This window comes from Coregonus clupeaformis, chromosome 1 (assembly GCF_020615455.1).
Source record: "Coregonus clupeaformis isolate EN_2021a chromosome 1, ASM2061545v1, whole genome shotgun sequence".
Classification (NCBI taxonomy): domain Eukaryota; kingdom Metazoa; phylum Chordata; class Actinopteri; order Salmoniformes; family Salmonidae; genus Coregonus; species Coregonus clupeaformis.
Genome location: NC_059192.1, coordinates 26,327,395 through 26,446,495, shown reverse-complemented (window position 1 = coordinate 26,446,495; position 119,101 = coordinate 26,327,395). Strand labels below are relative to the sequence as shown.

Below are 119,101 nucleotides of genomic sequence, written 5' to 3'. Positions count from 1 at the left end.
GTGATCGAGTCTGGCTCTCTACCAGAAACCTGCCCCTCCGCCTGCCCTGTCGGAAACTGGGTCGGCGGTTTGTAGGGCCATTTAAAGTCCTGAGAAGGTTGAACGAGGTGTGTTACAAGTTACAACTACCTGTTGAATATAAAAGTATTAACCCCTCGTTCCATGTGTCTCTTCTCAGGCCGGTGGTAGCTGGCCCACTCCAAGAAAGTGAGATCAGGGAGACTCCTCCGCCCCCATTGGACATCGAGGGGCACCGGCGTACTCCGTGAGGTCCATCTTGGATTCGAGACGTCGGATGGGGGTCTCCAATATCTAGTGGAGTGGGAGGGGTACGGTCCGGAGGAACGGTGCTGGGTGCCGAGGAGAGACATTTTGGACCCGTCTCTCCTGACGGAATTCCATCGTGGGCACCCGACGCACCCTGCTCCGCGTCCTCCTGGTCGTCCCGAGGCCGGAGTCGGGCGCACGTCTGGAGCCGCGCGTCAAGGAGGGGGTACTGTCACGGTTTCGGCCGAGGCTGCCTCTCTTCCTTGTTCGGGCAGGCTTCGCGTTCGTTGTCTCCGGAATTCTAGCTGCCATCGTTGCATGTTTCTATGTTCGTTTGCTTTTGTCTGTTTGTTGTGACACCTGTTATCGTTTAGGTTAATTAGCGTCCTATAAGTTACTCGTTGTGTTTGTCCAGTGTTGTGTGTGATTGCTTTATTGTCTGTCGTGCGTTACTGGACGTGTTTACATTATTTGCTCGGTTGAGCTATCTCTCCACTGTGTTGGAGCGTTTTACGCACCTGTGTAGTGCGCCCGTTTGTTTTGTCCGCCTACGTGCGGAGTTTCGCCTTCGGGACAGTTTGTTCATTTTTCCCTTGTGGAATTTCACTAAAGTCTTTTGGACTGTACTTCGGTGTCCTGCGCTTGATTCCACCACTACACCCACCTACAGCATCACTGACATCTGGGCGTGCTTTTTAATGTTTGGAAACTTTGTTTCATTCAGTAAGCCATAGAACTGGTCTATTGTTGCTGTTTTGTACTTCTCCTTCAAAGCACTGTCACATTGGATGTCGATGAGCTCCAAATGTGTGTCTGGTGGTTCTTTCTCACCGTCAAAAGACAGGGGTCATGATACAAGCTCCAGCTCAGTCTCAATCTTGGTGAAGTCTGAGAAGCGGCAGGAAAACTCAGTATGCAGGTCGATCAAAGTGCTACTATATGTCTCAGTGCGGCACTGTGATGTGTGCGCGTTCATTGCCAGTGTTGGAAAATGAGCGAGAGACCGGCTGCTCATTTGTCTGGAGAACAACGTAAGTTTGGCCTTGAATGCTTTCACATTGGAATACAGTTCATGCACAAAAACACAATTTCCCTGCATTTTCACATTTAGATCGTTCAGATGTCCCAATATGTCTACACCGAAAGCAAAGTCGCCCAGCCAGTCTGTCTCTTTCAACTCGGAGAAGTCGTCAGCTTTACCAACCGTATCAAAGAACATACCTATCTCCCCTCTCAGTTCCCACACACGGCAATACACTTTTCCCAGGCTTAGCCAGTGCACATTTGAATGGTACAACAAGTCCTGGTGCTCTGCCTCTGTGTCATTGAGCAGCTGAATGAACTGACGATGGTTAAGCCCCCTTGCCCGTATAAAGTTAACAAGTTTTACAACCACTTTGACAACATTTTACAACTTTAACACACTTTTAGCATGCTTGCTTGAAAAATGACGATTGAGATTATATTCCTTAAAAACGGCAACATTTTCTTGACATATCAGACATACCGCCTTATCTCCAATATTAGTAAAAAGTATTTTGCTGTCCATTCTTCTTTAAACACACGACATTCAGAGTCCACTTTTCTCATTTTCGCAGCACTAATTTTTCACGTCAAAAGTCATCAAGCAATGATGACTGAGCGCACTCTGAATCTGACTGTAGGCCCAAATACAGAGCGCGCTGCCAGGCTACAGCGCCATCTATTGGAGGTTGTTTGTATATTATGGAATGAGTAATTTTAGGCCAAAAATCATAACTCAAATATAATAATATTTAATACATTTAAAATATGTCTTACGGACCGGATTGAAGTGCCCGGCAGGCCGGACACAGCCCGCGGGCTATACTTTGCCCCCATTTGCAGTATAGATCATCCTATACTGAAGCCATATTTATGACTAAAACGAGAAGGTGTTTTACAATCTAAATTCTTTGAATCTTTCTTCTTAGTCATACACATACCCCAAAAATCTATGTTTTGTTGAAAAGTGCTATAGAGGTTAAATAAACTATTATGATGTAGGTCTAGATCTCCACCTGGTACAAACAATAATGGAGAAACTTCCTTTCCCTGGGCTCTGCCCAATTTATTCAAAATGTAACGATGTACAACACAAAGTATGTTTTCAATATGATAGTCCTTAAATAGTAACATTATCACACATGCTCTGTCGTTCGCTACATACTGTAGTCTTAGACTGCCTTCATTGAAGTCGTTTGTGGTGACGAGGGGCACGAGGGGCGTTGTACAAAACAAAGTCATCAGATTATCACCATCTAATTAATATTAAAGAGCTCGGCTGCGCGTCGTGACACACCTTCAACATTGTGCCTTAATTCCAGAGAACTCATAGACCCTTGTCGTTTACCTCTTACATATTCATATCCAACCTTAAATGGGCAATCTGCTGTTGAAACAATAACAAATTGGGATCCCAGCCACTTGTTTTAATAAACAGCTGAGGGATGGGGCTAGGGAAATGTAACCTCTCAAATTCATAGACCGCAATCTAGATAAAAGGAATGAAAGTCGTGACATACACATTATCGTTTTTTATTCATATTTGGAGCCATTCATTGTCTGTTAACATTCTTCTTGTTTGTAAACAACAGAGAAATAAAACAAAGAATAACATGTTTATGGGTTATGATAGGGTAAGACAAAACATTGTGCTTAACTCATAATGCATTAATAAATTATATCTATAAAAAATCAATGGGTAGGTTGTATGAATTGATATGACCATTGGACAGATTCCCAGATCGCAATCTGTACCTTTAACCAAGAACAGTGACCTGAGGGGTATGTCCTCTTAATAGTCTCTTCCATCCAACACATTTTACACAAAGTGCATTTTTATGTGTTCTCAGTCATTGTGAATATTCCTTCCATGAGTTCGCAGATGTCTTTTTAGACTTGATTTTAACTTCAAGTAAGTTCAACACAAATAACATTGAAGTCCCTCCCACTTATGAATCTTCATATGCGCTGTCATGCTTCCCTTCAGACTGAAGCATTTGCCACATTCGTTACAGTGATGTGGTTTCTCCTCTGTGTGAGTCATTATATGCTTTGGAAGGCTTCCCTTGTCGCTGAAGCATTTGACACATACTTTGCACCGAAATGGTTTCTCCCCAGTGTGAATACTCATATGCCTTATCAGGTCTCCCTTAAAGGTGTAGGTATTGTCACATTCTTTGCAGTGATGCGATTTCTCAGTGTTATTTTTCTGATGCACTTTCAGACCACCTGCTGTCATCATGCATTTTCTACACACATCACATTTAACAGCCTCCCCTCTAAGAGTACTCATATGATTTTTCAGGCTGTACTTGTAAAATAAAACGTTTGCCACATTCAGTGCAGCAATGTTTTTTCTCCTCTGTGTGAAGCTTCATGTGCTGGGTCATATGGTCCTTCCGGATGAAACATTTCCCACGTGTCGCATGTGTCGTCTCTCCTCATTGTGCCGATGCAGTTTCAGATTACATGCTTTCTCAAAGCATTTTCCGCACACATCATATTTCAGATGGCTGTGTTCTTTGTCTCTTTGATTTGAGAGGCTTTAACCCTGTCACTTTATCCACTCTTCCATTATCACTTTCACTGTTGTCACTGTCTGGATTTACTTCAGAGGGGAGCTCAGAGTCACTGGTTGATTCGGATTCTCCGTTGCTCTCGCCATCAGATTCTGTTTGGTTCTTCTCAGTTATGAGGTTGAAAGAGTCCCAAATAGACCACTACAGCATCAGACTCCACTGGCCCTAGAACAGGGCTCCATTCCTGCTGCTTAGGGTTTACCTCCTCTTCAGTGAGAGTGAGTTGCTGGAGGTCTGGAGGGAAGGAGAATGGATGAAATTTGATGAAAACTTAAATGCAGGAAATAGACAATTAGAAATATAGCAACATTTTTCTTGTTAATCTATGCAACTTTATAACTGCTTTGAAAACTAAATCCAGCAGTCTTCGTAGATGTGATTTGCACGTTTCAAAAGGGAGATTTCTTCCTGGTAATTTGCAATCGTTGTTTTAACTACCACGGATAACTCCAAATGAACTGCAGCAACTTTTTCGTAGAGAACCTCATTAAGAAGCTGTAATTTAGATATTTTGGGGAGGAAAGGGGTGGGGAAAGTTTTTTGGGGTGTGTGCTGCACAGAGACGGATGAGAAAACGAAACATCTCACAGGCACTAGTATCACGTCTTTGATAGTATTCTGCCCGCAGGACAAACGATGACGTCACTTTCATATGGTACTGAGGAATCACGGATCCGTGTTTGAGAAACAAGAAATTAAGTTTTTCTTCTTTAAATTTGTTTGGCGGCAGCCAAGTGAAAGGTGCATACACTGCCACTTACTGTACTGTACAGTGAGGCCGGTCACGGCCTACCTACACCACTATATTCTGTTACCTAATCCTGTATTTCTAATAATAAATAAAAAAATTAAGCCCTAAAACCTCACTAACCCCACTTTGAGAACCACTGCGATAGCTCACCCGACCTGTGTTGATTGACAGTTTGCTGTTCCAATCAGAGGGCCGAGTTTGCGTATAGTACCAGTCAAAAGCTTGGACACACCTACTCATTCCAGGGTTTTTCTTTATTCTACAATATAGAAAATAGTAAAAAGTAAAGAAAAACCCTTGAATGAGTACGTGTGTCCAAAACAAGACACAGTGGCAGAATAAATTCAACCACACCTTTGTTTCTTCACAAATCCGGAGACCAACCAAGCATATTGCATGTAGCAAACAGTTACATGACCTACAGCATGGTCAAGCAAGTTAATGTTTCCGACACTTTCGGACTATTAAACAACTATTGATTTAGAACCACGGATAGTTACTGCAAGTCGCAAAGAAAACAGGAGCTGCCTCTACTATTACAGCACCATTTTAACTTCAACATCATCAAATCACCTATGCTTAGTCTAATACAGTGACAACTAAAAGATACCAAAAACAATTTAGTCCCATCAACATAAGCTAAATATGATGAGGCTGTCCATGGTTCTGATTTCTGTGTGTGTGTGTGTGTGTGTGTGTGTGTGTGTGTGTGTGTGTTTGTGTGAGTGCGTTCGTGGAATTAGGAAAAACATGTTGACTCACCCTACTTGTAGAGAAACGCGAATGCCATCCTCCTCTCTTTCATGTTGACAAAACGGTGTATGACTCTGTCATACAGTACACACTTTTATTTTTTGTTGTCCTAGGCTACCTGGCTAAAATGCTTGCCTAACTTCCTTTAATGGGCAAGAATGCGCCAGGCCAGCTAGTTAACATTAGCCTACTACATCTAGCTACATTTTGAACTTCCATCCAGGGGCAAAATGTATGAATTTATGGTTTGATCAGAATCGCCGTTATAATCATTGGCCAGTATGGAGAATTAAATAAAACCCCTATCTCCATCCATGGCTAGTTTAGGAAAGGGTACATTTTTATTTAGCCATCGGAGGACAACAACACAACGACATGCAACAATTCAAGTTTTTTTTCTGTCAATTACGTTTTGGTCTGGATGTGATGTGATTGGAGTGAAGCCAAATCCAAACTGGCTTCCCTTGACACTTTTCTTTGGTGTGCCAGGACCATTCACAGTTGAGCTCACTCAGTTCAGCTCAACGCTGATTGGCTATTATTTTGTTGTTGTTTTTTATCACGGGGAAGCTTAATGCTCGCTGGGTTCCCTTGCATTCAATGCTACGGGCGGCAACAGTGTGATACTATTTTTGACCAGACAGCATTAGATAGATGCCCAACACATACAGAGACAGAGGGGCGCTGTTTCGCTCGCTCTGATGCTTTATCCGTTGAGATACATTCATCCTCTTGCAAATTGATGGAAAATTATGAAACACAGAGATGAACGATACATTATTTGACGTTCTTTTCTTGGTACATTTTTTGGGAAAGCCTGGCTTCCCTTGGCATCCATGAATAAACGCCACTGACAAAAAGTTGCAGAACCTGTCCAGATCATTTCAAGTCATCAGTCTCAAGTCAAAGTCGAGTCCCGAGTCTTTAAGTCAAGTCAAGTTATTTTATATCAAGTCGAGTCTCAAGTCATCATGTGACTCGAATCCATACCTCTGCAAAATCCCAACATATTACTACTCTACTGGGTTGAACCTCCTTTACCCACTGCAATCCAACAATAATCACAACCAGAACAATTGAATATACAGACAATTAATTTGTTAAATCTCTTGCACAGACGAACATTGAACTCAGGTATAAAACACCTGCTCCTGTATTCCCGTTATTGGGATCCTTCAATCCATCGATGTACACTGCTAAAAATGAATAAAACTGATTACTAAAATATTAATGCGACTATTCAGCTTCAGGTAACCATCCTAAAATCTCATTAGAAATAAGGAGGTGTTTTTGGTGTAACAGTAACATTATAGGCCTATTAAGCTATGGTATTATATTAGGGTATTTTATGTCAATTAAAAAAGTATCATTTTGTGATCTTGCGAGACATTGATTCAGCTTTGATCTAACTTGACTAAACGAGCATCCTTGTGAGAAGTGATAATCTTCTATTTGTAATAATAATAATAATAATAATAATAATAATAATAATAATAATAATAATAATAATAAGTGATGAGTATGACTATTAGCATTAGGCAACAGAGCTTGATGAGATTTAATTTTAAGCGATTGCCCTTCGTGGTGCTGAAAGGACAGCGCCAGGATTGCGCAATGATGTTAAAGAGGTTGAACCTTGTGGTGCTGAAGGATAGCTCTGCCATTTGGCCAGTTCAGGAACAAACAACGATCATTTGCAGTAGGCCTATAGCCTAATAGGCCTACGACTAAGTGGTATAGCTATTTGTAGGCTATAGCTCAATGTACAGTGCATTCGGAAAGTATTCAGACCCCTTGACTAAGTTACAGCCTTATTCTAAAATGTATTAAATTCATGTTTTTCCTAATCAATCTACACACAATACCCCATAATGACAAAGCGAAAACAGGTTTTTAGCAAATACCTTATTTACATAAGTATTCAGACCCTTTGCTATGAGACTCTAAATTTAGCTCAGGTCCATCCTGTTTCCACTGATCATCCTTGACATGTTTCTACAACTTCATTGGTGTCCACCTGTGGTAAATTCAATGGATTGGACATGATTTGGACAGGCACACACCTGTCTATATAAGGTCCCACAGTTGACAGTGCATGTCAGAGCAAAAACCAAGCCAAGAGGTCGAAGGAATTGTCCGTAGAGCTCCGAGACAGGATTGTGTCGAGGCACAGATCTGGGGAAGGTATGGTGGGAATTACAAACTTTGTTATGCACATGCGCTGTATAAGCCTTAAACCTGTACATTTCCGCTGTCTGATTCTGTCATGTAAGAAGAAGCCAGTGTTTTTCCTCTCTTGTTTCTGAGTAACACGCAGCCAAAGACAAAGGGTCGTCTGAGACTGACCAGTTTTTGTTCCATCCTGTTCTTTTCGTATCTTTCAAGGGCACAGCTGTGTGGAGATTTGAAGAGAACAGAGGCTAGCTTGAACAGCAGTGACAATTCTATCAGCAGAAAGGAGTAACAAAACTGGCGTTATCACTTGTTTGTACGCTATGTTCCCATCATGATTTCACACACCTGCTAAACTGCCACGTAGACAAATGTTATAAAAGCTGAGACCCAACTCTTGTTCATTGGGCTCTTAACTCTGCACCATTGAGTTAATTGTTAATTGCTCCAGATTTGCAAATCTTATAATAAAGTTGTTGTTTGAAGAATCTACAGTCTCTCTCTTCTTTTCTGGTTAGAATTTCCACGACAAAGGGTACCAAAACATTTCTGCAGCATTGAAGGTCCCCAAGAACACAGTGGCCTCCATCATTCTTAAAAATGGAAGAAGTTTGGAACCACCAAGACTCTTCCTAGAGCTGGCCGCCCGGCCAAACTGAGCAATCGGGGGAGAAGGGCCTTAGTCAGGGAGGTGACCAAGAATCCGATGGTCACTCTTACAGAGCTCCAGAGTTCCTCTGTGGAGATGGGAGAACCTTCCAGAAGGACAACCATCTCTGTAGCACTCCACCAATCAGGCCTTTATGGTAGAGTGGCCAGATGGAAGCCACTCCTCAGTAAAAGGCACATGACAGCCCACTTGGAGTTTGCCAAAAGGCACCTAAAGGACTCTCAGACCATGAGAAACAAGATTCTCTGGTCTGATGAAACCAAGATTGAACTCTTTGGCCTGAATGCCAAGCATCACATCTGGAGGAAACCTGGCACCATCCCTACGGTGAAGCATGGTGGTGGCAGCATCATGCTGTGGGGATGTTTTTCAGCAGCAGGGACTGGGAGACTAGTCAGGATCGAGGGTAAGATTAATGGAGCAAAGTACATAGAGATCCTTTATTTAAACCTGCTCCAGAGCGCTCAGGACCTCAGACTGGGATGAAGGTTCACCTTCAACAGAACAACAACCCTAAGCACACAGCCAAGACAACACAGGAGTGGCTTCGGGACAATTCTCTGAACGTCCTTGAGTGGCCCAGCCAGATCTCAGACACCTGTATTTGGGGAGCGTCGCTGTGCAGTGACGCTCCCCATCCAACCTGATAGAGCTTGAGAGGATCTGCAGAGAAGAATGGGAGAAACTCCCCAAATACAGGTGTGCCAAGCTTATAGCGTTATACCCAAGAAGACTTGAGGCTGTAATCGCTGCCAAAGGTGCTTCAACAAAGTACTGAGTAAAGGGTCTGAATACTTATGTAAAAGTGATATTTATGTATTTGTACATTTGCACATTTCTAAAAACCTGTTTTTCTTTCGTCATTATGGGGTATTGTGTGTAGATTGATGAGGGGGAAAACAACTATTTAATCCATTTTAGAATAAGGCTGTAACGTATCAAAATGTGAAAAAAGTCAAGGGGTCTGAATACTTTCCGAAGGCACTGTATAGCTTAATATCATTGCACTGTTTGCTAGGAGAGCTTTATTGCACGTAGGCATTTCATTGTATTGTGTAGCTTACACACTTTATCATACAGTGAACAAAAATATAAACGCAACATGCAACAATTTCAATGATTTTACTGAGGACATCAGTCAATTGAAAACCAGTCAGTATCTTGTGTGACCACCATTTGCCTCATGCAGCGTGACACATCTCCTTCAAATAGAGTTGATCAGGCTGTTGATTGTGGCCTGTAGAATGTTGTCCCACTCCTCTTCAATGGCTGTGCAAAGTTGCTGGATATTGACGGGAACTGGAACACGCTGTCGTACACGTCGATCCAGAGAATCCCAAACATGCTCAATGGGTGACATGTCTGGTGATTATGCAGGCCATGGAAGAACTGGGACATTTTCAGGTTCCAGGAATTGTGTACAGATCCATGTGACATGGGGCCGTGCATTATCATGCTGAAACATGAGGTGATGGCGGTGGATGAATGGCACGACAATGTGCCTCAGGATCTCGTCACGGTATCTCTGTGCATTCAAATTGCCATTAATAAAATGCAATTGTGTTTATTGTCCATAGCTTATGCCTGCTCATACCATAACCCCACCGCCACCATGGGGCACTCTGTTCACATCAGCAAACCACTCGCCCACACAACGCTATACATGCTGTCTGCAGTTGAAACCGGGATTCATCCATGAAGATCACACTTCTCCAGCGTGCCAGTTGTCATCGAAGGTGAGCATTTACCCACTGAAGTCGATTACAACGCTGAACTGCAGTCAGGTCAAGACCCTGGTGAGGACAACGAGCATGCAGATGAGCTTTCCTGAGACGGTTTCTGATAGTTTATGCAGAAATTATTCTGTTGCTCAAAGCCACAGTTTCATCAGCAGTCCGGGTGGCTGGTCTCAGACGATCCCGCAGGTGAAGAAGCCGGATGTGGAGGTCCTGGGCTGGCATGGTTACACGTGATCTGCGGTTGTGAGGCCAGTTGGACATACTGCCAAATTCTCTAAAACAACATTATGGTAGAGAAATTAACATTCAATTATCTGGCAAAAGCTCTGGTGGACATTCCTGCAGTCAGCATGCCTATTGCACGCTCCCTCAAAACATGAGACATCTGTGGCATTGTGTTGTGTGACAAAACTGCACATTTTAGAGTGGCCTTTTATTGTCCCCAGCACAAGGTGCACCTGTGTAATGATCATGCTGTTTAATCAGCTTCTTGATATGCCACACCTGTCAGGTGGATGGATTATCTGGGCAAAGGAGAAATGCTCACTAACAGGGATGTAAACAAATTTGTGCATACAATGAGAGAAATAAGCTTTTGTGCATATCAACAATATCTGGGATCTTTTATTTCAGCTCATGAAACATGGGACCAACACTTTCCATGTTGCGTTTATATTTTTGTTCAGTGTAAATGAACTTTGATTTGATTAGCTTGAACACATGGCTACAATATACCCTATTAAATTTACATAATTTATTTGCATAGATTAAACATGCTATCAAATCAATTGACCAAGTATTTAACATAAATCATTACTACGTAGAATTGCAGGAAATTTGTTTTAAAACAGCCATAAAATCAAGCTTTTGGTGTTGTGTATTCATGCATCTCAATAAACTATAACCTAAATGCATTATTACCTCCAACTTGGCCCAATTCACATTTCCAATTGCCCGCCTTGACATACAGTACCAAGCTAGAACGGGCCCTGCGTCTCAACCAATAGCCAACGTAGGCAAAATATCCCAAGCAGGGCTACATCAACTTACTGAGAGGGTCAGGCTCCTTGGGCTTTGTAAGGGCTATTCTGGTCTGGGTGTCCTCAGTAGAACGGAGTCGCCTTAACCAAGTGGTCCCATATCGTTCTGGTTCCACTGAGTAAGAGGGAGTCCATGGAACTTTATTAACATCAAGGCAGACACTTGGTCAATTTTGATTTTCTTTCAACGTTCTGATTGGCCAAAGTGGTCAAGCCTCCGATGGGCCTCCGCATTGCACACACATAGCCTAAAGTTCTTCATCATTCTCACCACCACCAGAGAGAAGACAGGGAAGAAACCACCATTTACCTACTGCTATACATATTTATTTGGTTTGTCATTTTATAGTTTTTCATGGAATTTTAGTGCTAATTAAAATATAATTTCTTTAGAATTTATCAGAATTTATTTTCCAGAAATAGTTCTAAATAGAAAAAAGTGAGGGAGTGCCGCTCCTCCGTGCTCTGGCAGGACTACACCAGTTTGCACCACTACTTATTTTCTTTGATCAGATTAAAATCTACATATGCCATTGTAAAATCTCCCTCCTATAGCTCAGTTGGTAGAGCATGGCGCTTGCAACACCAGGGTTGTGCGTTCGATTCCTACGGGGGGCCAGTATGAAAAATGTATGTACTCACTAACTGTAAGTCGCTCTGGATAAGAGCGTCTGCTAAAATGACGTAAATGTAAAAACCACGGTGAGACATTTCACATTACCACAGATGGCCCTATAACAAGGTCCCTGAATCCATACTCATCTTCCCTATGTCTGGGTCAAAACCCCTCTGTTGAGATACTTCATATTCCCAACAGTCATCCAAGACGGCCATTGTAGGATGGTCTGCAGTACTACTACCACAGATAGAACAGTGAGCCAGATGTTTCACCAGATGTATAAATCTGAAGCATCTGGTTGGCATTTCCACGCACCACCAAATATGGTGATGAGAGGAAGCCTAGTGGCCGGCAGTGGGAGAAGATGGATTTTGGCCGACATTCTGCTAATTTTCTCATTGATAAAACATTTGATCTCAATACAGTTTTGTGTTCCCAAAACTATAATCTGTTATGAACAGAGTGGACTAAGTTTTGTAGACTTTACCCTTTGCCAAAGTTTCAAAAAATTTAGTTATTGTACATGTGCGCTTCACAGAGCAGGCGTTCCCCTAACAGAAATATGCAAATACATGCTACAACGTGCCAATAGGATCTCACACTTCACAGAGTAGGCGTTCTCTAACGGAAATGTGCAAATACATGCTACAACGTGCCAATAGGATCTTGCTAGCTCGTGCTTGGCTCTGCCCTCCTCCTTGCTTATTCTGCCCATTATGAATAATTTGCTCCCAATGGAAACGCTACTATGGATCATCCATGTTGTGGATTTCAGATCAATGGATGTGTGATGAATTTGCTTTGATTTGACTTTGACATGCTCAACGTTTTTAGCGACTAATGAAAAATACAGACATTTCTGTTATAAAAACACCTTGAAGATAACAGGCATAAGGGACGATCAACAACAGGCTATGGAGTCCTGGGGAAATAACCCACACTACACGGCCTGGTCTCAGAGCATTTCGTATTATTCTTTACGTAAATCCGAGACACTGAATTTAGTATGATATGTTACGTTTCATATGGTATGAGCAGGTGTTCTTAATGTTTGGTACATGCAGTGTATTTTATTTTTATTTAACTATGCAAGTCAGTTAAGAACATATTCTTATTTACAATGACGGCCTACACTGGCCAAACCCGGACGACGCTGGGCCAATTGTGCGCCACCCTATGGGACTCCCAATCATGGCCAGTTGTGATACAGCCTGGAATCGAACCGGGGGTCTGTAGTGACGCCTCAAGCACTGAGATGCAGTGCCTTAGACCGCTGCGCCACTCTGGAGCAGTATGTAGATATATTTGTTAGAAATAATAATATATTTCCCTTGACAGAGTGATGCTGAATGTAAAAAATGGCTCAACTTACCCCACTCTCCCCTACACCCCCCTTTCCCTTCCCCTTTCTGTACAATGGCCCCATTCGAAACAATTTGACCATAGTATAGCAACACCGTATGACACAGCTCCATGTTCAAACAAAATACACTGCTCAAAAAAATAAAGGGAACACTAAAATAACACATCCTAGATCTGAATGAATGAAATAATCTTAAATACTTTTTTCTTTACATAGTTGAATGTGCTGACAACAAAATCACACAAAAATTATCAATGGAAATAAAATTTATCAACCCATGGAGGTCTGGATTTGGAGTCACCCTTGTGGGAAATTATTCTCTTATATTTTAGATGTGCCGTTAGCTTAATAAGAAAGCATTAATGATTAAACATAATAGGTTTGTGCTGTACTGATATAGACTGTTTAACATAACAAGCTGTGATTAATGTGGGGAACTATTAGGGGGTAGGCTGAGATAAGGCATGTGTCTCACATACACACACACTGCCTCTTTGTTAGACCGCTCAAGGACATGTGTTCTGCTACAAACTGTGTCTGGGGTTGCTGACTCGAGATAAGTTGTGGAGAAAACAACTAACACCTGGCAACAGTGAAGCGCCAAGGGGCTGGGACCAGCCTGTGCGCCAACGATAGGCTGAGTAAGTCTAAACCACGCTCAGTCTCTACTCTGATAGGCCAGCAGGGAGGGGGAACTATCTCTGTCAGAGTATTTAAAGAAGAACTTATAACAATGGACCAGTTCTCTGACTATTTCAGTGGACCCGTATATACGAACATCATATTTACCATTGAAGTGTTTTTGGGGGGATGGATCAGCTTAATATTGCAGATAGATTGTATCTTCTATCAATGTAATTGTCTGCATCACTTCCAATCCCCCATGTTTTTTTAAATATATATACTCCCCTTTATTACTTTTCAAGCCCGTCATCCTTTCCCTACTTGGAGTAAATTAGTGAACAACAATGCCCAGGCCTCTACTTCCGGTCTATACTTACTATCTACACCTTATGGACAAAGTTAATTTTACAATAATTCTATTATATATATATATATACATACACACATTTTTTTTTTTGCTCCTGAACTTCTTCTACTCTCAACCTCTCCGATCATTTTCATGATGTCCATCCGGTTTGCTTCTATATGCCATATCTTTCTAACTGTGCTCTTTCCCAAAAGCTCCCAACATACAACCTATATACTTTTATGGACACAGTATGCTTACATTATTAGCTATCTTTGTTATTATTTGTTGTTATTTGTTATTAGTCCCATCCTTCAATACCTCCCATCTATCTCTTAACACCATCCATATAGGATTTCTATTTGCCATATATATTTCAACCGTACTGTGATGTTTTACAAAAGTTCTGAACCTTTCTATTCTCATTGCTTCTACAGATTGTGAATTAAAAATAAACATTTTTGCTAAAAGTATTATTATATTATTGATTGATTGACTATGAATTTTCAGATCACCCAGTAATGCTATCTGCAAGGTTAGCTCCAGGTAAATATTGCAATCCTTTAGCCATTGCTGGACCTGTGTCCAAAAACAAGCTACAAATGGACAGAACCAAAACAAATGATCTAATGATTCTGTCTCTTCACAGCAAAATCTGCAGAGCTGGGAAGATTGTATCCCCCATATAAATAATATTCTATTGGTAGCAAGAATTTTATATAATAATTTAAATTGAAAGATTCTAATTTTTGAATCCGGTGTCATTTTGCGTGTCAGTTCATAAACACTATGCCATGGGATCGGTACGTCAAAGATCTCTTCCCAACTATTTTGCAATCTATATGGGACGGCTGTCAATCCTTTGGTCCTTAAGTGAAACTGATAAACTTTTTTATTTATCACAGTTTTCCTTAACCAATTATGTTCTTTAATGCAAGGCCGACAGACAATTTCCTTACTTTCTCCCCCTTCCACTTTCCTCTTCCACTTTTGCGGTAAGGCTGCAATTATTTGGTTGTAATTTTGGGTAGAGCAGACATTTCCATATGTTTTTGTTAGCTGCATGTGCGACATAACTCCACCAGTCCTACCGATGATATCATTTACGAAGATTATACCTTTTTTAAACATTCTGTCAAAAAATAAAGGTTTTTTGTCAATTAGTATATTTGAATTTAACCACAATATTTGTTGCATTATTTGTTCTGTCGTTTCTGGAGGTTTAAATTGAAATTGCAACCAACTTTCTATGGCTTGTTTTAGAAATAGTGATATTTGGGAGATGATTTCCTTTTCAAATAACTGCAAATGAGTTGTTGTAATCTGAATAAAGGGAAAAAGGCCTTTCTTGAACATTGGGTGAGAGAATCTTACTAATTTGCTAGAGAACCAGTTCGGATTTAAGTATAACTTTTGTATGACTGAAGCTTTTAGTGATAGGTCTAATGCTTTAATATTTAATAATTTCTGTCCTCCGAATTCATATTCATTATATAAATATGCCCTTTTAATTTTGTCTGGCTTGCCGTTCCAAATAAAATTTTATATTTTTTTCTCATATAATTTAAAAAACTGTTCGCTAGGCGTAGGCAAGACCATAAGCAAATAGGTAAACTGGGATAATACTAAAGAGTTAATCAGGGTGATTTTTCCACACATTGACAGGTATTTTCCTTTCCATGGTAGTAAGATCTTATCTATTTTTGCTTACTTTCTATTAAAATTTATTGAAGTGAGATCATTTATTTCCTTTGGGATATGTATTCCGAGTATATCCACATCACCATCAGACCATTTTATTGGTAAACTACATGGTAATGTAAAAATTGTATTTTTTAGTGATCCAATACGTAATATAGTACATTTGTCATAATTTGGTTGTAATCCAGAGGTTAGAAAATTTATCTAGATCCTCTATGAGGCTGTGGAGGGATTCTAGTTGTGGATTTAAAAGAAAACATGAATCATCAGCGTACAATGACACCTTTGTTTTTAAGCCCTGTATTTCTTATCCTCTGATATTATTATTGGATCTGATTTTAATAGCTAACATCTCGATGGCCACAATAAATAGATATGCCGATAGTGGACAACCTTGTTTCACTCCTCTTGACAGTTTAAAACTTTCTGGGAAATAGCCATTATTTACTATTTTGCACCTAGGGTTACTATACATGATTTTGACCCATTTTATAAGAGATTCTCCAAATTTGAAATGCTCCAGGCATTTATATATAAACCCCAGTCGAACTTTATCAAATGCCTTTTCGAAGTCTGCTATGAATAGCAGGCCTGGTATCCCACATTTTCCATAGTGTTCTATTGTTTCCAATACTTGCCTTATATTATCTCCAATGTATCTTCCATGTAAAAAACCTGTCTGATTAGAATGAATAATATCCGACAATACCTTTTTAATTCTATGCGCTATACATTTTGCTAGGATTTTTGCATCACAACACTGAAGTGTAAGGGGCCTCCAATTTTGTAAATGGACTGGATCTTTATATTTTCCACTTGTATCCTGTTTCAGTAATAATGAGATCAGACCTTCTTCTTGAGTGTCAGATAATCTACCATTTACATAGGAGTGGTTAAAACATGCTAATAACGGTCCTCTTAGTATATCAAAAAAGGTTTGGTATACCTTGACTGGTATGCCATCCAACCCTGGAGTTTTCCCAGACTTAAAGTCTTTAATTGCATCCAGAAGTTCCTCCTCTGTAATTTCACCTTCACATGAGTCTTTCTGTGTGGCTGTTAATTTGACATTATCAATAGAAAAAAATCTCTACAATTAGCTTCTGTTAGAGGAGATGGAGGCGACTGAAAAGAAAACATATGCTTAAAGTACTTTGTTTCTTCCTTCAAAATATCATTTGGTGAATTATGGGTGACTCCGTCAATTGTAACCAGTTTCATTAAGTTATTTTTGGTAGCATTCCTATGTTGAAGATTGAAAAAGAATTTTGTGCATTTATCCCCATATTCGATCCAGTTTGCTTTATTTTTATAATATATTACACTTGATCTTTCTTGAATAAGTTTCTCCATTTCTTTTAGTTTTTTCTCTAATTTATTCTGAGCCTCTATGTTACAGTTTTTATTGCCATCTATCTGTTCTGTTAGACCAGGGGTGTCAAACGTCCGGCCCGCGGGCCGGATCAGGCCCGCAAACGGGTTTAATCCGGCCCGCGAGATGATAAAAAAATAAAATAAAAATAATATTAATAATAATAATAATAATTTTGTAAAGTATAAAAATGCGCTGCAATTTTTCTATAAAATAAACTGCTGTTCCAATTGCGTCCACTGGATGGCGCAATAGCAATTGTGTTAAGCAAGCAAACTGTTTATACCGGGGCAGAGCAAGTAGGTCAAGCACGTGCAGCCAATGAACTACTTTGTTTTGCCCGCGATATTTATTACGGCTTCTACTTTTAAAATTATGTGCTTTGGCACCCTCATTGCCCCAATATGTCTCTGTCAAAAAAGAGAAAAGTGGACGCAGAGTGCAGAGTGTTCCAAGAAAAATGGTCATCCTATTTATTCACGGAATTGAATGGGAAAGCTGTATGTTTGGTGTGTTCAGAGTATGTTGCAGTGCTGAAAGAATATAACCTTCGTCGCCACTATGTGAGTCTTCATGCCGACAAATATGACAACTTTCAAGGACAGCGGAGATGAGAGAAGGTGAAAGAACTGTTGGCGGGTCTGAAGAAACAGCAGTCTGTGTTGACTCACAGCTGAGACATCAGTGACGCTGCAGTGAAAGCTAGCTACCTCATTGCTAATGAAATCGCAGTGGCTTCAAAACCATTTAGTGAGGGTGAATTTGTAAAAACATGCATGATGAAGGCAGCGGAGATTGTGTGCCCTGAAAAGCGGCAGGCTTTTGCAAATATCAGCCTGACAAGAAACACAGTTGCAGTCAGGATTTCAGATCTTTCAGTGGATTTGGACAGCCAGTTGAAGCAAAAAGTAAAGTCATTTATTGCGTTTTCGGTTGCAATTGATGAAAGCACGGACATTACAGATGTTGCACAACTGGCCATTTTCATCCGCGGAGTTGATGACACATTGACCGTCACCGAGGAGTTCGTGGAGTTGGTGCCGATGACAGATACAACGACAGCAGCTGATATTTTTACCGCACTCGTCGGCGCGCTGGACAGGGTCGGAGTGGACTGGTCCCGCGCTGTCAGCCTGGCTACAGATGGTGCGCCCTCAATGATCGGGAAAAAAGGCGTTGTGACAAAGTTCAGAGAGAAAGTGCAATCTGCAAATGGAGGACGTGATTTTTTGACTTTTCACTGTATTTTGCACCAGGAGGCTTTGTGTTGCAAGTCATTAAAGATGGATAACGTCATGAAGGTGGTCATCCAAACTGTTAATTTCATCCGATCCAGAAGCCTGAATCACCGTCAGTTTGACAGCCTTCTCAGAGAGAAAGACCACATCTATGGCATGCCATACCACACTGAGGTAAGATGGTTAAGCCGAGGTGCTGTGCTGAGGCGTTTCTTTGATTTACGAGAAGAAATTGAACAGTTCATGGAAGAAAAGGGCAAACCAGTGTTAGAATTTCATTCCGCAGAATGGATGCAGGACATTACATTTATGGTGGATGTTACAGAGCACCTGAATAACTTGAACAAACAGCTGCAAGGGCGCAACAAAGTTGTCACGCAGTATTATGACAGCATACGTTCTTTCAAGTTGAAGCTGTCATTGTGGGAGACGCAACTTGCCGGTGGTGATGCAGCTCACTTCCCCTGTCTGAAAAATGTGTGCGCGACCCAACATGTGGCAGACATGAAGCGGTTCAAAGATAAAATAACGGGACTGTTACGGGAGTTTGAGCAACGCTTTCAGATTTATGTTTATATGTTTTTATGTTGATGTGCTATTGTTTTTAAATTGATTTTATTTTATTTGTATATTTAACCTATTCTTGACTCTGTGGTTCTTGCACTTGTTTGGGGAACAGGATTTCATTATTTTTATCTACATTTCTGCCTGAGAAATGACACCCTGATATAGTTCTGTGATCTGTGATATACTTCTGTGAATCACTGAGGCATTGTGTGTTTGTGTGTTCTTTGTCCTCAGAACTTTCAAATAACTTGAGGTGTTTTATGATTAATAGTGATGTTGTGCTTTTGGACACTGTCCTCAGGCTCCAGCTTTATGTTTTTATGTTGATGTGCTATTGTTTTTAATTGATTTTAATTGTTTGTATATTTAACCTATTCTTGACTCTGTGGTTCTTGCACTTGTTTGGGGAACAGGATTTCATTATTTTTATCTACATTTCTGCCTGAGAAATGACACCCTGATATAGTTCTGTGATCTGTGAAACAGTTCTGTTAATCACTGAGGCATTGTGTGTTTGTGTGTTCTTTTTCTTTAGAATTTTCAAATAAACTTGATGTGTTTTATGATTAATAGTGATGTTGTGCTTGTACTATTTTGGACACACTGTCCTCAGGCTCCAGCTTTATGTTGTATGTTGATCGTATTAAAACAAAGAAAACAATCTGAAGTTGTTGTTTTTAAGTTATATATACCATGATTTTTCCGGTCCGGCCCACTTGGGAATAGATTTTCCTCCATGTGGCCCCTGAGCTAAAATGAGTTTGACACCCCTGTGTTAGACTTTCTATTTCCTTTCTTAGTATAAACTCTTTTGACCTAAATTGCTTTGTGTGTTTTGAAGTGTTTTGCATTAATTAAAATACTAGTCTATTTTAGAAGACGTGTATTGACCTCTTTTTGTTCCAATACCAGATTTGAATTGACGCAACTTAACAATTGGTGACCACCGACGTGATCTGGTAGAGGGACTTCGCTGGGTATTGTCCGGCCCATTGGACATCTCTGTCATTGGACGGTGTGTTTCACAAAGAGTCCGGACTACTAAAAACAGGTAAGCAGACACCTATTGTTATATAACTAAAGTTCTGCACATTGGCTTTATCCAAATTAATTTTGTGAAACACCTGTTTGATGTAAGTGAACTAAATTATGAATTATTATATGAATTATTATGAGTAGATAAGCACAATATTGTGACATGCAAACCTTTGGTGAATGTGATGTTAAACCATGGTACCATAGAGTATTGTTCTACCGGCAAGGTCCATAACTGCAAGGGTACGGCTAGGTTCGAAGATACAGGGAGTAATTGACTTAGTAATTGCTATCGGCAAGGTTCGTAACTACGAGGGTACGGTTAGGTTCGAAGAATTACACCGGCAAGGTTCGTAACTACGAGGGTACAGCTAGGTTAGAAGAATTACACCGGCAAGGTCCGTAACGTCGAGGGTACGGCTAGGTTCGGGAAATTTTTGATAATACTAGCGACTGGCAAGGTCCGTAACTGCGAGGGTACGGCTAGGTTCAGCTGAGTATTTTTTAGATAGGGACGAGGATAGTAGGCGAGGTAGAATTTGACAATGTAAATGTAAAGATAATGAATAGTCAATTTAACTAAATTGAAATGTATTGAACTGATATAATTAAACTGTAACGTTGGTGTTTGAAATAACATAATACTGGTTTTAAATAATTAAGTTGAAGCAATTTGGTTTATTATTTAATTTAACGTTTGATGTTTGACCCTGCAAAATACTGGTTAAATAATTAGACTGAAATAATTTGGTTTATCGTTGAAATATAAATATGCACCGACTTTAACTAATTAGGTGGGAATAATTTGATTTAAATAAATAGATAGACGTACTTTAAATAATTAAGTAACGGACGAATATTACAAATTTAAACGAAAAACGGACAACACCCCATAGGAGTTTAAGGTTGTGCCGTTGTTTGATCATGTGATGGGGTTTGATGGGTGATTGGACCATGACTGGTGTGGTTATGGAAGTAATGTATAAATAGTGGAGAGCCGATAGGGGGCTCCATTGAACTATTCTGTTTTGTTGGGCATTTCGGTGGCATGGGGTGGGGTCTGTGTGTATGAGTGAATTCGGCAGCTGGTATGGGTGGTGACCGGATACTACTGAGTATTTGGTTTGTTGATGTTGAATGGAAGATTTGTAGCGTGGTTGGCGTTACATAGAAAGACTCACTTATTCAATAGGGAATGGGTGAAGGGAGAGAGAGTTTTTTGTGATGCTGAATGAGGTGAGAGCTAGTGTGGTTTTCATTTGGTGATGTCACTTGCTCTATGAACTGGAAGTATTTACTTTGAAAGCATCGCGGAATGTGTGGGGTGACTGGCAATGTATGTAAAGGGTCCCTGGTTCAAACACAGGTAGGGACAGAGGGTAAAGCTTTCACATTGGGGCTATAGACCTAGATTACTACGTGGATTGAGAAATGTGAAAGGTTGAATTAGATAGCTTAAGTAGAAGTATTCTAGAAAGGTCTATGAAAATATGTTACAAGGTCCCCGCGCCTTCCCCGTTGTGTAGGAAGGAGCAAGGGGAGGGGTGAGAGATAGTTCAAATGATATGAATATCATTAAATGTATGCTTATCAACGATAGAAAATATTTGTTTTATTAATAAGGGCCTAATCAGAGAGAACAGTTAAAGAAATTGAATAGCGAACTGAAATGGCGATAGAGCTGTGAAAATTATTTAAGTTGAGGACAAAGGAAAATAATCTATGATTCTAGTTCCCGGGTAAAAGGGTTGTACTTGATTGACTAGATCGAGCAGAAGTTTTAATAGTTGAATGAAAAGCATTTCTTTGACGAAGTCTAATGGTTATTACTTTATTGTATAGGTTGGGTAACACCAGTGGTGTATGAGAATAAGTGGTGAATTCTAAAAAATATTTTGGTTTCATTACATGAACAATGGGATATCGTTTTTACTATTAGGATGATGGATTGAATAAACATTGGTTATAAGTATGAAGTTATTAAACAATAGGTTTATATTTTAAGAACATCAATGCAACAGGTTGCAATGATTAAAGTAATAGTAAATTGGGAATATAAAGGTAAAAATAACTGAATTGTGTAATAGCCTCAGAGAGACATGCAATCCATCATGAGCAGAATAACAGACAGGACAGAGCCAAGAAAGAGCAGAAAGGAGCAGAGTACCTAATGGCCACTCTTGGGGAAATAGCGGGTAAAAGGCAGGGAAAAGTGAAGGCTACAGCGGGGGAGGTAGATTGCTTCAACTGTAACAAAGGAGGGAACATTTGATGTAACCGTGATTGTATTGGCTAAAAAATGAAATATGACATTTACAGGGGGGACAGGAACAATAGAAGGGGAGACAGATTTTCCTAGGGGGTTGATCAAATAATTGATAATGGATCATTTGAGATGAGATCACATGTAGCAGATTTAGGGTAATCAATTAAATAATCATTGTATACTCGAGGAATTTTGAGTGGTTTTATGGATTAGTTATGAGGAATTAGATTGATACAAACAATTATTGATGGGTTAGGACTGGGGATATCTGTATCATGTTTTGTGTGTACTACCATCTTTAGATTACTGATGGTAATTGAAGGTTAACAAAATGTATAACCAGGAGAAAGAGATGAGCTTATCTCATTGGAATGTTGCCCAGGGCTAGGGGGAGCAGTAGTGAAGTTAGGCAGTATTTAGGTCATAAAAGTGAGCTACAAAATCAAGTGGGGCCTGGCTATTTGTGGTTGTTTTTCAAATTGGGTTTTTCAAATAAAAAACAACACACCTAGTATGATGGTTATAAAGGGTTGTTATGTTAAATTTAGGGGGTTTGTGTTAGGTTTGAAAGATTTAATTATGGACCTGTCATGTCCAACCATCAGTCTTCAGGTCAAGCCCGGGAGAGCCGGGGTAGAACAGAGTTTAAACTAAACATGAGTGTTTTTACAAGATAAGGGATTGATTGATTGGATTACTATTGATTCTGAACTGAATGAAAGTCTAATTTAGTCGCCATAAAAGACAAAGGAAGTGGGAGGAGCAATAAAGAAGCAAGGGACAGTCTAAAAAAAATACAAAAATAAGGGATGGCAATTGGATGATAAATTACCAATATTACCTAAGTGATTGTTTAGGTAGGTGGTAATATTGACACATGGGCAAAACATGTGTCAAAAGGGGGATGGTAGGATTATAGGAGATGGTAGGATTAAATAATAAATATATACGAAGGAGAGGACAAAATACTTTAAAAAAAATACAGTCTAGAAAGAGAATGCAGTCAGAAATAGAAATTGAGAGCTGAACACGTGTGAAGATAGTTTATTAACCACACCCGTATGTCAGAGGTTTTGTGCCCCACAGGTGAACTAAAGGAGAAGGTGACCCACTCTATCTAACCAGGTGACTGGTGAGCATCCAGTCCCTAAAGAAGAAAAACTGGAAGCAGACCTGTTGAGAAGGGCCCTATCAGGTTATATTGGTCACTGCCTTTGCCATTAGAATAGCAGAAAGAGCAACCTGGGTCCACGTTACCCACTGCAAAAAGGTAAGAACACATACAAGCACCATTGAACACATGCAGAGTTAGAGAGAAGAACTGGACCAATAGGGTCTGTGGATCACCTATGTTAATGAAGATCTCCTACCCCGACCTATCATCACTGTAGTGTGTTCTCAGGGTGTGAGTATGGGGTAGTACCAAGCAGAAAGACTGAGGACAGGAGAGGGTTGGCGGTTTTTGGGAATATGGATAACTTGAGTTGCATCATAGTCTCGGTAATGGTCTTGATATGTCAAGATCCATCACAAATTGTGCTATGCCCTTTCCATTGTTAAGAAGTAAAAGAGAAGAGAAGCGACCCGACATACTGACCGTCAAGGACGAGTGGCCTACAAAATGGGAGTCAGAGAAGGGCAGACTGTCAGATTCAAAATAAGGGTTAGGGACGTAGCCAACGGGTGGGGTACATGTCAATAAGCAAATTGGGATTATAAAAATCCTATTATATTCGTGTTCGGACCCCACGGCGGATTGTTCCTAGATTCAAGTGTTTAAACACACTTGGGGATGGGGATATGAGACCGAGGGGGACTGAACATCCAGGGGGGTGTAAAGAGAAATAAAGACATCACCAATTATCAATTGGAGATAGTAGTAATGTGACAGACTTAAGTTTGGAAGCACAGGAGAGAATTCTAAACCTTACAGCCCCTGTAACCGATGTGTGGTGGGTGTGTGCCAGTAAAGGCAGTGTAAGGCAGAGAATTCCAAAAGGGTGGCTAGATACGTGCGCCCTGGTTCTACTGGTTCAGCTAGTTAGAATTAGTCACCAGGAACCAAGGATTAAACAGATGTAGGAGGAGTTTTAACAAGAAGGAGAATAGCCCTATTTAGATGGATGCGATTGGGATACCAAGGGGGGTATCGGATGGATACCGAGCTATGAAACAATTAGGGGAAGGGTTTACTACCACGTTCTTTTGGTGGGTGACAATAAACAAAATTGTGAATTGGATTAATTATATCTATTACGACCAACAACGATTTATTGGCTGGACTAGGGATGCAACAGAAGGGATCTTTTGAACAATTATCCGCCATCTCACTCCTATGACTTAGTAAAAAGAGGTTGGCTCTAGATCAGGCAGAAAGGGGTGGTGTCTATAGAATGGTAAGCCATTGTTGTACATTTATCCCTAACAATACCAGTCCTGATGGGAGGATCTCTAAAGCCCTAGTTGGTTTAGATAAACTATCAGCTGAAATGAAGAGCATGGCTGGAATGGAGGGAAACGGACTGTTCTCCTGGTTGGGGGAGTGGTTTGGTAAGTTTGCATCATTGGTGGACACTGGATTTCTGACCCTAGTAGTTGTGTTTCTAATATTAATGTGCTGTACTGCCTGTGTAATTCCTTGTTTGAGAAAGTCTGTTGCAGATGTCGTGCATACGGCTGGTATGATGCCCCTCCTAGGGGCTCAAGAAGGGGATGCAGACACTGAGATGGGGTTGACAAAGGATGACCCTTGCTATTGGTGAGGTGGTGGAGTGACAACCTAGAGGGTGTCTAAAGGGGACCAAAATGTACTTCTCTGTTTGTGTTTTATGCTTTATTAATCAAGTTAACCATTGTGAATATTTGTCTTTCCTTATGTGAAGGTTTAAAGTTCCTGGGTGACTGGTAGCCAACCTAGTACAAGTTGGGTGCAGATGGAAGGACTGAAGGCCTTTTTTATTATCATTATATTGCCTATTAATAAAAGTGTGATTCTTTTTGTTTGTATTGTATTTTAATGAGTGACACCCTAGTGGGTGTCAAAAGGGGAATCCTAAATTTCCCAGAAATTTCTTATTTTGGGTTTTCTTATTTTGGGTTCACAACCAGTGGGTGTGAAAATGGGGATTGTGGGAAATTATTATCTTATATTTTAGATGTGCTATTAGCTTAATAAGAAAGCATTAATGATTAAACATAATAGGTTTGTGCTGTACTGATATAGACTGTTTAACATAACAAGCTGTGATTAATGTGGGGAACTATTAGGGGGTAGGCTGAGATAAGGCTTGTGTCTCACATACACACACACTGCCTCTTTGTTAGACCGCTCAAGGACATGTGTTCTGCTACAAACTGTGTCTGGGGTTGCTGACTCGAGACAAGTTGTGGAGAAAACAACTGACACCTGGCAACAGTGAAGCGCCAAGGGGCTGGGACCAGCCTGTTCGCCAACGATAGGCTGAGTAAGTCTAAACCACGCTCAGTCTCTACTCTGATAGGCCAGCAGGGAGGGGGAACTATCTCTGTCAGAGTATTTAAAGAAGAACTTATAACAATGGACCAGTTCTCTGACTACCCTGCGTGGTATTTCAGTGGACCCGTATATACGAACATCATATTTACCATTGAAGTGTTTTGCATTAATTAAAATACTAGTCTATTTTAGAAGACGTGTATTGACCTCTTTTTGTTCCAATACCAGATTTGAATTGACGCAACTTAACACCCTCAAAATTAAAGTGGAAAACCACACTACAGGCTGATCCAACTTTGATGTAATGTCCTTAAAACAAGTCAAAATGAGGCTCAGTAGTGTGTGTGGCCTCCACGTGCCTGTATGACCTCCCTACAACGCCTGGGCATGCTCCTGATGAGGTGGCGGATGGTCTCCTGAGGGATCTCCTCCCAGACCTGGACTAAAGCATCCGCCAACTCCTGGACAGTCTGTGGTGCAACGTGGCGTTGGTGGATGGAGCCAGACATGATGTCCCAGATGTGCTCAATTGGATTCAGGTCTGGGGAACGGGCGGGCAAGTCCATAGCATCAATGCCTTCCTCTTGCAGGAACTGCTGACACACTCCAGCCACATGAGGTCTAGCATTGTCTTGCATTAGGAGGAACCCAGGGCTAACCGCACCAGCATATGGTCTCACAAGGGGTCTGAGGATCTCATCTCGGTACCTAATGGCAGTCAGGCTACCTCTGGCGAGCACATGGAGGGCTGTGCGGCCCCCCAAAGAAATGCCACCCCACACCATGACTGACCCACCGCCAAACCGGTCATGCTGGAGGATGTTGTAGGCAGCAGAACGTTCTCCACGGCGTCTCCAGACTCTGTCACGTCTGTCACATGTGCTCAGTGTGAACCTGCTTTCATCTGTGAAGAGCACATGGCGCCAGTGGCGAATTTGCGGTGGGTCATTTTGCAGGGCTCTGGCAGTGCTCCTCCTGCTCCTCCTTGCACAAAGGCGGAGGTAGCAGTCCTGCTGCTGCGTTGTTGCCCTCCTACGGCCTCCTCCACGTCTCCTGATGTACTGGCCTGTCTCCTGGTAGCGCCTCCATGCTCTGGACACTACGCTGACAGACACAGCAAACCTTCTTGCCACAGCTCGCATTGATGTGCCATCCTGGATGAGCTGCACTACCTGAGCCACTTGTGTGGGTTGTAGACTCTGTCTCATGCTACCACTAGAGTGAAAGCACCGCCAGCATTCAAAAGTGACCAAAACATCAGCCAGGAAGCATAGGAACTGAGAAGTGGTCTGTGGTCACCACCTGCAAAACCAGTCCTTTATTGGGGGTGTCTTGCTAATTGCCCCTAATTTCCACCTGTTGTCTATTCCATTTGCACAACAGCATGTGAAATTTATTGTCAATCAGTGTTGCTTCCTAAGTGGACAGTTTGATTTCACAGAGGTGTGATTGACTTGGAGTTACATTGTGTTGTTTAAGTGTTCCCTTTATTTTTTTGAGCAGTGTAGTTCTGGGTACTAGGGGCTCTAGTGAGTAGACTGACCTATGAGGGTATGTCATCTTTACAGAAGTTAAAATATAACTTTCTGTCTTCCAACTAACACCTTTTAATGAAAATTGAGATGTGTTCAGTCTTTATGAATATTCCCTCTGTCTGGTTCCTTCTGTCTGGACTCTCAAAGTGAGTTTTCAGGTGTTTATTTTTTTACAAAGTATTTTTTAAAAAGGTGCTAGACCAGTCAATTAATTGATTTATTTGGAATATAAATTGCAACCTGGGATTGACCCAGGGACCCTCTGAACACAACGACAATAGTCACCCACGAAGCATCGTTACCTAGCGCTCCACAAAAGCCACAGCCCTTGCAGAGCAAGGGAAACAACTACCTCAAGGTCTCAAGAGTGGGTGACATCACCAGTTGAACGCTACTAGCGTGCACCGCTAACTAGCCATTTCATATCGGCTACACACACAGTAATCTTTATTTTAACAATATCTAAAAGTTCCAATTGGACAAGTCCAAAATGATAAAAAGGGTAAAGCTACGTTTTTAAAATCAAATCAGATTTTATTTGTCACATACACGTGTTTAGCAGATGTTATTGCGGGTGTAGTGAAATGCTTGTGCAGAACGTTTTGTTGTAGCCAAAGCCAGCAGGGGGCAATTCAATTCAATAGTTCAAATGTGAGCTGGGAGTGTTGAGCCAGAATAGTAGCTATAATCCACAATGTCTTGTCGATTGCAGTCCAATGGCTATATGGAATTCGCTCCGGTTTTCATTGGCTACTGGTGCAGATAAAATGAGAGAGGTGTAGGCTACTTAACTAAGGGAAGGGGGAATGAGCTTCACCCTCGCAGTACCCCAAAAGGCCTCCTCTCTGGTTCAATCTGGTTCACAGTAGTGTCAAGGTTCGGCCGTAGTGTGCGAGGCTCGTGGTCCTCTGGTCATGTTCACACAGCAGCTATAGATTGAATCCACACGTGCACTGGCATTAATGAGTGAGTAGCATGCAAAAGAGTAGAGAATGTCAGCATACAGCACTATAAAGTACAATGTCTCCAAACTCTGCTCTGACCAAAATAGCAGAGTCACACGAACTGCCACTGGGGGGGGGACTGCATCATCCCCAAAAGGTCCACCAAATATGCGGTGTAGGGTGTGTAACATAAATCAAATCAAACTTTATTTATCACATGCGCCGAATACAACAGGTGTAGACCTTACCATGAAATGCTTACTTACAAGCCCTTAACCAACAATGCAGTTCAAGAAAGAGGTAAGAAAATATTTACCAAATAAACTAAAGTTTAAAAAATGTAACACAATGTAACACAAACCCTAACCCAATGTAAATAGTCCGGCTGGCCATTTGATTAATTGCCCTTCATGTACCAGAGATGGGAAGCTTGAGAACTTACTTAATCAGTGTCAGCTCAGCCAACCATCCGAGGGACCAGTTAGCAACAGCCCAGGAATCGGTGCAAGCCCACAGACCAGAGGTTGAGAAACACTGTAAACCAGGGGTGTCAAACTCATTTTAGCTCAGGGGCCACATGGAGGAAAATCTATTCCCAAGTGGGCCGGACCGGAAAAATCATGGTATATATAACTTAAAAACAACAACTTCAGATTGTTTTCTTTGTTTTAATACGATCAACATACAACATAAAGCTGGAGCCTGAGGACAGTGTGTCCAAAATAGTACAAGCACAACATCACTATTAATCATAAAACACATCAAGTTTATTTGAAAATTCTAAAGAAAAAGAACACACAAACACACAATGCCTCAGTGATTAACAGAACTGTTTCACAGATCACAGAACTATATCAGGGTGTCATTTCTCAGGCAGAAATGTAGATAAAAATAATGAAATCCTGTTCCCCAAACAAGTGCAAGAACCACAGAGTCAAGAATAGGTTAAATATACAAATAAAATAAAAACAATTAAAAACAATAGCACATCAACATAAAAACATATAAACATAAAGCTGGAGCCTGAGGACAGTGTCCAAAAGCACAACATCACTATTAATCATAAAACACCTCAAGTTATTTGAAAGGTCTGAGGACAAAGAACACACAAACACACAATGCCTCAGTGATTCACAGAAGTATATCACAGATCACAGAACTATATCAGGGTGTCATTTCTCAGGCAGAAATGTAGATAAAAATAATGAAATCCTGTTCCCCAAACAAGTGCAAGAACCACAGAGTCAAGAATAGGTTAAATATACAAATAAAATAAAATCAATTAAAAACAATAGCACATCAACATAAAAACATATAAACATAAATCTGAAAGCGTTGCTCAAACTCCCGTAACAGTCCCGTTATTTTATCTTTGAACCGCTTCATGTCTGCCACATGTTGGGTCGCGCACACATTTTTCAGACAGGGGAAGTGAGCTGCATCACCACCGGCAAGTTGCGTCTCCCACAATGACAGCTTCAACTTGAAAGAACGTATGCTTTCATAATACTGCGTGACAACTTTGTTGCGCCCTTGCAGCTGTTTGTTCAAGTTATTCAGGTGCTCTGTAACATCCACCATAAATGCAATGTCCTGCATCCATTCTGCGGAATGAAATTCTAACACTGGTTTGCCCTTTTCTTCCATGAACTGTTCAATTTCTTCTCGTAAATCAAAGAAACGCCTCAGCACCTCGGCTTAACCATATTACCTCAGTGTGGTATGGCAGGCAATAGATGTGGTCTTTCTCTCTGAGAAGGCTGTCAAACTGACGGTGATTCAGGCTTCTGGATCGGATAAAATTAACAGTTTGGATGACCACCTTCATGACGTTATCCATCTTTAATGACTTGCAACACAAAGCCTCCTGGTGCAAAATACAGTGAAAAGTCAAAAAAGCACGTCCTCCATTTGCAGATTGCACTTTCTCTCTGAACTTTGTCACAACGCCTGCTTTTTTCCCCGATCATTGAGGGCGCACCATCTGTAGCCAGGCTGACAGCGCGGGACCAGTCCACTCCGACCCTGTCCAGCGCGCCCGACGAGTGCGGTAAAAATATCAGCTGCTGTCGTTGTATCTGTCATCGGCACCAACTCCACGAACTCCTCGGTGACGGTCAATGTGTCATCAACTCCGCGGATGAAAATGGCCAGTTGTGCAACATCTGTAATGTCCGTGCTTTCATCAATTGCAACCGAAAACGCAATAAATGACTTTACTTTTTGCTTCAACTGGCTGTCCAAATCCACTGAAAGATCGGAAATCCTGACTGCAACTGTGTTTCTTGTCAGGCTGATATTTGCAAAAGCCTGCCGCTTTTCAGGGCACACAATCTCCGCTGCCTTCATCATGCATGTTTTTACAAATTCACCCTCACTAAATGGTTTGGAAGCCACTGCGATTTCATTAGCAATGAGGTAGCTAGCTTTCACTGCAGCGTCACTGATGTCTCGGCTGTGAGTCAACACAGACTGCTGTTTCTTCAGACCCGCCAACAGTTCATTCACCTTCTCTCATCTCCGCTGTCCTTGAAAGTTGTCATATTTGTCGGCATGAAGACTCACATAGTGGCGACGAAGGTTATATTCTTTCAGCACTGCAACATGCTCTGAACACACCAAACATACAGCTTTCCCATTCAATTCCGTGAATAAATAGGATGACCATTTTTCTTGGAACACTCTGCACTCTGCGTCCACTTTTCTCTTTTTTGACAGAGACATATTGGGGCAATGAGGGTGCCAAAGCACATAATTTTAAAAGTAGAAGCCGTAATAAATATCGCGGGCAAAACAAAGTAGTTCATTGGCTGCACGTGCTTGACCTACTTGCTCTGCCCCGGTATAAACAGTTTGCTTGCTTAACACAATTGCTATTGCGCCATCCAGTGGACGCAATTGGAACAGCAGTTTATTTTATTGAAAAATTGCAGCGCATTTTTATACTTTACAAAATTATTATTATTATTATTATTATTATTATTATTATTTTATTTTTTTAAATCATCTCGCTGGCCGGATTAAACCCGTTTGCGGGCCTGATCCGGCCCGCGGGCCGGACGTTTGACACCCCTGCTGTAAACTGTAGCCTACTACAATCAATGGCTACTAGAAGACATAAAAACGTGTAGCCTATATTTTAAGAGTGTTTTGTCTGTTGTTAAACTGAGCAGGATTATTATATTTGTTTTTACATAGGCCTAACAAAATTAAACAATTAGAAGTGCATCATTAAACCATACCACTTAAAATATAGGGTATTATTTGTCTATTTCTATCAATTCAAGTGTAGCTTATGTATTATAGCCTAAAACATTTTTTAGAAGATGTATTCAAGCAATTGGAACGGCGGCCTTCGCCCAGTCGCATAATGCTCTGAAACGATTTACATTCCACAATAGAAACGCGCCCCAGGGGCTCAAATCAATCCTGAGTAGCACGTTTTCACACTCTGGCTGCCTTTGCATGTAGCAAGAAGTCCATCCCATCTCAGCGCCATTAGGATTCCTATGATCTGGAGAAAGTAAACACGAGAGAGACTCAGTTGCCTTTCTTTAGTCGCAGTTGATGATGAATACAGGAACTGGTGTCGAGATGTTGAACTCGCTGGAGCGGAGTGATCACACCGCATTCGTGGAAGGGAGCGTTCTTTATGTGTGGGGAGGCTGTAAGGTAAGGTTACCTGGGCAAAGTACCCAAAAAAATAACAGCCGCATTTCAGCAAAACGCTATAGGCATCACATTTAATATGTTCAGATACCTTTTTCCCTAGCGGTTTCTCAACTCCACGATATGCATATCTGCTGTGATGTAGGCCTACATCGTATATTACTGCGATAGCATTTTATAGCCGGGGAAGTTTTGCTGAGCCTCGATTCTCGTTCTGAACTTTCAAACGCATCGCTTGTAGTACGGTTTTGGAAACAAGAGGAACATATCTTTCATACTGACAGCGAGAAATAATAGTAATACAAAATGTGAAATTACTACACACCTTTTTATAGGGTTCCCACACGGCCATATTTCCATGTTACAGCGCTTGTTTACAGAAAACACAGACGGAAGATTGAGGCATAGGCTACCTATGCTAATTAGTAATCTGCGTCTCCGAACACCTGTGTGTAAAGAAGCCAGACGCCACAAACTTGTCACTCAAAAATACCATCTGCTACAACTATTAAAACTGGTTTAAACAGTATATATATATATATGTATGATGTGATATGAAAATAGAGGGCTTTATGTTTCTAGAGCCGTACCGCAATTGAGCATCTATTCACTAGATTGAGTATTTGGTTGTTTTAGCTGCCAGAGCCAATTTACCTCTATAAACAGAACATGTAATGTGTTTGGACAATAAGGAGTAACGTTAGTCTCCTTTTAGTCCATTATTGGGCTACCTTTTCCGTAGTTATTCATGTTACCACTGCCAAACCTTTTGTTTGTATTCAACTGTCTTCACATCTAGAAAATATTCCCTGTGTTTCTTTTTTTGTAATATTTCATATTCCCATTGTGACTAGTAGGTTTAGCCTATTGTGTGAATGATTGCTACAATGTTTCAATAGTGTAGCACTCTATCTTATTGATGGTAGATATTGTTTTTCTGATGTTCCATGACAGTCAGTCTCTGGAACAGAAACACTGTTACCCAGTGATGAGATTTGGCTGTGCGATTTGGAGTGCGGAATATGGTAAGATTATGAGACCGTCTGTTTCCTGTTGGACTCAAGCTCTTCAGTCATTAATTTTTTTCAATTATTCTAAGATGAATTGATTCACCTGCCCACTGTGTTATGACAATTCTTTGTAATTCATTGTTTATTGCTCGTTAATATCTTAACTTACTTGACCAAGTTTGCAGTGCTGTAGCATGTACACAAGAAGACCTGCAAACAACATAGGCTATCACTCTTCCCTATTTCGGTTTTTGTGTTTGTGATAATGCCACTACCCCCCAGACATACACATTACCCGCCCCCTGACAGACACGCATTACTGAGCTTTCATTTGCATGTTTGTGTGTATGTGTCAGGGAGCGGAGGAGGATGGAGGGAGAACTCCCTCCGGCCTTATCAGGCGCCTGCGGTTCTTATCACAATGGCACTCTCTACGTGTTCGGAGGGTGTGACCCCAACGGACACACCAACCAGGTAAGGACAGCAATTATCCACCCACTGACCTAGGATCAGGTCACCCTAAGGCTTGCCGTTTGCGTCCTAGTCGAAACAGTTCAGTAGTCGAAGTTCGGTAGCCAAAGTCTATGCCCCTTTGTCTGCGATTGGTCAACAGTAGCGATTCTTCAATGAAGTGTTTGTTGTCATTCAAAGACAGACGACTAGTTTTCATGCACATTTTTTCACTTGAGAATACTGCACCAAACATTGATTGCGTGGCTGACCTTCTCGGCAAAAATGTCAAAATGAATTACAGATTTCTTGAGTTATTAATTCAGACTATTTTGAAGAAGTGTACTTTTGCTACAGTGTCTCAAGAGGGACAAACAGTAATATTGCTGCTTTTTTCTCGTTTTCCAAGCGAAGGTATTTTAAGGGAGAATGCAAGCACAGACGTTCACTTTTCCTAGCTAAGTTCTGCTAGGAGCAAACCGAACCTATGTATGAGGATGCCTTTACCCAGCTGTATCCTTTTCCCCTTGGAGGTACAAAGTGTTAAAGTGAAACTGACCTCAGATCAGATTGTGTGATTGATAGGGGCCTGTTAAGAGAATCAAGAAAGGCCAAAAGCTGTCTGACGTGTTTTGTTTTCCTCATGGCCAAGTAGCATGGGCTGTAACTTGATATCACAGAAGTGCAGACAGAAAGACACAGGAATGTATTAGTGTCATTCGTATGAACTGTGTTCATGAGAAAGTGGCTGCTTGTCGATTTGGAAGTGAATTGGAAGCTGACTTTGTGAGAAGGGACTTCGAAATGGTCCTGGGTAGCCTATTAAATCCGGGCTTGGGAAAGTTAAATAGATGTTTTCTTTGGTATAACAAGAAAAGTAACCTTTCGTGGTAGTTGTTAGTACACTAATAATAATTCGAAAGGTATAAGAAATATGGTAGTAGCTCCACCTTGCTCTCTGATCTGCTAAGTGGAATTCACGCTATATCATTCGATGTACTTTGTTGTCCATTTACATGCAAATTCATTTTGTGAATTCTGCATACAAATACACAAAAACAATACACTGTAATACATGGAATGCAGAAAAGACTGGATAGTTAATGCACACATATTCACTGTCGCTGCGGCCTACTGTCCGACCATGTATTGGACCTACATCTGTCCTATGTCCCACTGTTCAGCAGCCCGATGGCCATCGGAATAAAACTTAACCTGCTCCTATTCTTGCTGAACAGTGTTATCTTACGGTATATCTCCTTCTGGAGGGCAGCAGCTCAAAACATTGGGTAAGGTTGTGTGTGGGGTCCTCTATGAATCGTTTGGCCTTGTCCATTGCCCGTCTATCAAAGATTCCCTGAAGACCCTGGGTGTTGACATGCAGTTCAAATCCAATTTTATTTGTCACATGCGGCGAATACAACCGAACCGGTGTAGACTTTACCGTGAAATGCTTACTTACGAGACCTTTCCCAACAATGCAGAGTTAAAATGTAACAAAGATTAGCAACAAAAAAAAGGGAAATAGTAACACAATAAAAAAACAATAATGAGGCTAGAGTCCAGTGAGTGTGCATAGAGCCAGTGCAAAAAATTAATTCATATACAGTGAGGGAAAAAAGTATTTGATCCCCTGCTGATGTTGTACGTTTGCCCACTAACAAAGACATGATCAGTCTATAATTTTAATGGTAGGTTTATTTGAACAGTGAGAGACAGAATAACAACAAAAAAATCCAGAAAAACGCATGTCAAAAATGTTATAAATTGATTTGCATTTTAATGAGGCAAATAAGTATTTGACCTCTCTGCAAAATATTACTTGGTGGCAAAACCCTTGTTGGCAATCAGAGGTCAGACGTTTCTTGTAGTTGGCCACCAGGTTTGCACACATCTCAGGAGGGATTTTGTCCCACTCCTCTTTGCAGATCTTCTCCAAGTCATTAAGGTTTCGAGCCTGACGTTTGGCAACTCGAACCTTCAGCTCCCTCCACAGATTTTCTATGGGATTAAGGTCTGGAGACTGGCTAGGCCACTCCAGGACCTTAATGTGCTTCTTCTTGAGCCACTCCTTTGTTGCCTTGGCCGTGTGTTTTGGGTCATTGTCATGCTGGAATACCCATCCACGACCCATTTTCAATGCCCTGGCTGAGGGAAGGAGGTTCTCACCCAAGATTTGATGGTACATGGCCCCGTCCATCGTCCCTTTGATGCGGTGAAGTTGTCCTGTCCCCTTATCAGAAAAACACCCCCAAAGCATAATGTTTCCACCTCCATGTTTGATGGTGGGGATGGTGTTCTTGGGGTCATAGGCAGCATTCCTCCTCCTCCAAACACGGCGAGTTGCGTTGATGCCAAAGAGCTCAATTTTGGTCTCATCTGACCACAACACTTTCACCCAGTTCTCCTCTGAATCATTCAGATGTTCATTGTTAAACTTCAGACGGGCCTGTAAATGTGCTTTCTTGAGCAGGGGGACCTTGCGGGCGCTGCAGGATTTCAGTCCTTCACGGCGTTGTGTGTTACCAATTGTTTTCTTGGTGACTATGGTCCCAGCTGCCTTGAGATCATTGACAAGATCCTCCCGTGTAGTTCTGGGCTGATTCCTCACCGTTCTCATGATCATTGCAACTCCACGAGGTGAGATCTCGCATGGAGCCCCAGGCAGAGGGAGATTGACAGTTCTTTTGTGTTTCTTCCATTTGCGAATAATTGCACAAACTGTTGTCACCTTCTCACCAAGCTGCTTGACGATGGTCTTGTAACCCATTACAGCCTTGTGTAGGTTTACAATCTTGTCCCTGACATCCTTGGAGAGCTCTTTGGTCTTGGCCATGGTGGAGAGTTTGGAATCTGATTGATTGCTTCTGTGGACAGGTGTCTTTTATACAGGTAATAAACTGAGATTAGGAGCACTCCCTTTAAGAGTGTGCTCCTAATCTCAGCTCGTTACCTGTATAAAAGACACCTGGGAGCCAGAAATCTTTCTGATTGAGAGGGGGTCAAATACTTATTTCCCTCATTAAAATGCAAAATCAATTTATAATATTTTTGACATGTGTCTTTCTGGATTTTGTTGTTGTTATTCTGTCTCTCACTGTTCAAATAAACCTACCATTAAAATTATAGACTGATCATTTCTTTGTCAGTGGGCAAACGTACAAAATCAGCAGGGGATCAAATACTGTTTTCCCTCACTGTAGGGGTCAATTGATTATCTGCTCAGCAGTCTTATGGCTTGAGGGTAGAAGCTGTTCATGAGCCTTTTGTCCCAGACTTGGCGCTCCGGTACCGCTTGCCATGCGGTAGCAGAGATAATAGTCTATGACTTGGGTGGCTGGAGTCTATGACAATTTTTAGGGCCTTCCTCTGACACTGCTTGGTATAGAGGTCCTGGATGGCAGGGAGGTCGGCTCCAGTGATTTATTGGGCCGTACGCACTACCCTGTGTAGCACCTTGCGGTCGGATGCCAAGCAGTTGCCATACCATGCAGTGACGCAGTCAGTCAAGATGCTCTCAATGGTGCAGCTGTAAAACCTTTTGAGGATCTGAGGGCCCATGACAAATCTTTTCAGCTTCCTGAGGGGGAAGAAGTGTTGTCGTGCCCTCTTCATGACTGTGTTGGTGTGTTTGGACCATGATAGGTCCTTAGTGATGTGGACACCGATGAACTTTAAACTCTCAACCCGCTCCACTACAGCCCTATTGATGTGAATGGGGGCGTGCTCGGCCCTCTGTTTCCTGTAGTCCACGATCAGCTCCTTTATCTTGCTGACGTTAAGGGGAGAGGTTGTTGACCTGGCACCACAGTGCCTGGTCTCTGACCTCCTCCCTATAGGTTGTCTCATCGTCGTCGGTGTTCAGGCCTACCACCGTTGTGTCATCGGCAAACTTAATGATGGTGTTGGAGTTGTGTGCGGCCACGCAGTCATGGGTGAACGGGGAGTACAGGAGGGTACTAAGCACGCAGTTGTGTCAGTCGCAGGAGGTACAGTCGTTGTTGGAATTTTATTGATGTTTTGAGTGTTGCCATTAAAAGCGAGTGTGCTGTCCATGATATTCCCCAGGTACTTGAAACTCCACACTCTCTCTGCCTGTTCAACACCCAGGAATAGCTGGTTTCCTCTGCCTTCATCTGGAAATCAATGAGCATTTATTTTGTTGATGTTGAGTGTGAGGTTGTTGTTATGGCACCAGTCATAAACCCTGTTTACTTCTGTTTGGAAATGCATTGTGTCATCTGAGAGGTCGACAAGGGTGGCGTCGTCTGCGTATTTCACTGCCAAGCGGTCCCTGTCTGAGCCTTTCATGTCATTGGTGTATATGGAGACTAGCACTGGAGAGATTCGTTCTTTGGAACCAGTAGATGTACACAGAGGAAGGAATGTTGTGTTGTTGATCTTGGCATACTGTCCACTGTTCAGCAGGAAGTCCAGCACCCACAAGGTAATGCTGGGATCTACCTGTAGGTGGGAGAGCTTTTCACAGAGAAGGTGAGGCTGCATGCAGTTGAAAAGCAGAGGAGAATTCCAGGAAAAGACACACACATAAGAGTGACAGTGGAGATCCGGTGGGACCATTCTACCCAATGAGAGGGCAGATACACGTGTGAACAACAGGCACAACTAAGTCGTTTTTCTCAAAGTTGCCGGAATGCCATGTGCATCCACTTATATCAGTACATTTGTAACAACCTAAACATGACGAAACTTCTATTAGATCAAATAAGCCTCATGTAATTCGACACTCTCTCATAGACCCCCATATATAAAAAAGGGCTTATCTCACGCGGACATATTTTGGGTGGTGTAAATAGTTTCGCTTTGCCTCTTCCTCTCTGTCCACGTTGAACACGATAGGGGCGTTGAAGCCATTTTCAATGGAGGAAGCGAAGTGGGCAGGGTGACCATTGGGCGATACGAGCATGGGCGAGTGAACAGGGTGTGCCCTAAGTTGGGGAAAGCGGAACTTTATGCAAATACTCATCGCAGCTTGATTGACCAATCGAAGTTCACTATAGCTTCCAGCCCCTACTGGACTGGCTGTTGATACCTGCAGTTGAAGTCAGAAGTTTACATACACCTTAGCCAAATACATCTCAGTTTTTCACAATTCCTGACATTTAATCCTAGTAAAAAATCCCTGTCATAGGTCAGTTAGGATCACCACTTTATTTTAAGAATGTGAAATGTCAGAATAATAGTAGAGAGTGATTTATTTAAGCTTTTATTACTTTCATCACATTCCCAGCGGGTCAAAAGTTTACATACACTCAATTAGTATTTGGTAGCATTGCCATTAAATTGTTTAACTTGGGTCAAACGTTTCAGGCAGCCTTCCACAAACTTCCCACAATAAGTTGAGTGAATTTTGGCCCATTCCTCCTGACAGAGCTGGTGTAACTGAGTCAGGTTTGTAGGCCTCCTTGCTCATACACGCTTTTTGAGTTCTGCCCACACATTTTCTATAGGATTGAGGTCAGGGCTTTGTGATGGCCACTCCAATACCTTGACTTTGTTGTCCTTAAGCCATTTTGCCACAACTTTGGAAGTATGCTTGGGGTCATTGTCCATTTGGAAGACCCATTTGCGACCAAGCTTTAACTTCCTGACTGATGTCTTGAGATGTTGCTTCAATATATCCACATAATTTTCCTTCCTCATGATGCCATCTATTTTGTGAAGTGCACCAGTCCCTCCTGCAGCAAAGCACCCCCACAGCATGATGCTGCCACCCCCGTGCTTCACGGTTGGGATGGTGTTCTTCAGCTTGCAAGCATCCCCCTTTTTCCTCCAAACATAACAATGGTCATTATGGCAAAACAGTTATATTTTTGTTTCATCAGAACAGAGGACATTTCTCCAAAAAGTACGATCTTTGTCCCCATGTGCAGTTGCAAACCGTAGTCTGGCTTTTTTATGGCTGTTTTGGAGCAGTTGCTTCTTCCTTGCTGAGTGGCCTTTCAGGTTACAGTGGGGGAAAAAAGTATTTAGTCAGCCACCAATTGTTCAAGTTCTCCCACTTAAAAAGATGAGAGCGGCCTGTAATTTTCATCATAGATACACGTCAACTATGACAGACAAAAGGAGGAAAAAAAATCCAGAAAATCACATTGTAGGATTTTTAATGAATTTATTTGCAAATTATGGTGGAAAATAAGTATTTGGTCAATAACAAAAGTTTCTCAATACTTTGTTATATACCCTTTGTTGGCAATGACACAGGTCAAACGTTTTCTGTAAGGCTTCACAAGGTTTTCACACACTGTTGCTGGTATTTTGGCCCATTCCTCCATGCAGATCTCCTCTAGAGCAGTGATGTTTTGGGGCTGTCGCTGGGCAACACAGACTTTCAACTCCCTCCAAAGATTTTCTATGGGGTTGAGATCTGGAGACTGGCTAGGCCACTCCAGGACCTTGAAATGCTTCTTACGAAGGCACTCCTTCGTTGCCCGGCAGTGTGTTTGGGATCATTGTCATGCTGAAAGACCCAGCCACGTTTCATCTTCAATGCCCTTGCTGATGGAAGGAGGTTTTCACTCAAAATCTCACGATACATGGCCCCATTCATTCTTTCCTTTACACGGATCAGTCGTCCTGGTCCCTTTGCAGAAAAACAGCCCCAAAGCATGATGTTTCCACCCCCATGCTTCACAGTAGGTATGGTGTTCTTTGGATGCAACTCAGCATTCTTTGTCCTCCAAACATGACGAGTTGAAATTTTACCAAAAAGTTCTATTTTGGTTTCATCTGACCATATGACATTCTCCCAATCCTCTTCTGGATCATCCAAATGCACTCTAGCAAACTTCAGATGGTCCTGGACATGTACTGGCTTAAGCAGGGGGACACATCTGGCACTGCAGGATTTGAGTCCCTGGCGGCGTAGTGTGTTACTGATGGTAGGCTTTGTTACTTTGGTCCCAGCTCTCTGCAGGTCATTCTCTAGGTCCCCCCGTGTGGTTCTGGGATTTTTGCTCACCGTTCTTGTGATCATTTTGACCCCACGGGGTGAGATCTTGCGTGGAGCCCCAGATTGAGGGAGATTATCAGTGGTCTTGTATGTCTTCCATTTCCTAATAATTGCTCCCACAGTTGATTTCTTCAAACCAAGCTGCTTACCTATTGCAGATTCAGTCTTCCCAGCCTGGTGCAGGTCTACAATTTTGTTTCTGGTGTCCTTTGACAGCTCTTTGGTCTTGGCCATAGTGGAGTTTGGAGTGTGACTGTTTGAGGTTGTGGACAGGTGTCTTTTATACTGATAACAAGTTCAAACAGGTGCCATTAATACAGGTAACGAGTGGAGGACAGAGGAGCCTCTTAAAGAAGAAGTTACAGGTCTGTGAGAGCCAGAAATCTTGCTTGTTTGTAGGTGACCAAATACTTATTTTCCACCATAATTTGCAAATAAATTCATTAAAAATCCTACAATGTGATTTTCTGGATTTTCTTTCCTCAATTTGTCTGTCATAGTTGACTTGTACCTATGATGAAAATTACAGGCCTCTCTCATCTTTTTAAGTGGGAGAACTTGCACAATTGGTGGCTGACTAAATACTTTTTTCCCCCCACTGTATGTCGATATAGGACTTGTTTTACTGTGGATATAGATATTTTTGTACCTGTTTCCTCCAGCATCTTCACAAGGTACTTTGCTGTTGTTCTGGGATTGATTTGTACTTTTCTCACCAAAGTACGTTAATCTCTAGTAGACAGAACTCGTCTCCTTCCTGAGCGGTATGACGGCTGCGTGGTCCCATGATGTTTATACTTGTGTACTCTTGTTTGTACAGATGAACGTGGTACCTTCAGGCGTTTGGAAATTGCTCCTAAGAATGAACCAGACTTGTGGAGGTGTACACATTTTTTTCTGAGGCCTTGGCTGATTTCTTTTGATTTTCCCATGATGTCAAGCAAAGGTAGGCCTTGGAATACATCCACAGGTACACCTCCAATTGACTCAAATGATGTCAATTAGCCTATCAGAAGCTTCTAAAGCCATGACATCATTTTCTGGAATTTTCCAAGCTGTTTAAAGGCACAGTCAACTTAGTGTATGTAAACTTCTGACCAACTGGAATTGTGATACAGTGAATTATAAGTGAAATAATCTGTCTGTAAACAATTTTTGGGAAAATTACTTGTGTCATGCACAAAGTAGATGTCCAAACCGACTTGCCAAAACTATAGTTTGTTATCAAGAAATTGGTGGAGTGGTTGAAAAACAAGTTTTAATGACTCCAACCTAAGTGTATGTAAACTTCCGACTTCAACTGTAGCAGTACCTAGCTAGCGTGGCTATCCGTATAGTGAATCACGGCAATGTGTTACGGTGCTGTGCCACACCGTCAGGACTGCATCTTCCCCTGATCTGTTCTTCAAATCAAATGTTATTTGCCACATGCGCCGAATACAACAGGTGTAGACCTTACAGTGAAATGCTTACTTACAAGCCCTTAACCAACAATGCAGTTTTTAAGAAAAAAAAAAAAAGTGTTAAGTAGAAAATAGCAAATAACTAAAGAGCAGCAGTAAAATAAAATAACAGTAGGGAGACTATATACAGGGGGGTACCGGTACAGATTCAATGTGCGGGGACACTGGTTAGTCGAGGTAATATAGGTAATATGTACATATGGGTAGAGTTAAAGTGACTATGCATAAATAATAAACAGAGTAGCACCAGCGTAAAAGAGGGGGGTGGAGTGGGGGGGTCAATGCAAATAGTCCGGGTAGCCATGATTAGCTGTTCAGGAGTCTTATGGCTTGGGGGTAGAAGCTGTTAAGAAGCCTTTTGGACCTAGACTTGGCGCGCCGGTCCCGCTTGCCGTGCGGTAGCAGAGAGAACAGTCTATGACTAGGGTGGCTGGAGTCGTTGACAATTTTTAGGGCCTTCCTCTGACACCGCCTGGTATAGAGGTCCTGGATGGCAGGAAGCTTGGCCCCAGTGATGTACTGGGCCGTACGCACTACCCTCTGTAGTGCCTTGTGGTCGGAGGCCGAGCAGTTGCCATACCAGGCGGTGATGCAACCAGTCAGGATGCTCTCGATGGTGCCGCTGTATAACTTTTTGAGGATCTGAGGACCCATGCCAAATCTTTTCAGTCTTTTCAGAGGCTTTCTCGTGCCCTCTTCACGACTGTCTTTGTGTGTTTGGACCATGTAGTGGAACAGCTCTCAACCTGTTCCACTATCCTGGCACCACACGGCCAGGTCTCTGACCTCCTCCCTATAGGCTGTCTCATCGTTGTTGGTGATTAGGCCTACCACTGTTGTGTTGTCGGCAAACTTAATGATGTTGTTGGAGTCGTGGGTGAACAGGGAGTACAGGAGGGGACTGAGCACGCACCCCTGAGGGGCTCCCGTGTTGACGATCAGCGTGGCAGATGTGTTGTTACCTACCCTTACCACCTGGGCGCGGCCCATCAGGAAGTCCAGGATCCAGTTGCAGAGGAAGGTGTTTAGTCCCAGGGTCCTTAGCTTAGTGATGAGCTTTGAGGGCACTATGGTGTTGAATGCTGAGGTGTAGTCAATGAATAGCATTCTCACATAGGTGTTCCTCTTGTCCAGGGCAGTGTGGAGTGCAATAGAGATTGCATCATCTGTGGATCTGTTGGGGCGATATGCAAATTGGAATGGGTCTAGGGTTTCTGAGAGAATGGTGTTGATGTGAGCTATGATCAAAGCACTTAATGGCTACAGACGTGAGTGCTACAGGTCGGTAGTCATTTAGGCATGTTATCTTACTGTTCTTGTGCACAGGGACTATGGTGGTCTGCTTGAAACATGTTGGTATTACAGACTCAGTCAGGGACATGTTGAAAATGTCAGTGAAGACACTTGCCAGTTGGTCAGCGCATGCTCAGAGTACACGTCCTGGTAATCTGAATGTTGACCTGCTTAAAAGTCTTACTCACATCGGCTACGGAGAGCGTGATCACATAGTCATCCGGAACAGCTGATGCGCTCATTCATGCTTCAGTGTTGCTTGCCTCAAAGTGAGCATAGAAGTGATTTAGCTCGTCTGGTAGGCTTGTGTCACTGGGCAGCTCGCGGCTGTGCTTCCCTTTGTAGTCTGTAATAGTTTTGAAGCCCTGCCACATCCGACGAGCGTCAGAGCCGGTGTAGTACGATTCAGTCTTAGTCCTACATTAACTCTTTGCCTGTTTGATGGTTCGTCGGAGGTCATAGCGGGATTTCTTATAAGCGTCCGGGTTAGAGTCCCGCTCCTTAAAGCGGCAGCTCTACCCTTTAGCTCAGTGCGGATGTTGCCTGTAATCCATGGCTTCTGGTTGGAGTATGTACGTACGGTCACTGTGGGGATGACGTCATATATGCACTTGTTGATGAAGCCAGTGACTGATGTGGTGTACTCCTCAAAACTATCGGAAGAATCCCGGAACATATTCCAGTCTGTGCTAGCAAAACAGTCCTGTAGCTTAGCATCTGCGTCATCTGACCACTTCCTTATTAACTGAGTCACTGGTGCTTCCTGCTTTAGTTTTTGCTTATAAGCAGGAATCAGGAGGATAGAGTTATGGTCAGATTTGCCAAATGGAGGGCGAGGGAGAGCTTTGTATACATCTCTGTGTGTGGAGTAAAGGTGGTGAAGTTATTTTTATTTTTTTCTCTGGTTGCACATTTAACATGCTGGTAGAAATTAGGTAAAACGGTTTTAAGTTTCCCTGCATTAAAGTCCCCGTCCACTAGGAGTGCTGCCTCTGGATGAGCGTTTTCCTGTTTGCTTATGGCCTTATACAGCTCATTGAGTGCAATCTTAGTGCCAGCATGTTTGTAAATAGACAGCTATGAAAAATATAGATGAAAACTCTCTTGGTAAATAGTGTGGTCTACAGCTTATCATGAGATACTCTACCTCAGGCGAGCAAAACCTCGAGACTTCCTTAATATTTTATATTAATATTAGATTTTATGCACCAGCTGTTGTTTACAAATATACACAGACCGCCAACCCTTGTCTTACCGGAGTCAGCCGTTCTATCCTGCCGATGTAGCGTATATCCCATCCAGCTGTATGTTATCCATGCCGTCGTTCAGCCACTACTCTGTGAAACATAAGATATTACAGTTTTTAATGTCCCATAATCTTAGGCCGTCCAATTTATTTTCAAATGATTGAAGATTGGCTAATAGGATTGATGGAAGAGGCAGTTTACTCGCTCGCCGTCGGATCCTTACAAGGCACTCCGACCTACGTCCACGATATCTCCGTCTCTTTCTCATGCGAATGACGGGGATTTGGGCCTTGTTGGGTGTCTGTAGAATATCCTTCGCGTCCGACTCGTTGCAGAAAAAACTTTGTCCAATACGAGGTGAGTAATCGCTGTCCTGATATCCAGAAGCTCTTTTTGGTCATAAGAGACGGTGGCAGAAACATTATTACATTTACATTTTAGTCATTTAGCAGACGCTCTTATCCAGAGCGACTTACAGTTAGTGAATACATATTTTTTTATACTGGCCCCCCGTGGGAATCGAACTCACAACCCTGGCGTTGCAAACGCCATGCTCTATCAACTGAGCTACATCCCTGCCGGCCATTCCCTTCCCTACCCTGGACGACGCTGGGCCAATTGTGCGCCGCCCATGAGTCTCCCAGTCGCGGCCGGCTGCGACAGAGCCTGGATTCGAACCAGGATCTCTAGTGGCACAGTTAGCACTGCGATGCAGTGCCTTAGACCACTGCGCCACTCAGGAGTACAATTATGTACAGACTATATTACAAATAACGCGAAAACGCACATAATAGTACAATTGGTTATAGGGCTGTAAAACGGCAGCCATCTTCTCCGGCGCCATTCCTTCCTGTATACAAACTGCGTTGGGTCAAGGGCTCCATCCACATGTGACCTGAGACGTGTTGGCATCAAGCTCTCAAGGCACTTCACAACGACTGACATTAATGATACAATATACTTTATTGTCCATTTACATGGACATTCATTTAGTGACATCAGCATACAAATACAAAAAACACAACACAATATATTACATGCAGTACGGAAAAGTTATGATATACATTTACATTTTCACATATTCAAAGTCTCTGCTGCCTACTGTCCGACCGTGTATTGGGCCTGCATCTGTCCTATGACCCACTGCCCCAGGGCGGTATTCTGCTGGGTTGTTCTTCTTTGGAACTGGTCAGATCTCAGAGGTCTTCCAGAGTGAGGGAACCATGTGTTCTGAGAGGGAGTTGTTAAAGTGGAACTGGCAGCATTTTAGCAACATAAAATCTTATTAAAATCTGTTTATATACACTCCCACGAAGAATATGACACTTAAAAAAAAAAAACTGGCGAGCACTTGGATATGGTCATTTTCAAATTTTTAATAAAATTCTTAGATTGATGGAGAATTACGTACAGTGGGGAAAAAAGTATTTAGTCAGCCACCAATTGTGCAAGTTCTCCCACTTAAAAAGATGAGAGAGGCCTGTAATGTTCATCATAGGTACACATCAACTATGACAGACAAAATGAGGAAAAAAATTCCAGAAAATCACAGTGTAGGATTTTTTATGAATTTATTTGCAAATTATGGTAGAAAATAAGTATTTGGTCAAGAACAAAAGTTTCTCAATACTTTGTTATATACCCTTTGTTGGCAATGACACAGGTCAAACGTTTTCTGTAAGTCTTCACAAGGTTTTCACACACTGTTGCTGGTATTTTGGCCCATTCCTCCATGCAGATCTCCTCTAGAGCAGTGATGTTTTGGGGCTGTCGCTGGGCAACATGGACATTCAACTCCCTCCAAAGATTTTCTATGGGGATGAGATCTGGGCCCGTATCTCTAAAGAATTTTTGTGCAAAAAGTGGCTCCTAGCGGCCAAATTCTAAGAAAATTCTCAGAGGCATGACGTTTTCTTAGAATTTCCCCTAAAAGTGACACGAAAATCCCAGTTAATATAAAAGCTATTCCTCAAGAGTCCTAGCGCTTAAAAGGGCTCCTAAGGCGAGATCTGCTAAGAGCAGGGAAGAGGACTTTTAGTGGCTTAGGAGTTACCCTAAGCAGCTGCACAAAATGGCCAACAGAGGAGGCAGGAGAGATGTCCTGCAAACACTGGATGACAGGGAATTATTGAGACGCTACAGATTGGATCGTGCAGGAATCATGTTTGTGGTGGATCTCCTTAGAGATGCAATTACTTCACCAACTCGACGCCACAACGCTATTACACCGGAGAAGAAAGTAATCACAACCCTGAGGTATTTGGCAACAGGGAAAATGCAACAATGCAGCAGTGATGACTTGGGTCTGTCCCAATCCTCCGTCAGCAGAGTCATCACCCAAACACTGACAGCTTTGTCACAACCTAATATTGTGACACAATTTGTTTCATTCCCGCTGGATGCCCGCACTTTACACACACATAAAAGGGCATTTATGGACATTGCAGGATTCCCTGGCGTTGTGGGTGTAATTGATGGAACACATGTGAGAATAATTGCGCCATCAGAGGACGAGGCTGTCTTTGTTAACAGGAAGAATTTCCACAGCATCAATGTGCAAATAGTGTTCAATGCGGCCTGGAAGATTTTGGACATTGTGGCTAAATGGCCAGGCTCCACACATGATGCGAGAATGCTCTCCGAGAGTGGCATCAGACAGCTTTTTGAGAGACGCTATGTGCCAGCTAGGATATTAATATGAGCAAATGAGACACAAATCATTATTTGAACAGGGTGTAATGAGCTTAAGTTTTCACATATTTTAGATTCTAATGTTAGGCTATAACCCCTACAGCTTACTATTCATTTTCCAGATATTTTCTTGAATGTGAAATATTATTTACAATTATAGTCTGCATAAGATTAGTGTATAATTATGTTTATTGATTTGAGGGTACATCCTTTGCTCATTATCACCAAAAGTTCATTTTCATCAAACTTGTAGGATCAACCAATCACGGCTTTTGAAATGATGACTCATACCTAGCAACGGGGTCAACCACACCTCCTCACTAAGATAGGATTTTTCATCCATTCCTGGCTCAGAGTTCACTGAAAATGTTCTGGAATCACTTCTAAGCTAAAACTCCTGGCAAGGAATTTTTAGGTTAAGTTAGGAGCTCTCTGAGAGGATTCTCAGAATCTTTAAGGATACGGGCCCTGGAGACTGGCTAGGCCACTCCAGGACCTTGAAATGGTTCTTACGAAGCCACTCCTTCGTTGCCCGGGCGGGGTGTTTGGGATCATTGTCATGCTGAAAGACCCAGCCACGTTTCATCTTCAATGCCCTTGCTGATGGAAGGAGTTTCACTCAAAATCTCACGATACATGGCCCCATTCATTCTTTCCTTTACCGGATCAGTCGTCCTGGTCCCTTTGCAGAAAAACAGCCCCAAAGCATGATGTTTCCCACCCCCATGCTTCACAGTAGGTATGGTGTTCTTTGGATGCAACTCAGCATTCTTTGTCCTCCAAACACGACGAGTTGAGTTTTTACCAAAAAGTTATATTTTGGTTTCATCTGACCATATGACATTCTCCCATTCCTCTTCTGGATCATCCAAATGCACTCTAGCAAACTTCAGATGGGCCTGGACATGTACTGGCTTAAGCAGGGGGACACATCTAGCACTGCAGGATTTGAGTCCCTGGCGGCGTAGTGTGTTACTGATGGTAGGCTTTGTTACTTTGGTCCCAGCTCTCTGCAGGTCATTCACTAGGTCCCCCCGTGTGGTTCTGGGATTTTTGCTCACCATTCTTGTGATAATTTTGACCCCACGGGGTGAGATCTTGCGTGGAGCCCCAGATCGAGGGAGATTATCAGTGGTCTTGTATGTCTTCCATTTCCTAATAATTGCTCCCACAGTTGATTTCTTCTTACCAAGCTATTGCAGATTCAGTCTTCCCAGCCTGGTGCAGGTCTATAATTTTGTTTCTGGTGTCCTTTGACAGCTCTTTGGTCTTGGCCATAGTGGAGTTTTGAGTGTGACTGTTTGAGGTTGTGGACAGGTGTCTTTTATACTGATAACAAGTTCAAACAGGTGCCATTAATACAGGTAACGAGTGGAGGACAGAGGAGCCTCTTAAAGAAGAAGTTACAGGTCTGTGAGAGCCAGAAATCTTGCTTGTTTGTAGGTGACCAAATACTTATTTTCCACCATAATTTGCAAATAAATTCATTAAAAATCCCTACAATGTGATTTTCTGGAATTTTTTTACAGGCCTCTCTCATCTTTTTTAAGTGGGAGAACTTGCACAATTGGTGGCTGACTAAATACTTTTTTCCCCCACTGTACAGTGGGGAAAAAAAGTATTTAGTCAGCCACCAATTGTGCAAGTTCTCCCACTTAAAAACATGAGAGGCCTGTAATTTTCATCATAGGTACACGTCAACTATGACAGACAAATTGAGAAAAAAAAATCCAGAAAATCCCATTGTAGGATTTTTAATGAATTTATTTGCAAATTATGGTGGAAAATAAGTATTTGGTCACCTACAAACAAGCAAGATTTCTGGCTCTCACAGACCTGTAACTTCTTATTTAAGAGGCTCCTCTGTCCTCCACTGCTACCTGTATTAATGGCACCTGTTTGAACTTGTTATCAGTATAAAAGACACCTGTCCACAACCTCAAACAGTCACACTCCAAACTTCACAATGGCCAAGACCAAAGAGCTGTCAAAGGACACCAAAAACAAAATTGTAGACCTGCACCAGGCTGGGAAGACTGAATCTGCAATAGGTAAGCAGCTTGGTTTGAAGAAATCAACTGTAGGAGCAATTATTAGGAAATGGAAGACATACAAGACCACTGATAATCTCCCTCGATCTGGGGCTCCACGCAAGATCTCACCCCGTGGGGTCAAATGATCACAAGAACGGTGAGCAAAAATCCCAGAACCACACGGGGGGACCTAGTGAATGACCTGCAGAGAGCTGGGACCAAAGTAACAAAGCCAACCATCAGTAACACACTACGCCGCCAGGGACTCAAATCCTGCAGTGCGAGATGTGTCCCCCTGCTTAAGCCAGTACATGTCCAGGCCCGTCTGAAGTGCATTTGGATGATCCAGAAGAGGATTGGGAGAATGTCATATGGTCAGATGAAACCAAAATATAACTTTTGGTAAAAACTCAACTCGTCATGTTTGGAGGACAAAGAATGCTGAGTTGCATCCAAAGAACACCATACCTACTGTGAAGCATGGGGTTGGAAACATCCTGCTTTGGGGCTGTTTTTCTGCAAAGGGACCAGGACGACTGATCCGTGAAAGGAAAGAATGAATGGGGCCATGTATCGTGAGATTTTGAGTGAAAACCTCCTTCCATCAGCAAGGGCATTGAAGATGAAACGTGGCTGGGTCTTTCAGCATGACAATGATCCCAAACACACCGCCCGGGCAACGAAGGAGTGGCTTCGTAAGAAGCATTTCAAGGTCCTGGAGTGGCCTAGCCAGTCTCCAGATCTCAACCCCATAGAAAATCTTTGGAGGGAGTTGAAAGTCTGTGTTGCCCAGCGACAGCCCCAAAACATCACTGCTCTAGAGGAGATCTGCATGGAGGAATGGGCCAAAATACCAGCAACAGTGTGTGAAAACCTTGTGAAGACTTACAGAAAATGTTTGACCTGTGTCATTGCCAACAAAGGGTATATAACAAAGTATTGAGAAACTTTTGTTATTGACCAAATACTTATTTTCCACTATCATATGCCAATAAATTCATTAAAAATCCTACAATGTGATTTTCTGGAAATTTTTTTCTCATTTTGTCTGTCATAGTTGACGTGTACCTATGATGAAAATTACAGGCCTCTCTCATCTTTTTATGTGGGAGAACTTGCACAATTGGTGGCTGACTAAATACTTTTTTTCCCCACTGTATACTAAGGCATTTGTGAAAATTCTATAGGGACATAGTGGGAAAGTGGCTGTGCGTTTGGACAATTAATAGACACTGCAGTAAATAAAAATATCTGTCTTGTCCAGGACCTGAGTCTAGGCAGACCGGTCCGCCATAGCCAATCAGAGGTACAGTAGGCCTATATGCAAACAAGCCATTTGCCACAAGGGCCATCATTCACTTTGAATTGGACTGTGTGTTTACAGGCAGTTGTAAAAGCGCGACTTTCGATCATTAGAACGCATTCGGCAAAATCCACTTGAATGGATTTCCTCAAATATGTAAATAGCACGGGAGTCCGCTTACATTTGGGAACTTTACAGTCCTATTGATCAAACAACCATAAAAAGGTAGGCTATCTTTCCCTGTATGCACATCAACAACAAGATCAACAACTAATGCTAGCCAGAGCAAGATGAGCTAAAATCTACCAAAGGAACATTAGATAAACCCTCTGAAACTTTTCAGCTAGTTGGCCGTCAAAATTGCACTGATAAACTATGGGGAATAGCCTGCTCGTCCTTCTGCAGCTTGCCTGCCAATGCATGCCGTTGTCCCAACCAAGCACCCAAGCTAACTGGCTAAAGTTGGCTAGCTTGCTACCTAGCTACTTTCAGACACAAATGAGAGAATACCTCACTGACCATTTTACTCACCCTAGCACTGAAATCGAAAGTAGATAGCTAGCCAGAGTGAATTTGCAAATGCAAGAGATATGCTAACTGGATAACAGTCGTTCAGCATAGCTAGCTAGCAAAGCGATTCACATTTCTTGCTAGCTAACCAAATGACAAGTGCTTCTCTAGCTGTGTAGCCACCGAAAAACGATACGAGGGGGAAAAGTCAGTCAGTCACTCACCCACTCCTCCAATGACATGATGTCCTCTAGCCAACGTTAGGCTCTGTGTTTTTAGCTTGCTATATAAATAATACGCTAGCATATTAGCCACGTTATGACTGACTTGTGATCATTACCCTTTCTAGATTGATTGTATTGACATTCCCAGCATTAGTTACATTCGTCCATTTATGTTCAAAATATTGAGTAATTGAAACTGAAACAGTGCATCCCGAATGGAGGCAGCAAACAATGTACCAGGCCAGCTGTGATTTACAACCTGATAGCAATTTTTTTTGGACTACCAAGAAATGTATTGGTGAATTATATTAATCATGCATTGAGCTGCATCCATCTATTCTGCCAACAATGCCTTAGTGTACGTCATGGAATGTTGAGTCAAATATAACAAAAAAATGTTTTAAACCTCTTATAAAGGTTATTTTTAATAAACTGGGAATTTGATATTTTTGACTGATATTATGATTGTCTGTTTTCATATCTGCAAAGTACTTAAAACACTGTCAGTTCCACTTTAAGGAGAGTGCAAAAGTTGTCTGGCAGTTCATCTGAGCATTCCTTCAGTAGCCGTCCCTTGGTTTCCACGTTCTTTTTGTAGTTGTCTTTAGCCTGGGCTATTTGTTGTTTTATGGTCCCCTGCAGTTTTTACTTCCCTTTGGTTGCCGGCAGAAAGGGCTGTCTGTTTCAGCTTTGCAGTAATCCAAGGCTTGTTATTTGGATAGCATTTCACCGTCTTTGTGGGGATTAACATGCCCTCACAGAAATGGATGTATGCAGTCACTGCTGATACTGACTCGTTCATGGTCTGGTCCATTGTAAAAATTTCCCAGTTTGTACAGGAAAATTTGTGCAGGCTATCTGTCGTTTCCTCTGACCATCCATATCTGAACTACCCTTTCCTATGCTTTTCCTGCTCCAATTTCTGTTTGTATTTTGTTAGTACTGGAGGCTTCTGCAGTGACTTATATGCCCCGTTAATATTACCATAACACAAGTCCTAATTTCCTATCTCCCCTTGTGCTACAAATAACATATTGTTCATAGTTTTGTAGGCCAGTGTGAAGTGAGCAGGAGTTAAAATCACAAGAGTATGATTTTAGGTGCTTCAAGGGACAAATTGGTAGGTGATGTGAGCAGCAATTGTAGTAGTATGCTGTGGGTGGTACATAAACAGCTGTGATAAACACTGAAATGGCGCAATGAGATGCATAACATTTCAACATCTTTTGCTCTTGATGTTTATGGAAGAACACCAGAATTTGTTTATGTATTTATTTTTTATTTTTTATTTCACCTTTATTTAACCAGGTAAACCAGTTGAGAACAAGTTCTCATTTACAACTGCGACCTGGCCAAGATAAAGCATAGCAGTGCGATAAAAACAACAACACAGAGTTACATATGGGGTAAAACAAAACAAAAATCAAAAAAATACAACAGAAATACAATTAATATACAGTGTGCAAATTTAGCAAGTTATGGAGGTAAGGCAATAAAATAGGCTATAGTGCAAAATAATTACAATTTAGTATTAACACTGGAATGATGTGCAAGAGATGATGTGCAAATAGAGATACTGGGGTACAGATGAGCAAAATAAATAACAATATAGGGATGAGGTAGTTGGGCGGGCTAATTTCAGATGGGCTGTGTACAGGTGCAGTGATCGGTAAGGTGCTCTGACAACTGATGCCTAAAGTTAGTGAGGGAGATAAGCGTCTCCAGCTTCAGAGATTTTTGCAGTTTGTTCCAGTCATTGGCAGCAGAGAACTGGAAGGAATTGCGGCCAAAGGAGGTGTTGGCTTTGGGGATGACCAGTGAGATATACCCGCTGGAGCGCAGACTACGGGTGGGTGTTGCTATGGTGACCAATGAGCTAAGATAAGGCGGGGATTTGCCTAGCAGTGATTTATAGATGGCCTGGAGCCAGTGGGTTTGGCGACGAATATGTAGTGAGGACCAGCCAACAAGAGCGTACAGGTCACAGTGGTGGGTATTATATGGGGCTTTGGAGACAAAACGGATGGCACTGTGATAGACAACATCCAATTTGCTGAGTAGAGTGTTGGAGGCTATTTTGTAAATGACATCGCCGAAGTCAAGGATCGGTAGGATAGTCAGTTTTACAAGGGCATGTTTGGCAGCATGAGTGAAGGAGGCTTTGTTGCGAAATAGGAAACCGATTCTAGATTTAACTTTGGATTGGAGATTCTTAATGTGAGTCTGGAAGGAGAGTTTACAGTCTAACCAGACACCTAGATATTTGTAGTTGTCCACGTACACACCCCTCCTGTAGAAACACACCCCTCCTCCGGTGATTGCCAGGTCGCGATCTGCGTGAATGGGACCATAAAATCCATTCAATTTCAGCACATCATTAGAAATCTCATCAGCTAACCAAGTCTCTGTAAAACAGAGAATGAAATCATCTCTATATTCACTCAGAAAGCAGGCATTGGCGAGATCATTAAGAAACTAAACTGACACACACACAGCTATGTCTTACTATACTTGACTTTTTGGGGACCAACAATTGATTCCCATTCAAAATCCTATTTTCCCTAACCCCTAAACATTACCCTAAACTAAACCACTAACCCAAAATCAAACCTAACCTCTAAGCCTAAAATAGCCTTTTTACAAGTGGGGAACGGCAAAATGTGCTCATTTCTCTGGATTTTAGTTGGTTTACTATTCTTGTGAGGACTTATGGTACTCACAAGTATAGTAAAACGTGTACACACACACAAACCAACATAGGGCTACATTGCTTATACCCTATATGAAATCCTCTCGCATCTAAACAAGTGCCTAGGCGGATGGGGTTGTTTCTGGACAGGGCCTATACCTTTATCTGTCCACTGCTTGTGTTAAAATGAGAGAGTAATGTTCCTGTGTTGCTGTCTGCAGCTTTACAGTGTTGACCTGCTGGAAGAATGTTACACCTGGAGGAGAGTGACAGACGCCCGGGGAAACACCCCCTCACCCAGAGACAAACACTCCTGTTGGGTAAACCGAGACAGGTACACACACACACACATCATATGTTTTACTATGCTTTAAATAGATTTCCATTCAAAACGTAACCCCTAACCCTAACTCCTTACCCTAAACCTCTAACCCTAATTGTAACCCTAACCACTAAGCTTAAAATAGACTTTTTACTCGTTGGGACGTAGGAAATGAATTTTCCTTGTATTACTATCATTGTGGGGATTTCCGGTACCCACAAGGATAGTAATACACACACACACACACACACACACACACACACACACACAAAGACCAACATGGTTACAGAACTTTGTCAGTGGGCTATCTCTGCAAGCACTAAAGTAATGTACACACACACACACACACACAATGCACTGCAGGAAGCCATAGCTACCATTCATGTGTGCAATAAAATAAATATTTATGTAGGGTTGCAAAGGGAAGGTATATTACTGTAAACTTTTGAAGTTTACCATAAACTTCCAGAATTTTGTTAATTTCTAAGGATTTTATGGAATTTTCATCACATGACATCTAGTGGCCTTTTTGGGTACTTCAGATTATCAAAGGTGTCTGTAAATATCTCTGGCCCTCTTTGTGGCCTTATCTGTCCCACTATTGTTTGTGGAGATGCTCTGATGATGGTTGACTGGCCGAAAGCATTTCCTCTATAAAACATATTTAAAAAAAAATTGCATCTGACTTTTTCCTGTTTCTCCAGTTTTGCATTTTCCTCACTAATCCGTTTTGGGTATGCGGTAGATTCTGCCCAGATGGAATTTTCATCACATGTAAAATATATACAATTATATGTATGAAAAATGTATGCACTCACTAACTGTAAGTCGCTCTGGATAAGAGCGTCTGCTAAATTACTAAAAATGTAAATGTAAATATGATTTTACAATAAAAAATAGAATGATAAAGCTGTAAAACATTATCCTCACTATAACCCATCAACTTAGTGAATACCATTGGTGTTTAATATGAGTGTTTCAGCATAAAATATCTTATTTTTACACACTTATTTTACTATGTCAATATATCTTTGCTGTAAATGTTTTGGTGCCAAACTGATGGCAGTTGTGAAAAAAGTCAATAGTTGGAAGAGTTGCAAAGTTAATTGAAAATAATGACATTGTTGATTGATGCTTTTTTTCATTACTTAGGCAATTTTCTCTTGAACCATATGGTCTATCCACTAGAAACTCATGGACACAAATATAAAAAAAAAGTAATACTTTATATTAATATTTTGTTTGATTGTTATTCAAACACTTTATTTTTTTTATTATTCAAGTATAAATGACCATATATTGCCATAGATTACCCGTTAATGACCAAAAATTCTGATTTACTTTGGTAAGTTACCAGTAGTTTTGCAACCCTATATTTATGACATTGATCACTATCCAGACTGGTTAGGCCTAGAAATGTGACAACAATGCAGGTGAAGAGGATATTTTAAAGTCTTCATCGCCACACACCCATTGTTGCAAGCAGTAAGGCTAGCGCCACAATAAAAGGTGCTCTTGAGGCATTAGCCAAACATTCACACCTTTATAGTTGACAATGTCTATTAACTGCCTATTCAGATTCACTCAGTAGGAATCAGCTATTTTACCTGCTAATTTACCTACTTATTACATCTCAATGGGAGGAAAATAGCCATTAGTAGTAAGGACCTAGATTCAAGTGATGGGTGTATTGTGAACAAACAAAACAATGCAAACATTATGTGAGTGTACACTGTGTGTTCACTGTTTTCACTTTGCTTGCAATATATATTCCCACGGGGGGCCAGTATGAAAAATTAATTATGTATGCACTCACTAACTGGATAAGAGCGTCTGCTAAATGACTAAAATGTAAATATGTGAGAGGGTTACTTTAGATTAATTCATTAATCAATAGATACATGTGTAGAGCAGTAAGCAGCTGGATGTGGTAATGATGGTGCCATTACTGATCCTTTGTGTTATTGTTCTATAGGCTCATCTACTTTGGAGGGTATGGATGTAAAACCATAAGAGAGGTCAACAACTCAAGGAACTTCACAGTCGATGAATCATCCTGGGTAAATAAACAAGAAATAAACAAACAATATAAATATACAAGAAATACACTACATTTTCTACAGTTGTCTTAATTTATTTTGACATTGATACTGGAATATGTTTATGTGAATGTTTATGGCATATGTTTACTTGTTTATATGTTTTACTTGGGTGTTATAACTCCTCAGGCAACGATTGGGACGGCATTCTTTAGGTTCTGGGGCTGGAACAGCGAAGTCAACGTTTTTGACACACACACTGCGACGTGGAAGGAACCTGAAACCCATGTGAGTGTGTGTGTGTGGTACTACTATATTCATGCGAATCAAATGAAAGGTCTTATTATTTTTACCATGTCGCTAATCATGATTTAAGTATGATTTTTTTTACTAAATGTCATAGTAGCGATTTACATTGTATAAGGGTCACTAACCCCATCTTCCATCACTATGTAGCAACTATCTTGTCACTTGTCTTCTGTTGTTGACACATTGATAAAACTCTTGATGACACGTTCCCTCTTGGCTTCCTTCCGTAGGGTCAGACCCCGGCTCCTAGAGCCTCCCACACCGGCGCCACCCTGGGGGACAAAGGTTACATCTGCGGAGGTCTGGTGAGTGGACCACCATTAGATTCCTGCTGTTTATGGGTGGACTACAACATCTCTTTGAACTTGGATCTGCCATCTTGAAATCAACTCTGGTCCTTGTCTGCCTGATTTGCTTTGAACATCTTTATATCAGTGGTTGCCAACTGTATTGACCTATCAGGAGAAGAGAAAAGAAGCTGATAATGTGGCATCTTGTGAGGAGGATTGAGACTAGGATTTGCTGATGTTGACTGACTTATATCCCTGTGATTTCAAAACATTTCATATTTGTTTGATTCGTGACAGGAGGACACAGCTTTGGACATCCACTGTCTGGATCTGGACACCTGGATATGGACACGGATGTAAGCTCACTTACTCTCTATATACAGTATGTGACAGACTGGGTTTGAACCTGGGTCTCTAGCGTGCCACAAGACTGTGTTAGATCTAATATGTTTACACAACCTACAACACCACGGGCTCGTCTCTGTAACAACTTTTGACCTTGTTAGCATGTGTTAAGTGTGTGTGTGTGTGTGTGTGTGTGTGTAAAACATTCTGCATTCCTCCAGTGACCTCCCCTCGTCTTTGGTGCCTGTGGGGCGTTCCATGCACACCCTGACCCCAGTGTCTGACCACACCCTCTTCCTGTTTGGTGGGCTGAGTATCACCGGTGATTCTTTAAGTAAGTCCGAAGCTAGCCTGGATAAATCAGATCGAGCGCTACGGTCACTTTTGTTTACCAGGCTAGTTGTCTAAAAAAAAGTGTTACTTAATTGAATCAACAATTAGATACATTCATTTTGTTTTTGAAAATGTTTAAGGTTATTTTTGTAATCAAACCCTAATGCATTGTTATGGGTGTAATAAGGATTCATAACACCCCATGGGTCCTTATAGCACTTACGCCTTTCTAAAATCCTAAAGTGCTTTTGTAATCGCTCGTGGACAGTCATGTAACATAACTGGTATTTTAGCATCTGTCAACAGACTGTGGGATGCGACGACTAACGAGGAACTTTGTTCCACTGCGCAGATTTATCACCACCGATCATTTGGAAAAATCACAATTTCGCAGGTGTTCGCATCTTTTGAATTTAGGAAGGGGATGGGACAATTGGCCCATAGACTAGGCCGTGACTTGCAAAAAGAGGGGGGTGGAGCTACCACCTTGCTTCCGACCCACATTCTAGTGTCTTTTCTAACATGTCTGCACTCAGAACTTAATCGAGCCTCTGACGCGTTACACAAGATTTTAGTTCTGGGTTTCCGAGATTAGTGCTTTTGTTAAGCATTACATATATTGAAGGTGTTTTGTAAAAAATCTTATACATATTCTTCCATATCTTTCCTTTAGGTGACGGATGGGAGTTTGACACTCAGACAAAGACATGGAGAGAGATGGATCACCTACACCACGACAAGCCCAGGTAGGGGATGGCCATCAAAAGCCACTGTGTGCATATTCTCACTGACATTAGCCTAATTTCCAGTATCAGGACATTTATACATTTACATTTTAGTCATTTAGCAGACGCTCTTATCCAGAGCGACTTAGTTAGTGAGTGCATACATTATTTTTTATTTTATTTTTCATACTGGCCCCCCGTGGGAATAGAACCCACAACCCTGGCGTTGCAAACGCCATGCTCTACCAACTGAGCTACATCCCTGCCGGCCATTCCCTCCCCTACCCTGGACGACGCTGGGCCAATTGTGCGCCGCCCCATGGGTCTCCCGGTCGCGGCCGGCTACGACAGTGGCACAGCTAGCACTGCGATGCAGTGCCTTAGACCACTGCGCCACTCGAGGACCAGTGGTTATTAGCACCAGAGACGTTTTAAACCGAGAGACTCAACAAGCGATACCTTCCTGTAATGATTACGATGTTCCTGTGTTTTTTTTATTTCTTTATTCGTTAGGTGCCACCAATTAGTGAGCAGATATTTATTTTATTCAAAAATACAACCAAATAATTGCAGCATTACCGCAAAAATGGAAGAGGAAAGTGGAAGGGGGAAAAAGTAAGGAACTTGTCTGTCGGCCCTGCAATAAAGACCATAATTGGTTAAAGAACATTGTGATTAATAAAAAAGTATACCAGTTTAATTTAAGGACCAAAGGATTGACAAAATAGTTGGGAAGAGATTTATGACGTACCAATAGAATGTTATTTATATAGAGGATACAATCTTCCCAGCTCTGCAGATTTTGCTGCGAAGAAACAGAATCATTAGATCATTTGTTTTGGTATTGTCCGTTTTGTAGCTTGTTTTTGGTCACAGGTCCAGGAATGGCTGAAGAATTGTAATATTTACCTGGAGCTAACCCTGCAGATAGCACTACTGGGTGATCTGAAAAGTCAGTCAATCGATCAATAATATAATAATACTTTTAGCAAAAATGTGTATTTTCAATTTCCAATCAGTAGAAACAATGAGAATAGAAGAGTTCAGAACTTTTGTGAAACAGTACAGTTGAGAAATATATGGCAAGTAGAAATCCAACATGGATGGTGTTAGGAGATAGATGGGAGGGGTTAAATGGAGCTGAAGATTGGGACTAATAACAACAAAATAACTAATGTAAAACATACTGTGTCCATAATAAGTATATACAGTTGAAGTCGGAAGTTTACATACACTTAGGTTGGAGTAATAAAAACTTGTTTTTTTCAACCACTCCACAAATTTCTTGTTAAAAAACTATAGTTTTGGCAAGTCGGTTAGGACATCTACTTTGTGCATGACACAAGTAATTTTTCCAACAATTCTTTACAGACAGATTATTTCACTTATAATTCACTGTATCACAATTCCAGTGGGTCAGAAGTTTACATACACTAAGTTGACTGTGCCTTTAAACAGCTTGGAAAATTCCAGAAAATGATGTCATGGCTTTAGAAGCTTCTCATAGGCTAATTGACATCATTTGAGTAAATTGGAGGTGTACCTGTGAATGTATTTCAAGGCCTACCTTCAAACTCAGTGTCTCTTTGCTTGACATCATGGGAAAATCAAAAGAAATCAGCCAAAACCCAAGAAAAAAAATGGTAGACCTCCACAAGTCTGGTTCATCCTTGGGAGCAATTTCCAAACGCCTGAAGGTACCACGTTCATCTGTACAAACAATAGTATGCAAGTACAAACACCATGGGACCACGCAGCCGTCATACCGCTCAGGAAGGAGACGCGTTCTGTCTGCTAGAGATGAACATACTTTGGTGCGAAAACTGAAAATCAATCCCAGAACAACAGCAAAGGACCTTGTGAAGATGCTGGAGAAAACAGGTACAAAAGTATCTATATCCACAATAAAACGAGTCCGATATTGACATAACCTGAAAGGCCGCTCAGCAAGGAAGAAGCCACTGCTCCAAAACCGCCATAAAAAAGCCAGACTACGGTTTGCAACTGCACATGGGGACAAAGATCGTACTTTTTGGAGAAATGTCCTCTGGTCTGATGAAACAAAAATAGAACTGTTTGGCCATAATGACCATCGTTATGTTTGGAGGAATAAGGGGGATGCTTGCAAGCTGAAGAACACCATCCCAACCGTGAAGCACGGGGGTGGCAGCATCATGCTGTGGGGGTGCTTTACTGCAGGAGGGACTGCTGCACTTCACAAAATAGATGGCATCATGAGGAAGGAAAATTATGTGGATATATTGAAGCAACATCTCAAGACATCAGTCAGGAAGTTAAAGCTTGGTCACAAATGGGTCTTCCAAAAGGACAATGACCCCAAGCATACTTCCAAAGTTGTGGCAAAATGGCTTAAGGACAACAAAGTCAAGGTATTGGAGTGGCCATCACAAAGCCCTGACCTCAATCCTATAGAACATTTGTGGGCAGAACTGAAAAAGCGTGTGCTAGCAAGGAGGCCTACAAACCTGACACAGTTACGCCAGCTCTGTCAGGAGGAATGGGCCAAAATTCACCCAACTTATTGTGGGAAGCTTGTGGAAGGCTACCCAAAACGTTTGACTCAAGTTAAACAATTTAAAGGCAATGCTACCAAATACTAGTTGAGTGTATGTAAACTTCTGACCCACTAGGAATGTGATGAAAGAAATAAAAGCTGAAATAAATCAATCTCTCTACTATTATTCTGACATTTCACATTCTTAAAATAAAGTGGTGATCCTAACTGACCTAAGACAGGGAATTTTTACTAGGATTAAATGTCAGGAATTGTGAAAAACTGAGTTTAAATGTATTTGGTTAAGGTGTATGTAAACTTCCGACTTCAACTGTAGGTTGAGAACTTTTGTGAAAGAGCACAGTTTGGGGGGATATGGCATGTAGAGGCAAACCGGATGGACATCATGAAAATGATAGGAGAGATTGAGGGTAGAGGAAGTTCAGGAGTAAAAAGTAACAAAATAGAATTATTGTAAAATTGACTGTGTCCATAAAAAGTATATAGTATGTATAAGATGGAAGTAGTGGCATAAGCGTTGTTATTTACTCCAATTAGGGGAGGGGTGGTGGGGTTGGAAAGTAATAAAGGAAAATAAATGTAAAAAAAGAAGTGTGTGTGAAAAAAACATGGGGGATTGGAAGTGATGTAGACAATTACATTGATGGAAGTTACAATCTATCTGCAATATTAAAGCTGATCTACCCCCTAAGAAAAAAATAGATATATAAATGTTTTTATCTTCCAACACTAAAAGTTGTTGTCTGAACATTGTGTACCTCCATAGGTTGTGGCATTCGGCATGTCGGGGCAAGGATAGTGATGTGGTTGTCTTCGGGGGGAGCCGAGACTACGTCCTCCTGATGGACTCGGTACGTATAAGTCTACACTGGGGAAAAATAAGTATTTAAGGATGCTTTTCACATTCTCTAGCTTGATAGATGATGTTTAACTGTTTTGTTTTAAATCAAATAAAAAATGGGGGGTCAAGATGAGGAGGAGGATTATTTAAGATACTGTTTGAAGAGGTAGGGTTTCAGATGTTTTCAGAAGATGGGCAGGGACTCTGCTGTCCTAGCTTCAGAGGAAAGTTGGTTCCACCATTGTGGTGCCAGGACAGAGAAGAGCTTGGACTGGGCTGAGCGGGAGCTGCCTTCCCGTAGGGGTGAGAGGGCCAAGAGACCTGAGGTGGCAGATCAGAACCTGAAGGTAGGGAGGGGCAGATCCTCTTGCTGTTCCGTAGGTAAGCACCATGGTCTTGTAGTGGATGCGAGCTTCAACTGGAAGCCAGTGGAGTGTGCGGAGGAGCGGGGTGACATGAGAGAACTTGGGATGGTTAAACCAGGTGGGCTGCTGCGTTCTGGATAAGTTGCATGAGATTGATGGCACAAGCGGGGAGCCCAGCCAACAGCGAGTTGCAGTAGTCCAGAAGGGAGAGGACAAGTGCCTGGATTAGGACCTGTGCCGCTTCGTGTGTGAGGTAGGATCATACTCTACGGATGTTGTAGAGCATGAACCTGCAGGAGCGGGTCACTGCTTTGATGTTTGCAGAGAACGACAGGGTGTTGTCCAGGGTCATACCAAGGTTCTTTGCACTCTGGGACGGTGACACTGTGGAGTTGTCAATCGTGATGGAGAGGTCTTTGAGCGGGCAGGCCTTCCCGAGGAGGAAGAGCAGTTCCGTCTTGTTGAGCTTGAGGTGGTGGGCCGACATCCAAGTTGAGATATCTGCCAGTCACGCAGAGAGGCGTGTCGCCACCTGGGTGTCAGAAGGGGGGGGAAGGAGAAAATAAGTTGCGGGTCATCCGCATAGCAATGATTGGAGAGAACATTTGAGGATATGACGGAGCCGAGTGACTTGGTGTATTTAGAAAAGAGAGGGCCTAGAACCGAGACCTGGGGGACACCAGTAGTGAGAGTACGTGCTGCAGACAGATCCTCTCCACAACACTTGGTAGGAGCGGCCTGCCAGGTAGGATGCAATCCAAGAGTGTGCATAGCCTGAGATGCCCAGCGCTGAGAGGGTGGAGAGGAGGATCTGATGGTTCACGGTGTCAAAGGCAGCGGATAGATCGAGGAGGATGAGAACAGAGGAGAGAGAGAGAGTCAGCTTTGGCAGTGCGGAGAGCCTCTGTGACACAGAGAACAGCAGTCTCGGTTGAGTGACCAGTCTTGAAGCCTGACTGGGTAGGGTCAAGAAGATCGTTCTGAGAGCGATAACAAGAAAGTTGATCAGAGACCGCATGCTCAAGTGTTTTGGAATGAAAAGAAAGAAGGGATACAGGTCTATAGTCTTTGACATCAGATAAGTGTTGGTTTCTTGAGGAGGGGAGCAACTCGGGCCATTTGGAAGTCAGGGGGGACACAGCCAGTGGTCAGGGATGAGGGAAGTGAGGAATGGGAGAAGGTCTGGAGGAGGGGATGGGGTCGAGCGGGCAGGTTGGCTGGCGCCCAGACCTCACTAGTCGCAGGATGTCATCTGGAGAGAGAGGGGAGAAAAAGGTCAAGGTGTAGGGTAGTTCTGTGTGAGTGAGACCAGTGGACTCAATAGGCTGAATTTCCTAGGGTTAGAGGCAGAATCTTGAGATTTAGAGTGGAAGAAAGTGCATTTAGCAGAGGTAGAGAGGAGGGAGTGAAAGGATGATAGTTTAGTTTTCCTCCATTTTCGCTCAGCTGCCCGCAGCCCTGTTCTGTAAGCTTGCAATGAGTCACTCAGCCACGGAGCAGGAGGGGAGAGCCGAGCCGGCCGGGAGGAAAGGGGACAGTGTTAGTCATAGGATGCGGAAAGGGAGGAGTAAGGTCGAAGAGGCAGAATCAGGAGATGGAAGAGAGAAGGATTTAGCAGAAGGGAGAGATTATAGGATGGAAGAGGGGAGAGTAGTGAGAGAACAAAGATTGTGACGGCGCATGACCATCTGGGTAGGGGCTGAGTGGTTAGGTTTAGAGGAAAGGGAGACCAAAAAGGAAACAAAGTAGTAATCAGAGACCTGGAGGGGGTTACTGTGAGATTAGTAGGCAAGCAGCCTCTAGTAAAGATGAGGTCAAGCGTATTGCCTGCCTTGTGAGTTGGAGGAGATTGGGAAAGGGTGAGGTCAATGTCTAGGTCAAGAGGCAAGGAGGGGAAATAGAGTTGGAAATAAATTAATTGAAGGCAGACGTCAGAATGTTGAAGTCGCCATCGTCAGGAAATGAGCTTATCAAGGTGTCAAGCTCATTGAGGAACTCTCCAAGGGCACATGGTGGGCGATAGACGACAGTAATGTTAAGCTTGAGTTGACAAGTGAGTGACAGCATGGAATTCAAATGAGGAGATGGACGAAAAGAGAAAATCTCCACTTAGGAGAAATGACTAGACCTGTGCCACCATCGCAACGACCAGATGCTCTCGAACTATGAGAGAAAACATAGTCAGATGAAGAAAGAGCAGCTGGAGTAGCAGTGTTCTCTGGGGTGATCCATGTCTCCGTCAGGGCCAAAAAGTCAAGGGACTGAAGGGTAGCATATGCTGAGATGAACTCTGCGTTCTTGACCGCAGATCGGCAGTTCCAAACACTGCCAGAGACCCGGAATTCCACATGGGTTGTGCGTGCAGGGTACACTCAATTAGGAGGGTTGCAGACAAGGGGTGGGGAGCGTCTGTAAAGCCTACAGGGAGAGGTGCGAACAGGTATAGAAAACACACATAGTTGACAAAGCTACAAAAGAGCAAAATGAGAATCTGTAAATGACTAGGTAAGATACTCAAGTGAGAGAGCGGTGTGAAGTCCTCCTCTCTTTCCTTGAATAACTCCGCAGAACAGTCTTTGTTTCGGCGACGGTCTTAGTTTTGCGACAAAACTAGCAAAATGACAGTAATAGACCGACAGATAAAGACAAAACAAATTATATTTATCACTCCTGGAGATATCAGGAGTCCTCTAGCTATATTCCATACAATAAAGAGCCTTGTCTATTCAAGTGGCAAACAACATTACATTTCCTTGTGAAATATTTGAAAGGAGAATGTATTTTTAACCAAGCCACAAACACAAGGAATGCTTTTTCTATGGGGAAACTTCTGAAACGACACGTTTCTCAAACAGCCATGGATTATGGCACACATACTTTTTAAAACATATCGTTCCCTATTTAACATTTTGTTTAGGGGCCTTATAATCATTCTCTAAGTAGACAAAACTTTAGCTGGTTTAGACTTTGTGACGCAAACAAAGCTCAAATGGAGTTAAGGCGATTTCCAACGCAACTGCTTAGGTGTGAGGTGGACTTGTATGGACTGTATGGATCATGAATGGACTTAAAACATGACCCAGCACATAAGAACCTAGTCGAGCGACTGCAATGTTTGGGCTTAGGCTTAATATGGTATTGCCTCACTGGGGTCGTTATGATGTCACTACATACCCTCCCTCCATCAATCCATCCATCCATCCATCACACTATTATGTTACCAACCCTCTGCTTTCAGGTCAATATTTTGAGGTCTCCATCACAGAACCACTGCAAAGATGTTCTAGTCTTCCAGACCCAGCCATACCCCCTCCTCAGGTAAGCCACACATGTGTGCGATATAAAAACGAACCTGCCGATATACTGCAAAAGTAGCCTAATGTAAAGATGAGTCCATATCCCACGCCATCGGTTGTGTAGGTCCAGCTATACTCTCAAATGAATGGAAAAAAATAAGTACTTCTAATCTGGAAACGACATGGTGCTTATATATTTTCCTTTCATTTTGGATAGTGGCATATCATAGCTGAATCTACAAAAGAGGGCTTGGGACGTGGAGTTATCTCAACAGGACCAATTTTGAGGTCTGAAAACAACTGGCAAACTTTGATTTTGGATTGTGATGTCTCTTTTAATATGGGAATATACTCACTCGCCTTTGGTGTTATATTATCATTTTTAACCACTGATACCAGGACAAATCAGCATAGCAATAATCTAGGAACAATGCTACATAAAGACATACCGCTACATCAATCAATCAATCAATTTTATTTTATATAGCCCTTCTTACATCAGCTAATATCTCGAAGTGCTGTACAGAAACCCAGCCTAAAACCCCAAACAGCTAGTAATGCAGGTGTAGAAGCACGGTGGCTAGGAAAAACTCCCTAGAAAGGCGAAAGCCTAGGAAGAAACCTAGAGAGGAACCAGGCTATGAGGGGTGGCCAGTCCTCTTCTGGCTGTGCCGGGTGGAGATTATAACAGAACCATGCCAAGATGTTCAAAAATGTTCATAAGTGACAAGCATGGTCAAATAATAATCAGGAATAAATCTCAGTTGGCTTTTCATAGCCGATCATTAAGAGTTGAAAACAGCAGGTCTGGGACAGGTAGGGGTTCCATAACCGCAGGCAGAACAGTTGAAACTGGAATAGCAGCAAGGCCAGGCGGACTGGGGACAGCAAGGAGTCACCACGGCCGGTAGTCCCGACGTATGGTCCTAGGGCTCAGGTCTCTCAGTTGGCTTTTCATAGCCGATCATTAAAGAGTTGAAAACAGCAGGTCTGGGACAGGTAGGGGTTTCGTAGCCGCAGGCAGAACAGTTGAAACTGGAATAGCAGCAAGGCCAGGCGGACTGGGGACAGCAAGGTGTCATCATGCCCGGTAGTCCTGACGTATGGTCCTAGGGCTCAGGTTCTCAGAGAGAAAGAGAGAACGAGAGAATTAGAGAGAGCATACTTAAATTCACACAGGACACTGGATAAGACAGGAGAAGTACTCCAGGTATAACCAACTAACCCCAGCCCCCCGACACATAAACTACTGCAGCATAAATACTGGAGGCTGAGACAGGAGCGGTCCGGAGACACTGTGGCCCCATCCGAAGAAACCCCCGGACAGGGGGTTAGAAACAGCTACATAACTGTTGTACATCTGTGACCACAGTAGTCAGCTGTGCAAGTGTGTGTGCGTGTTGGTCCATTCCCAACCACACATGACTAAGTGGTTTAACAAAGTCCACAGTGACCGTTTGAGCATGTTGTGCTATTTATACTCCGACTTTGATCCGAACGTTACTTGTTGCGCCAGTGTTTTAGTGTTGTGGGATTTCGCTGTGCTTTACCACTGTGACGTAGTGCTGATTTTTATAAAGAGCTTAACCAAAAATTAACCTTACTGTAAATGTGCAATATAAAGATTTGACATGTTTAACATGAAACAGTCAACTTAAAACCAACTATTGAAGCCTTACCCAGATAAAGAACAACACACTTTTTAGTTTCCAGCACCTGGTTTTCTGTTGATGTTTTAACTAACCTGTACTTCAATTTCTCTTTATAGATTATGTGAAGACTGCATAGGACGTAACGCTGATGTTTTGCAAGAGCAGCTTTCATGGCTGCCCCCCAAACTACAGGAGACTGTGGACAAGAGAGTGTCCTTCTTCAGGATAGGCCCAAACCAGGAAAATAAAAAACAGTTGGACCTGGTTTTAGATTGACAGTATATTTACTTGATCTATATATTTTAGATATATTACAGTATACCAATATATTACATGACTTAAGTTTTATTGACTGTTGTGTTTAAGTGTGGTATTCTATTTGTTTTTATCTGAAAAACTTGTTAATTTCACTTTTCTAAAGTTAATTAGGAAATGAGTCTCATTGGTGCTTTAAACTGTCTTTTTCTATGACCATTCAGCTCTCCTCACACAGGTTTGAATGGGAGATGGCTACAGGTAGTAAGACCCTTGTAAATAACATTCTTTAATTGGATATTTGGCAAAAATAAGTGTTGTAAATGCAGTTTTTTTTGCAATTGATGTACAATCATCAATAGCAGCCCAATTAACTTGACAAAATGAAAACATTGGAAAATAAGGTTGTTGTATTGTATCTTTTAATGTTGACTAATAAAATGTTGCTGATTAAAATGTTATTGTTAGATGTGCTCTATTCAAAGCCTACTCTTTGGGTAGACTGGGTACCTGACTGGTTCTATATTCAACAATGCTAGCTACATAGGCTGTGTTTAGACAGGCAACCCGATTCTAATCAAAAGGCCAATTAGTGAAAAAAATGTCAGAATTGGGCTGCCTGTCCAAATGCAGCCATTGAAATAGTCCCTCTTGATAGCTACACATTGGCTGGCGCAAGATTTCAAAGAAAGCTTGCAAGATTGGCTAGATTTGACATTGCTGCATTAACGACAAGTTCGCTTTCTAAAGCAGAAGCAGAGACATTCTGGCACATAGGGTACTCTTTGGGTATGTAAGAAAAATAATGACATTCTGAAATATTCAATGTTTTACTCAAAATAATGAATTTGAATGCTTCATTGCACAACTTAGAATTGAATAATATAAATCATACATATTACATTTTTCAAACTATTATAAAACACCCTTGAATCCTTGTGAATGATAAAATGATTTAATTATTTGTTTCTGTCAAGCTGTATCACACCACCAATTAAGTATCTTTTGTATATACTGCACTGCTCTTTTAGGACATCATTAGTTCTGTCCTCGAGTGCTTGCATATTAATGTTCTATATTATGTTTGGTGTGGACCCCAGGAAGAGCAGCTGCTGCTTTCACAACAGCTAATGGGGATCCTAATAAAATACCATTGATTGATTACTAATTGCGCACACCTGTTTCTGCCCAGCCCAAACCAGGTGCTGCTAATTAGTGTAACTATGGTAATCAGTAGATACCGACCGGTAGGTATTCTAACAGGTACTAGTTAGTAGATACAGTATGCTAACAAGTACTAACACAGAAGCCCCCTAGGTTCTAAATTCTAGAAATATCTAAAATGTACAATTGTCAACTGGAAGCCGATCCTAAACTTTCCAACTTTATGCAACATTTCGGAATAATTCATACATTTTGGGGAATGACTTGGAAGTATGGCAGCCACCATTCAATTTTATACTGTACACTGCCTAATAGATGCAAGAAAGACATAGACATTTAAAACTATTTCGGTGTAGTAGTATTAAGCTGTCCGATAGTGGACTGTGTACTGAAAATGGCAGTGAGAAGCTTTATTAGCTAAATCAATCGACTTTTCTAAAATTGTGAATAATAGACCATATGAGCAAAAACATGGTCGGAGACAATATTCAAGTCAAAATGGCACTAGTTGTTTTCTTTTCTCTTCCTTCCCTCCCTCCCTCCCTCCTCCTCTCCCTCTCTTTAGGCTGTGACTTGTTTCCCATGTTTTTCTCCCCATTTCTCCTGGACTAAGTTCAGCAGTGGAATGAAACACTGAACGTTGCAGATAGATAAGTACAACCTAGAGAGGACACTATTCTGTACTCCCCATGGTAAGACAGCCATAACCTTCAACCTGGGTTTTGTTCATTATGACATGCAACAGAAAGGGTTTTAAAAACGTTTTGCAATGAAAAACTAAATTGAGTGTTTCTTATTGGACACGTACGGGTAGTCACACCTTCTTTCAATCCATTTTCTTCTGTTTGGTGCCTAATGAACACAACCCATGTTTACATTTCTGTCTGCAGTGTTCTGAACATTTCAACCAATTGAACGAGGCCCAGGGGTTCAGAGGCGTTGGACGTAGTTAGCAGGTAGCATGCCCTGTTGCCCAGTGCGTTCGATGCGGCCATACATCCATCCCTCATCTATCTGTTGTACGTCTGCAATCAGGTCGCCCTCCTGGAGAGACACCTCGTCAGCGTCGGCAGCCGTGTAGCTGTACAGAGCCCGGTAGCGGTTCTGTAGACACATATGGGGACATACTGTATGTCCATGCATGCACACCACACTCAAACACACATTCATCAACATAGTGCTACAGAATTGTGTGGGTGTTACCTCTACAAACACGTGTACACACACTACAGAGTTAAGCAGAACATATCACCACTACAAAAAATCATAAAAACGCTCCTACCATTGCTGCTCAGAGCATACAGAGAGGAAGACAAAGAACAGTGGACTATACTGTATGACATCATATAGTGATGTACTGCACACATGCACTGCTCTCAGTGTTATTCCTTACCCCTCCACTGGGTGGTGGTACAGCAGCAGCAGAGGGAACAGACGCAGGCTCAGGCTGAGAGCTGTAGGTCTGAGGGATGGCTGGCTGCAGCTGCGGATCTACAGACACGGAAGACAGGAACAGACATTACACACTCCACATTCTTCTAAGGAGATTCAAGTCAATAGAGTACTAACACCATATTTACATCAATCACTCCGTAAAGCATCTGGCTTTTTCAGAATTTCCACTAGAGGGTGGAAAAATGTATGACAATTACAATGATAACCTTTCGATTGATAAACATTACTGTGATAACCTTTACAGTGATAACCTTTACAGTGATAACCTTTCGATTGATTGACTGGCAAAATATAAACAGATCAAACTATTATACACAATAGTATACGATTGCATCTAGATGAGAGGCAAAAATGACAGTTGCTTTAGGGGATGTTTTGTGTGGATATCTTACATAATTTGAGAGGGTAATTTGCTCATGAAGTGATTTTAATATATGGTGTACTTTAAGAAACCACAAGCTTTTTTTATCATATAAACCTCAAAATGATGAAGTCAAGGAGATATATTTGATATGTAACAGGTTATAAAATATCTTACAAAGTTTTAGGGGGTAATTTGCAGACTTAAAATAACCCAAAAAATAGAGTGCTTTTCATATGGTGTATTATAATTAAACCACAAGCTTTTTATCATATAAACCAAAATGATAATTACATCAGTCAGTAAAAACCTGAACATTCCAGAATAAGTGAAATCAACTCTTGGCAGTTCTGGGCCTGGTGACATCACCACAGCACAACAATGTGAGCCACAATAGATGTGGTAAAGGATTAAATGGAACGCAGACCATTCCATTGACCATATTGGCGCACAGGCAACAAATCTGTACTAACAAATTGGATATTCCTCAACTCCATCATGATTTATGTATTGTAACAGGCCCACAATGTGGTTACTTAAATCCGATTTTGATATATTTGGCTGTTTTCGCAGCACAACATTTATATGTTTTCAGGTTTAGAAGAAGTAAATGCTAACTCCCGTTCATACAAAAGTTACACTTCAATCCGAACTGGTTCTCCGAGAGATTAGTAAAAATGGCTCACCCCGTGTAAAAAAATTGCCTCTTTCCCTTTGTTCAGATTACAACGTCTCACTTTCGGGTTATTTGAAAATGAAATCATCTCCAAAATATTGCTATCTTTAGAACAACCCATAGAAAGCTGGTTGCAATTTCTGTTTAATCCACCAGAAAAGACAGTACCAATATTACAACAAATATTATGGCTAAACCCAAATATACTAATTTATTAAAAAAATAAATAATTTATAAATACAAAAAATAACAAATTAAATGGTTAAAACTTTGTTTATGATATCATAAATAGGACTGGTGGAGTTATGTCACTGCACAAAAAGGGGGAGAAGCTAAGGAACTTGTCTGTCAGCCCTGCATTAACCTCTACGGGATCGGTGTCCCGTATACGGGACGGTTGAGCTAACGTGTGCTAATGTGATTAGCATGACTGTTGTAAGTAACAGCAAACTTTCCAGGACATAGACATATGGGCAGAAAGCTTAAATTCTTGTTAATCTAACTGCACTGTCCAATTTACAGTAGCTATTGCAGTGAAATAGACCATGCAATTGTTTGAGGAGAGTGCACAACAACAAAAAACTTATCACGGCAACTGGTTTATACATTCACCTCTGAAGGTAAATAATGTACTTACATTCAGTAATCTTGCTCTGATTTGTCATCCTAAGGGTCCCAGAGATAAAATGTAGCATAGTTTTGTTTAATAAAATCAATTTTTATATTCAAATGTAGGGACTGGGTTCTACGGTTTGAACCCCTGCTGTCTCTGGCTCCACACCCACCCCACCCGGCCATCTAGATGTGTGAAGGTTAGTGAATAAGCTAATGATCCATCATGTACGACATTCCTGGGAGTGTGCGAACTTACATTTTGTATGTTCTCTATAGTTATGTACTTGAAAATGTATCAATTGACCAATTCGGCACATTTGGGCAGACTTGATACAAAATAGTCCAGTATTGCAATGCTTCACTGGATCAATCTGAAATTTTGCCACACACTGCTAAAAATCTAAATTGCGCTTAAACTGCAAAATTATATTGTGGCCTTTCTCTTGTATTTCGAAGATGATGCAACAAAAAAATCAATAGAAAACGCATGTTTTTTTGTTTGTATTATCTTTTACCAGATCTAATGTGTTATATTCTCCTACAATAATTTCACATTTCCACAAACTGCAAAGTGTTTCCTTTCAAATGGTATCAAGAATATGCATATCTTTGATTCAGGGCCTGAGCTACAGGCAGTTAGATTTGGGTATGTCATTTTAGGCGAAAATTGAAAAAAAGGCTCCGATCCTTAAGAGGTTAAAGTCTAAAATGTGTTAAAAGAAATTGTGATAAATTAAAAAGTATACCAGTTCCATTTAAGGACAAAAAAAATGTAAGCTGTGCCATACAGGTTGCAAAATAGTTGGTAAGAGATTTTCCATGTGCCGATTCCAAGGCACATAGTTTATGAACTGATATGCAAAACATCGCTGGATTCAAAACTTTCAGTTTATACATTTTTATTATTATACAAAATTATTGCAACCAATACAATGTTATGTATATGGGGGATACAACCAGGGCCGGTCCTTGCCGTTCTGCTGCCATACACAAGACCAAAAAATGCTGCCTCCCACAAAACTAGAATAGTCCCAGTAAGCAAAATGACGTTGAAAAGATATCTAAAATACGTATTTTCCAGACGTTGAAGTTAGGTTCAATTTAGCTTCTGAATGAAAGGTGAAAAGGTATTTTCCATATGTTTAAAATACTTTTTTTTCTCCATATGTTAAACATATTTTCCATGACACTGAAAAGGCATCTTTTCCGGATGTTGAAATCAGGTTCATTTTCGGTTCTGAATGAAAGTTGAAAATAAGTCATTTATATATGTCTATGTTTGGGCCAAATCAAGGCCGGTCTGTACCGCACCAAATCTGAACCAAACATAGACGTTTATGATTGGTTCAGATTTGGTCTGGACTGGACCAAAAACCAAAAACCAATGTCCGTGGATGTGGAAATCAAGGCCGGTTCGGAACTGCACCAAATAAAGACGTCCAAAAGGTGTCGGTCAGTGCTTACTGAGGTGTTGCCTACAGTGTTGCCTGAAATGGAATTGTATTAATGCCCATCCATGTGGTAGGCCCACCGTTTGTAAAACAGGCTATTGCATTGGCTTTATTAGTCCTCATTCCTGTGACTAATTAATTTGGCTATTTAAGCTCTGAATATCAGCTACCCAACTTTATCAGGAGTTATCGGGAGCCTATTTGCAATGTGTTTACACAGTGGGAAATGCAAAAGTATTTTATTTTTCACTATGATAAGCTTGTCAAAAATTGATAGATACAAACTTCAAACCACTGATCATGACAATGGGGTGAAACTCCTGGACAACCGTTGTGATTGTCCATTCCATATTGTCCATTTTACTTTGACCTGTCCTGTTTTTAGGATATGTTGTTTGTTAACATGACAGTGCTTTTTTTTTTTTGATTGAGCGCCATTTAGCTTAGGCTATTTGATCAGAGAAACCTGCATGATGTAAAAAGTGTCCATCTCATTACATTGTCATACATTTTTATCTCCAGCGTGTAGGCTACAGAAAAGGCCACATACTCTTTCTACCATATCCTATATCTGGTATATGATTTATGTTAGATCATTTTTTTTACGGAACGTTCGTGGAGCGCTGCAGAGATGCATCTCTCCAACAGCACCCTGGAGAGGCGCGCTGGGAATGGACAAGCAAAATATTTGCGCACCTGCCTTTAAAAAGTGGGCACTGCTTATCAAAGGGCGGTATCAGTGCTCCCCTAAAAAGCCCATATGCCACTGGTTGAGATAAATTGTTATTGTTTTTGGGCAGAATTATGTGAGGTTTTATGTGTTGTTGTTGGAGGTGTGTCTTGGCCAGTTTAGCTCAGAAAATGCCGCCCTCGTCAATCTGCAGCCATAGGCGGCCGCCTAGTCCTGCCTAATGAGCGGGCCAGCCGTGGATACAACCATCCCAGCTCTGCAGATTTTGCTGCGAAGAGACAGAATCCTTAGATCACTTGTTTTGGTACTGCCCATATGTAGCTTGTTTTTGGTCGCATGTTCAGTAATGGATGAAAAATCACAACATTTACCTAAATGTAACTCTGCAAATAGCACTGCTGGCTGACTTGAAAAGCCATAGTCATTCGTTCAATAATATAATAATAGTCTTAGTAAAAATGTTCATCTTTAATTTACAATCTGTAGAAACTATGAGAATAGAAAGGTTCAGAACTTTTGTGAAACATCACAGCACAGTTGAAAAAATATATGGCAAGTAGAAATCAAAACTGGATGGTATTCAGAGATAGATGGGAGGGGTTGAGGGTAGCTGAAGGGCAAAAAAAGATAACTAGTGTAAAATGTACTGTGTCTGTATGTATAAGATGGAAGTAGAAGCCTAAGTGTTGCTGTCCATTAGTTTACTCCAATTAGGGGAGGGGTGGTAGGGTTAGGGTAAATAAAGAACTGCTGTTGGTGGCACAGGGAGTCTGGAGGGCAAATGTGCTTTGATAGCACTTTCTACCACTGCTGTTTTGAAGATTTGTGTTATAGTTCTAGTGGTCAGCTACCAAATGGTTCAAATGGAATGTTCAAGGTGCACTGATCAGTTATGACATAGATGTTGTAAAGAGGTCCATCGAACCCGAACCAAAACAATGGAATTGCCATGGAAACGCATGGGGGAAAGATCCAGCCTTCTCATTGCCCTCCATCAAAATGTGCCTACATGTTTATTGGTGTATTTCACACTGTTGAGGTAAAAATCGGAGTATAATGCTTGTATGGATGTCAACCTCAAATGTTAATGTCATCGTCACCAATCAACTGCATTACAGTTAAAAATGACTTTGACTACCACCACCGATTTCTGTATGCTAGCTATATTAACCAGCTAATATGGACAGGAGTTTTTTTGGGGGGTAGACCAGCTTTAATATTGCAGATATATTGTGGGTTCTATCAATGTAATTGTCTGTATCATTTCCAATCCCAATATATTTTTTTCCTCATAAAATATTTTACCATAACCCTACCACCCCTCCCCTAATTGGAGTAAACTAATGGACAACAATACTTAGGCTTCTACTTCCAGATTATACATACTATGTACAGTACCAGTCAAAAGTTTGGACACACCTACTCATTCAAGGGTTTTTCTATATTTTTACTATTTTATACATTGTAGAATAATAGTGAAGACATCAAAACTATGAAATAACACATATGGAATCATGTAATAACCAAAAAGTGTTAAACAAATCAAAATATATTTTATATTTGAGATTCTTCAAATAGCCACCCATTGCCTTGATGACAACTTTGCACACTCTTGGCATTCTCTCAACCAGCTTCACCTGGAATACTTTTCCAACAGTCTTGAAGGAGTTCCCACATATGCTGAGCACTTGTTGGCTGCTTTTCCTTCACTCGGCCGTCCGACTCATCCCAAACCATCTCAATTGGGTTGAAATCGGGGGACTGTGGAGGCCAGGTCATCTGATGCAACTAACTTTAAAAAAGGCACACCTGTTAATTGAAATGCATTCCAGGTGACTACCTCATGAAGCTGGTTGAGAGAATGCCAAGAGTGTACAAAGCTGTCATCAAGGCAAAGGGTGGCTATTTGAAGAATCTAAAATATAACATATATTTGATTTGTTTAACACTTTTTTGGTTACTACATGATTCCATATGTGTTATTTCATCGTTTTGATGTCTTCACTATTATTCTACAACGTAAAAAATAGTACAAATAAAGAAAAACCCTTGAATGAGTAGGTGTGTCTGTCACAACTTCCTCCGAAGCTGCCACCTCTCCTTGTTCGGGCAGGCTTCGGCGTTCATCGTCACCGGCCTTCTAGCCACTGCCGCTACTCATCTCATCATTCCATTTGTTTTGTCTTGTTTATTACACACACCTGGTTTATATCCCCTCATCAGTACCTGTATAAATGTTCCCTCTGCCCCCTTGTCTTTGTGTGTGATTGTTTATTGTGGAGAGTAGTGTATCTCGGTGGAGCTCCTTGTATTTTGTATCGCTGGGATATTTCCACGTGTGCCTTGTATTTTCCAGTGCGCCTGTTTTGCGCACTGGAGTGTTTGACCCGTTACTGCGTAACTCTGTGGTTGCGGAATAAAGCCTGTTATTCTGTGTTTTACCCTCCTGCGCCTGACTCCTTCAACATCACCTCATCACAGAATCACACACCCGTAGACATGGAGTCAGCAGGAGAGGAGCACATGCCGTGCCGAGTCGTGGCACGGGTCAGAGAGCATGCGATGATACTAGCCAGCTTGGGAGAAGTGATGGATCGGGTTCTCCAGGTCGTCCAATGCCTGGAGATGAGAGGACCCAATCTTTCGGGACCAGCTGAGCGACCGGATCCAGCCACCCACACCCCAGCACCCAGAGGGATTCATATATCCTGACCACAGGATTTCGACAGGATAGCTGCCCTCTGCCAGGGATTCCTCCTACAACTGGAGTTATACCTTTCGAACATCAGCCCGGCGCCATCGGAGCGGGAGAAGGTGTCCGCCCTCGTCTCCTGCCTCTCGGGGAAAGCCCTGGAGTGGTTCAACGCGGTCTGGAGTGAAGGAGGAGCCGCATTGGACAACTACGGGGAGTTCACTCGCCTCTTTCAGGCCGTCTTCGATCACCCGCCCGAAGGTATAGAGGCTGGCGAGCGGCTGGTTCACCTGAGGCAGGGGACGAGGACCGCACAGGACTTCGCCCTGGAGTTTCGGACTCTAGCGGCTGGGTCCGGGTTGAACGAGCGGGCCCTCATCGACCACTTCCGGTGCCATCTACGAGAGGACGTCCGAAGGGAGCTAGCCTGCCGGGACACCATGTTGTCCTTCAATTAACTGCTGGAGATGGTCATCCGGTTGGACAATCTGCTGACTGCTCGAGGGGCCTGCCCGTTCCAACTTCCCTCCCACCATGCTAAACCCGGATAGGGAGATGATGGAGATGGGTGGAGCGGCAATCCGGGAGAGCGGAGGACGAAAGCGCCAGTGTCACTCTCGTGGCACGAGAGGACATTCTCCTGCACGCTGTTGTCTGCGTTCTTTTGGGTCTGGAGGCGGCAGGCAGGGCACTCTCGCATCACCCCAGGTATGGAACATCCACACTCGTTCAGAGCCCTCTGTTGCGCACTGTACCCTACACATCCACTTTCCTGATTACACAGTAGCTCCCCAGTGTAAGGCACTGGTCGATTCAGGCGCAGCTAGGAACTTTATGGACAGGTCATTTGCACATAGTCTAGGCATTACATTGGTTCCCCTATCCATTCCACTCCCCAACAGAGTACTTGACAGTCGACCATTAGGGTCCGGGTTTGTTAGGGAAGTTACAGCACCAGTAACTATGGTTACGCACGAGACCCATAGAGAGCAAGTCACCTTTTTTATAATTGAGTCTCCTGATTTCCCTGTTGTGTTAGGTCTTCCCTGGTTAGCACTACACAACCCCACCTTTTCATGGCCGCAGAGGGTTCTCACGGGGTGGTCGCGAGAGTGTCAGGGTAGGTGTCTAAGTGTTTCCGTTGGTGCAACCATGGTGTAAAGTCCAGACACTACCTCCACCGTGCGCATTCCCCCCGAATACCTCGATTTGGCGCACACGTTTTCCAAAACGCAGGCGACCAAATTACCACCTCATCGGGCAGGGGATTCCACGATAAACATCCGGGTAGACGCTGCAACTCCAAGGAGTCATGTGTATACCCTGTCGCAGGCTGAAACGGAGGCGATGGAGACATACGTCTCAGAGTCCCTGCGCCAGGGGTTTTATGTCCCTCCACTTCGTCCGCCTCCTCAAGTTTCTTTTTTTGGAAGAAGAAAGACGGAGGTCTGTGCCCTTGCATTGATTACCGAGCACTGAACAAGGGGACTATACGTTATAGTTATCCTCTACCCCTCATTCCATCTGTGATCGAGTCAATGCATGGGGCGCGCTTCTTCACAAAATTAGATCTCCGGAGTGCGTACAACCTGGTGCGTATCCAAGAGGGGGACGAGTGGAAGACAGCATTTAGCACAACCACGGGGTATTACGAATACCTGGTGATGCAGTACGGTTTGATGAATGCTCTATCAGTCTTCTAGTCCTTTGTGAACAAGGTGTTTCGGGACATGCTTGGTCGCGGTGTAGTCAATGACATTCTGGTGTATTCCGCTACGCACGCCAAGCATGTGTCCCTGATTCGCAAAGTGCTGGCCCGACTGTTGGAACATGACCTTTATGCCAAGGCATTATGTTCCTGTACCCAAGAAAGCAAAGGTAACTGAACTAAATGACTATCGCCCTGTAGCACTCACCTCTGTCATCATGAAGTGCTTTGAGAGACTAGTCAAGGATCATATAACCTCTACCTTACCTGTCACCCTAGACCCACTTCAATTTGCTTACCGCCCCAATAGATCCACAGACGATGCAATCGCCATCACACTGCACACTGCCCTATCCCATCTGGACAAGAGGAATACCTATGTAAGAATGCTGTTCATTGACTATAGCTCAGCATTCAACACCATAGTACCCTCCAAGCTCATCATTAAGCTCAAGGCCCTGGGTCTGAACCCCGCCCTGTGCAACTGGGTCCTGGACTTCCTGATGGGCCGCCCCCAGGTGTTGAAGGTAAGAAACAACATCTCCACTTTGCTGATCCTCAACACTGGGGCCCCACAAGGGTGCATGCTCAGCCCCCTCCTGTACTCCCTGTTCACCCATGACTGCGTGGCCAAGCACGCCTCCAACTCAATCATCATGTTTGCAGACGACACAACAGTAGTAGGCTTGATTACCAACAATGACGAGACCGCCTACAGGGAGGAGGTGAGGTTTCTGGGAGTGTTGTGCCAGGAAAATAACCTCTCACTCAACGTCAACAAATCAAAGAAGATGATCGTAGACTTCAGGAAACAGCAGAGGGTGCACCTCCCTATCCACATCGACGGGACCGCAGTGGGGAAGGTGGAAATCTTCAAGTTCCTTGGCGTACACATCACAGACAAACGGAAATGGTCCACCAACGCAGACAGTGTGGTGAAGAACCTCAGGAGGCTGAAGAAATTTGGCTAGGAACCTAAAACCCTCACAAACTTTTACAGATGCACAATTGAGAGCATCCTGTCGGGCTGTATCACCCCGTGGTACGGCAATTGCACCGCCCGCAACCGCAGGGCTCTCCAGAGGGTGGTGCGGTCTGCCGAACGCATTACCAGGGGCAAACTACCCGCCCTCCATGACACATACAGCACCCGATATCACAGGAAGGCCAAAAAGATCATCAAGGACATCAACCACCCGAGCCACTGCCTGTTCACCCCGCTATCATCCAGAAGGCGAGGTCAGTACAGGTGCATCAATGCTGGGACCGAGAGAATGAAAAACAGCTTCTATCTCAAGGCCATCAGACTGTTAAATAGCCATCACTAGCACATTAGAGGCTGCTGCTGCCTATTGAAATCACTGGCCACTTTAAGAAATGGAACACTAGTCACTTTAATAATGTTTACATATCTTGCACTACTCATCTCATATGTATATACTGCATTCTATTCTATAATATTCTACTGTCTCTTAGTCCATGCCGCTCTGTCATTGCTTGTCCATATATGTACATTTTCTTAAATTCCATTCCTTACTAGTTTTGTGTGTATTGGGTATATATTGTGGAATTGTTAGATATTACTTGTTAGATATTACTGCACTATCGGAGCTAGAAGCACAAGCATTTCGCTACACCCGCTATAACATCTGCTAAACACGTGTATGTGACAAACAAAATTTGATTTGATTTGAAGGCAGAAAAGTGTCTGTTTTTCCAACAGTCTCCTTCCTCGGATACCACATTACCACCTCAGGTGTGGAGATGGCGGGAGATCGCATTTCAGCCGTGCGTAATTGGCCGACTCCAACCATGGTTAAGGAGGTGCAGCGCTTTATTGGCTTTGCCAAGTACTATCGGAGGTTTATCCGGGGCTTTGGAAAGGTCGCAGCTCCCATCACATCTCTGTTGAAGGTTGGGCCGTCCCGGCTCCGCTGGTCTGCTGAGGCTGACAGGGCCTTCAGTAAACTGAGGGTTCTGTTCACCTCAGCCCCGGTACTGGCCCATCCCGATCCATCACTACCGTTCATAGTGGAGGTGGATGCGTCCGAGGTAGGGATAGGCGCTGTCCTATCTCAACGCTCGGGCACGCCACGCAAGCTCCGCCCCTGTTCCTTCTTCTTCAAGAAGCTCAGCCCGGCGGAGCAGAACTGCGACGTTGGTGATTGGGAGCTGTTGGCTGTGTGGAGGCACTGGCTCGAGGGGGCGAAACACCCTTTCCTCGTCTGGACGGACCACCGTAACCTGGAGTACATCCGGGCAGCGAGGAGGCTGAACCCTCGCCAGACCAGGTGGGCCCTATTCTTCACACAGTTTGACTTACACTATACATCCCGGGTACGAAGAACGTGAAGGCAGACACACTGTCACGGCTGTACGACATAGAGGAGAGGCCCATAGGCAACACCCCCATACTCCCGGCCTCCTGTATTGTGGCGCTGGTAGTATGGGTGAAATCCGGAATCTGCCCCTCCGCCTGCCCTGCCGGAAGCTGAGCCCGCAGTTTGTGGAGCCGTTCAAAGTCCTGAGGAGAATAAACGAGGTTACTTATAGGTTACTACTCCCTCCAGATTACCGCATTAACCCTTCATTCCATTTGTCTCTCCTCAGGCCGGTGTTTGTTGGTCCGCTCCAGGAGTCTGAGGTGCGGGAGGTCCCTGCGCCCCCTCTGGACATCGAGGGGGCCCTGGCTTACTCTGTGCGTTCCATCCTGGATTCGAGGCGTCGGGTGGGGGTCCTTCAGTACCTCGTGGAGTGGGAGGGGTACGGTCCGGAGGAGCGGTGCTGGGGATATCCTCGATCCCTCCCAGTTGCGGGATTTTCACCGTCGCCATAGGCTCGCCCTGCTCAGCATCCTCCTGGCTGTCCCCGAGGCCGGTGTCGGCGCGCTGCTGGAGCTGCGCATCAGGGGGGGGGGGGTACTGTCACGACTTCCTCTACTTGTTCGGGCAGGCTTCGGCGTTCATCGTCACCGGCCTTCTAGCCACTGCCGCTCCTCATCTCATCATTCCATTTGTTTTGTCTTGTTTATTACACACACCTGGTTCATATCCCCTCATCAGTACCTGTATAAGTGTTCCCTCTGCCCCCTTGTCTTTATGTGTGATTGTTTATTGTGGAGAGTAGTGGAGCTCGGTGGAGCTCCTTGTATTTTGTATCGCTGGGATATTTCCCCGTGTGGCTTGTGTATTTTCCAGTGCGCCTGTTTTGCGCACTGGAGTGTTTGACGCGTTACTGCGTAACTCTGTGGTTGCGGAATAAAGCCTGTTATTCTGTGTTTTACCCTCCTGCGCCTGACTCCTTCAACATCACCTCATCACAGTCTCCAAACTTTTGACTGGTAGTGTACATTTTACAGACACGGTACACTTGACACTAGTTATCATTTATTTGAAAAACAGTTTCCATTATAATTTGTCGCAATAAAGTTTGACAAAATGAAAATCCACCGAACTAATAAAAATATCTGCCTTTTCCATTAGACTACACGTCACAATATTTTTTTTTGCGACATTGCTTTTGTAGAATAAACCTGGGTGAATGGCAACCAGCCTAGAGACAGAACAGAGACACACGGAACTCTGACATAACCTGGGAAATATGAACAAAATAAACCATACAGTGTATTCGGAAAGTATTCAGAAACCCTCCCTTTTTCCACATTTTGTGACGTTACAGCCTTATTCTAAAATGTATGAAATTATTTTTTTGCCTCCTCAATCTACACAGTTTTTTCTGTTTTTCTGTTTTCTGTATTAAAAATAAAAAACTGAAATACCTTATTTACATAAGTATTCAGACCCTTTACTCAGTACTTTGTTGAAGCACCCTTGGCAGCGATTACAGCCTTGAGTCTTCTTGGGTATGACGCTACAAGCTTGGCACACCTGTATTTGGGGAGTTTCTCCCATTCTTCTCTGCAGATCCTCTCAAGCTCTGTCAGGTTGGATGGGGAGCGTCGCTGCACAGCTATTTTCAGGTCTCTCCAGAGATGTTCGATCGGGTTCAAGTCCGGGCTCTGGCTGTGCCACTCAATTCAGAGACTTGTCCCGAAGCCACTCCTGCGTTGTCTTGGCTGTGTGCTTAGGGTTGTTGTCCTGTTGGAAGGTGAACCTTCACCCCAGTCTGAGGTGCTGAGCACTCTCGAGCAGGTTTTCGTCAACTATCTCGCTGTACTTTGCTACTTTCATCTTTCCCTCAATCCTGATTAGTCTCCCAGTCCCTGCCACTGAAAAACATCCCAACAGCATGATGCTGCCACCACCATACTTCACTGTAGGGATGGTGCCAGCTTTCCTCCAGACGTGACGCTTGGCATTCAGGCCAAAGAGTTCAATCTTGGTTTCATCAGTGCAGAGAATCTTGTTTCTCAAGGTCTGAGAGTCCTTTAGGTGCCTTTTGGCAAACTCCAAGCGGGCTGTCATGTGCCTTTTACTGAGGAGTGGCTTCCTTCTGGACACTCTACCATAAAGGCCTGATTGGTGGAGTGCTGCAGAGATGGTTGTCCTTCTGGAAGGTTCTCCCATCTCCACAGAGGAACACTGGAGTTCTGTCAGAGTGACCATCGGGTTCTTGGTCACCTCCCTGACCAAGGCCCTTTTCCCCCGATTGCTCAGTTTGGCCAGGCAGCCAGCTCTAGGAAGAGTCTTGGTGGTTCCAAACTTCTTCAATTTAAGAATGATGGAGGCCACTGTGTTCTTGGGGACCTTCAATGCTGCAGAGATTTTTTGTTACCTTTCCCCAGATCTGTGCCTTGACACAATCCTGTCTCGAAGCTCTACGGACAATTCCTTCGACCTCATGGCTTGGTTTTTGCTCTGACATGCACTGTCAACTGTGGGACCTTATATAGACAGGTGTGTGCCTTTCCAAATCATGTCCAATCAATTGAATTTACCACAGGTGGACTCCAATCAAGTTGTAGAAACATCTCAAGGATGATCAATGGAAACAGGATGCCCCTGAGCTCAATTTCGAGTATCATAGCAAAGGGTCTTAATACTTATGGAAATAAGGTATTTCTGTTTCACTTTGTCAATATTGGGGTATTGTGTGTAGATTGATGCAGATTTTTATTTATTTAATCCATTTAAGAATAAGGCTGTAACGTAACAAAATGTGGAAAAAGTCAAGGGGTCTGAATAATTTCCGAATGCACTGTACATTGAAACCATACATTGAGATGCACTATGCAGAAATGGCTCCGCCATTTCCTTGTTTGCTAAAACTCGAATAGTTCGCCTAATTTCAGTTTATGTGACAAAACAAGCAAGTATAGTGTAGAGAGTCATTGTACCATCTAAACCACTGTGAAATCTATTTTCCAGAACCAAAAATATTGTAGTTTCAGCTGTTTGAAGGTGGTGTACAAAACCGAAAGTAAAAGACGCAAAAACGAAACTTAAGCACGGGAAGCATAGAAATAGTGCACATAGAACAGATCTTGCGCTTCTTAGACTTGCTTTCAATGAGAATGACAGATTTATAACTGACATTTCTATGTGAATTTGGTCAGGTCACCCAAAACGTTACATATTGCAGCTTTAAATAACCAGACATTTTACCTCATGAGTCTTGCTAACGTTCATGTGCACAATAAACATCGCACCACTCACCACGCACAACTCAGAGGGCAAGAAATGGTAGGCCTAAATGAAAATTTATCATATCAAACATGAAACAGAAATGTCTAAGTAGATAGGTTTCCATCCAATTGGCTACAGATTTTCATGCGAATATTAAAAATTTCTAAAATATGCATTATCTCCACCAGTGGTGTCTTTCCACCCAATGGATTTGTTGCAGATAAAAATCAGTGTGTGATGACGTAGTGCACACAAAATTCCATTTTTTGTTTAAGTTTTCATGTACCGAATAATAATCTAAAATTCTATGTGTTTTCATCGCATTTTCTACTCTACCGAGTTTTGTCACAAAAACTGTTGCGTTGAATAGCAAATGTGCCTACTCTGGTCTTGGCACGTGGGCTCTAACTTTTTAAATTGCAGATACAGTACAGGTAGGCTGTGCTGCTAGGCTAGACTACATGATGCGATTATTATGGATTTGTATTTGTTTTATGGATATTATGGATTTTTATTTGTCAAACGGCAGTCAAGCATCGATCATCATGTCACCAGAATAAGACCCTCAATATTTATTGGAAAGGAGCATAAACTGCATGGTTTCCCGAGTCATAGTGGGAGGACCACACACCGTGTCATCGCGTGACTCCAAGTTGACGTCGATATTATGGTTGTTTATCAATATTTGCGCATAAATGTGTTTCCACCACCATTTCTCGCTAATACATTTTACAGACAAAAAAGATCCCATTATGTCGAAGGAACAAATTATCTGTCGGGCATTTATAAAATTGTACCGGAACTACCTCTTTTCATCACAGCTGTCGTGATTATTTTTTTTATAAGGTATGACTTTACTCGTATTAAAACTGTGGATGGAAACGTAGATATTTTTGCAATAAACGGTCAGGTAAAGTCAGACTCGAGTCCAAGTCATGTAACTCCAGTCCACGAATAGTATTCAAATGACAGATATCACATGACATCGAGGTAACAGTGTTCACGTGTTTCCTCCAGGTGACTTTGAATCTGGTTCAGGAGAAGAAGAAGCGGAGGCTAGGTGTTTTTGGATGGATGACGAGAAGGAGACCTGGCTGACAACTGTTGCACATTTTGGGAGCATGGAGAGGCCAGAGGTACTGTAGCTAGACTAGTAAATTGGGCTAAGGAACAGAAGGTGGGTATTGGAGAAAGGCCATTAGTGCGTGTTCTGCAAGCAGTACATGAAGGCGCGGCATGAGCGCGGTGAACAGATAGACGTGGTTATGGACAGCGAGGAAGAAGGAGAAGAGCCGAGTGCAGTGGGAAGATGTGTGTTGAGGAAAAATGGCGGCAACTACAAAACATATTCTGCTGTCTCTGATCGCTCAGAAATTGAACCTGACGAGAGTGAGGATGAATTACCTGTGGTGCAGGAGGTGTGGTGAAGACCTCAGAGTCCATGCCTCCCCCCGATGGTCATGCAAAGGGATGATTCGGGCCCAGTGGGAGTGACATTTTTGGAAGAAATGGATCCCTGCCTTTTGGCTGATCCATATGTATTCTCAGGCTGGGTAGAAAATAAGTTGGGTAAGTTGTTAAATCGGTGAAGGTAGCTCTAAGTGGACTTCTGAGGATTTTCTGTGTTTCTTCTGTCCAAAGGGAGTGGGTGCTTCACATCACACGACTAGGAACAAGAGCTGTGACTTGCTCTTGGGAGCAGGGCACCTTTGAAAGGAGTGATTATTGGGGTGGCGTTAAGTGTTGAGGTGGAGCAAATAGAACATTTCCTGTGTCTGTGATGCCTGCCGTTTGGTGAGACCCAAAACCGGAGGCGAGCGTGGTGAAACTGAGAAGAGACTGTCTGTCCGTTTTGAAGCATTCTTTACCTAATGAAGTAATGTTAGGATTTGTCGGTTATCCTGTGAAAGCTTTTGTGCCGAACCCACAAGGTGTTTCATATGCTGAGGCAGTGAAGAGAGTAGAGGATGATGGGTCAAGGGTGAGTAGTAGGTCTAGGCCAATACAGAGTGATATGAATTTGTGCTTCAGTAAGGTTGGCTTCTTAGCATTCATTGCCATGGTTATCAACTGTACCGCAGAAATTGAACGTAAATCACAGAAAATAGATGTTGTGGTAGCAGCTGCAGAGAAGTACTTGGGTGTGCGACGTTATACTGCAGACGAGTTACAAGGTGTGTTGAATGAAAGAGTCCCATAGTTCCAGGCCGTCGGCTTGGTGTAGGATCAGTTAGGGTCAAAGTAGTGGAATGGGGTGGTGATTTGTATTTTAAAGAAATAGTGGTATATACAGTGTTGTGTTCGAGACCACCTAAAGCGAGACCAATTCAAGACCAAGACTAGAGCGAACAGAGTCTGAGTGAAGGCCAAGACCGGAACGGGGGCGAGACCGAGTCAAGACCGAGACCGGGAGGGGGACGAGAGGTCCGAGACCGAGTCAAGACCGAGACCAGAAAAATGCAAGTCCAATTCTAGACCATGATTGGGACCCACTGGCTTATTATATCTGAGTGAATGGACTGCTGTCTTTCCATCGGCCCTATGCAGTGGTGTAGTGGTGCCTGGAGAGGTGGGTCCTGTGTGAAGGAAAGGCGCCATGTGTGAAAAATGTTTTCCTATCGATTTTTCAAATTTTCACTCTCAAAATCACACACAAAAAAAAAAAACGTACAAATAATATATGTAAGTCCACAACAATGCTTAAACCACATCAGCAGACCATTTGAGGTCAGGGAAAAAAAAAAAAAAAACAGCGCATGATGACTGAATTGCACATCGCAAATAGCCTACTAACCAAGACTATGGACCAACATTTTTCAATACCTGGTTTGCATACCCATTGTTGCCTTAGTTAGCAATTACTGGTAGATATAAGTTGAAAGTCTTTCCTACCTACCGGCTACCGATGTCATTCTTCTGTGAGCTGCTCCATCCCTTACGAAAAAAATATTGCAGTTAGAGTGCAGTATAACTGCAGTACACTGTAGTTAGAATGTAGTATAACTGCAGTAGACTGCAAATACTGCGTCCAAAATAACACAGTCGACTGCAGTTACTGCACCTTTACTGCAGTTTCAAAACTGCAATCAGCCAACTATCTGCGGCTGGCGCTTTCATCCCGACCGCCTGGAGAAACACAGCCAGATATGAGCCAAGGTCGCCTCCAAGAGCAAAAGACGGGGGTTCTACGACTCCGGCAAGCACCGGTACAAGGGCACCAACCTGGACGGCTTTATCAAGCGATCTATTGATCCATGATTCATGTAATGCAGTGTCGCTGTCCTCGAAGGCTCCCCTGACCAAGACAGCTTATAACTCTACCCCTATTAGAGAAACCACTTATTTTCACTTCAATAAAACACCTGTTGAAGAAATATGAATCTGAATTGTTTGGATTTATCAGTGTATTTCAATAAGACAATAAGAGTTAATTTGTGTATTAACATTACATACCTGGCTTAAATACATTGGTACTTTAAAGGTAGACAGCGATATGACGTAGATGCAGAAAGTAAACCGCATAGTGGGTCAATTTCCGCTGTGAACTGAGGTTTTCTCACACAGGTTTGAATGGGAGATGGCTACAGGTAGTCTTTCATTGGATATTTGGCAAAGAGAACATTAGTTGTAAATACAGTTTTTTTTTGCAATTGATGTACAATTGCAAAAATAGTAGCCCACTTAACTTGACAGAATGAAAATATTGAAAATAACGTTGTATTTGATCTTCTTTTAATGTTGATTAATAAAATGTTGCTGTTTAAAATGTTAAAATTATTAAAACAATAAATGTTTATTGTTGTGTTGGATGTACTGTATTAAAAGCCTACTCTTTGGGTAGACTGGGTACCTGACTGGTTCTACATTCAACAATCAACAATGCTAGCTACATAGGCTGCGTTTAGACAGGCAGCCCAATTCTGATATTTTTTGACCAATCACATGAGATCTTTTCACATTAGCTATTTTTCAGAGCTGATCTGATTGGTCAAAAAATACAAATTAGTGAAACAAAGATCAGAATTGGTCTGCCTGTCTAAATGCAGTCATTGTAGTCCCTCTTGACAACTTAATATTGGCTGGCTCAAGAGTGCAAAGAAAGCTTTCAAGATGGGCTTGATTTGACATTGTTGCATTAACGACAAGTTAGCTTTCTTAAGCAGAAGCAGAGACATTCTGGCACATAGGCTACTTTGAGTATATAAGAAAAACAATGACGACACCGGGACACAAATTCTGAAATATTCAGTGTTTTATTCAATATAATGAATTGGAATGCTTCATTGCAAATTTTTTAATAGAATAATTTACAGTGCATTCGGAAAGTATTCAGACCCCTTCCCTTTTTCCACATTTTGTTACATTAAAGTCTTATTCTAAAATGGATTAAATACATACATCTACACACAATACCCCATAACGAACAAGCAAAAACAGGTTTTTAGAATTGTTTGCAAATGTATTAAAAATAATAAAAATAAATACCTTATTTACATAATTATTCAGACCCTCTGCTATGAGATTCGAAATTGAGCTCAGGTGCATCCTGTTTCCATTGATCATCCTTGATATGTTTCTAAAACTTGAATGGAGTCCACCTGTGGAAAATTCAATTGATTGGACATGATTTGGAAGGAAACACACCTGTCTATATAAGGTCCCACAGTTGACAGTGCATGTCAGAGCAAAAACCAAGCCATGAGGTCGAAGGAATTGTCCGTAGAGCTTCGAGACAGGATTGTGTCGAGGCACAGATCTTGGGAAGGGTACCAAAAAATGTCTGCAGCATTGAAGGTCCCCAAGAACGTAGTGGCATCCATCATTCTTAAATGGAAGAAGTTTGGAACCACCATGACTCTTCCTAGAGCTGGCCGCCCGGACAAACTGAGCAATCAGGGGAGAAGGGCCTTGGTCATGGAGGTGACAAAGAACCCGATGGTCACTCTGACAGAGCTCCAGAGTTCCTCTGTGGAGATGGGAGAACCTTCCAGAAGGACAACCATCTCTGCAGCACTCCACCAATCAGGCCTTTATGCTAGAGTGGCCAGACGGAAGCCACTCCTCAGTAAAAGGCACAAGACAGCCCGCTTGGAGTTTGCCAAAACGCACCTAAAGGACTCTCAGACCATGAGAAACAAGATTCTCTGGTCTGAAGAAACCAAAATTGAACTCTTTGGCCTGAATGCCAAGAGTCACGTCTGGAGGAAACCTGGCACCATCCCTACGGTGAAGTATGGTGGTGGCAGCATCATGCTGTTGGGATGTTTTTAAGCGGCAGGGACTGGGGGACTAGTCAGGATTGAGGGAAGGATGAACGGAGCAAAGTACAGACAGATCCTTGATGAAAACCTGCTCCAGAGCGCTCAGCTCCTCAGACTGGGGTGAAGGATCACCTTCCAACAGGACAATGACCCTAAGCACACAGCCAAGACAACGCAGGAGTGGCTTCGGGACAAGTCTCTGAATTTACTTGAGTGGCCCAGCCAGAGCCCGGACTTGAACCCGATCTAACATCTCTAGAGAGACCTGAAAATAGCTGTGCAGCGACTCTCCCCATCCAACCTGACAGAGATTGAGAGGATCTGCAGAGAACAATGGGAGAAACTCCCCAAATACAGGTGTGCCAAGCTTGTAGCGTCATACCCAAGAAGACTCAAGGCTGTAATCGTTGTCAAAGGTACTTCAACAATGTACTGAGTAAAGGATCTGAATACTTATGTAAATTTATATTTTCATTTTAAATGTTTTATAAATTTGCAAAACAATCTTGCTTTGTCATTATGGGGTATTGTGTGTAGATTGATGAAGGGGAAAAAACACTATAATCCATTTGAGAATAAGGCTGAAACGTAACAACATTTGGAAAAAGTCAAGTGGTCTGAATACTTTCCGAATGCACTGTAAATAATACATATTTCATATTTTCAAAATATTGTACAACATCGTTGTGAATTAGGAAATTATTGAATTCTTAATTTCTGTGAAGTTGCATTGAATATTTTTCGCATGCACAGCGTTCGTATTTTCAACTGCTCTTTTAGGACATCATTGATTGATTACTAATTGCTCATGCCTGTTTCTTCTCAGCCCAAACCAGGTGCTGCTGATTACAGTGTAACTATGGTAACCAGCACAGAAAGACAAGTACTAGTTAGTAGATACAGTATGCTAACAAGTACTAACACGGAAGCCCCCTTGGTTTTAAATTCTATAAATATCTGTCTTAAAATGTACAGTTGTCAACTGGAAGCCGATCTTCAACTTTCCAACTTTATGCAACATTTCAGAATAATTAATTAATACATTTTTGGTAATGACTTGGAAGTATGGCAGCCACCATTCAATTATATACTGTACACTGCCTAATACTATAGTTGCAAGGAAACATAGACATTTAAAACAATTTGTAGTATTAGGGCATCAGGCTGTCCGATAGTGGACTGTGGACTGAGAATGGCAGTGAAAAGCTTTATTAGCTAAATCAATTGACTTTTCTAAAATTGTGAATAACAGACCATATGAGTAAAACATGGTCGGAGACAATACTCAAGTCAAAATGGGCTTTTGGGTTGTTATTTTTCTTTTCTCTTCCCCCCTCCCTCCCTAACTTCCTCCCTACCCTCCCTAACTTCCTCCCTCCCCACCTCCTTCCCTCCCCCTCTCTCTCCCTCCCTCTTTCTTTCTTTCCCTCTCTATATATCCAAATATTTACTTCCAAATGTCTATAAGTTAACTGACATACCCTAAATAGTATTTGAACCCAGCCAGGTCTGTTACAGTATGCTTTTTATAATGTGTGTGTTTGTGTTTGTGTGCGTACGTGTTTGTGTACGTCGCGTGTGCCTGCATGTGTGTGGAGTATTTACCTTGACTGGCATTCACTGGGGGTGGGGCATCACTACTAATTCTGCTCTTCTCAAATTCCTCATGATACTTTATCTGCAAACAGACAGACAGACAGACAGACAGACAGACAGACAGACAGACAGACAGACAGACAGAATGGAGGCATCATACATTGTACTGTAAGAGAGAATACTGCACTTTATAGATAATCCCAGAAGGGGTCACTATGTTGCCAAATTCTGCCCTCAACAACGCAGTAGTGTAGGTTTGGAGGTATTGAGAAAAACAAAGAGGAAATTACATTTCAAAGACAACAATGGTTTAACAATGAATACTTTTGCAACCAAGTTAACCCCTGATCACATAACTTTGGTAGGAGGTTTGCTCTAAAGTTCTAAAAAGAGATCACTTTCCCATCCACAATCATGGGCTAAGAAAATCCTACAATGTTTTCTTTCCTTGTCTCCTTTCCTTCATGACCACTCATCTTAAAGGGCTGGATAGGGTTAGTAGTTCTCATAAACCAGTAGCAAGTGTGCATAGGTCTTATAAACCATTAGCAAGTGTATCTAGTAACCCTTATAGGAGACAAGTGGCAATGAAAGGAAAGGAGACGATCTGTCCGAACTGTGTACAACTACTGGAATGCAGCCATTGAAATTTGAGGATGGAGGAAACAGAGGACTGAATGTCCAGAGGAAGCGAAGTGCAGCCCTGTGTAACCCCTCGTCCTCAGACGACCTGAAGTAAACAAACTAGGGAACTAAACAAACTAATAGGGAGCTTAAGAACGAGAGGAAAAGAGGGATAAAAAATATAGACTGTATGTAAAAGACAGAGAGAAAGACAAGAAAACAGAGAATAGAATAAAGATAGTAACAGCTAGAGGCAGACTGAGGCAAGCATTCAGAAAAAACAAAGAGAGATAAAGGGTTAAGAATGTGAGACAGGCAGAGAGAGGGAAGGACAATGACGAGACAGAAAGACCAGAGAGAGAGAGGACACATCTAGACAGAAACACAGAGAGTAAGAGGAAAGAATGAAAGGAGATATGAAAGGAGAAACATAAACAGACAGAACTAGGGGGGAGTCAGTGGAGGGGAATATGTCAGTCTGACACTTGAAGTCACATTTCAGACATTTCTTAGGGCCCAAGAAGGAGTTGCCCTATATGGTCAAACTCCCTCAGCTATGAGGAGAAAGTGAATGTCCACTCCCTGTTTGCTGCTGTTCCCCAGACATTCTCTCTCTCTCTCTCTCTCTCTCTCTCTCTCTCTCTCTCTCTCTCTCTCTCTCTCTCTCTCTCTCTCTCTCTCTCTCTCTCTCTCTCTCTCTCTCTCTCTCTCTCACTCTCTTTCACTCTCTTTCACTCTCTCTCTCTTTCCCTCTCTTTCTCTCCTTGGAGCAGCACTAGCAGAGTGGAATGAGGACAGATAGTGTTGAATTCTAGCCATGCCTATCTCCATTACACCCCTAGGGAATACTACAGTCTCTAACAGTCTCATTATTTTAGCATTATCTGATCTACAGTACCAGTCAAAAGTTTGGACACACCTACTCATTCCAGGGTTTTTCTTTATTTTTACTATTTCCTACATTGTAGACTAATAGTGAAGACATCAAAACTATGAAATAACATATATGGAATCATGTAGTAACCGAAAAAGTGTTAAACAAATCAAAATATATTTTAGATTTTAGATTCTTCAAAGTAGCCACCCTTTGCCTTGATGACAGCTTTGCACACTCTTGGCATTCTCTCAACCAGCTTCATGAGGAATGCTTTTCCAACCAGATTCATGAGGTAGTCACCTGGAATGCATTTCAATTAACAGGTTTGTGGAATTTATTTCCTTCTTAATGCATTTGAGGCAATCAGTTGTGTTGTGACAAGGTAGGGGTGGTATACAGAAGATAGCCCTATTTGGTAAAAGACCAAGTCCATATTAACAGCTCAAATAATCAAAGAGAAACCCATCATTACTTTAAGACATGAAGGTCAGTCAATCTGGAAAATTTCAAGAACTTTGAAAGTTTCTTCAAGTGCAGTTGCATAAACCATCAAGCGCTATGATGAATCTGGCTCTCATGAGGACCGCCACAGAAAAGGAAGACCCAGAGTTACCTCTGCTGCAGAGAATAAGTTCATTAGAGTTAATTGCGCCTCAGATTGCAGTCCAAATAAATGCTTCACAGAGTTCAAGTAACAGACACATCTCAACTGTTCAGAGGACACTGCGTGAATCAGGCTTTCAAGGTCAAATTGCTGTAAAAAAACCACTACTAAAGGACACCAATAATCAGAAGAGACTTGCTTGGGCCAAGATACACGAGCAATGGACATTAGACCGGTGGAAATCTGTCCTTTGGTCTGATGATTCCAAATTTGAGATTTTTGGTTGCAACCGCCGTGTCTTTGTGAGATGCCGAGTAGCTGAACGGATGATCTCCGCATGTGTGGTTCCCACCGTGAAGCATGGAGGAGGAGGTGTGATGGTGTGGGGATGCTTTGCTTGTGACACTGTCAGTGATTTATTTAGAATTCAAGGCACACTTAACCAGCATAGCTACCATAGCATTCTGCAGTGATACGCCATCCCATCTGGTTTGCGCTTAGTGGGACTATCATTTGTTTTTCAACAGAACAACGGCCCAAAACACACCTCCAGGCTGTGTAAGGGCTATTTGATCCAGAAGGAGAGTGATGGAATGCTGCATCAGATGACCTGGCCTCCACAATCAGCCGACCTCAACCCAATTGAGATGGTTTGGGATGTGTTGGACCACAGAGTGAAGGAAAAGCAGCCAACAAGTGCTCAGCATATGTGGGAACTCCTTCAAGACTTTTGGAAAAGCATTCCTCATGAAGCTGGTTGAGAGAATGCCAAGAGTGTGCAAAGCTGTCATCAAGGCAAAGGGTGGCTACTTTGAAGAATATATAATCTAAAATATATTTTGATTTGTTTAACCATTTTTTGGTTCCTACATGATTCCATATGTGTTATTTCATAGTTTTGATATCTTCACTATTATTCTACAATGTAGAAAATAGTAAAAAATAAATAAAAACCCTTGAATGAGTAGGTGTGTCCAAACTTTTGACTGGTACTGTATGATATAGAGATGGAATGAGATAGATTGAGCCAGTCCATTTTAGAAAATCAGTCTATTAGGTTGGTCGGTCACGAGAAAATGTGCTTATGTTTGCTGATTGAAAGAGGATAAGGGAGAGCACAAAACAGTACAGCCTGCAAAGAAGGACTGCAGTTTTGTACGTAGCACCAGTAGCAATGTAGCTGGTCCCAGATCTGTAAATGTATAAAGTGTAAACAGATGTGGGACCAGGCTAGTAGCAATGATCTTTGGAGCTCAAATGTTTTGGTCCAAAGTGAGAAGAGGGGAAGATAGGGAAGTGGGTGTAGTTTATTAGGAATGGTGATTCGATACTCGTTAAGTTCTGTTTTTGAAAATGTAGATATAGCGTGAGTAGACTTACGTTGCTGATCTGGTCTTGTGTTTTCTTCACTCTCTGCATCTCCGGTGTGTCGGCCACCACGCTGAAGCCTTTCCCCTTGTTCTTCTCAAACTCCTCTTTGTACAGCGCCTGGCACACGCAAACGCATGTACGCACACACACACACAAACACACACATACACAGGTTTACATAAAACCTCACATACTAACAACATTTCTTCATTTGCTGTATGTCATACAGTCACAGAAACATATGAACACATGACACATAAGCCATTACACTTCAGTAGAAGGGCTGAAATCGAAATACTGTACTACAATTATAACATTAATGATGACGATAGTGTTGATTGGGCAATGCATGCATGTTAAATATACTTTTTCCTCGTCTATTCTCCGTGAACCCTCCATATTCCAGAACGAAATTGCGCACATCCACGAAGAACTACATTCCCTAAATGCTCACCACGATGCCTAGATCCGTTCACCAGTTTTCTTTCACGAAGATAGGTTTTAAAATGAGCATTCTGCCATAGACAACTATTGAACAGACATTAAAGAAATCCAACAAAGTTGTCAATAGTGACACTCGAATCACAGAGAAAGATTAATTATGACTGTCACGACTTCCGCCGAGGCTGCCTCCCCTCCTTGTTCGGGCAGGCTTCGGCGTTCGTCGTCACCGGCTTACTAGCCACTGCCGCTCCATTATTCATCATTCCATTTGTCTTGTCTTGTCAATCACACACACATGGTTCTTATCCCCTCATATGTAAAATTTAGGGCAGGGGTGCTCATTTTAATTTCCTGTCTTTTTTGGCTATTGCCAAATATGTCACATAAAAATGTTTTTGAAGTTTTTGTATTTAATTGACCTACTGTTTTTGGTGAACACAGGAAATACTGCAAATGCCTTTTCGAAGTTTGTTGTGAGAGTCTCAATACATTTTGCAGTTATTTTAAACTCAGAAATAATGTCACCCTCCTACACAGTACAGTAAGTAGCTTACCACACATAGACGAGCAGTTCATTAGAGTACCTAAACTTAGCACTTAAATAGCCACAGGTCTATGAGGTTTGCTGAGCACGCAAAGTTGCCATCAACTCAATCCAGTCACCATTCACAAAAATAAAAATAAAAGCTGATAAAAAAGACATGTGGAGAAGACGTTTCCCCAACAAACTGTCACTCTCACAACTTATAGGCAGCTAATGTTACTTTGCTTGCCAATCCGTAACTCCCTAAGCTTGTTACTTTGTGGAAATACAAGTCTTTCTCTTGCATAGAGCAGCAGTGGCCCCTACAGTGTGGCCTGGTGTAACATGAGAATGTTACTTGTTGCAAAAACATGATTTTGAAATCACCAGAACAGACTATTTGCAAGCTTACTTTATCGGGTACAGATAAAGAACAGCCAAGTAAACAAGACAGAAATACTTGGAGCTTTCTGTGTGCAGTGGACAATGTCAGCCTATGTTTATAGCCTTACTAGTCTGATGCATTCAACACCATTCATGGGTGATTATGACAGATTAAGGTTTAATAATAGTTTCAATAATTGCTGTTTATGCTAAATAATAAGAGTTGACGACAATGGGCAAGAGTCCTAACTAACTTTCACTTTCATGTCCAAGGACAATTGTAGAGGGTTTTAAGGGGTTCAAACCAAATGTGGAAATGTAAAGAGCAGAATTCACGAAGGCCAAAACTTTGTGACCAGAACAAACCACCCCGTCTGGCCCCCGTCCCACCCCCCAGGACGCCTCTTCCCCATAGCTAAACAACCGTATAACGTTCTGCGCATGTGTTACTTTACACACAATATTTCTTACGCAGCTACTGCTCCCCCTCCCCCTCCCCCTCCCTTCATGATGTGTAACTACTGTTTCTGAGCTAATTTTAGAGCAGATGGTGCGAATAAGCCTACCTGTATTTTTTTTCCTCAATCAAAGCACATATAGTGACACGCGCTGTTGAGTTTTGGCCGCATGATAATTTTTTAAGACCATTCCGCACGTGAGTACAATCACCTTAAAATCTCATAAGAAATTACCTGGTGTAGCAGTAATGTTATACTATGCTATTACATCGATCTGTTATGCAGAATATCTATTAATCATTAAGTGATCTTGTGAGACATTGATGAAACTTTATTAAATGAGCACCATTCTGAGACGTGGCAGCACTACATCCCTGCCTACATGACAAAAACATACCTAGCCTACATGTAACATGTAGCCTAGCCCTGTCTACACATTGCATTAGGGCAAAACAATCTGCGTTTAACCATAAATAACACACAACTGTTATTTAGCTTCTCAATGATCATGCAACACCGCATGATTTGATGGACAGACAGCAAATCATTGAAATTCGCCAGAGTAGCCTACTGCTCCATCTCTGGGCAGCTGAACCGTGTGTAAACAGTATCCAGAGTTTAACAACATGCCTGTCAATTTATTAATGGGGCAGTGTAGTCAAAAACGTGATTTTCCAGTTTTTTTAATGATATTTCCATACTATGAGGTCGAAATAACACTCTGAAATTGTGAAAATTATAATAATAATAATAATAATGCCCTTTTTGTGTAAGAGCTATTTGAAAGAAATGGTTGTAATTTCAGCCTGTTCAGGTGGCATGGAGTTTTTGGCCCAGATCATGTCATCACAATCTGGTACTGTATGATTATATTTTTATTCAAACCACCCGCAGGCCGGATTGGACCCCCAATGTGTGTGGGCGGTAAGTTCGATTTGTGTGGGTAATCATGCCATTTATAGTTAGGCCTACAACAGACAAAGAAGTTTGTACAACATGTGTTGGGCTGTAACAGACAAAGACGTCTGATCATCGCCGGGGGGTGAGTGAGATTTGGAAGGGAGGGGGAAGCAGCAGCGGAGATACTGGAGCTATATAAAAACAGTTGTATAAAGTATAACATGCGCAGAAGGTTGTTTAGCTATCGGGAAGAGGCATCCAGAGAGTCTGGTCACACAGCCAATATGCCTCACTGGATTCTGGAACTCCACAACCTTTTGGTAAAATAAACCAATGGTGACTCCATACCGTTGCCTCCGCTCTAATAATTGTAAGGTTGCCCATGGAAGCGTCTTCCCCAGACCTGACGATCCGAATCACATTCTGCGCATGTGTTTCTTTACCCCTACTTTGCACACACATTTTTGTGGTCACCCTCCCTTCACATTTCTAACTGTCAATCATGAATGATAATTCTTCAAGTTTTACCGGTGAAACGTCTATGCAGCAGCTGCATGTCAACCATTTGATCTCAATCATTTTCATGGGAATATGCATTTAGATCTTCTTGAGTTATGTACAGTGTCGTTTTGAGGTACAGTGTTGTTTTGAATGATGTACAGTGAGTGGATTTTAGAGCAGAAGATGTTAACAAACTGTAGCATACCTGTGTTTTGCCTAGTGGTGCGTAGGGCTGTAGCAGTCATAATATTTTGTCAGCTGGTTATTTAATGCAAAAGTCTGCTGGTCTCACGGTAATTGACCATTAATGAACATAAACAAGTTTAGCTGCATACAAACCACTGATGCGCACCTTTGGAACATCTACATTTAAAAAAAAGTCTAATAAATCAATTTAATATACACCATCACAATAAATCCATTATTTATTTTAGTCAGGTCTAAAGAAACATGATATGAAGAAAATGTATTTCAGAAGAACAGAATATGAGTTGGCCTAATGTATGTTATCTGGCAATGCTCCATGCCATAGGCTGTAGGCTTGTTAATTTAGCTGACAAGATATATCCTGTGCCATTATATATATTATATGATTTTATAGTAAGAAGAATATAATTTAACTTAGCTGAATAAAATAGAAAGGATATTTTTCCCATTCCGGAGCGAGGGCGCATATGAAGTGGCTATGTTGAGCGTAAACGTGATCATTTGAAACAGGTCCTATACGCTAGATTTAGAGTTATTTGGCAACTTTATTGTGCATGGTACAAACTATAGAATGTCTTAGAAATCAAAACATACATGGGGTGCATGATGCGACCATAGGCTCTTGATGATTTGAGAAAGTCGCAAAAAAAGCTTGCCTCACTCTCATCAAGTGATAATATTCTTTACCCATCAGAAAATTCTTAATTTAATGTTGTCTTTATTAATATGTAAAATTAGTTTAGATTTAGAATGGCCCATTATCAAATGGGCAGGAACAGGGGCAGGGGAAAAAGACATGTCGTCCGTATGCACTCGAATAGCGAATGGAGGCAGTTACTATCGATTTGGGAACATCGATAGTAACATGTTTTCGCAACGAAACATATTTCACTAAACCAGTGCTTCTCAATTATTTTCTGTTACGCCCCCCCTAGGAAGAAGTAAACATTTCGCGCCCCCCAACTCTCCGCCGCGACTGTAAATAGTATAATTTGTCTATAAAATTGTTATAAGTACACCTCTGCATAACATTGTATCCTTATTAACATTAAAGAAAAGAAAAAAAGAAAAAAGAAAGAAATATAGATCAACTTACAACAAAGAATAACTTTATTAACATTGTTTTTTAGTCTGTAACAGAAAATACATAAAGTGCATCAATTTGCCTGAAATGTAAAAAAAAATTATATCCTTATTTAAACTGTAAATTTTTTTTGACCATTTGATACTGAAAAATAAAATAAAATATAATCAATAAATAATAATACATTCAAATTGATCAGCAACATTCACTCAGGAGCACAATATATGAAACACTTTGACCTATAAAACAAAAATGAATAAAACAATTTGGGCTGATTTTTTTAAAATAAAAATGAGGAAGTCAGGATTAATGGCTACAATGAGCACGTTTTGCAGTGCACAGCTTTTTGAAGCGGGGTTTGAAGCATGATACTGCAACTCTCAGCTCCTGCTCAATGTTTAGCTGGGACCTGTACTTGGTCTTCAGTGCAGCAACAGCAGAGAAGCCAGTCTCACAAAGATAAGATGTTGCAAAAGGAAGAAGAATGCCCATGGCCCTCTGCCCTAAGAGTGGATACTGCCTCTCTACACTCAGCCAGAATTCACTCAGTGTCTGTGATGTGAACCTCAGTCTCAATGTGGAGTCAGACGTCATATCAATGAACTGGTCCTCCTCTGCAGAGCTGAAACCAGTTGGAGCTGGTGCATTGAAAGGATCTCTCACCCAGTCATATTGGGAACTGTTTTCAGGGAAGTACTTTTTAAAGAATCCCATCAGTGATGAAATATGCTCCTTAATATATGGAATCACTGAGGTGGCATCATAGTCAGTAGTGTCAACAAATTCATGCAGGTTCTCGAATGAATCAGTATTTCCTTCATCAAGTCGCCTGCCCCACATTGCAAGCTTTCGAGTGAAAGAGCTGATCTTGTCTGTGACCTGAGGGAGGTGTTTATCTTTCCCTTCATTTAGCTTTCCAAATATGTCACTCAGGTAGGCCAGTTTTGCCAGGAAGTTCTCATTACTAAATTTTTCTGCGAGGTCATACTTGTGCTCCTGCTCCGAAAAACATTCTTATCTGCTCTCTGAGCTCAAAAACTCGGGACAAGACTTTTCCTCATGACAGCCACCTTGCTTCACTGTGAAACAGCACAGCTTGATGTTCAGCTGAGAAGACTCTTGTTTTTAGTGGTCTGGTCTTTATAAAATTGACTACACCTTCAATGTCAGTCATAACCTCACTTAATTCAGAGGAAAGGTGCCTTGATGCCAGTGCTTCTCTGTGTATAACACAGTGTGTCCACTCAGCATTAGGTGAGGCCTTCTTGATGAGTGCCCAAAGTCCTTTTCTCATCCCTGCCATGGTCTGTGCACCATCACTGCAAACACCAATGCAGTTCTCCCACTATAGCCCATTCTCAGTCAGGAAGCAGTCCAGCATTTTGAATAGCTCTTCAGCTGTGGCTCTGTCTCTGACATATTTACAAAAAAGTAGATCCTCACACAGGGAGTTTGTCATGTCAAAACGTACATAAGCGATAAACAAACAGTTGTTCATCGAACTGTAAGGCAAAACGTTTGTCTTTGAGTTTATCTACCAGCTGTAAGATCGTTAGCAATGTCATTTGTACGTCTGGCGACAGTGTCATTGGACAGAGGGATAGTTTTTATTTTTGCAGCACTTGCGTCATCCAGCATGACAGAGACCATGTCTAATGCTGCAGGCAGTATCAGCTCCTCTGCTATGGAGTGGGGTGAGCAATTTGGTATGCCACCTTATATGATGCTAACAGTGCTCGCTGGTTTACTGAAGTAGCATTCACAAAGTTTGTTGGCAATATTTGGCACGTTTTCGCTGAAAAAACTCAAGCGGCTTATCAGCGTGATTGGGGTGTAATGTCTTTAAGTGACGCCTTAATTTATTTGGCTTCATGCTGTCCGCTGCCAACATTTTTAGACACAGTAAACATACCGGTCTTTCCTCGTCTCCCACCGTAGTCACAGTGAAGCCAAGCGCTACATACGCTTCGTCATATTTCCTCCTCTTAGCTTTCGGGAGACTTACGTTTGTCTCATTATCTCCGTCTCTCTCCGCCTTCCTTTTCATCCCTGTTAAATATTTTTCCATGGTGTCTCTTAAGGGTTTATTATCTGCACTTTATATCTCCTGCTCTGTGCTGTGTGCTCTTGTTCGGTGCAAAAAAAAACTACTCCCTGCGGCAAAAAAAAAACATGTTCCCCGGGGTCCCCTGGCATCGCTCCGAGCCCCCCCAGGGGGGCGCGCCCCACTATTTGAGAAGGACTGCACTAAACTGTTGACAGCCCCTCTATGCGCTTGAGAAAGGAATAAAGCAGAGAGAGGAGGAGATGGAAACGCATGGTGGTGAGATATTCTGTAGTTAAAGGTAATGTGTCACCCAATTAATTATGAAAATATAAAAAATGCCCTATTACTAGGCTATTCAAAATCAAATACAAATTCACTATAATTGTAGGCTAACTGTAAGCCTTTGGGGCTTGGGCTCATAAGCCTAAGCATATGCATAAGCTCTAATATGTGTATGGATGTTTTGAATTAATCATCACCTTAGAAAGCGCTGTCTTTTTCATTGTGTTAGGCTTTGAACCAACATCTACAATGAACATGTTTTACACTCAGTTTCAACCTGCTGTTGAACTTCTTTCTTCAAATTGATCATCACAGTGAGGTGAGTTTTAAAAGCATGATACAGATTATTTTTTGATAAGTGTTTGATGATTTATGATTGCATTTGCATTGATGTCAGAGTGGTTAGAGGGACAATAGAGCCCTGAGTACCACCGGGCCATTAGGACCTGATGGTCGTTAGCAAGTTGGGTACTACCAAAGCATGTCCTGAGTGCATAAAAGGAGATTACATTTTAGCAGACGCTCTTATCCAGAGCGACTTACAGTTAGTGCATACATAATTTTTTATACCCCCCGTGGGAATCGAACCCACAACCCTGGCGTTGCAAACACCATGCTCTACCAACTGAGCTACATCCCTGCCGGCCATTCCCTCCCCTACCCTGGACAACTTGTGCGCCACCCCATGGGTCTCCCGGTCGCAGCCAGTTACGACAGAGTCTGGATTTGAACCAGGATCTCTAGTGGCACAGCTAGCACTGCGATGCAGTGCCTTAGACCACTGCGCCACTCGGGAGATAGTGATTACAGTGACTCAACGGTCACATGGAATTTTACTGCGGTCATGACTCATGACTGCCGGTGTGGCGTTAATATGGTCACCGCAACAGCCCTACCTAATGGTGCACGCTGTTTACTTTTGGCCGCATAAGAAAAACATTTGATCATTTGCACAATCATCCTAAAATCTCATAACAAATGAGGTGGTGTTTTTTGTCTTACATTAACTTTATACTATGCTATTATATTTGGCTATTTTATGTAGAATACTATAATTAAGTGATCTTGCAGACATTGATTCAGCTTTGATATAACTTTATTAAACGAGCACCATTCTCCATTCATCACTGAGATTCGCCAGAGTAGCCTGTTCTAGGCAGCTGAACGAGTAGAGCAGAAACTGTGCATAAAGTGGAGAATCTGGCACATGCGGAGAAGCTTCAGACTTTTAGCTGTCTGGAAGAATGTTCCAAAGAAATCGGATCCACAGCCACCCCGTAATTTTAAAGCCTCCAACTGCTGGGAGCCACAAGTACTAAAGTCATTAACAACAACCCATAGCAGAGAAGAGAGAACTCCTCCTTGCCACACACACACGCACACACACACAAACACACACACACACACTCAGATGTGAGTCATGTGCTTGCTATGCTATGAGGAATATGCTTTCTCAGTGAGGAATCGCAGGGGTGCATCGACTTTTATGGTTATGGGTTATGAACAATAAAAAGGCCTTGTTTGGGTGAGTGAGAGTGAGGGGGAAAGGACCATACTGTGTTTACAGAAAGTACCCTCATACAATAAGAAGATACTAAACATTTATATAGTTTATCATTACATTAACACATCACTTTTGTCAAACCTTTCCCTAAAGGTTTTACCAAATTGACAGACAAGGCATTTTTTTCACTTAAATGTGAATTGCTAATCTTTGAGATGTGGCTGTATCTACTATCATTAAAGGCCCAGTGCAGTCAAAAACGTGATTTTCCTGTGTTTTATATATATATTTCCACACTATGTGGTTGGAATAATACTGTGAAATTGTGTATGTGTAAAGGATGATAATGCCCTTTTAGTGTAAGAGCTGTTTGAAAAGGCCACGTTACATTTCTGCCTGTTTTGGTGGGATGGAGTTTTGGCCTGCCTGGTGACATCACCAGGCGGAAAATTAGTTAATATTCCAATAAGAAAGAGAGTTCCAAACATTGCATTAGGAATTAGTAAATTAATAGAATCTCTATGTTTCAAAACCTCTCTGCCAATAACAGCTAGTTTTCAGTTTTCACATCCCCACTCCCAGACAGTCCTAGCAAAATTGTTACTTGAGAAATTGCTCTTTGGTAAGAAGCTATTTTTGTTTCTTTTTGACCATTTTAATTGAAAACAACACAGTAAGGTACTTAATTGTTACCCAAAAATGATTTGATATTGAGATAAAAACAGCTGTATTGGACCTTTAACATATATGGTAGTGGTCAGAATTACATGTAACACTGCCCACTTAATATTTTCGCTAATACTAAACATACTGTACAGCTGTGTGTGCATAGTGGCTGCTAACATAAAAACACACAAAACATACTCCAGTTTCCTAGGAAGAAAGGAGAGATAGGAGGAGAAAGAAAGGAATAGAAAAAGGAACAGATAGTGATAGAGAAAGACAAGTAGAACAGATGGTCTTTAGTGATGGGGGGGGGGGTTGACCTTAAAGCTTCAGTCAAATGTTTGATTCACGTTTGACTACCATTTTGTGGCTGTGGGGAGGATTTACTGGTATCAGTGTGGCTAGTAATAGGTTTAGGAGTATTAAATCATCTTGGCACATATGCAGAAACATACATAAAATGTGATGTCATACAACAAGTGAAAAGATAATATCAGCCTGAAATTATGAGTTATTATGCACATGAGATTGTGTATTGGGTTGTGTATTGTCATCTTTGTTCATCGTAATGTACCCTGAGTGTACAAAACATTAAGAACATTTTACATTTTGCAGATGCTCTTATCCAGAGCGACTTACAGTTAGTGAGTGCATACATTTTCATACTGGCCCCCCGTGGGAAACGAACCCACAACCCTGGCGTTGCAAGCGCCAACTGAGCTACAGGGGACTACACCTTCCTAATATTGAGTTGCACCCCCCGGCCCCCGTTTTGCCCTCAGAACAGCCTCAATTAATTGGGGCATGGACTCTACAAGGTGTTGAAAGTGTTCCACAGGTTTGCTTGCCCATGTTGACTCCAATGCTTCCCACAGTTGTGTGAAGTTGGCTGGATGTCCTTTGGGTGGTGGACCATTCTTGAGCATGAAAACTGCCCAGCAGCATTGCAGTTCTTCAAACAAACCGGGGCGCCTGGCACCTACTACCATACCCTGTACAAAGGCACTTACATATTTTGTCTTGCCCATTCACCCTCTGAATGGCACACATACACAATCCATGTCTCAACTGTCTCAAAGTTTAAAAATTGTTATATTGCCTGTCTCCTCCCCTTCATCTACACTGATTGAAGTGGATTTCAATAAGGGATCACATATTTAAACTGAATTCACCTGGTCAGTCTATGTCATTGAAAGAGCAGGTGTTCATAATGTTATGTACACTCAGTACAGTAATTTGCTTAATCTAGTCACTTTGTATCAGAGCTGTGAATAGGAAAGGAAAGCCATTGTGTGCGTTTTAGTTAATTGCCACATGAGAGAATGCATATGTGTGTGCATGCATGTGACTCCATGATCACATTAGCCCCACAGGGGTTCCCAACCTTTTTACAGGGGTTCCCAACCATATTTTACATTTGATAAATTCCTAGAGGCCCTAGGAAATGTTTGCTAATTTAAAGCAGATTTCCTGCAATTTTACATAGTTTAACATGACATCTATTGTTGGGTATGCTATTTCATGGTAATAATGTTGGGGAAAATCAAGTCTAGCTCATTTGAGGTGATTTCCCTACCAAATATGTCGTAATATTGTAATATAAGACATTTTAACCTCTTATTCAGAACACTGTGGACTATCAAAGTAGCCAAATGCTTTATGCTTTTGTGCAGTTTTCAGAAAGTGAATAGCTCAATTGATGGCACCAAATATTTGTGACTCATTTGAAGGTTGTAGCTCAGCCTCTGAATGTCATAGAGACAAACCAAAGATATCCCTATGTGCAACAGGGTCGTGTCTTTCTTGTGCAGTTTACGGTTGTTTCTAGCCTAAAGCATTGCAGAGATATTCATAATTGGTTTATTTAATCAGGATAGTTGTTTTTTTACCCCTCAAATCAAGTAAGGCCCGCAAACCCCCCAGGAAACCTTATCTCAACCCCTAGGTTGGTAACCACTGCAGTAGGGTGTCTGTAGTACCGATGTTGGTAATTGCTGGATCGATAAAGTATGTATTTGTGTGTGCGTGTGTGTGTCCATGGCCTCATTACTAATATGTGAGTTCAAATTGGGCCATGCAAACGTCAATGAAGGGTGTGTGTGTGTCTGTGTGTGTGTGTGTTAGTTTCTAAGGAGGGTAAAGAAGGATCCGTCAGCTGTAGAAGGAATCCAATTGTCATGACAGCGGGGTAGAGAGTTGGGCTCAATCTGTCTCACTGAGTGATGGAGTAAGAGATGGAGATAGAGAGAGGAAAAGAGAGATAGAAGAGGTCATGCCACAGGATTAAAGAAAGATTACCATGGTACCTGGGTAGCAATGACGGGAGGAAAGAGGTTAGAGAGAGGTTACAGTGTGACACCAAGTGGGTATGCGCCCTGCAAGGTAAGGTCTAATGCCAGGATTTAGAAGTCTATCTCAGCACAGAGGACGTGAATCTGGGTTGGCTTCGATTCCCACCCTAAAATAAATTGGTTTCAATTTCAATTTGGTTAAAGAGGCCCTAGATGTTGATTTGAGGGCCTTTGCACTCTTATTAAAACGTATACGGGTATATACACACAGATGGGCCAGTTTCACACAGATAGTGTCCTGGACTACGGTAAAAAAGCATTTTTCAATGGACAATCTCCATTGAAAGTGCTTTGTGCTTTTTAGTCCAGGACTAGGCTTACTCTTTGTCCAGGAAACTGGCCCATAGAGTTCAGTAGTATGTGTGTTCTAACCTGGCTGTTCAACATGCTCTGCTGTTTGAGGCGCAGGTTCTCTGGGGTGTCAATCACGGAGGTGAAGGAGCTCTTCGGGTAGTGCCTGCAACAAAGAGCCAAAGAGAAGAGATATTACAGCAGGATGTGAAGAGACATACACAGGGTAAGTATGTAACTTTTTTCTTCTTCTAGGGTTTTTTTGCCACTGTAAATTGATTTTCAGTGTCATTTTGGGGCCTTTCCAGAGCACTGACCAAATCAAACTTGGGTGGTTGAAGCTAAGGTAATCCATGTTAAGAAGCCCCTCCTAATGCCCCCCTCTGGAGAAGGGTGTCTGCACACAGGTAAAATACATCCTGGATTAGCAGGTAATCCCACCACACACACACTACCGCGAGTACACACATACACACACATGTGCGCACACACAGTGTCTGTGTGTCTGTCTGTCTGTCTGTCTATCAGTTTGCCAACTGCACCCTGTCATACTTCCTGTGCAAAATCCTTTCTTGGTTCATTTTGTCTAGTCACCATAGGGGAGCGTGGGTGTAAATTTAAGACTTTCTCTCTCTCTCTCTCTCTCTCTCGCTCTGAAAAGCACCTAGCACACAGACAACGTGCTTGCAGTGCCTGCCAGACAGATACAAACATGGACGATAATATCAATGGTATGCTGTGTGAGATACTCACATACTGCAGTAGGGTTTCTTGTCGAAGCCTTGGTAATTCTTCATGTTGAGGGTCATTTTGCACACCTCGCAGCTGAAACATCCTTTATGCCAGTACTGTGAAGAATGGATGGAGAGAAAGAGATGGAGGGAGAGAGAGATGCACGGATGGAGAAAGAGAGAGGTAGAGAGGTGGAAGAAGAGAGGGAGCGGGGAGAGAGGGGGAATATTAGGGTAAAATAGCAAAATTACATGATTTAGGACTAGTGTCACGACTCGAGTATGACTAAATCTATGACTGTTGGAATGTTTGGCCAATGGGAAAATCAAATCCAAGTGTAATGGTGAATTAAATGTAATCTGCAATGACAGCATGGGAAAATTCCATTCTTCTAATATTAAAGCACAGCTGCACCGCTGTTCCATGACTCACAAAACCACCATATCCTCCTGACCCGTGTGGCCTCTGAGTTTTCAGACTTGATTTAGAAAAATCAGTAAAGCAAGTGTAAAATATATTTGGAGGGATTTTTGTGTATTGTGACACTATCAGCACAGTATATGCTCTCTATGGGTTTTCTGCTTTCAACATTCCAGATTTGACACCCACCCACCCACACACACACATACACACACATACAGAGAATAACAATAACCAAAAACCGTATCTGTTAGAAAAGCACATGCCACAAACCTCAAGTGTTTGAAAATAGACATGACATGCTCTTGGGCAGGGCTATGACAAATGCAATGAGCTTCACACACACACAACACAATTATGTTCATACTATTCACAATACCAGGGTTATTGACACCATGTTGTAGATCTACAGAGGGACATATTGATTTGTTTAGCTTCCAATTCACTGGTCATGTAAAGAGGAGAATTTATGTCTAGCTTGTCATGCACACCCTGCAGTTGTAATTGCATGTTACAGCCTATTACAACATGAATCAGCTCCAAAACAGGGGATTAAAATGTAACATGGTGGAAATGGTATTATTATATATGGACTGGATACATTTAGCCAGAGCTGGATAGATAAGCAATACTACCCACATCAGACAATGTTATTATAGGCTAGCCTATCCATTGTACATTTTTCCAAAAGACTAAGTCTAATGTAAACAGACATTGGCAGAATGTAGGCTATTATTGACACAGCAAAACTTATGAACTTGTAGTGCAACTAGATCATTTATCATTCATTGCTTTATTTGGCAATTCCCTGTTATCAGCAGCCACCCATGCACCCAAAATGCGCTTGCACAAAGAAGATAGCTAACTCCCTCAATCTAGTTTATTCTATTCTGTGAATATGCGTAAACCATAATGCGCTCGAATCATTCCTTACCTTGTCTAGACAATTCACTTTTTCCGTGGGGTAAACCATTTTACTGCATCTTCCACATAACGGATTCATGGCGAAAGGGAATCTCCTGTTTCAGAAATAACGGGACGCAATGAAATTAATATTCTGGTGTAGGACTATTGAAGTGAGCCTATCCAAAAGATCGCCAGGTAAATCGGCAGATATTCCAAATTCCAACAGTCAGTTTTTTGACAGCGCACAATTCTTCATAGGCGCGCGCGTTCACGAAATTGATTCAATGAAAAGTCGGTCATGAGGCGAGAGGGAGAGGCTTATTTTCGGAGAGCGGAGAGGGAAGGCGGTACCACTATAATGATGTAGAACCTTCAAGCAGACAATTTGCTCCGTAATAACCTTATAAGGAGTACAGCAGATGTGTCTTGTATTTGCTGTTATAAACAACATTGGCGCATGTATGGTTATGGTATTCAAGTAATTCGCAACTTTAGGGGTAGGCCTACTGAAGTTGCAATCCTGGATGAGTGTGCCAAGTGCTAGGGCGTTGCAGTAACTTCAACATGTACGTAGGAGCTAGGCAAATAACCATCAGAGAAATAAAACAAACTTAGTCAGAGAACAATGGTGCCATGTGTTAACCATTATTGAAGAAGAAAATGACAAAAATGACATTAAAAAAGTACATACATAAATACACAATTATAGAAACAAGAAATGTGTTACCCGCTATTATTTTGTGGTGAATTAGATAAAGCCTGGAATGGTTTGATCGGCCTACTGTTAAATTGAGAACATGCTCCTTTGGTGTCATGGCAGCGATTTACATTGCCACGTATTTACATTGTCACATATCCGAGATTTTCCTTGCTGGAAGATGTGTTTAGAAATATTTTAGCCTTGGCTGCTTATCTTAATGAAACACATTACTATTAAAACACCTTAGTGCTACAACAGCAAAGGCGATGGTGGGGTAGACTACATATTCTGTTAAATCTGTATGGTGTTTGTTAATGGGGGTATAGCTCAGTGGTAGAGCATTTGACTGCAGATCAAGAGGTCCCCGGTTCAAATCCAGGTGCCCCCTCATTTTGGCTTTGCATATTTTATTACTAGCATATTGATTGCTTGTAATAGTTTTTCACACATCATAATATTTATTCAATATTGGTATCCTGAATCAGATGTATATGGTAGACATGTATGGCAGGGCAGTAATGCAGCACAAATGGGAGTATGTATGGCTTATAGTTATATAGGTGAATAGCTAGACTCTTACCTGGGTCTGCCTTCAGTGTTTTTTGGGTCATTCCAAGTTATCTGACCCTGCTTTGGAACCCTGGTCAGGATATCGGTCTGAACCTGGTCTTATGGGTCTGCTTCAGTTAACTATAGGCTAGAGATGGAAAGAGGGCAGCCCCATGACAACATGGGCAGCGCCATTTAGGCCTATCTCCATTTAAAAGTAGCACATCTTCAACAGTTGTATTTCTTCTACTTCTATGAGTGTATTGGCAGTTCTTAAACAAACTGAAAAGGCATACTGTCACAAACTGCTGGCCGTATAGTCTAGGCCAGTGGTTCCCAACCAGGGGTACTAGGACCCCTGGGGGTACTTGGCTTATCCACAGGGGGTACTTGAGACCATAAGCTTACTGGTAAAATGCACATGATGGGGACTTCAGGGGTACTCCGGGCAGAGCAAAATTCAGTTGGTGGTACAGTAAGCAAAAAAGGCTGGGAACCACTGGTCTAGGCTACTATAGGAATAAAGCCACATTTGGTGATTTGCTGCTACATGCAGTGCTAGAGCAGCAGAGGCCACTCTGGACATTTGAGGTTCTTGTGGACTATATTGTCTAAAAATCAACATTAAAAAGGGCACTTTTTAAATAGTTAGGTTTATATTTTTAATTATCCATAAATGGATGTAAAGAAATTGTATTCCTAATGTTAACACTACTCATATTAAAGAGCACATGGTAAGGTTTCAAATGGCATCAAAGACTGGCTTTGTAGGATCTACAGACGAATTGTTGTAGTGCATTAGAGCCCAGGGTAAGGCCAAAATGTAACAACCTTAATTATTTCTCTAATAATTTTGGATACAGATTTCAAATGCATGCCAAACCTTCCCCCAAACAAACTTTATATGGATTTAATTTCAGGAATATCCAAAACATCATATCTATCTTTGGGCCAAACCGGCATGGAATGCCCCAGTAAGAGGCCAGACACACCAGACAGGACTTGACAGCTTTCTGCTTTCTCCCAGGGCAGAAATCACACTTCACATCTCCAGGTCCAGCATAGCCAGAATTTTTTCGACCCGAGGTGCAGCTGTAGGTATATCTTTAAACCCTACAGGTCCCCACTCAGCACGCAACGTTGAATTATGGGCGATATCAGTTCTGTCAGTCACGGCCGTTATTTCACCCCAAAATAGTATTTAGTCTGTCCGTTTTGGCCCAAATATAGCTGAAGATCAGTCTGACCGCTAGCTTGCTGTACTCATCGAACACGAGATCCATGAAAAATAATAATATATTGCATAGCCTATATTGATTGAATTATGGCAGCTTCATGGAAATATCCACATAAAAATAAAATGTAAAAATCAACACATTTAGCTTGTCAAATGTTGTGACATAGGCAGAATATGACTGAAAATGTCCTGTAATCTTATTGGTACACAATTTAACTGAATTTATTGCTATTTGAATTCATTATTTTAACCGCCATTTGCTTCTGTAACATACAGTCCTGTGCAAGTGCTCAGGGGACAACTGAGTGCATCGTCAGAGCAATGCATCCCTATTCTGCAAAGTAGGTCAATAAAAGCAACATCTGATGTAAATCATCGGCTATGTCTTCATGCAACAACCCGGAATAGTTGTTTTAGGTCTGTTTAATATAAAAAGTGTAATATGTGAATGTAAATGCATTGCTTTTTCTTTGTACAAAGAATTGTTTTCCAACACTGTCATAAATATGCCTTTGGTTTAAAGTAAACCTCAAAGTAAAGAAATGACTGTTTTCTGGATATTGTCTCTATTGAAGAGGATGTGCATTACAATGGCAAATGCAACCATGTCAACAACAAACTTTTACACACGCTAGCAATTGGTTTATAATTTAGGACATATTTACTTCAATTAGAATAAAATGGAGGTCTTTGTACAACATTTACACAAAATAAGCAATAATATGTACAGTTATATACAACAATGTATGCATTAATACATACAATACAAATCTAAACAGTCCAAACCACTTCCATTAACGGAAATAGATTATCAGGGAAGAAAAAAAATAAACTTTGGTAGGGCAGGTCCCTGCCATTCCAGGGAAGCCGATGTGAGGACTGTTGGGGCCCTGCTTCAGCGGCTGGTGGCAGAACCTGCACAGACGGACGGAGGGTTGCTGCTCTGAGGAAGGTTTATTTTTTTTCTTTCTTCAGTTCTTCCTCACTGCCCACTCTGCTTTGAGGCCTCCAGCTCCCATTGAAAGAACTCCTCAAATTGCATTCTTGAATTGGTGAGGCCTTCTGCTGCGTAAGTCTGGGAGAATATTTTAGAGCCGTAGAAGTACTTTACCTGAAGGAGCCATCACCGAGGTAGCGGGACCTTGGCTGGCCACACACTAGACAGTTCCTTGTTTTTAGTTTTTTGCTGTTGCTTATCCAAGATTTCGTTCACCATCTTCTCGACTGCACCCTGGGTCACAGGGGCATCCTGGGGCGGACCCACCGCTAGTGGGTTTACTGGAGCAGGTGGCAGGGGTATGACTGGGACACTGTCCATTTCGCTCTCTGCAGTAAGGCGCTGCCACAGTTCTGGTGTCTCCAGGAGCTTCTCTGGGCTGGTGCTATGAACTGAGCTCGTGTTCTTGCGCTTGGCCAGATGTTTCACATACCTGGAGATATGTTGCCTTGTGGTAGGATGCTGGAGGCTGTTTGGGTCAGTGCATGTACTCTGCACCAGGCCAGCATTATCCTCAACCACCCACTTCAGGATGTCTTTTGCCACATGGTGCTTGGCCAGTAGCCCATCAATGGCAGCTCTCATGGGCTCTCTACATCGGCCGTGGTCAAAGACAAAGACCTTCTGTCTTGATGGGCCCAGTTCTGGCAGCACAGGGAGAAGCTGTCAGGGGAAGTGGTGGTGTGGCTGGCAGAGGTGTGCTTGGCAGATCTGAAAGAAGCACAATATTATTTTAATGACAAATCCTTGACTATACACTAACTTAAAATTGTGTGAGTGAGTGAAATAATGAGTTACTGTCCGCACATATGTATGTACATTATGTGTGTCAGTAGGTGCTGTAGGTGGGTGTGGTGTGGAATCAGGCGCAGGACGCAGAAGATAAGTCCAACAAAGACTTTTAGTAGAGCACACACAAAAACACAATCCAACAGCCCGGAGGCGAGAAAATGCGCACACAGGCGTAAACAAACGGGCGCACTAAACATGTGCGAAAATCCTCTCCTAAATACAAAGGAGGCAAGCTACAAATAGCGCACCGAAAAGGGTAGCGCACCAACACGACATAGGAAACAATCACTCACAACACCTGACAAACACAACGAGAACTTATAGGACACTAATGACACTAAACGACAACAGGTGTACAATTCCAGACAAGACCAAACGAACATAGAAACATACAACGGTGGCAGCTAGTATTCCGGAGACGACGAACGCCGAAGCCTGCCCGAGCAAGGAAGAGAGGCAGCCTCGGCCGAAACCGTGACAGTACCCCCCCCTTGACGCGCGGCTCCAGATGTGCGCCGACTCCGGCCTCGGGGACGACCAGGAGGACGCGGAGCAGGGCGCGTCGGGTGACTACGATGGAATTCCGTCAGGAGAGACGGGTCCAAAATGTCTCCCCTCGGCACCCAGCACCGTTCCTCCGGGCCGTACCCCTCCCACTCCACCAGATATTGGAGACCCCCCATCCGACGTCTCGAATCCAAGATGGACCGCACGGAGTACGCCGGTGCCCCCTCGATGTCCAATGGGGGCGGAGGAGTCTCCCTGATCTCATTTTCTTGGAGTGGGCCAGCTACCACCGGCCTGAGAAGAGACACATGGAACGAGGGGTTAATACTTTTATACTCAACAGGTAGTTGTAATCTGTAACACACCCCAGTACCTCTCGCCGTGCCTCTACACCTTCCATCCCCTCTTCGACCAGTGGCCCCCGTAACCTGGCGGCCTCCTCTGCCAACCCGCTGGGCCGCTCTGCCGCGGTCTCCTGCTGGCCCGTCGTCCACGGCGTTAGCCCCCCCCTAAACATTTTCTGGCCGTCTCTCCTACCCGTGGACCAGGTCTCCATGTCCCTCGCCAGCCTTTCGCCCTTCTGCTTCCATGTCAAGCCCTTCTCTTCCTCACCCGGCTTGACCCAGTCGAGGAGGCGAAGGAGATCTGCTAGAGATCTCCCTGGGATGGCTCCTGGACACGCTGCTTGGTCTAGTCTTGGTGGTTTCTTCTGTCACGATCGTCGGTGAGAGAGGAGGACCAAGGCGCAGCGTTGAATGCGAACATATTTATTTATATAATGATCACACGAACAAAACAACAAAACGAAAACGTGACGTCCCTGGTTACATACACGAACCAACACGGAACAAGAAACCACAATGAATGAATGCCTAACGGCTACCTAAGTATGACTCCCAATCAGAGACAACGAGCTACAGCCGTCTCCGATTGGGAGCCACCCTGGCCAACATAGATATACAACAACTAGAACCAACACACATGAAAACTCACACCCTGGCTCAACATACTAGAGTCCCCAGAGCCAGGGCGTGACAGTACCCCCCTCCTAAAGGCGTGGACTCCGACCGCGCCAACCAAATACCACAGGGGAGGGACCGGGTGGGCACTCCGCCTTGGCGGCGGATCCGGCTCGGGCATGATCCCCACTCGCTCTCTAACCCCCCAAGTACCCCTGGTCCGGTCTGGCCCTGCTGACCGGAGCTGGACTGCACACTGGTGGAGCGGATTGCTCTAGCTCCGGCGTGAAGCAGCTGACCCGTGCTGAACCAGGCACCAGTGGAACAGGCACGGGCTGTGCCGGACTGACGACGCACACCACTGGCTTGGTGTGGGGAGCATGAACGGCCCGAGCCGGGCTGACGAAACGCACCCCTGACTTGGTGCGGGGAGCAGGAGCGGGCCGAACCGGGCTGACGCAAACGCACCACTGACTTGGTGCGGGGGAGCAGGAACGGGCCGAGCCGGGCTGACGAGCGCACCACTGACTTGGTGCGGGGAGCAGGAATGGGCCGAGCCGGGCTGACGAAGCGCACCACTGACTTGGTGCGGGGAGCAGGAACGGGCCGAGCCGGGCTGACGAAGCGCACCACTGACTTGGTGCGGGGAGCAGGAACAGGCCGGACCGTACTGGGGACACACACCACTGGTCCTACGCAGGGATCTGGAATGGGCCGGGCCGGACTGGTGGATGGTCAAACACCGCCCTGAAGCGGCGGGAGAACTCAGCGTAAGTGATGGTGGTAGCGTCTATCCTCCTCCACTCGGCGTTGGCCCATTCTAACGCCTTGCCGGAAAGGCAGGAGATAAGGGCGGACACGCTCTCGTGTCCCGAGGGCGCCGGGTGCACGGTGGCCAGGTAAAGCTCCACCTGGAGAAGGAAGCCCTGACACCCGGCAGCGGTCGCATCGTAGGCCCTCGGGAGCGAGAGTCGAACTCCTCTGGGTTCCGGAGCGGGAATGGGCTGACTTGCTGATGGTGATGGTAGGGACGGTGGCGTTGGGGGTGTTCCTCGGGTCTCCCAGCGTTGGAGCGTGTTGATCACATCCTGCAGGGCAGTCCCGATCCGCAGGATCTGGTCATTCTGCTCCCGAACCCGCTCCTCCAACATCTCCTGTGCTGCTGCGGCTCCTGCTGATTCCATTCAGATGGTGAGTGATTCTGTCAGTAGGTGCTGTAGGTGGGTGTGGTGTGGAATCAGGCGCAGGACGCAGAAGATAAGTCCAACAAAGACTTTTAGTAGAGCACACACAAAAACACAATCCAACAGCCCGGAGGCGAGAAAATGCGCACACAGGCGTAAACAAACGGGCGCACTAAACATGTGCGAAAATCCTCTCCTAAATACAAAGGAGGCAAGCTACAAATAGCGCACCGAAAAGGGTAGCGCACCAACACGACATAGGAAACAATCACTCACAACACCTGACAAACACAACGAGAACTTATAGGACACTAATGACACTAAACGACAACAGGTGTACAATTCCAGACAAGACCAAACGAACATAGAAACATACAACGGTGGCAGCTAGTATTCCGGAGACGACGAACGCCGAAGCCTGCCCGAGCAAGGAAGAGAGGCAGCCTCGGCCGAAACCGTGACAATGTGATATAATTTGAATTACCTGTATCCAGCAGGAACTCTTCAAAACTCTCCTATTTTGTTGTGGCAGGAACTAGTGCCAAAGGGGAGCAGAACAGGACAGCCTGTGAGGGTTGGGCCTGCGCTGCTGGGGCTGGAACGGTATCAGCAGAGACTAGAGCCGCCAGAGCCAGACGGTCATGGATATCCGTCTTTCCCTGAAATAGGAGGCCCAATTACCTAGAAAAAATAATCATGGAGCTAAACTATGTGAGTGAGTGAAATCATTCTGGATTACCTGAGAGATGTCTCCCTCCATGGCCACTGCAGAAGGAGCAGGGGTTGCAGGGACACTGAACACCACAGCTGGGGCAGGGTAATCCACGCAGGACAGCGCTGGAGGATGGTCTAGCTCTACAGCCACAAGAGTCGGGTCCGTCTTCTGCACCTTGTGCTTGTCCCAGTCGAACGGAACAGGGCGACAGCCTGGCTCCACGTATTATAGTCCAAATCTCTCCCCTGTGTCCCTGTTGGAGACATGCCGCACTGAATACTTGGGCCGCCCAGTCACCTTCACAGAGGCCATGTTCAGCTCCACCATCAGAAACGGGTCAGAAACAGCAGATAGGACCACATCAGGCTGCTTCAGGTCCACCAGCCTCGGTGGAAACGCGGTTACCTGTAGCCCTCCTGCTGAGAGATTCCCCTGACAGGGAACCAGATGGGCACATTTTCCCACTCACCCTTAACGTGATTGAGTTGCAGGGTTCCACCGTAACTGAAGAAGGTCCCCTCCTCCACTTCCGGGTTACTCAGGCAGCCTCTCAGAATGTGTGCACGCTGGATTCTCCACACCTTCAGCATCAACGTTTTGAAGAGCAGGACATCGTTGGGGCCCTTGGCTAGGTGGAAGTGTTGTAGGACATCTTCCACTCTCTTCACTAGCTCTCTTGGGTGTGGCACCTTTGTCCTGCAGTGCTCCTAGATGTGCTGCTTGGTGTGGTTAGCAGGGACAATCCCACAGAAGGCGTAGACCTTCAGCTTATCCAGGTCAGCCTGGTCTGCCACAGTGAAGGCTGCAGACAGGAACTTGCAGAAGGAGCTGTATTGTGGATAGTGTTCCGAGACACTCACCTTTTTGAACTTGCTCCATGAGGCACAGTTGTTAGCCAAGTTCCCAGATGTGACCTCTGCCACTATAGCGTCTGTGGTCGTCCAGGCAACCCACAGGAGATGCTCATGAGGCTGGGAGTCCGGGACTCAGAATGCAGCACAGCAGACTATTTACACAGAGAGAAAAAATGAATAAAAAAACATATTTTATAATAGAAGTGTCATATTTTCATTGCAGATGCGAATAATTATCCAAACAGAAAGGAATGCTGAAATATGATAATGTGTTTTCTTTTTTATTTATTATAGATGTGAAATATGTACTTAAAACTGGTTGTGATTAATGTGATGAAGGATTCATACCTGTCCACCCAGGGCTGGTCCTGGCCGTTCTACCGCCCTAGGCGAGACAAAAAAAATTGCAGCCCCTACAAGAATAGTCCCAGTAAGCAAAATGACATTGAAAATATGTCTAAAATACGTTTTTTTCGGGCGTTCAACTCACGTTCATTTTCTGTTCTGAATGAAAGTTGAAAATAGGTATTTTCCAGAAGTTTAAAATACGTATTTCCCAGGCGTTGAAATTAGGTTTGTTTTAGGTTCTGAATGAAATTGTAATTTTGGTTCTGAATGACGATGTAATTAGTAGACGTCTATGTTGGGGCCAAATCAAGGCTAGTTCAGACCGGACAAAATCTTAACCAAACATACAGTTGAAGTCGCAAATCCAAGATGGCGTAGCAGTGCGGTCGTGTTTTCTGTAGTGTCCTTGTGTAAATAGACAGTTTTTTTGTTTTTTGTCTATTTTGTATATATTTCTCAATTTTACTTTTCATTCTTTAACTAAATATACTTTCCTGCAACCCGTCTCACCCAACGTGGAAAGGATTCTATTATTTCTTTATAACTTTTATCAAGAACCTTAAGCTGAAACTAGTCTAGCTGCAACCGAATGGCTGTGGTAGCCAACTAGCTAGCTACTTGCTATTAGCCACCGTTAGCGTCTTCACCATTGTCCGTGGCCTGCACTACCCACCAGCCAGCACTAGCTCTAGCCTGGACAATTTGTCGGCCAGTCTGCACAGCGTGCTATCGACCCAGAGCATATCGGATTTTCTGCCAGTATCACTGGACCCTAGCGCCGGTCAATCGCAACTAGCTAGCTGCAACCGAATGGCTGTTGTAGCCAGCTAGCTAGCTACTTGCTATTAGCCACCGGTAGCGGTCTAAACCATTGTCCGTGGCCTGCACTACCCACCAGCCAGCTCTAGCTCTAGTCTGGACAATTTGTCGGCCAGTCTGCACAGCGTGGTATCGACCCAGAGCATATCGGATTTTCTGCCGGAATCACTGGACCCTAGCGCCGGATCATCGCAACTAGCTAGCTGCAACCGAATGGCTGTTGTCGTTGGCTAATTAACATTGCCCCTTAGCAAGCACCAGTTAGCCTTAAGCTAGCCTCAAGCCAGGCCCATCTCCCGGCTATCTACCTCTCTGTCAACCGGACGGGACCTCCTAGTGTTGACATGGAGCCCCGCCGATCCAACACGACTGGTCTGCCGATGAAATTGTCTGATGTGGTTTCAACAGGCTTCCTGTTACGACGTCGACCACGAAGATCCATCTGCTAGCCCCGGCCCGCTAGCACACGCAAGCCGTGCCTCTTGTTCGCCAGTGCTGTAGCAGCCCCCGAACTCTCCTATTGCTGTTCACCGGACCTTATGATAACTCAGCTATACAGCTGATGCCTGCTGGACTGTTCCTTTATACAGTACCGCATCCTGTTTATGTTTAGCCTCAGCCCAAACTTTGACGCCATTTCCAGCTGTTGTCTTAGCTCTCTCGAATAACACCTGTGATTGCTTTATGCCTCGATCCCATGTCAATATGCCATGCTTATTGCTGTTTCGGTTATTTCTTATTGTACTATTTCACTGTAGAGCCCCCAGTCCAGCTCAACCTGCCTTAGATAGCTCCTTTGTCCCACTCCCCATACACGCAGAGACCAACTCAATCGGTGCTTCCAGTGATGCTATCTCTTTCATCGTTACCCAACGCTTAGGTGTACCTCCACTGTACTCATATCCTTCCAGATCCTTGTCTGTAAATAATGCCCTGAATCTATTCTACAACGCCCGGAAATCTGCCCCTTTTTTTCTCTGTACCCAACGCACTAGAAGACCAGTTCTTAAAGCCTTTAGCCGTATCCTTATTCTACTCCTCCTCTGTTCCTCTGGTGATGTAGAGGTTAACCCAGGCCCTGTAGCCCCCAGTATCACTCCTACTCCCCAGGTGTTATCATTTGTTGACTTCTGTAACCGTAAAAGCCTTGGTTTCTTGCACATTAACATCAGAAACCTCCTCCCTAAGTTTGAGTTATTCACTGCGTTAGCACACTCCGCCAACCCTGATGTTCTAGCAGTGTCTGAATCCTGGCTTAAGAAGGCCACCAAAAATTCAGAAATGTCCATCCCCAACTACAACATTTTCCGTCTCGATAGAACTGCCAAAGGGGGTGGGGTTGCAATCTACTGTAGAGATAGCCTGCAGAGCTCTATCATACTATCCAGGTCAGTGCCCAAACAGTTTGAGTTTCTACTTCTAAAAATCCACCTTTCCAGAAATAAGTCTCTCACTGTTGCCGCTTGCTACAGACCCCCCTCAGCCCCGAGCTGTGCCATGGACACCATATGTGAACTGATTGCCCCCCATCTATCCTCATAGTTCGTACTGCTTGGTGACCTAAACTGGGATATGCTTAACACCCCGGCCATCCTACAATCTAAACGAGATGCCCTCAATCTCACACAAATTATCAACGTATCTACCAGGTACAACCCTACATCTGTAAACATGGGCACCCTCATAGATATTCCTGACAAAATTACCCTCTATATACACCTCCGCTGTCTTCAACCAGGATCTCAGCGATCACTGCCTCATTGCCTGCGTCTGTAATGGGTCCGCGGTCAAACGATCACCCCTCATTACTGTCAAACGCTCCCTAAAACACTTTAGCGAGCAGGCCTTTCTAATTGACCTGGCCTGGGTATCCTGGATGGATATTGACCTCATTCCTTCAGTAGAGGATGCCTGGAGGTTCTTTAAAAGTGCTTTCCTCTCAATCTTAATAAAGCATGCCCCATTCAAAAAATTCAGAACTAAGAACAGATATAGCCCCTGGTTCTCCTCAGACTTGACTGCCCTTGACCAGCACAAAAACATCCTGTGGCATACTCCATTAGCATC

The 119,101-nt window shown here is 42.7% G+C and overlaps 2 protein-coding genes and 1 non-coding gene across 3 annotated transcripts; 2 read left to right on the top strand and 1 right to left on the bottom strand.

The window, feature by feature from the left end:
* The first annotated feature begins 31,474 nt into the window (after nt 1-31,474).
* Nucleotides 31,475-68,279, top strand: LOC121564177 (kelch domain-containing protein 1). Its single transcript, XM_041875675.2, has 13 exons — nt 31,475-31,751; nt 32,703-32,773; nt 33,115-33,232; nt 53,856-53,968; nt 55,932-56,016; nt 56,185-56,283; nt 56,535-56,609; nt 56,892-56,950; nt 57,161-57,273; nt 57,946-58,018; nt 61,300-61,384; nt 64,978-65,057; nt 66,804-68,279. Exons 1-13 carry the CDS (start codon nt 31,647-31,649, stop codon nt 66,961-66,963), a joined length of 1,236 nt encoding a protein of 411 aa, XP_041731609.1. The 5' UTR covers nt 31,475-31,646; the 3' UTR covers nt 66,964-68,279.
* LOC121564272 (LIM and SH3 domain protein 1) lies at nt 67,343-107,698 on the bottom strand. The gene is made up of 7 exons (XM_041875723.2): nt 107,402-107,698; nt 106,069-106,163; nt 105,397-105,481; nt 93,683-93,790; nt 90,207-90,279; nt 69,500-69,597; nt 67,343-69,210 (listed from the first exon to the last, which is right to left on the bottom strand). The coding sequence occupies exons 1-7, from the start codon at nt 107,468-107,470 to the stop codon at nt 69,037-69,039; spliced, it is 702 nt and encodes a 233-aa protein (XP_041731657.1). The 5' UTR covers nt 107,471-107,698; the 3' UTR covers nt 67,343-69,036.
* Nucleotides 107,699-108,389: 691 nt separating this feature from the next.
* trnac-gca lies at nt 108,390-108,461 on the top strand. The gene has a single exon. It is a non-coding gene; the product is annotated as a tRNA-Cys (tRNA).
* The last annotated feature ends 10,640 nt before the right edge of the window (nt 108,462-119,101 follow it).

Bases quoted from the DNA above. Each gene is read 5' to 3' on its own strand.
- LOC121564177 (XM_041875675.2), top strand. From the start codon at position 31,647: ATGATGAATACAGGAACTGGTGTCGAGATGTTGAACTCGCTGGAGCGG. The intron at 31,752-32,702 runs GTAAGGTTACCT...GTTCCATGACAG, and splicing joins ATGTGTGGGGAGGCTGTAAG to TCAGTCTCTGGAACAGAAAC. The intron at 58,019-61,299 runs GTAGGGGATGGC...GTACCTCCATAG, and splicing joins CTACACCACGACAAGCCCAG to GTTGTGGCATTCGGCATGTC.
- LOC121564272 (XM_041875723.2), bottom strand. From the start codon at position 107,470: ATGAATCCGTTATGTGGAAGATGCAGTAAAATGGTTTACCCCACGGAA. The intron at 90,280-93,682 runs GTAAGTCTACTC...GTCTGTTTGCAG, and splicing joins CACAAGACCAGATCAGCAAC to ATAAAGTATCATGAGGAATT. The intron at 69,211-69,499 runs GTAAGGAATAAC...ATGTGTCTACAG, and splicing joins TACCACCACCCAGTGGAGGG to AACCGCTACCGGGCTCTGTA.